The 117,500-nt window shown below is 45.3% G+C and overlaps 5 protein-coding genes across 14 annotated transcripts in view; 2 read left to right on the top strand and 3 right to left on the bottom strand.

The window, feature by feature from the left end:
* Positions 1-11,937: 11,937 nt before the first annotated feature.
* LOC110491273 (nucleolar and coiled-body phosphoprotein 1) lies at positions 11,938-33,906 on the bottom strand. 8 transcript variants are annotated; one of them, XM_036946033.1, is made up of 15 exons: positions 33,747-33,906; positions 33,116-33,174; positions 32,744-32,898; positions 30,640-30,725; positions 29,923-29,965; positions 29,371-29,534; positions 28,692-28,809; positions 28,440-28,529; positions 25,857-26,465; positions 20,700-21,269; positions 20,289-20,627; positions 19,737-20,138; positions 19,205-19,326; positions 14,982-15,062; positions 11,938-13,492 (listed from the first exon to the last, which is right to left on the bottom strand). In XM_036946033.1, exons 1-15 carry the CDS (start codon positions 33,855-33,857, stop codon positions 13,334-13,336), a joined length of 3,108 nt encoding a protein of 1,035 aa, XP_036801928.1. In that variant the 5' UTR covers positions 33,858-33,906; the 3' UTR covers positions 11,938-13,333. The 8 variants fall into 8 exon arrangements, with proteins under 8 accessions (XP_036801928.1, XP_036801929.1, XP_036801927.1 ...); XM_036946034.1 differs by having other exon boundaries at positions 20,289-20,649; positions 20,722-21,269; XM_036946032.1 differs by having other exon boundaries at positions 20,289-20,825; positions 20,859-21,269.
* Positions 33,907-34,147: 241 nt separating this feature from the next.
* mrps6 (mitochondrial ribosomal protein S6) lies at positions 34,148-35,045 on the top strand. The gene has a single exon (XM_021564627.2). The coding sequence runs from the start codon at positions 34,284-34,286 to the stop codon at positions 34,638-34,640; it is 357 nt and encodes a 118-aa protein (XP_021420302.1). The 5' UTR covers positions 34,148-34,283; the 3' UTR covers positions 34,641-35,045.
* Positions 35,046-36,644: 1,599 nt separating this feature from the next.
* Positions 36,645-61,154, bottom strand: LOC110491277 (equilibrative nucleoside transporter 1). The gene is made up of 13 exons (XM_036945865.1): positions 60,775-61,154; positions 52,573-52,655; positions 51,670-51,751; positions 48,906-49,060; positions 48,159-48,298; positions 46,734-46,868; positions 46,349-46,404; positions 44,521-44,590; positions 44,247-44,326; positions 41,248-41,356; positions 40,995-41,080; positions 37,934-38,133; positions 36,645-37,254 (listed from the first exon to the last, which is right to left on the bottom strand). Exons 2-13 carry the CDS (start codon positions 52,596-52,598, stop codon positions 37,143-37,145), a joined length of 1,251 nt encoding a protein of 416 aa, XP_036801760.1. The 5' UTR covers positions 52,599-52,655; positions 60,775-61,154; the 3' UTR covers positions 36,645-37,142.
* LOC110491274 (prosaposin) lies at positions 58,247-82,095 on the top strand. Of its 2 annotated transcripts, none has more exons than XM_036946038.1 (14): positions 58,247-58,393; positions 66,455-66,588; positions 66,746-66,820; positions 68,621-68,746; positions 71,000-71,224; positions 71,582-71,722; positions 74,067-74,123; positions 76,351-76,488; positions 76,720-76,812; positions 79,187-79,370; positions 79,642-79,805; positions 80,008-80,088; positions 80,260-80,367; positions 80,713-82,095. In XM_036946038.1, the coding sequence occupies exons 1-14, from the start codon at positions 58,360-58,362 to the stop codon at positions 80,743-80,745; spliced, it is 1,593 nt and encodes a 530-aa protein (XP_036801933.1). In that variant the 5' UTR covers positions 58,247-58,359; the 3' UTR covers positions 80,746-82,095. The 2 variants fall into 2 exon arrangements, with proteins under 2 accessions (XP_036801933.1, XP_036801932.1); XM_036946037.1 differs by having other exon boundaries at positions 71,579-71,722.
* A 23,254-nt stretch (positions 82,096-105,349) lies between these two features.
* The window catches only part of slc29a3 (solute carrier family 29 member 3), a 36,462-nt gene continuing 24,311 nt past the window's right edge, over positions 105,350-117,500 (bottom strand). For both annotated transcript variants that reach the window (XM_036946039.1, XM_036946041.1), the window contains exons 6-11: positions 116,993-117,140; positions 115,228-115,390; positions 112,225-112,444; positions 110,697-110,755; positions 107,707-107,851; positions 105,350-106,265 (exon numbers count right to left, since the gene is read on the bottom strand). In XM_036946039.1, the coding sequence (XP_036801934.1) occupies positions 106,035-106,265; positions 107,707-107,851; positions 110,697-110,755; positions 112,225-112,444; positions 115,228-115,390; positions 116,993-117,140 (966 nt within the window). In that variant the 3' untranslated portion in view covers positions 105,350-106,034. The remainder of the gene's footprint in view (positions 106,266-107,706; positions 107,852-110,696; positions 110,756-112,224; positions 112,445-115,227; positions 115,391-116,992; positions 117,141-117,500) is intronic.

The following is a 117,500-nucleotide window of genomic DNA, read 5'->3' as shown; positions in this document are numbered from 1 at the left end:
TCATCCTCTCTGTCCTTCTATCCCTCTATCTAATGTGTCTCTCTATGAGGCTGTTCCATCTCTCTCATCCTCTCTGTCCTTCTATCCCTCTATCTAATGTGTCTCTATGAGGCTGTTCCATCTCTCTCATCCTCTCAGTCCTTCTATCCCTCTATCTAATGTGTCTCTCTATGAGGCTGTTCCATCTCTCTCATCCTCTCTGTCCTTCTATCCCTCTATCTAATGTGTCTCTCTATGAGGCTGTTCCATCTCTCTCATCCTCTCTGTCCTTCTATCCCTCTATCTAATGTGTCTCTCTATGAGGCTGTTCCATCTCTCTCATCCTCTCAGTCCTTCTATCCCTCTATCTAATGTGTCTCTCTGAGGCTGTTCCATCTCTCTCATCCTCTCTGTCCTTCTATCCCTCTATCTAATGTGTCTCTCTATGAGGCTGTTCCATCTCTCTCATCCTCTCTGTCCTTCTATCCCTCTATCTAATGTGTCTCGAAGATATTCTACAACTGTACAGACAGTAGACGTTGGAGTATTCCCTGCTACCATCCCGGCCTGTTTTATTTCAGAGAGCGGGTTATTATTACTGAATGACTTTATAATTCTGATGTTCAACCAGAGTATTATTAAAGATGTTTGTTTTTCTGAATAGACTCGTTGTCCTCTTTGACCTTTGACCTGGCTAGACGCGTAGCTCCCTCCAGCAACCGTTCCTTGATTTTTACCTGGCGGCTTTATTCTGTAGATTTAGTCAGAATTATCACCTTCCGTGAGAACTATAAAGTAAATGAAAATACAGTTAAACACACTCTTACAACCTTCTTATCTTACGAGTGACTTATTAGCTTGGTATAACTCTGAAGTGCTGACATACATGAACAGTTTAGCCGGGCGTTATAACAGTATCAGATTAAACACACTCTTACAACCTTCTCATCTTACGAGTGACTTATTAGCTTGGTATAACTCTGAAGTGCTGACATACATGAACAGTTTAGCCGGGCGTTATAACAGTGCCCGATTAAACACATGAATAAAGGAAAAATACCTGATTGGCTGCTGATTACAGAAGGGAGGAAATCAAACTTCACACTTATTATTCCTGGCATGAATTCACGCTTCATCCTTAATTATTATAACGTTTACCATCCTAACATACACGCTTCAACTTTTACCAACTACACCCGATGACATGAAAACTTAGCTAACGCAGCGCGGGATCGCCTTCCCTCCAAATGTGTGTTGCTACGATAAGGATCCCCGTTACAACGGTTATTAGCCACGAGGTTCCGCTTGTCTTATCATTTCCTCCGCACAGCGAAACACGTAAACAATTCAAACGAAAGACAACGACAACCTGTAAGTCTTAACTGTCAGTTACAAGACGGACTCCCTGCTCTGGTCAAAACGATTCGCTATGCCCACGGATGTTGTTTGTTGTTGTTTTTTTCTCCGCACTCGGTACTTTTGGTGAGAGGTGATCCAATCGCTGATGACTTTGTTTTCACCCCAAATGACGGTGGATTCAGACTAAAGTAGCGAACAAGTCATTTATTTAAAAAAATATAGGAGTAAAAATGTCTCTATTCTCAGAGCCAATTTTCTAGAGATGCTTTGTGGATATGGGCCCTGACCCTAAAACCCACAATGTTGGTGCGTCATGTGACGACCCTGCCACCTTATTGGTGTGCTGATGATTCAGGCCATAACCTTTTAAGGTTTATGAATGCTTCTTACTTCAACAACACCATGGTCTTCTCAACCTTGTCATTCAGATTGTCTGTGATGTGTATCCCGTGGAACTTGAAGCTTTATACATTATTTTTTGTTTTGTTGACATTGAGGGAGCGGTTGTTTTTCTGGCACCACTCTGCCAGGGCCCTCACCTCCTCCCTGAAGGCCGTCTCGTCGTTGTTGGTAATCAGGCCTACCACTGTTGTGATTGAGTTGGAGGTGTGCGTGGCCACTCAGTCATGGGTGAATAGGGTGTACAGGAGGGGGCTGAGCACGCACCATTATGGGTTCCCAGTGTTGAGGATCAGCGTAGTGAGGGTGTTGTTTCCGACCTTAACCAACTGGGGGCGACCTGTCAGGAAGTCCAGGACCCAGTTGCACAGGACGGGGTTCAGACCCAGGGCCTCCAGCTTGATGATGAGCTTGGAGGGTACTATGGTGTTGAAGGCTGAGCTGTAGTCAATGAACAGCATTATTACATAGGTATTCCTCTTGTCCAGATGGGATAGGGCAGTGTGCAGTGCAAATCTGTGGATTTGTTGGGCTGGTATGCAAATTGCAGTAGGTCAAGTGTGTCGGGTAAGGTGGAGGTGATATGATCCTTAACTAACCTCTCAAAGCACTTCATGGAAATCCTACCTTTCAAGGGCCTGAATGGCTACACTAGTATACAAATTCTAAACACACACAATTGTTATTATATGTTGTCCTGTCTACCCGTCCTGTCTACCCGTAATTGTCTACCCGTCCTGTCTACCAGTAACTGTCTACCCGTCCTGTCTACCCGTGACAGTCTACCCGTCCTGTCTACCCGTGACTGTCTACCCGTCCTGTCTACCCGTAACTGTCTACCAGTAACTGTCTACCCGTCCTGTCTACCCGTCACTGTCTACCAGTAACTGTCTACCCGTCCTGTCTACCAGTAACTGTCTACCCGTCCTGTCTACCCTACCTGTCTACCAGTAACTGTCTACCCGTCCTGTCTACCAGTAACTGTCTACCCGTCACTGTCTACCCGTCACTGTCTACCAGTAACTGTCTACCCGCCCTGTCTACCAGTAACTGTCTACCCGTCCTGTCTACCAGTAACTGTCTACCAGTAACTGTCTACCAGTAACTGTCTACCAGTAACTGTCTACCAGTAACTGTCTACCCGTCCTGTCTACCAGTAACTGTCTACCCGTCCTGTCTACCAGTAACTGTCTACCCGTCCTGTCTACCAGTAACTGTCTACCCGTCCTGTCTACCCGTCACTGTCTACCAGTAACTGTCTACCCGTCCTGTCTACCAGTAACTGTCTACCCGTCCTGTCTACCAGTAACTGTCTACCCGTCCTGTCTACCAGTAACTGTCTACCAGTAGCTGTCTACCAGTAACTGTCTACCCGTCACTGTCTACCAGTAACTGTCTACCCGTCCTGTCTACCAGTAACTGTCTACCCGTCCTGTCTACCAGTAACTGTCTACCAGTAACTGTCTACCAGTAACTGTCTACCCGTCCTGTCTACCAGTAACTGTCTACCCGTCCTGTCTACCAGTAACTGTCTACCCGTCCTGTCTACCAGTAACTGTCTACCCGTCCTGTCTACCAGTAACTGTCTACCCGTCACTGTCTACCAGTAACTGTCTACCCGTCCTGTCTACCAGTAACTGTCTACCAGTAACTGTCTACCCGTCCTGTCTACCAGTAACTGTCTACCAGTAACTGTCTACCCGTCACTGTCTACCAGTAACTGTCTACCCGTCACTGTCTACCAGTAACTGTCTACCCGTTCTGTCTACCAGTAACTGTCTACCCGTCCTGTCTACCAGTAACTGTCTACCCGTCCTGTCTACCAGTAACTGTCTACCCGTCCTGTCTACCAGTAACTGTCTACCCGTCCTGTCTACCAGTAACTGTCTACCCGTCCTGTCTACCAGTAACTGTCTACCCGTCCTGTCTACCAGTAACTGTCTACCCGTCCTGTCTACCAGTAACTGTCTACCCGTCCTGTCTACCAGTAACTGTCTACCCGTCCTGTCTACCAGTAACTGTCTACCCGTCCTGTCTACCAGTAACTGTCTACCAGTAACTGTCTACCCGTCCTGTCTACCAGTAACTGTCTACCCGTCCTGTCTACCAGTAACTGTCTACCCGTCCTGTCTACCAGTGTAAATGTAGATACCATTAAAGAACTAAACAAATCAGGAAGGCTACCCCATGAATGAATGTGTGGACGCAAACAATAACAGAATGATTGTAAATTAACGAGTGCATAATGAACTGTTTAACACTGATGGCCACAAGATGGCGACGAAGGACTCCTGAGGGTTTTCAGGCACTTGACACATTGAAACAGTTGCTAACCTCTTCTCCTTGTTTAGGTTTTGCCGGATCATTTAATCTATCGGTTTGAAGAAGGAAAAAAAAACATGTTTTTATGTCATCTGTCCTTATACAGGATCACAGTGGGAAGCATCAGCCTGTTGCACACTAGTTCCTCATACTGTCCATGCTCTCATTTCACAGGCACGTACTGCTCACCTCACCCCCAGCAAGGCTGCTCCATGATACCACAATGTGCTGTTAACAATGTCTCGTGTCACACTTCAGCGCAGTACCATCCTTAACCCTGCCACTCTTTACCAACTGACGATGATGTCGAGCCCTATGATTGTTCTGTCTTTAGTTGACCAGGTCTGTAAAGCTACGCCCTGATTTATCTGACGTGCCTTTTAATGAATGCTGATTTGGAACTATTTATTGATGGTTCAGCTCCAAAATCTCCTCAAGACGAACCAATAGTGGCTTATGCAGTAAACTACGGCTGCCACTACCTCAGTGCTAAACTACCACCCCATCGGGCAGCTCAGGATCTCGAATTGCTAGTTAGTTAGTTAGTTCTTTTATAGAAAGCTTACAGTCCACTTAACGTTAGTTAGCTAACTAGCTGAGGTGAACTCTGATGGTGGGAGTTTCGATTTAACTGTCTAGTTAATAGCATTTGTATTAACGTCGTCAATCAGATGAATAGCTAGCAAATATATAGGTTATATAGACTTAAGTGTCACACGGAAAAGCAGGTGGGCTGGATATGCGTCGTTTTCCGCAGCGGCGGCGGCCAGCGCTGCCAGAGCCCATGTGAAGCTGGCCACAATAGTGGAATTTGCTGTTTGCTTAACAAAATAAAAGTCTCGCATTGAAACTGACGGCAAACTGATAAAAAAAATAGTGGAACCATGACATATTTTGACTAGATAATGCTTAACAAGTTTGGAATGTTATATAAATTCAACAAAAGACAATAATTAGTTAATTTGACAAAAAAAAGACAGATGAAATCGCACTGTGGACATATGAGACTTTCATCGACCTGGCCAAGGTTTTCGACTCTGTCAATCACCACATTCTTATTGGCAGACTCAACAGCCTTGGTTTCTCAAATGGTTGCCTCGCCTGGTTCACCAACTACTTCTCTGATAGAGCTCAGTGTGTCAAATCGGGGGGCCTGTTGTCCGGACTTCTGGCATTCTCTATGGGGGTGACACAGGGTTCAATTCTCGGGCCGACTCTCTTCTCTCTATACATCAATGATGTCACTCTTGCTGCTGTTGATTCTCTAATTCATCTCTACGCAGACGACACCATTCTGTATACCCCTGGCCCTTCTTTGGACACTGTTAACAACCCTCCAGGCAAGCTTCAATGCCATATAACTCTCCTTCCGTGGCCTCCAACTGCTCTTAAATACAAGTAAAACTAAATGCATGCTCTTCAACCGATCGCTACCTGCACCTACCTGCCTGTCCAACATCACTACTCTGGACGGCTCTGACTTAGAATACGTGAACAACTACAAATACCTAGGTGTCTGGTTAGACTGTAAACTTTCCTTACAGACACATTAAGCATCTCCAATCAAAAATTGAATCTAGAATCAGCTTCCTATTTCGCAACAAAGCATCCTTCACTCATGCTGTCAAACATACCCTTGTAAAACTGACCATCCTACCGATCCTCGACTTTGGCGATGTCATCTATAAAATAGCCTCCAACACTACTCAGCAAACTGGATGTAGTCTATCACAGTGCCATCCGTTTTGTCACCAAAGCCCCATATACTACCCACCACTACGACCTGTACGCTCTCGTTGGCTGGCCCTCGCTTCATACTCGTCGCCAAACCCACTGGCTACAGGTTATCTACAAGTCTCTGCTAGGTAAAGCCCCGCCCTATCTCAGCTCACTGGTCACCATAGCATCACCCACCTGTAGCACACGCTCCAGCAGGTATATCTCACTGGTCACCCCCAAAGCCAATTCCTCCTTTGGTCGCCTTTCCTTCCAGTTCTCTGCTGCCACTGACTGGAATGAACTGCAAAAATCACTGAAGCTGGAGATTCCCCATCTCCCTCACTAACTTTAAGCACCAGCTGTCAGGGCAGCTCACAGATCACTGCACCTGTTCATAGCCCATCTGTATACAGCCCATCTATCTACCTCATCCCCATACTGTATTTATTTATTTAGCTTGCTCCTTTGCACCCCAGTATCTCAACTTGCACATCTACCATTCCAGTGTTTAATTGCCATATTGTAATTACTTCGCCACCATGGCCTATTTATTGCCTTAACTCCCTTATCTTACCTCATTTGCACTCACTGTATATAGACTTTTTCTACTGTATTATTGACTGTATGTTTGTTTACTCCATGTGTAACTCTGTGTTGTTGTATGTGTCGAACTGCTTTGCTTTATCTTGGCCAGGTCGCAGTTGCAAACGAGAACTTGTTCTCAACTAGCCTACCTGGTTAAATAAAGGTTAAATTAAAAAATAAAAATGCAATGGGGGCATTGGGTATTCGCTGTACAGCCGCGCCTACGGATCTTGGGTATCAGCCAATTCAGTTACTCCCTTAGAACACAACAGTGAACACTTTACACACACACACATATTAGCGTCGTAGCTCTTACTGCTGCACTTCGACTGTGGAAAATCACCTCACTATTCGGCCTACTGTGCATATTGAACAGTCATATTGCAGTGTACAGACTTACCTTTTTGGATCTCTTGGCCTTGGTTTATTTATTATATGTATATAATTGTACCTTTTATTTAACTAAGCAAGTGAGTTAAAGAACAAATGATTATTTACAGTGACGGCCTTCAACGGACGACACTGGGCCAATTGTGCGCCGCCCTTTGGGACTCCCAATCGCGGCCGGTTGTGATGCCCCATTTCATTCCAGGCTGTGTCAGCCTACTCAGTGACACCCACAGAACACAAACTTTGTTTTTACATAAAATAATAGCGAAGTAGCTCTTTATTGCAGGACTTTTGACCCCCGAGATCCATAGGTAAGGCTGTCCACCCACAATATGAATATTCAATACGCACAATATGAATATTCAATACGCACAATATGAATATTCAATACGCACAATAGGCTGAATAGTGAGATGATTTCCCAGAGTTAAAGTCCTGCAATTAGAGCTACAAAGCTAATATTTATTTAAAACTCTACACAGTTGTCAACATTTAATGGACCCAAGACTGCATAGTGAATACAATGTAATTATGAAGTCTAATACATCCATAGTCCAATTTCAACATTTAATTTGTAAAAAAAAAAACTAAAATATTGTATTTTTGTTGAATTTATTTAACAACATTCAAATCTTGTTTAGCATTACCTAGTTTGCCGATGACACAACCGTGGTAGGCCTGATCACCAACAACGACGAGACAGCCTATAGGGAGGTGGTCAGAGACCTGACCGTGTGGTGCCAGAATAACAACCTCTCCCCTCTCTGACTAAGGAGATGATTGTGGACTACAGGAGAAGGAGGACTGCACACGCCCGTATTTTTCATAAAACTGCATTGATAGTTAAGGGCTTGCATTTCACTGTAAACGTCTACACCTGTTGTAGTCGGTGCATGTGACAAATAACATGTGATTTTAAATATGGTATGATTCTACTATTTAGATCTGTTTGCATCTGTTTCAATGCGGGACTTTTATTTTGAAGGTAATGCGCAAATTCCAATATTGTTGCTAATAGTTGTGGCTAGCTTCACACAGGTGATCCAAACGCAATCGAGCAACGCGCCATGACATTGATCAACTGATTGTGTATTAGATACCACAGATTGTTTGATTGACACTGCCTCATCATATTCGAGTAATACATTAAATATGTAAATCAATTGAAACTGTATTAATTAGAAAACACATACAGTACCAGTCAAAAGTTTGGACATACCTACTCATTCAAGGGTTTCTCTTTATTTGTACTATTTTCTACATTGTAGAATAGTGAAGACATTAAAACTATGAACACATATGGAATCATGCAGTAACCAATAAAGTGTTAAGTCTAAATGTATTTTAAACTTGAGATTCTTGAAAGTAGCCACCGTTTACCTTGATGGCAGCTTTACACACTCTTGGCATTCTCTCAACCAGCTTTATGAGGAATGCTTTTCCAACAGTCTTGAAAGAGTTCCCACATATGCTGAGCACTTGTTGGCTGCTTTTCCTTCACTCTGCGGTCCAACTCATTCCAAACCATCTCATTTGGGTTGAGGTCGCGTCATTGTTGAGGCCAGGTCATCTGATGCACTCGATCACTCTCCTTCTTGGTCAAATAGCTCTTACGCAGCCTGGAGGTGTGTTGGGTCATTGTCCTGTTGAAAAACAAATGATTGTCCCACTAAGCGCATTGTCCCACCTACTCTGTGTCTCACGAAGACATGATGGCTGGAACCAAAAATCTCAAATTTGGACTCATGAGACCAAAGGACATATTTCCACCAGTCTAATGGCTCATGTTTATTGGCCAAACAAGTCTTCTTATTGGTGTCCTTTGGTAGTGGTTTCTTTTCAGCAATTCGACCATGAAGGCCTGAATGACAGTCTCCTCTGAACAGTTGATGTTGAGATGTGTCTGTTACTTTAACTCTCTGAAGCATTTATTTGGGCTGCAATTTCTGAGGCTGGTAACTCTAATGAACTTATACTCCGCAGCAGAGGTAACTCTGGGTCTTCCTTTCCTGTGGCGGTCCTCATGAGAGCCAGTTTCATCATAGCCCTTGATGGTTTTTGCGACTGCACTTGAAACTTTCAAAGTTCTTGAAATGATGGACTGTCGTTTCTCTTTGCTTATTTGAGCTGTTTCTGCCACAATATGCACTTGGTCTTTTACCAAATAGGACTATCTTCTGTATACCCCCCTACCCTGTCACAACACAACTGATTGGCTCAAACGCATTAAGGAAGGAAAGAAATTCCACAAATAAGCTTTTTACGAGGCACATTGTTAATTGAAATGCATTCCAGGTGACTACCCCACGAAGCTGGTTGAGAGAATGCTAAGCCGTCATCAAGGCAAAGGGTGGCTACTATGAAGAATCTCATAACATGTATATGTTTAACACACGATTCCATGTGTTTAATTCATAGTTTGTCTTCACTATTATATACCCTTGGGGAAATCCCCTTATAACCTCTTGGGGATCATGATCCTGAGTTTCTGGAGTGCCCTGTAAGGGTGAAGGATATTGAGGTGGCAAAAGTTAGATGGGTCAATCGAATCTCCTTTGCAGAGACGATTAATATAAAAACAAGTGACGCTAGTGAAGAGAGTGTGGTGGATACACCCACAGCCTGTAGTAAATGTGTGTTTTGTGTTTAAAAAGGGTGGATTGTTGCGTTTCATTGCCAGTTATAAACTGAACACAAGTCTAAAGGAAGTGTAAGGAACTGGACATTAAATTGAAGCTGTGGTAGAAAAGTTTTTGGGACTCAAGGATTTGACATTTTTAGACTTGCAAGAGGTACTGGCGCCAAAGTCCCCCACCCTCCCAGGTTCCCATTGAGCCAGATCTGTTTTATTTTTAACATAAGTGCCTTGATTTACTATTTTTGGGGGGGAAATCCTGTTGTTTTGTAGTTGGTGGCGGGATGCACATTAAATTGAGTGATCGACAATATACCATAGAGGAAAAAAGTGCATGTCAGAGTACAAACCCAGCCATGAAGTCGAAGGAATTGTCCGTAGAGCTCCGAGACGGGATTGTGTCGAGGCACAGATCTGGGGAAGGGTACCCCCAAAAAAATTCTGCAGCATTGAAGGCCCCCAAGAACATACTGGCCTCCATCATTCTTAAAATGGGAAAGTTTGGAACCACCAAGACTCTTCCTAGAGCTGGTCGCCCAGCAAACTCAGCAATCGGGGGAGAAGTACCTTGGTCAGGGAGGTGACCAAGAACCCGATGGTCACTCCAACAGAGCTCCAGAGTTCCTTTCTGGGAGAAGCTTCCAAAAAGGACAACCATCTCTACAGCACACCACAAAATCAGACATTTATGGTAGTGGCCAGACCTCAGTAAAAGGCACGACAGCACGCTTGAAGTTTGCCAAAGGGCACCTAAAGGACTCTGACCATGAGAAACAAGATTCTTTGGTCTGATGAAAACCAAGATTGAACTCTTTGGCCTGAATGCCAAGCGTCACATCTGGAGTAAACCTGGTACCATCCCAACAGTGAAGCATGGTGGTGGCAGCATCATGCTGTGGGGATGTTTTTCAGGGACTGGGGGACTAGTCAGGATGGATGGAAAGATGAACGGAGAAAAGTACAGAGATCCATGGTGAAAACCTGCTCCAGAGCACTCAGGACATCAGACTAGGGGGAGGGTTCACCTTCCAACAGGACAACGACCCTAAGCACACAGCCAAGACAACGCAGGAGTTGCTTCAGGACAAGTCTCAATGTCCTTGAGTGGCCCAGCCAGAGCCCAGACTTGAACCCGAACATCTCAGGAGAGACCTGAAAACAGCTGTGCAGCGACACTCCCCATCCCCACTCCCCATGACAGAGGTTGAGAGGATCTGCAGAAAAGAATGGGAGAAACACCCCAGGTGTGCCAAGCTTGTAGTGTCATACCCAAAAAGATTCAAGGCTGTAATCACTGCCAAAAGTGCATCAACAAAGTACTGAGTAAATGATCTGAATACTCATGTAAATTCTATTTTGTTATTTTTTTAATACTTTTGCAAACATTTCTAAAAACCTGTTTTTGCTTTATGTGGTATTGTGTGTAGATTTAATCCATTTTAGGGCCTGAATATTAGTTTGAAAAAAAAATGTATTTATTTATTATAACGGTGTATCCAACCTATACACTTTAGGGATGGCAGGTAGACTAGTGGTTAGAGTGTAGGGACGGCAGGTAGCCTAGTGGTTAGAGTGTAGGGACTGCAGGTAGCCTAGTGGTTAGAGTGTAGGGACGGCAGGTAGCCTACTGGTTAGTGTAGGGACGGCAGGTAGCCTAGTGGTTAGAGTGTAGGGACGGCAGGTAGCCTAGTGGTTAGAGTGTAGGGACGGCAGGTAGCCTAGTGGTTAGAGTGTAGGGACGGCAGGTAGCCTAGTGGTTAGAGTGTAGGGACGGCAGGTAGACTAGTGGTTAGAGTGTAGGGACGGCAGGTAGACTAGTGGTTAGAGTGTAGGGGCGGCAGGTAGCCTAGTGGTTAGAGTGTAGGGACGGCAGGTAGCCTAGTGGTTAGAGTGTAGGGACGGCAGGTAGCCTAGTGGTTAGAGTGTAGGGACGGCAGGTAGACTAGTGGTTAGAGTGTAGGGACGGCAGGTAGCCTAGTGGTTAGAGTGTAGGGACGGCAGGTAGCCTAGTGGTTAGAGTGTAGGGACGGCAGGTAGCCTAGTGGGCAGAGTGTAGGGCCAAGGTTACTAGATTGAATCCCCGAGCTGACAAGGTACAAATCTGTCGTTCTGAACAAGGCAGTTAACCCACTGTTCCTAGACCAGTTAATCCACTGTTCCTAGACCGTCATTGTAAATAAACTGACTTGCGTAGCTAAATAAAAGGTATTTAATTTATTTTTTATTTTTAGGTATGCTAAAAAGGGAAGTAATGTTTGCTTCCTTGGGCCCTAGTTAAAAATATGCAAAGGGCTCTACCTCATTCCTCTTCAACCAAAGTGCATTAATTGAGTAGCAAACTGCAGTAGAAAAGAGATTCAGTAACCTAGAGGACAAGGTTAAGTAAAATAAAATGTTTTTAAAAAATGAAATTAAAATAAAAAAAATTGGCCTTCTGGGTTATTTACATGTTGGTTCTATTTAATGTATGTTTGAATTCATTTGTACTCTACGTTCCCAAGTGAAAGGAAAAAGACAGCTTCTAAATGTGGAGGGAGGAAGGACAGAGATTGGAACAACTAGGTATTTTATTCAAGTAGTAACAATACTCAATAAGAAAATAAGACTAGAAACAGGAAATTGAAAATTCACAAAATTAAAACAACTTGTGGTTGGTTGGCTGCTGAACCAATGAACCACCAAACCAATAGGCTGGCAGTTTTGACTTCAGCAGGAATCAACATCACATCTGAAATGGCAGTGTATTCCCTACAGTACACTACTTACTAGTGAACGGGGTACCATTTCAGATGCAACCAGATCCTGTTCAGTAAGCACAACAGAATTACTTTTTAAATGTATTTTTAGAAACGGAGTTTACCGTTTCAAAACGTTTTGTTTCAGTACATCCTACTGAACGCGACCCAGGAAGTTATTTTTAGACTGCAGCTTGTAATAACAGTTGGATGATCCCTGATACTCCCAGGCTAAAAAAAAAACGTAAATACTGATCTAAAACGGGTGCGTTCCAGGCTGACTACATTGCAGTGGTTGAATCCTTATCCAGGGGCGTGAGATCTGGTAGGCCACTGCAAATGTAGTCAGCCTGGAACGCACCCACTACGAAATATCCACACCATAATAAATCATACCAAAAGAGAAACTAAAAGATAATTTCATTCAACCCTCAAAAACAAAACCCACAGGTCTGCATGTTCCATACAAAAATCAAACGAATAACCCTTTTCCCCACAATGCAAACTGCAATAAACAAGAAACAGAATTTAAATTTACGACTGGGGGAGAAAAGAGAGAAAAAAATATCACTGGACAGAATGTGTGAGATCCAGGCTAACAATTTCACAACAAGCAACATATTAAGTGGCCGAGAGAGAAATGAAATCTGAAAACAGTTTGACTTGATATTTAACTGAATTGGTGGCTGACTACCGCCACCTGGTGGCTATATGATGTACATGAATCCTTCGTGATTCGTCCTGAAGGCACAAGGGGAGACAAGCCAAGACACCTCACCTGCAGCCTTTCTTCTGTCCTAAACGGCACCCTATTCCCTACGTAGTGCACTACTTTCGATCAGGTCAAAAGTAGTGCACTACTTAGGGAATAGGGTGCCGTTTAGGACATAAGAAAGGCTGCAGGGGAGGTGTCTTGACTGGGTGCCATTTCAAGGAAAGCTAGTCTCCACTTCTACAGCGTCATTCCGCCATTACAGAAATGTGCATTTTAAAAGGACTGGTTTAACACAGACGTACGAACTACAAATCACCCGCCACTTATGTGAGTGCAGCAGTCTCAGCTCTAGTTCAGTTCACGATCTTCAGCTCAGTCAGGTTTCTGCTGAGGGGGAAGTCGGGGGATGGGGAGGGGGGCAGACCGTCCTGGTCCTCAGATAGTCCTGGGTCGAGAGGGGAGGAAGAGGGGTAGTGACAAACGATGACTAGGTTCTCAGTCGCTGTCGAACTTGATGGAGTTGACGGACTGGGAGATGGCTCCTCCACAGTAGCTACCCCTCTTCTTCTTCGTCTTCTCGTGACGGAAGGACTTCCCTTTGGTGAAGCGGAGCACGTCATTGGCCCTCTGGCCCCAGTCTCCATCCGACCCGCGCTGAGGAGAACACAGAGACGGTCAGAACCCGTCTAGCCAATCACGACATGTTGACGACTGTCGATCCATAACTACTGTACAGCTTTTACTATGAGTTTTAGGAACAAGCACGGGAAATTAGTGCAAGCTAAGGTGTGAACGTGAACGTTGTGAATGATTTAAAACATTGTACATAAGGTTGGAATAATGCTGTGAAATGATAATGCCCTTTTAGTGTTATTTAAAAAGACGTCCTTAATTTCAGCCTGTTGTTTCCGGTAGGATGACGTTTGTCTGCCTAGTGACATCACAATGCGGTAAATTAGTTAATAGACCAATAAGAAAAGAGTTCCAAAGCTCTCGGCCAATAACTCGTTTTCAGTTTTCCCCTCACAGCTAAATTGGAAACTCGATCTTTGCCAAGAAGCTGTTCGTTTCTCTTTTTTGACCATTTAGAATTTTAACCAATCACAGTAAGGTATTTAAATCATTACCCAGAAATTACTTGTTAGATTTACAAATTAAATTAAATGTTTAAATGCCCTTCACTTGAGTGAATAAATATTACCAATAATGTTTCTACACAGAGAGCTGTAATGGTGTTTAAATGAAGGGCTTAGTACACAGAGCTGTAATGGTGTTTAAATGAAGGGCTTAGTACACAGAGAGCTGTAATGGTGTTTAAATGAAGGGCTTAGTACACAGAGCTGTAATGGTGTTTAAATGAAGGGCTTAGTACACAGAGCTGTAATGGTGTTTAAATGAAGGGCTTAGTACACAGAGCTGTAATGGTGTTTAAATGAAGGGCTTAGTACACAGAGCTGTAATGTGTGTTTAAATGAAGGGCTTAGTACACAGAGAGCTGTAATGGTGTTTAAATGAAGGGCTTAGTACACAGAGAGCTGTAATGTGTGTTTAAATGAAGGGCTTAGTACACAGAGAGCTGTAATGGGGTTTAAATGAAGGGCTTAGTACACAGAGAGCTGTAATGGGGTTTAAATGAAGGGCTTAGTACACAGAGAGCTGTAATGGGTGTTTAAATGAAGGGCTTAGTACACAGAGAGCTGTAATGGGGTTTAAATGAAGGGCTTAGTACACAGAGAGCTGTAATGGGTGTTTAAATGAAGGGCTTAGTACACAGAGAGCTGTAATGTGTGTTTAAATGAAGGGCTTAGTACACAGAGAGCTGTAATGGGGTTTAAATGAAGGGCTTAGTACACAGAGAGCTGTAATGGGTGTTTAAATGAAGGGCTTAGTACACAGAGAGCTGTAATGATGTTTAAATGAAGGGCTTAGTACACAGAGAGCTGTAATGGGGTTTAAATGAAGGGCTTAGTACACAGAGAGCCGTAATGGTGTTTAAATGAAGGGCTTAGTACACAGAGCCATAATGTGTGTTCTTGGTACATTGTGTTATAAAGGAAATAATTACACAAATTGCAACTGAATCAAGTTTGAGCCCCATTTGTAATTTCTATAGTAGACAGACAAAGGCGAGTGTAGTTCTCACCTTGGCGTCGAAGGAGTTGTCAGCCAGTCGGTTATCCACATCAATTTCCTCCTCTCTTATTCTACGGAAAGGTACATTGATCTTTAGGAGGGACAGACGGGTCAAACAGGGAATTTAGGAGTCAAGTTTAGTCCATATTTGACACTGACGCAGACCAGTTAGTTCCACAACGCACCTCGGTTCTGTATCGACCCATCAAACACCTGGCACGTATAGAGTTCCTTAGGGAAGTATTCAGAACCCTTGACTTTTTGTTACGTTACAGCCTTATTCTAAAATGGGTTAAAATGGGTACCGGTACAGAGTCAGTGTGGGTACCGGTACAGAGTCAGTGTGGGTACCGGTACAGAGTCAATGTGGAGGCTATATACAGGGGGTACCGGTACAGAGTCAATGTGGAGGCTATATACAGGGGGTTACGGTACAGAGTCAATGTGGAGGTTATATACAGGGTGTTACGGTACAGAGTCAATGTGGAGGCTATATACAGGGGGTACCAGTACAGAGTCAATGTGGAGGCTATATACAAGGGGGTACCGGTACAGAGTCAATGTGGAAGCTATATACAGGGTGTTACGGTACAGAGTCAATGTGGAGGCTATATACAGGGTGTTACGGTACAGAGTCAATGTGGAGGCTATATACAGGGTGTTACGGTACAGAGTTAATGTGGAGACTATATACAGGGGGTACTGGTACAGAGTCAATGTGGAGGCTATATACAGGGGGTACCGGTACAGAGTCAATGTGGAGGCTATATACACAGGGTGTTACGGTACAGAGTCAATGTGGAGGCTATATACAGGGGGTACCGGTACAGAGTCAATGTGGAGGCTATATACAGGGGGTACCGGTACAGAGTCAATGTGGAGGCTATATACAGGGTGTTACGGTACAGAGTCAATGTGGAGGCTATATACAGGGGGTACCAGTACAGAGTCAATGTGGAGGCTATATACAGGGGGTACCAGTACAGAGTCAATGTGGAGGCTATATACAGGGAGTACCGGTACAGAGTCAATGTGGGGGCTATATACAGGGTATTACGGTACAGAGTCAATGTGGAGGCTATATACAGGGGGTACCAGTACAGAGTCAATGTGGAGGCTATATACAGGGGGTACCAGTACAGAGTCAATGTGGAGGCTATATACAGGGAGTACCGGTACAGAGTCAATGTGGAGGCTATATACAGGGTATTACGGTACAGAGTCAATGTGAGGGCAATGGCTCGGTTGGTTGTTGTCTTTGATTATCTTTTTGTCCTTCCTGTGACGTCGGGTGCTGTAGGTGTCACGGAGGGCAGGTAGTTCGCAACCAGTGATGCGTTGGGCAGACCGCACCACCCTCTGGAGAGCCTTGCGGTTGTGGGGGGTGCAGTTACCGTACCAGGCAGTGATACAGCTTGACAGAATGCTCTCAATTGTGCATCTGTAAAAGTTGAGGGTTTTAGGTGACAAGCCAAATTCCTAAAGCCTTCTGAGGTTGAAGAGTCGCTATTGCGCCTTCTTCACCACTGTGTGCGTGGACCATTTCAGTTTGTTTGTGATGTTGAGGAACTTAAATCTTTCCACCTTCTCCACCACTGTCCCGTCGACGTGGATAAGGGGGTGCTCCCTCTGCTGTTTCCTGAAGTCCACGATCATCTCCATTGTTTTGTTGATGTTGAGCGATGTGCCCTCACCCTCCTCCCTCGTCGTTGTTGGTGATCAAGCCTACCACTGTTGTGTCGTCTGATGCTCTCATGCACGCATGCTTCACTGTTGCTTGACTCGAAGCGAGCATAGAAGTAATTTAGCTCGTCTGGTAGGCTCGTGTCACTGGTCAGCTCTCGGCTAGGTTTCCCTTTGTAGTCCGTAGTAGTTTGCAAGCCCTGCCACATCCGACGAGCGTCAGAGCCGGTGTAGTACGATCCAATCTTAGTCCTGTATTGACGCTTTGCCTATTTGATGGTTAGTCGCAGGGCATAGCGGGATTTCTTATAAGCTTCCGGGTTAGAGCCCCGTTCATTGAAGTGACAGCTCTAGCCTTTAGCTCAGTGCGGATGTTGCCTGTAATCCATGGCTTCTGGTTGGGGTACGTACGTACGGTCACTGTGGGGACGACATCGTTGATGCACTTATTAATGAAGCCGATGACTGATGTGGTGTATTCCTCAATGCACTTATTGATAAAGCCAGTGACTGATGTGGTGTATTCCTCAATGCACTTATTGATAAAGCCAGTTGCTGAGGTGGTGTACTCCTCAATGCCATCGGAAGAATCCCAGAACATATTCCAGTCTGTGCTGCAAAACAGTCCTGTAGTTTAGCATCTGCTTCATCTGACCACTTCCATATTGAGCGAGTCATTGGTACTTCCTGCTTTAAATTTCATTTGTAAGCAGGAATCAAGAGGGTAGAATTATGGTCAGATTTGCCAAATGGGGTGTGAGGGAGAGCTTTGTAAACAGCTCTGTGTGTTGAGGTAAAGTGGTCTCGATTTTTTCCCCTTCTGGTTGCACGTAACATGCTGGTAGAAATTAGGTAAAAAGGATGAGTTTCCCTGCATTAAAGTGCCCGGCCACTAGGAGCACCGCCTCTGGATGAGCATGTTCTTGCTTATGGCCTTATACAGCTCGTTGAATGCGGTCTTGGTGCCAGCATCGGGTTGGGGTGGTAAATAGACGGCTACGAAAAATATAGATTTAAAACTCTCTTGGTGAATAGTGTGGTCTACAGCTTATCATGAGACACTTTTCCTCAGGCGAGCAAAACCTCGAGACTTCCTTTAATATTAGATTTGGTGCACCAGCTCTTATTGACAAATAGAACAGAAAGACGAGGGCTGTCTATCCTATCTTGCTGATGCAGACGTAAACCCAGCCAGCTGTATGTTATCCATGTTGTCGTTCAGCCAAACATAAGATATTCGTTTTTAATGTCCCGTTGGTAGGATAGTGTAAGAATATTTTGAAGATAAATACACAACGCAGAGGACCTAAGGCCTAGATTTAATGATCAATGGAAATAGTGTTTTTTTCTGTAATAGGAAATTATTGATCACTGGGTCAGATACATGGCAGGAATTTGTCCAGGGATTGAGCCTGAAATAGGATACTGTTATTTGGCCATTGGCCCAGTTTTATTGCAAGTAAGTCTAATTGGTCAACCACAGGCTAGGGCTGGGTTATAAACTACATCCTGTTCCTTTGTTCTGTGGAGAGAATCACTGAGGACAGGGGAGAATGATCATCTACCATCTACCTCCCAGCATGATTTGTTCTCTTTGAATAAACCTATTTACCTCCCCCTGATTTTCCTTGGGGTCTGTGTTATTGAAGAACAACATCAACTGCTAACAATAGTCTTGAGCGGAGCTCATCCATTTTGTTATCCAATGATTGCACGTTAGCTAATAGGACTGATGGTAGAGGGGGATTACTCACTCGCCGTCGGATCCTTACAAGGCACCCCCGACCTACGTTCCCGATATCTCAGTCTCTTCTTCGGGAGAAGGACAGGGATTAGGCCCATGTCGGGTGTCTCGTCTGACTCATTCAAGAAAATAATCTTCGTCCAGTACGAGGTGAGTAAATCAATGTCCTGATATCTAGAAGCTTTTTTCCGTCATAAGAGACGGTGGCAGAAACATTACGTACAAAATAAGTTGCAAATAAGGCAAAAACACAATTGGTTAGGAGCCTGTAAAATGGCAGGCATCTCCTTCAGCGCCATCTGTCAGCACACAGCCAAGAAGACAAAGGCAGGAGTGGTCTTGAAATGTCCTTGAGTGGACAAGCGTATCTCTGAATAAACCTGGAAATAGCTGCGCAGCAACGCTCCCATCCAACCTGACAGAGCTTGATAGAATCTGCAGAGAGGAATACTTATGTAAAAGTTGTTTTTAATTTCTTTAGAAATTAGCAAATATGTCCAAACCTGTTTTTGCTTTATCGTTATGAGGTAGATTGACGAGGGGGAAAAAAACGATTTAAATACATTTTTAGAATAAGGCTGTAACGTAATAAAATGTGGAAAAAGTCAAGGGGTCTGAATACTTTCCCAAGGCACTGTACAGAAAAGTATCTCTGTGGTACAGAAATGCAACATCTATTTCTGTATACTAAGTCTGACACCATGTCAAAGTTTATTTACCATATACAATAAATACCAAACCAACAAATGATAAGTATTTTATAGTTAAACAAGCCAAGCGCTAGCCAGTCTCTGTTCTGTTCTCACCTTCTTAGAGACTTTAGGGAACGTCTGTGGTGTTGTTGTTGTTTTCTTATTTTTAGGTGTCGTTAATTCTTCCTCGTTCTCTGAGGCTTCTCCATCCTTTTTTCTCTTACCGTTTACAATGCCTGTGGAGGGAGAGAAGAGGGATAAATGAGGAAAAATATCCTTCTTGTCAATCTATCCAGTTACATAAAAAACAATCCTGGTTATAAGAAATTAAACTAACCCAATAATCCATTTTTAAAAAAGGGCAATACAACTATAAAACAATGGAAACAATTCAAGCAAGGATGACTTGAATTGTAGCGTGATAATTAGCCTTGCTGCAAAACATGGGCCATTTTTCCTTCTCTTGGTAAATGGCTCCAATGTGTAGGCCATTAAGATAGCACTCAACACAATACAGTTGTACTAAGGCTTATGAGGCATTTAAAAGCTATAATTGTCAAGAATCAAATTGGGTAAATATCATGAGCTTAAAATGACCACTGAACAGTTTCCAGACGTTACCTTTTTAGTGGCGTTCAAAACTCACCGTTAGCGATGGGAGTGGTGACTGCTGCCTCTTCTTCTTCAGACGAAGAAGAGTCGTCTGATGAGCTGCTGGCCTCCTTGGTTTTAGCTGCTGGGGTGGTCTTGGGGGTGGTCTTGGGGGTGGGTTTCACAGACTTTTTACTGGCCTCCTCTTCCTCAGAGCTACTCTCCTCGGAAGAGGAAGACTCGGCAGCCTTGGTCGGTTTCGTTGCCTTGACTGCAGAGGTGGTTGCTTTGGGTGTAGCTGGCTTTCCATTGGTCAGAGCAGGCTTAGCGGGCGTCGCCTTGGCGGCCTCGGTCTCCACCTCCGAGTCGGAACTGTCGGAAGAGTCGGAGCTGCTTTCGGCTGCCTTTTTAGCCGAGGCTGGTGTTGTAGCCTTCACTGCTGCTGGTTTGGGCGCTGCTGCAAGGTTCAAAGTTCAATTTAGTTGTCATATGTATAAAAATACAACGCTTAATGCTTATTCACAAGCGACCTCGAAATATGAAAGATACACAACAACAAAAATAAGCCTACACATAAGTATGAGAGATAATGTGTGAATCTTCTTACCCTCTTCATCACTGGAGTCATCTGAAGAGCTGCTGTCCTCCTTGGCTTTAGGTCTGGCTGCTGCGGTGGTCTTGGGGGTTGTCTTGGGGGTGGTCTTGGGGGCGGCAGCGGGTTTCACAGTCTTTTTACTGGCCTCCTCTTCCTCAGAGCTACTCTCCTCAGACGATGACGACTCTGCAGCTTTAGCCGGTGTCTTGACGGCAGGACTCTTGGCTGCAGGTTTGGGGGTGGTCTTCTTCGTAGCAGCAGCCTGGTCCTCCGAGTCCGAGCTGTCTGAATCGGAGCTGCTCTCGGCTGCTGCCTTGGCTGGGGCTGATTTAGTCACCACTGGGGTGGCTGTTTTAGAGGCTGATTTAGTCACCACTGGGGTGGCTGTTTTAGAGGCTGATTTAGTCACCACTGGGGTGACTGGTTTAGAGGCTGATTTAGTCACCACTGGTTTGGCTGGTTTAGAGGTAGCCTTCTTAGCTACGGCCTCATCCTCATCTGAGCTAGAGTCGGAGTCCGAGCTGCTCTCCGCTGCAGCTGGTTTAGTAACTGGGGTGGCTGGTTTGGAGGCTGATTTAGGAACCGGGGTGGCTGGTTTGGAGGCTGGTTTAGGAACCGGGGTGGCTGGTTTGGAGGCTGATTTAGGAACCGGGGTTGCTGGTTTGGAAGCTGATTTAGCAACAGAGGCTGGGGTAGCCTTCTTAGCTGGGGGTTCGTCATCTTCAGAAGAAGAGTCGGAGTCCGAGCTGTTTTCTGTAGCAGCTGGTTTAGTAACTGGGGTGGCTGGTTTGGAAGCTGATTTAGGAACCGGGGTTGCTGGTTTGGAAGCTGATTTAGCAACAGAGGCTGGGGTAGCCTTCTTAGCTGGGGGTTCGTCATCTTCAGAAGAAGAGTCGGAGTCTGAGCTGTTTTCTGTAGCAGCCTTGGCTGGGGCCTTGGGAGCAGCTGCAGCAGGTTTAGCTGGTGTCTCGTCCTCAGAACTGCTGTCAGAGTCTACAGGACAGACAGGTGCGAACATTACAGCATTTAAAAAATGATAGATTCAGTTAAATAAAATGTGAGTTTGTTTGACAGTCTAAGCCAAGACCTAAATTCTAATCCCCCCGAGTGCTATGTAACACTTAACTGTGATTTTCTGTGGATGTTACTCAGTGCCAAACAACGAGCAGAAAATATTTTCTTAACAGGTTAAGACGACCTTTTTCCGGTGTCAGACTGAAATGTATCCAACTGGTGCAGAGTGAGAACAGAAGCAAGGACTGAGGACAGGGGAGACTGAACATCTCCCTCCCAGCATAACATCTACGATTTGTCCTTTTCAAATAAATCTATTTTTTCTCCTCCTGATTTGCTTCGGCGTCTTCGTTTTTGAAGAACAACATCAACGGCTAACACCGGTTAGTCGAGGTAATATGTACATGTAGGTCAAGTTAAAGTGACTATGCATAGATCATAAACAGAGTAGCAGCAGTGTAAAAGAGGGGTCTGGGTAGCCCTTTGATTAGTTGGTCAGGAGTCTTACGGCCTTGGAGAAGAAGCTGTTTAGAAACCTTTTCGACCTTGACTTGGTGCTCCAGGTACCACTTGCAAAGCTGTAGCAAAGAGAACAGTCTATGACTAGGGTGACTGGAGCCTGAATTTTTAGGGCCTTCCTCTGACACCGCCTGGTATAGAGGTCCTGGATGGCAGGAAGCTTGGCCCAAGTGATGTACTGGGCTATACGCACTACCCGCTGTAGTGTCTTGCGGTCGGAGGCTGAGCAGTTGCCATATCGGGCAGTGACGCAACAAGTCAGGATGCTCTCGATGGTGCAATTGTAGAACCTTTTTGAGGATCTGAGGACCCATGCCAAATCTTTTCAGTTTCCTGAGGGGGAATAGGCTTTGTTGTGCCCTATTCACGACAGTCTTCGTGTAATGGACCATTTCAGTTTGTTGGTGATCTCAACCTGCTCCACTACAGCCCCGTCGATGAGAATGGGGGCATTCTCGGTCCTTTTCCTGTAGTCCACAATCTCCTTTGTCTTGATCACGTTGAGGATGTTGTTGTCCTGGCACCACACGACCAGGTCTCTGACCTCCCTATAGGCTGTCTCGTCGTTGTCGGTGATCAGGCCTAGCGGTGTTGTGGAGTCGTGCCTGGCCATGTAGTCTTGAATGAACAGGGGGTACAGGAGGGGACTAATCACGCACCCCTGAGGGGCCCCCATGTTGAGGATCAGCGTGGCGGATGTGTTGTTCCCTACCCTTAACACCAGCAGGGGGCGGCACGTCAGGAAGTCCAGGATCCAGTTGCAGAGGGAGGCGTTTTGTCCCAGGGTCCTTAGCTTAGTGAGGAGCTTTGAGGGTACTATGGTGTTGAACACTGAGCTGTAGTCAAAGAATAGCATTCTCACATAGGTGTTCCTTTTGTCCAGGTGAGAAAGGGCAGTGTGGAGTGCAATAGAGATGTAACCTGTGGATCTGTTGGGGCTGTTTGCAAATTGCCGTCGGTCTAGGTTTCTGGGATAATGGTGTTGATGTGAGCCATGACCAGCCTTTCAAAGCATTTCATTGCTACAGACGTGAGCGCTACGGGTCGGTAGTCATTTAGGCAGGTTACCTTCGTTAGTCAGGTTTAGTCAGGTTACCTTCGTGTTCTTGGGCACAGGGACTATGGTGGTCTGCATGAAACATGCTGGTATTACAGACTAGATGTCGACCGATTACGACTTTTCAACGCCGATACCGATTATTGGAGGACCCAAAAAAGCAGATACCGATTAAATCGACCGATTCTAATATGTATATTTGTAATAATGACAATTACGTCAATATTGAATGAACACTTATTTTAAACGTAATCTAATACATAATGAATAATGCAAAAACAAAGTGTTGGAGAAGAAAGTAAAAGTGCAATATGTGCCATGTAAAAAAAGCTAACGTTTAAGTTCCTTGCTCAGAACATGAGAACATATGAAAGCTGGTGGTTCCTTTTAACACGAGTCTTCAATATTCCCAGGTAAGAAGTTTTAGGTTGTAGTTATTATAGGACTATTTCTCTCTATACCATTTGTATTTCATACACCTGTGACTATTGGATGTTCTAATAGGTACTATAGTATTTCCAGTGTAACAGTATAGCTTCCGTCCCTCTCCTCGCCCTTACCTGGGCTCGAAACAGGAACACGTCGACAACAGCCACCCTCGAAGCATCGTTACCCATCGCTCCACAAAAGCCGCGGCCCATGCAGAGCAAGGGGAACAACTACTCCAAGTCTCAGAGCGAGTGACGTTTGAACCGCTATTAGTGCGCACCCATTTCACATCGGTTACAGCAGCCTAAACTCGGGAGTTGATAGGCTTGAAGTCATAAACAGCAGAGCTGCTGGCAAAATGCACGAAAGTGCTGTTTGAGCCTCCCGGGTGGCGCAGTGGTTAAAGGCGCTGTACTGCAGCGCCAGCTGTGCCATCAGAGTCCCTGGGTTCGCGCCCAGGCTCTGTCGCAACCGGCTGCGACCGGGAGGTCCGTGGGGCGACGCACAATTGGCCTATAGCGTCGTCCAGGTTAGGGAGGCCTTGGTCGGTAGGGATGTCCTTGTCTCATCGCGCACCAGCGAATCCTGTAACCAAGGTTGCCAGGTGCACAGTGTTTCCTCTGACACATTGGTGCGGCTGGCTTCCGGGTTGGATGCGGCTTGGTTGGGTTGTGTATCGGAGGACGCATGACCTTCAACCTTCGTCTCTCCCGAGCCCGTACGGGAGTTGTAGCGATGAGACAAGATAGTAGCTACTAAAAACATATACCACGAAATTGTTGAGAAAAAGGGGTAAAATTATTAATTTTTTTAAAAAGAAGAAAAAGAAAGTGCCTACCACCGCTCACCGTCCGACGCTCGACGTCCTCGATGCACTTACTGATAAGTAAGTATATACTGTACTCTATATCATCGACGGTATCCTTATGTAATACATGTATCACTAGCCACTTTATACTATACTATGCCACTTTGTTTACATACTCATCTCATTTGTACATACTGTACCCGATACCATCTACTGTATCTTGCCTATGCTGCTCTGTACCATCACTCATTCATATATCCTTATGTACATATTATTTTTCCCCTTACACTGTGTACAAGACAGTAGTTTTGGAATTGTTAGTTAGATTACTTGTTATTACTGCATTGTCGGAACTAGAAGCACAAGCATTTCGCTACACTCGCATTAACATCTGCTAACCATGTGTATGTGACAAATAAAATTTGATTTGATTTGATTTGATAAAGCCAATGACTGAGGCCATTGAAACCTTAATTTAACTAGGCAAGTCAGTTAGAAACAAATTCTTATTCTCAATGACGGCCTAGGAACCGTGGGTTAACTGCCTGTTCAGGGGCAGAACGACAGATCTTCGTCAACCTTGTCAGCTCGGGATTTGAACTTGCAACCTTCCGGTTACTAGTCCAACGCTCTAACCACTAGCCGCACCAATTGTTGCTTGTAAGCAGGAATCAGGAGGATAGAATTATGGTCAAATTTGCCACATGGAGGGAGAGCTTTGTACATGTCTCTGTAAAGGTGGTCTAGAGGTTTTTTCCCCCTCTGGTTGCACATATAACATGCTGGTAGAAATGAGGTAAAACAGATTTGAGTTTCCCTGCATTAACGTCCCCGGCCACTAGGGGCGCCACCTCTGTAAAGGTGTAAAGGTGGTCTAGAGGTTTTTCCCCCTCTGGTTGCACATTTAACATGCTGGTAGAAATGAGGTAAAACTGATTTGAGTTTCCCTGCATTAATGTCCACGGCCACTAGGGGCGCCACCTCTGTAAAGGTGTAAAGGTGGTCCAGAGTTTTTCCCCCTCTGGTTCCACATTTAACATGCTGGTAGAAATGAGGTAAAACTGATTTGAGTTTCCCTGCATTAACGTCCCCGGCCACTAGGGGCGCCACCTCTGTAAAGGTGTAAAGGTGGTCTAGAGGTTTTTCCCCCTCTGGTTGCACATTTAACATGCTGGTAGAAATTAGGTAAAACTGATTTGAGTTTCCCTGCATTAATGTCCACGGCCACTAAGGGCGCCACCTCTGTAAAGGTGTAAAGGTGTTCCAGAGTTTTTCCCCCTCTGGTTCCACATTTAACATGCTGGTAGAAATGAGGTAAAACTGATTTGCGTTTCCCTGCATTAATGTCCCCGGCCACTAGGGGCGCCACCTCTGTAAAGGTGTAAAGGTGATCTATAGTTTTCCCCCCTCTGGTTGCACATATAACATGCTGATAGAAATGAGGTAAAACTGATTTGAGTTTCCCTGCATTAATGTCCACGGCCACTAGGGGCGCCGCCTCGGGACGAGCGTTTTCCGGTTCGCTTATGGCCAGAGGGGCCCAACCGGCGGGAATGAGTCGCAATTTACTGGACGGCTTAACGTTTGTAACATAACCCGTGTATAATAGTAAAAAAAAGTTCATTTGTCTCTAACACCGAGTCACAGATCTGTTTGTGGCCTCTTGCCAACTTATTTCAGCACAAAGAGATCTGGGATGCATTCTAAAATGACTCCATCTTACAGCCTCGCCAACTTGTATTAAATGTCTTACCAGAGCTGGAAGAGTCTGATTTCTTAGCTGGGGCAGTCTTCGCTGGAGTCACCTTGGCTGCTGGTTTTTTAGCCTCTTCCTCATCTTCTGAGCTCGAGTCAGAGTCTGAGGAGGATTCAGCAGCCTTGCCTCGGGTCACGGTAGGAGTCGCCTTAGCTGGTGCTGCTTTCACCGTCCCCTCTTCGTCATCCTCTGAGCTCGAGGAAGAGGAGTCGCCGTCCACCACCTTCACAGTAGCCTTGGCCCCCGCTACAGTCACAGTCTTGGCCCCCCGCTCCTTCACCTCTGCCACCGTTACGGTTGCTGTAGCTGGCGCCACTTTCACCGTCTTCGAACCCTTCTCCTCCTCTTCCTCCTCCTCTGAGCTGGAGTCTGAGGAAGAGTCTTCCTTGGCAGGGGTAACCGTTACTTTGACAGCTGTGGACTTAACCCTTATTACTTCTGGCTTCTTAGCCTCTTCTTCATCCTCAGAGCTGGAGTCAGAGTCTTCTGCTGGCTTAGCCTTAGCTGGGGTAGCCTTAGCTGGGGTAGCCTTAGCTGGGGTAGCCTTAGCTGGGGTAGCCTTAGCTGCTGGCTTCTTTGCTGCTACTTCTTCTTCAGAGCTGGAGTCTAAGAGGAAAAAGAGAAGAATCAATGAAACTGTTCACTTTAAAATCAAAACACCTCAACTCAGGTAAAACAGATGTAGTAGTGGCTCGTCATTTAAAAAAAAATAATTTTAAGGACAGGTTGCACAACATATTTCCACAAATCTAACGTAGATTGACGATACTCCATCTAAACAGTCTTTATGCAAAAGTTAACAAAAACACTTCCTATTTTAGTTATTTGCATGACATTTATCAATAAATCAAAACGTACAAGACGCTGCGGCTTTGACGTCAAGGACTACCGGCCTGGAGCTGGCGGCAGTGTGCCGGCATGTTTGGTTGAAATGCAAGTAGACGGGAATAAAGTCTTATTGCGTCGGACAGACTAGTGAACCCCTGGCGCTTCAGTCATATACAGGCCTCACTTCGGTAAGTAGGTACTAAAGTGCCCATAAAACGTATCATGTTATGTTGCTAGTAGATAAACAAATATAGATTGTTGGCTAAGTGCACCAGATCATTCAAAACCAACTGTCCCCACACACACACACACACACGATTCAGCGTGATGTTTGGCGATGGAATAAGCTAGCAACAACTCCTCCAACAGAACACTGTTTTGCATATTTCAAGACGTGTCTTTATGATTTGCTCTACTTCCTGATCTTTATTGGCCGATGTAACGTGCAGGATATCGTGGTAGCCAACGGTTGTGTTCACCATCATCTGGGTTTACTGCTGCTAGTAGTATCACTCATGTTAGCACGTGGCTAGCTATAGCTATCGTCAGCCAACGACAGAGTTTTAACCAGTTTGGTTATAGACGTTCAATGTCTACTATGCTGGTAAAGGTAGACATTGTTTTTCACAGTAAAAGAAATGTGCTGAACTGCTAGTAACGTGATGTGTTTCACAGCCGCTAGTGGTTAGCTAGGTAACGTGATGTGTTTCACAGCCGCTAGTGGTTAGCTAGGTAACGTGATGTGTTTCACAGCCGCTAGTGGTTAGCTAGGTAACGTGATGTGTTTCACGGCTGCTAGTGGTTAAAAGAACAAGACTTTAGGATGATGTGTGTCTTCACCGTCTTGTGTGGACAGTGGCTTCCCTCCTGCTAGTGTAGTGGTCCTCTCTTTACACCACTTTTCCCCAACGTGACTTCGATCAAATTCATATAAAATATACAGTTCTACCGAAATACAAATGTATAGTGATCTATCATATTGGGACTTTTATTTTGAAGGATGTAAACAAATCAGAATGTCGAACAGCGCAACCTAATTCTTCAATCTTCCCTTTCGCCCGTCTGAAGATGTACAACGTGTCGTGTTTACAATTTCTCTAGTCTAGAACCTTTAGAACCAAGGTCTACAACAGATACAACCTATAGCCGTTAGAAAACTAGGTCTAGAACCTTTAGAACCAAGGTCTACAACAGATATAGCCTTTAGAAACTAGGTCTAGAACCTTTAGAACCAAGGTCTACAACAGATATAACCTATAGCCTTTAGAAACTAGGTCTAGAACCTTTACAACCAAGGTCTACAACAGATATAACCTATAGCCTTTAGAAACTAGGTCTAGAACCTTTAGAACCAAGGTCTACAACATATATAACCTATAGCCTTTAGAAACTAGGTCTAGAACCTTTAGAACCAAGGTCTACAACAGATATAACCTATAGCCTTTAGAAACTAGGTCTAGAACCTTCAGAACCAAGGTCTACAACAGATATAACCTATAGCCTTTAGAAACTAGGTCTAGAACCTTTAGAACCAAGGTCTACAACAGATATAACCTATAGCCTTTAGAAACTAGGTCTAGAACCTTCAGAACCAAGGTCTACAACAGATATAACCTATAGCCTTTAGAAACTAGGTCTAGAACCTTTAGAACCAAGGTCTACAACAGATACAACCTATAGCCGTTAGAAAACTAGGTCTAGAACCTTTAGAACCAAGGTCTACAACAGATAGAAACTAGGTCTAGAACCTACCTGTGCTCTCAGAGCTGGACTCTGCCTTCTTAGCAGCTGCAGCAGCTTTGGGGGTCACAGTCTTGGCTGGGGTGGTTTTGACTGTTTTAGCTGAGGAGAATAACGAGGTGTCAGATACCAGGACAGCACTCAGGGCCGGTTTCCCAGACAAATGTAGCTGGGTCTTGGACTACAAAACACTTCGCTTGAGTTTAGTCTTAAAATAATCTATGTCAGGGAATCCGTCCCTAAGTACAAACAGTAGTTCGTTACCTGACACTTTCTTCTTCTTCTCCTCCTCCTCATCATCACTGCTGTCATCGCTGCTGTCCGAGGAACTACTGTCCTTAGCTGGAGGGGTCTTGACGGGGCCAGGAGGTTTCACCGGGGTCTGTTGGGCGAGACAGTCAGTCTAGGAGGTCAAGGTATCACTAACTACATTGTGTAGACAGTCTGAAGACGTAGCTAATGTGTACATTGTAGATGTGTACATTGTGTACATTGTAGATTTTTCATGAAGATGTGTAATGACTTAGTTTTACGGTTGACAGTCTTCATTTCTCGTCTACCCCCCCTCCAAAAAACACACATTTACTCCACAATATATAGCTAATGTCCCTTCTTCCATCCCGGCATCGTATGACAGTGGCACACAAGACTTTTGTTAGATCAAGAAGATACTGTACCACGCCTAGGAAGGGAGACTGTCACTGACAACACAGCTCCCATGGTAACGTGGACGCCTGTCCTGTTTGTGAGTCCTGGGCACATATTTACAGATAGTCTCAGAATGGGACTGCTGATTCAGGATCAGGTCCCTTCTGTCAACCGACCTGTAGTCGTTATGACCCGAAAAGGGCAGAACAGATCCTAGATCAGCTCTCCTCCACGGAGAGGCTTTTTGAATAGACCCCTTGGTGAGAGGTTGTGTGTTGTGGATCAGTTTCAGTACCTTAGTGGGCGCCTCGTCTTCACTGGAGCTGTCTTCACTACTGCTGCTGCTCGCAGTCTTCTTCTGAGCTGCTGCCTTAGGGGTCGCGGCTACAGCCTTTCCTGCCTTAGGGGTCACGGCTGCAGCCTTTCCTGCCTTAGGGGTCGCGGCTGCAGCCTTTCGTTCTGCAGAGCAAAGAAGAACAATCAGCAAGACAACACCACAAAACAAGTAACATCCAAGAAGCAACCGCACAACGAGGGAAACAACGCTGATACAAATATGGGATCACGGTGGTCGTAAAGCGATTGTCTTGGTCGGGTGTCCGTCTAAAGAGATTCCATGTCTCAAGGGACTTCATGGTTGAACAAAGGTTAAAATGTAGAAAAGTTTGAGGTCATACGCACAATCTTAATAAAAAAAATAATGGGTGCTGGGCTAAAGACAGACACTAGAAAAGAATCCGATAAGAGATCCTTCTGGATCAAAACGTTGTCGGTAAAGGTGGCAATTGGGAACATGTTCAGTGCGCGGGACTTCCTGTTCATTCCAAAAGGTTGAAAATGTACTTACTAGCTGCAGGAGCTTTGGCCTCATCTTTGGCTGCTGCCGGTTTCTGTTAGCAGAGATGAGGAACGGATTAAAACATTTTTAAAAAATGCTGCAAGAAAAGACCTACCCCACACCACCTTTATAACATAACCAACGTCTCAACAGCAAGATGCCGTCATCAGGACACACATCATCTTCACTAAGCCCCCCCCCCATTGCTCTGTTATGGTCGGCCATTATAGCAAATCAACAACATTGATATTTTATTTTGATCCCCATTAGCCCGAAAAACAATGGCAACAGCTAATCTTACTGGGGTTCTACACATTACGAAAAAGACAAGACGTTTACAATTTGCCTACATTTAAAAACATTAGCATGTAGTTTGTGTGTGTGCGTGCATCTATCAGTTTCACATACATACAACCAATAGATCACATGGGGGGGGGGGGGGGGGGGGGGCGTTATGCCGTGATGTGATGCTTTATCGGTTTCAATAAACCAGGTTTGCTGTTCACTACATAAGATGGAAGGGAGGGCCATGCAACATGGCTCTGTTCTGGACCTGGAGACCGTGAAAAGAACCCTGGTGGCTCTGTTCTGGACCTGGAGACTGTGAAAAGACCCCTGGTGGCATGTCTGGTGGGGGAAGTGTGTGTGGACCTGACCATAGATCACACGGTTAGGGATTTTAACATAATAAACGAGATGATAAATTGTAAAACATAGCTCATGTACCTTCGCTACAGCCTCCTCCTCCTCCTCGTCACTGGAATCATCACTGCTGCTGGAATCTGATTTAGCAGGGCGTGGAGCCTTGGCCGCTAACGAAAACGCATCAAGAAACCGTTTAAAAAAGGTAGACACAGTAAAAATGACGTTGCCACGAGCAACACCGCAGATATTGAGATTAGCGAGATGCAAGACTTTTGCTCTAACAGCATCTGTGCATGCGCACGGGTTCACTTCACAACGTCGTAGCCAGGATACCAAAACAGCAGAGAAGTTGAGCCTCGCGCTTCGCTTCACCTCTTCGTGGATGTGAAAATCTACCCAATCTGCTGTTTCCATATCTCAGAGTCCACCTTTTTTTACCCCCGTTTTCGTGATGGTCAATTGGTAGTTACAGTCTGCAACTCCTGTGCGGACTCGGGAGAGTCGAAAGTCCTCCGAAACACAACCCAGCCAAGCCACACTGCTTCTTGACAACGCACGCTTAAACCGGAATCAAGCTGCACCAATGTGTCGCTAATGCACGATGGGACAAGAACATCCCTGCCCGCGAAACCCTCCCCAAACCTGGATGACGTTGGGCCTGGTATCGGGGGGCCTCGCGGTCGCAACACAGCCTGGTATCGAACCAGGATCAGGCAGTTACACAGCTAGCACTGCCTTAGACCACAGCACCACTGGGGAGGCCCCTCTGAGGCCTTTAACTGGATAAAAAGGTCACCTCTGTCCATCAACGCCATGGCAATGTAGGATATTGGTTTAGGGGCAGAGGTTCTCAAACTAGGGGTCGCGAACCCATGTGGGGTTGCCTGGTATGAAAGTTGGAGAATTTTAGAAATCCTTCAAACGCGCACACACACACACACACAGTACCAGTCAAAAGTTGACACACCTACTCATTCAAGGGTTATTTATGTTTACAATATTTTACATTGTAGAATAGTGAAGACATCAAAACTATGAAATAACACTTTTCGGTTACTACATGATTCCATATTTGTTAAACATATCAAAATATATGTTAGATTATTAAAAGTAGCCACCCTTTGCCTTGACAGCTTTTCACACTCTTGGCATTCTCTCAACCAGCTTCATGAGGTAGTCACCTGGAATACATTTGAATTAACAGGTGCACCTTGTTAAAAGTTAATTTGTGTAATTTTTCCTTCTTAATGCGTTTGAGCCAATCAGTTGTGTTGTGACATGGTAGGGTTGGTATACAGAAGATAGCCCTATTTGGTCAAAGACCAAGTCCATATTATGGCAAAAACAGCTCAAATAAGAAAAGAGAAACGACAGTCATTAATTTAAGAGATGAAGGTCAGTCAATCCGGAAAATGTCAAGAACTTTGAATGTTTTTTAAAGTGCCAGTCGCAAAAACCATCAAGCGCTACGATAAAACTGGCTCTCACGAGGACCACCACAGGAAAGGAAGACCCAGAGTTACCTCTGCGGCAGAGGATAAGTTAGAGTTACCAGCCTCAGAAATGGCAGCCCAAATAAATGCTTCACAGAGTTCAAGTAACAGACATCTCAATAGTCACTGTTCAGAGGAGATGCCGTGAATCAGGCCTTCACGGTCGAACTGCTGCAAAGACACCACACAGAAGAAGTGAAGGGGACACCTAGTCAGTTGTACAACTGAATGTACTCAACTGAAATGTGTTGGCTCGGGTATTACACTAGAGCCAACATGGACCATAATGTGTTGGCTCAGGTATTACACTATAGGGCCAACATGGACCATAATGTGTTGGCTCAGGTATTACACTATAGGGCCAACGTGGACCATAATGTGCTGGCCCAGGTATTACACTATAGGGCCAACGTGGACCATAATGTGCTGGCTCAGGTATTACACTATAGGGCCAACGTGGACCATAATGTGCTGGCTCAGGTATTCTCGCTTGCATTGTCCTTTCCAGCATTGTTCCAGGCCAGTATAACTCCATTCAGCAGTGTGGCTCAGTTGATAGAGCATGGTGCTTGCAAAGCCAAGGGTTCGATTACCGCCGGGGATACCCATACAAAAATATATGCACACACTACTGTCGCTTTTGATAAGACTCTGCTAAATGGCAAATATTAAAAGGACAGATGAGTGCGTACCTGTGGGTGTGGCCTTGGCAGGTGCTGCAGCTTCCTCCTCGTCGCTGCTCGACTCCTCACTGGAGCTCTCTGCAGTCTTTGCCTTCTTAGCAGACGGACTGTCACTGGCTGCCGGACCGATGGGCAGCGCCTTGCGTTTCTTAGCTTCGGGAGACCTGAGAAAAGGAATGGCGAACAGAGCAGTGAGAGGCATTCAAAAATAATTTAAACAAACTGTTACCTATTGGTATGTGCACTTAATGGTTTAGCCCCACAGTCATCGACAAAAAGGGCTCTGAGAAGATGAGGTTGGATAGAAAATATACACATGTCAAGTCATTCTCGCCAGCCACGTTGTTGGGTTGTAAAGTTACTGGACAAGAGTGTACTTACTTCACCCAGAAGTTGAAAATGTCAAGAAGACCAGCAGCTTCTTTTTCATCCTGGGGTGGCTGTTGCAAAGGAAGAATATTTCACATCAGTCATTTTATTCTCTTTGCAGGTTTATAGCCATCATGAGGCATTACATGTAACCAATTATTTCCGAACAATGTTTTACCTACAAACAAGTGCATGAAACACATAATGGGGAGTATTATTAGAACGAGTAAAGTTTTCGATGATGAATCAATGTTCGAACAGCAATAACCATTTCCCAATAAAAAATAAACGCCTGACATGTTAATATAGCTTGTTAGGTAGTTATAGCGTACGCACACGGTATTTCATAGCCTGCTGACTAGTCAGACAGACATTTTATTCAATCGTTCAACGTTAACTTGCTAAGCTATCTAGTTGAGTCCAGTTATTATGTGATGGCAGTTGAAGAAGCAATCATCGTAAAAGTTGAATATGTAATTTAACATAATCAATGGGTATTCTAATAAAAACGAATTATTAGTGGATTGGAGTCACACGTGTTCTCTCGGCACGGCGTGCACCTCCTGCGTAGCAGACTAGCTCACCGAGCGGTACACAACATTGTCAACAACTACTAAACGGGATACAGAATATTGTCACTTACCACTTTAGCTTGTTTGATGAAGTGTTGGGCAGCCTTGGTAAACTTGTTCTCCAGTAGAAATGAATAGACATGTTTGTAAAGATCACTCGGCACGGAACTTTGCTCCGCCATTTTCACCAGGCTCGTGTGGAAGAAAATCGCCGAAGACGCACATGCGCGTTGAAACGCCGTCGCGTAATAAACAACGTCACCAAAATAATAAAAACCACGGAAAGCACATCGGTAAAACAAAAAAATCTTTAGTTTGAGTCCGATAATAATTTATTACTCAAAACTAGTAATATTAATGGACATAGCTCTAAACATTGTCCTACTTGCGTTTATTATGTATTGTATGAAGATATTCTTATGTAAAACGTTTTAAGCGCCATACCTCCACCTTTGGTACAGTCTAGTGTATATATTTTACGTCATCTCTAATCGTCTCACGACATGGCACTTGACGTCCGGGGAATATTGTAAATGAAGGACATTTGTATGAGTCTGGACGTTTAAACTGTATTACTGTCTGTTCTTGTCTTTCACAATCTGTAAATCATGCCTCGATATGAACTTGCCCTCATTGTAAAGGCCATGCAGAGGCCGGAGACCGCGGCACTTTTGCGGCGCACAGTGGAAACCTTGATGGAGCGAGGCGCTGTGGTGAGAGGCTTGGAGAACCTCGGAGAGAAACTTCTACCGTACAAGATATCGAAACACAACGAGCGACACACGCGCGGTGGATACTTTCTGATTGACTTCCACGCTGCTCCCGGTATTGTCACGGGCTTGCTGGATCATCTGGAGAGGGACATTGACGTGGTGAGGCCTACGGTCTTGAAGAATGATCCGGAGCCTTCCAATGGACCCTGCTGCGGACACCCGGTGGCATCTAAACACCAGGACACAGTGTAGAAATTGAACGGTCATCATAGGAGTTATTTCTAGTTGCCCAGCTTCTGTGACACATTGAGAAGTGGATCGCATTTGATAGCCAGGCTTTAGCCTGGGTGCCGGTCTATTTCTGCTTCCTTGCCAACAATTTAGAAATAGAAGACAGGGTTTTTCACATCCTGAGGGAAGACTCGCATCATGTTCATTAGGCACCAAACGGAAGAAAATTGACACACGGAGGCACCGCCTGGACACAGAACCATCGTTAAATTACAATATATCATTGAGTACGTTTTTGGCATACAAAACATGTAAACACATTTTCCTTGGTCATTCATACCATCCAATATACTGTAATACTATTTCAGTGTTATCTGCTTTTAATGGTTGATTAAATGACTAAACAAATTCCAAACTTGTAAAAAATACATGGTTTCATTTGTATTCATAATTTGCACAGTCAAGTTTTGGTATGTGTTTAATTACATGACATTTTCACCTACTTTTAAATTTCATTCAGTGAGACGTTAAAGTAATGCTGCATTACCTTCCCTTTCAATCATTTAGCAGACAAGCATATCCAGAGTAATTTAGTGCATTCATCTTAACGTAGCAAGGTTAAGACAACCACATATTACAGTCATATAATTAAAGTACACATTTTCCTCAAGCAGCTGTCAGCAAAGTCAGTGTCAGTAAGAAAAGACTAGTGCAAGTATTTAAAGCCGATTTTACGTTGATCTGAAAATGTGGTCGGAGGCGTCATGGAGGGTGTGATGCAATTTCGGGCCTCCGGAGGCATAGAGACCAAATTGAGCTGTGTACCGCATCTCCGTTTGCCTCATTTTGTAACAATGCGGTGGGCTCCGTGTAGCTCCGCATTCACATGATTAGTTGGTGGGAGGTCCTGCATGAACACAAACTCACTCCATTGACAACTAATAATATTCTGCACTGGAGGGGGGGGGGGCATAGACAAACACACTATCCGGGAGACACTTCCACACTGTATAACCAGGTGGCGGTCTAGGTGCTGAGCTAAGCCTTGGTAATTACTCAGCTGTGTCCAATTAAGGAGATTGACAATCAGAGCGCAGCTTGGAGAGCCGACTGCTTTTTGTTTTGAGTTTGGAATCTTGAGTTTCGGCATGATTTTTGAAGTTTTATTTTTAGTGCTACTTATTGGTTTCGTAACAATACCACACTAGGTATAGCATTCTTTTCCTCTGTCGACTTCTACCTTAAAGTAGGCTTTTTTGAAGGCTGCTTAGTGTCTATTCCATCATACTTAAAATTGAAAGTACTGTATTTGGGACACTACATTGAGACCACATACCATTACACTACTGGAAGTAACATTTGTCATTTAGCAGATGCTCTTATTCAGAGCGACTTACACTTACCGTATGCTTCCCAGTCAAAACAGTTTGGGTATATATTATGAACATTTTGTTCGGTTTGGTCTTCCCTAACCCTAACCCTAACCCACCCGGTGATTGGTCAACAGTACTACACCTAGTAGGAATGGGAACATGAAGTCATTCAACGAGAGAGACAGTTTTCATGCACATTTTTTTCATTTTGAGAAATATTGCACCAAACATCATGGCTAGATGTCAAATTGCTGTGACTAAGACCAAAAACATCATAATTAATGACAGATTTCTTGATCTTAGATTAATTTGGACTATTTTGAGGAAGTGTTCCTGGCTATGTTGTTGCTACGGTGGCTCAAGAGGGACAAATGGTACAATTGCAGGGTTTTTTTTTCTTGTTTTTCAAGCGAAGGTCTTTAGGGAGTATGAGAGCACAGATGGTCGCCATGCCTACCCGAGTTCTGCGAGGTGTAAACCAAACCTATGTATGCGGATTCCTTTACATTTAGTGCATAGATAGGTTAGACAACCACATGTCACAGTTAGCGCATTCATCTTAAGATAGCTAGGTGAGACAACCACATAGCACAGTCAGTCAGTGCATTCATCTTAAGATAGCTAGGTGAGACAACCACATATCACAGTCAGTACATTCATCTTAAGATAGCTAGGTGAGACAACCACATATCACAGTCAGTGCATTCGTCTTAAGATAGTTAGGTGAGACAACCACATATCCCAGTCAGTTAGTAACATTCATGTTAAGGTAGTTAGGTGAGACAACCACATATTCCAGTCAGTTAGTACATTCATCTTAAGGTAGCTAGGTGAGACAACCACATATCAGTCAGTTAGTGCATTCATCTTCAGGTAGCTAGGTGAGAAAACCACATATCACAGTCAGTTAGTGCATTCATCTACAGGTAGCTAGGTGAGACAACCATACCACAGTCACAGCAGCTGTCAGCAAAGTCTGTGCTAGTAAGAAAAGACTAAGTGTCAGTGTAAGGAACGCGAGGGTGTGGCCTAACGTTTCAAAATGAACAGAGACGTGGCAGTTTGCAACAACAGTCATTGTAGCATTTAGAAAAACTGTTAGTTATGTTAGTTATGTTTGGGTTATGCATGCTCCCCACATCGGGCTATTTTAGACTATGGCTCTGAAGAGGAATGAGAAGGATGCTCCCAGAGCCAAACCCAGGGACAGGAAGAATGCCATGATGGCACCAGCAGTCTCTGCCTCATGAGGAGCAACTAATCTGGAGAGAGAGGAGGAAGAGATAGAGAGAGGAGGAAGAGAGAGAAAGAGAGAGGAGGAAGAGTGAGAGAGAGAAAGGAGAGAGAGAGGGTGAGGGGATCAGGTGTCTTGCCAACTCCTGGAAATGTCATGCAGAACATGGCTTGACAAGGCCAATGGAGCAGTAGCCAAAACCACAAACAGGTCTGGGACCAGGCTTCAAACAGGTCTGGGACCAGGCTACAAACAGGTCTGGGACCAGGCTACAAACAGGTCTGGGACCAGGCTTCAAACAGGTCTGGGACCAGGCTACAAACAGGTCTGGGACCAGGCTACAAACAGGTCTGGGACCAGGCTACAAACAGGTCTGGGACCAACCTACTGTGGTAACACTTTAGGTGCAGTCTGTCAAACTGGGAGACATTTTTCTCTTGCAATAAATGACACCTTACGCAAATGCTTTGCTTGTACCGTGTGTGTTGTGCCTACTAACGTTGTTAAAGAAAGGTTAGTGTAGGCCTAAATCACGCTGCATATTATCATTTTACTCATCCCATCTATGTCAAATGTTAGTTAGCATTGCAAACGGTTAGTTTGCAATGTGTGTCATTACGAGAGGAGAAGGTCGCCCTGTAGGCTACCTTGAAAGTTTTAAATCTATCTGGGTTTTCGCTCCAGGCGAAGGAGGCAAGCGGTCTTACTTGGGCCCGAAGCACATGCAGAGGCTGGCCAGGTATCCGCTGGAGAAGGCGAAGAGGATCATGAAGACGATGAACCAGGCGTCGTGTGGAAAGACGACAGGCAGGTTGTAGCGGGGCTGAACGTTGCACAGCATGAAGAGAGGCACAAAGATCACACGGGCTACCATAAAAATGGGCACCAGTTTGCTGTCCTTCCCAGGCTGAAGGTGGATGGCAGAGAAAGAGACATAGCACATTCAAATAAATGCCATAGTGCTAAGGCTAAGTCATAGTGCTAAGGCTAAGGGACAGTGCTAAGGCTAAGTCATAGTGCTAAGGCTAAGTCATAGTGCTAAGGCTAAGGGACAGTGCCAAGGCTAAGTCATAGTGCTATGGCTAAGTCATAGTGCTAAGGCTAAGTCGTAGTGCTAAGGCTAAGTCGTAGTGCTAAGGCTAAGTCGTAGTGCTAAGGCTAAGTCGTAGTGCTAAGGATTAGTCATAGTGCTAAGGCTAAGTTGTAGTGCTAAGTGATAGTGCCAAGGCTAAGTGATAAGTGCTTTATTCGATAGAAGATGATGACTTAAATTCACATTTGATAAAAACATTGTATGTTTAAAAAGCGTTCCTGCTGTGTTTGTCGTAATTAAGCCGGCTGTAAAATGCATAGAAACTGGATTGATATATTCATAACATTCACAACGTCACCACAAGATTAGTAGATAAGATGCAAAAGGTATTTATCTTAAATTCAGGGTAGTTTAAAGTTTACTTGTATTTTTTTGTCTCTTAAAAAACTACTGTAAATTTACCATGCCAGTAAAGGCCAATGGGTAACCTCTACTGTTCTGTTAGTGTCTACTGTTCTGTTAGTGTCTACTGTTCTGTTAGTGTTTACTGTTCTGTTAGTGTCTTCTGTTCTGTTAGCGTCTACTGTTCTGTTAGTGTCTACTGTTCTGTTAGTGTTTACTGTTCTGTTAGTTTTTACTGTTCTGTTAGCGTCTACTGTTCTGTTAGTGTCTACTGTTCTGTTAGCGTTTACTGTTCTGTTAGTGTCTACTGTTCTGTTAGTGTCTTCTGTTCTGTTAGTGTTTACTGTTCTGTTAGCGTCTACTGTTCTGTTAGTGTCTACTGTTCTGTTAGCGTTTACTGTTCTGTTAGCGTCTACTGTTCTGTTAGTGTCTACTGTTCTGTTAGCGCCTACTGTTCTGTTAGTGCCTACTGTTCTGTTAGCGTCTTCTGTTCTGTTAGTGTCTTCTGTTCTGTTAGTGTCTACTGTTCTGTTAGCGCCTACTGTTCTGTTAGTGTCTACTGTTCTGTTAGTGTCTTCTGTTCTGTTAGTGTTTACTGTTCTGTTAGTGTCTACTGTTCTGTTAGCGCCTACTGTTCTGTTAGCGCCTACTGTTCTGTTAGCGTCTACTGTTCTGTTAGCGTCTACTGTTCTGTTAGCGCCTACTGTTCTGTTAGCGCCTACTGTTCTGTTAGCGCCTACTGTTCTGTTAGCGCCTACTGTTCTGTTAGCGTCTACTGTTCTGTTAGTGTCTACTGTTCTGTTAGTGTCTTCTGTTCTGTTAGTGTTTACTGTTCTGTTAGCGTCTACTGTTCTGTTAGTGTCTACTGTTCTGTTAGCGCCTACTGTTCTGTTAGCGCCTACTGTTCTGTTAGCGCCTACTGTTCTGTTAGCGTTTACTGTTCTGTTAGCGTCTACTGTTCTGTTAGTGTCTACTGTTCTGTTAGCGCCTACTGTTCTGTTAGCGCCTACTGTTCTGTTAGCGTCTTCTGTTCTGTTAGTGTCTTCTGTTCTGTTAGTGTCTACTGTTCTGTTAGCGCCTACTGTTCTGTTAGTGTCTACTGTTCTGTTAGTGTCTTCTGTTCTGTTAGTGTCTTCTGTTCTGTTAGTGTCTACTGTTCTGTTAGCGCCTACTGTTCTGTTAGTGTCTACTGTTCTGTTAGTGTCTTCTGTTCTGTTAGTGTTTACTGTTCTGTTAGTGTCTACTGTTCTGTTAGTGTCTTCTGTTCTGTTAGTGTTTACTGTTCTGTTAGCGTCTACTGTTCTGTTAGTGTCTACTGTTCTGTTAGCGTTTACTGTTCTGTTAGCGTCTACTGTTCTGTTAGTGTCTACTGTTCTGTTAGCGCCTACTGTTCTGTTAGTGCCTACTGTTCTGTTAGCGTCTTCTGTTCTGTTAGTGTCTTCTGTTCTGTTAGTGTCTACTGTTCTGTTAGCGCCTACTGTTCTGTTAGTGTCTACTGTTCTGTTAGTGTCTTCTGTTCTGTTAGTGTTTACTGTTCTGTTAGTGTCTACTGTTCTGTTAGCGCCTACTGTTCTGTTAGCGCCTACTGTTCTGTTAGCGTCTACTGTTCTGTTAGCGTCTACTGTTCTGTTAGCGCCTACTGTTCTGTTAGCGCCTACTGTTCTGTTAGCGCCTACTGTTCTGTTAGCGCCTACTGTTCTGTTAGCGTCTACTGTTCTGTTAGTGTCTACTGTTCTGTTAGTGTCTTCTGTTCTGTTAGTGTTTACTGTTCTGTTAGCGTCTACTGTTCTGTTAGTGTCTACTGTTCTGTTAGCGCCTACTGTTCTGTTAGCGCCTACTGTTCTGTTAGCGCCTACTGTTCTGTTAGCGTTTACTGTTCTGTTAGCGTCTACTGTTCTGTTAGTGTCTACTGTTCTGTTAGCGCCTACTGTTCTGTTAGCGCCTACTGTTCTGTTAGCGTCTTCTGTTCTGTTAGTGTCTTCTGTTCTGTTAGTGTCTACTGTTCTGTTAGCGCCTACTGTTCTGTTAGTGTCTACTGTTCTGTTAGTGTCTTCTGTTCTGTTAGTGTCTTCTGTTCTGTTAGTGTCTACTGTTCTGTTAGCGCCTACTGTTCTGTTAGTGTCTACTGTTCTGTTAGTGTCTTCTGTTCTGTTAGTGTTTACTGTTCTGTTAGTGTCTACTGTTCTGTTAGCGTCTTCTGTTCTGTTAGTGTGATCTGGAATCCTTAGTTCACAATATCCACAATTCCAATAAGTATCAGTTAGTTTCAGGCATATTCATTCAAATGAGCCGATTTCTTCCATTCTGTATCGCGTGTTTTGTTGCCGACTTACCCACGTGCACACAGCAGTGAGGCTTCTCCCGGCCCAGTCGCTCAGGTTAAAGAGCAGGAAACAGCACACAGGGATGAAGTACATCTCTGAGAGGAGATGATAACGTACGATAACACACATTACCAGTGAATATTACCAAGTCAATTTTTGTTGTTGTTGTTGTAAAGGCTCGTAAAATCAAAAGTGTGTAAGTATACCGTAAAATGAATAAACATAAACCATGCTCTTGTCATAGATATTCATACACACAGACCCCAGGCGCCTCCATTAGCGACGGTAGACTTGACATCCACCGTGACGGCAGGGTAGACACCGATGGTGACGGTGAAGGCAAAGCACACAGAGAGAGCCGGGACCCAGATCTACAGTCAATGGGTCAACAAGAAAGTACTTTAGATCACCTTTTTTTTGGAGAGTTGGGACGATAGAAAATCGAATGGTTGGAAACATTGATGTTTCTGCCTTATGCCTCATTTGTGTATAACACTACAACATTCTATGGCAGCCGTGTTAGTGCCACATTCAAAATAAATGGTGAATATTTCAACAATGCTATGTAACTAAATGTTTTGAATAGGAACGATATTACCACATTCTAAATATACAGTTTGAAGTCGGAAGTTTACATACAGCCGAATACATTTAAACTCAGTTTTTCACAATTCCTGACATTTAATTCCAGTAAAAATTCCCTGTCGTAGGTCAGTTAGGATCACCACTTTATTTTAAGAATGTGAAATGTCAGAATAATAGTAGAGAGTGATTTATTTCAGCTTTTATTTCTTCCATCACATTCCCAGTGGGTCAGAAGTTTACTTACACTCAATTAGTATTTGGTAGCTTTGCCTTTAAAGTGTTTAACTTGGGTCAAACGTTTCGGGTAGCCTTCCACAAGCACCCCACAATAAGTTGGGGGAATTTTTGCCCGTTCCTCCTGACAGAGCTGGTGTAACTGAGTCAGGTTTGTCGGCCTCCTTGCTCGCATATGCTTTTTCAGCTCTGTTCACAGGTTTTCTATAGGCTTGAGGTCAGGGCTTTGACTTATTCATCCTTAAGCCATTTGCCACAACTTTCAAAGTATGCTTGGAGTCATTGTCCATTTGGAAGACCCATTTGCGACTAAGCTTCAACTTTCTAACTGATGTCTTGAGATGTTGCTTCAATATATCCACATAATTTTCCTTCCTCATGATGTTATCTATTTTGGCTAGTGCACCAGTCCCTCCTGCAGAAAAGCACCCCCACAACATGATGCTGCCACCCCCGTGCTTCACGGTTGGGATGGTGTTCTTCGGCTTGCAAGCCTCCCCCTTTTTCCTCCAAACATAACGATGGTCATTATGGCCAAACAGTTCTATTTTTGTTTCATCAGACCAGAGGACATTTCTCCAAAAAGTACGACCTTTGTCCCCATGTGCAGTTGCAAACCGAAGTCTGGCTTTTTTTATGGCAGTTTTGGAGAAGTGGCTTCTTCCTTGCTGAGTGGACTTTCAGGTTATGTCAATATAGGACTCGTTTTACTGTGGATATAGATACTTTTGTACCTGTTTCCTCCAGCATCTTCACAAGGTCCTTTGCTGTTGTTCTGGGATTGATTTGCTCTTTTCGCACCAAAGTATGTTCATCTCTAGGAGACAGAACGCATGTCCTACATGAGTGGTATGACGGCTGCGTGGTCCCATGGTGTTTATACTTGTGTACTATCGTTTGTACAGATAAATGTGATACCTTCAGGTGTTTGGAAATTGCTCCCAAGGATGAACCAGACTTGTGGAGGTCTATAATTTTTTTCTGAGGTTCTTGGCTGATTTCTATTGATTTTCCCATGATGTCAAGCAAGGAAGCACTGAGTTTGAAGGTAGGCCTTGAAATACATCCACAGGTACACCTCCAATTGACTCAAAATATGTCAATTAGCCTATCAGAAGCTTCTAAAGCTATGACATAATATTATGGAATTTTCCAAGCTGTTTAAAAAGCACAGTTAAATTAATGTATGTAAACTTCTGACCCACTGGAATTGTAATACAGTGAATTATAAGTGAAATAATCTGTCTGTAAACAATTGTTGGAAAAAAATGACTTGTGTCATGCACAAAGTAGATGTCCTAACCGACTTACCAAAACTATAGTTTGTTAACATGAAGTTTGTGGAGTTGTTGAAAAACGAGTTTTAATGACTCCAACCTAAGTGTGTGTAAACTTCTGACTTCAACTGTATGGCTCTACGTTATACTAACTGAGTCCACCACAGAGTGGGGGGGGGGGGACAGGCGAAGTCTCCATCCCCCTAAAAGGAAACTTAACCTGTTTCAGACTAGCAAAGTCTCCACCTCTCTAAACAGAAATTCTTAACCAATTTTTGAGCCAGATGTCCCCTCCACGTCCGAAATTATAAAGATGCGACCACCTGCGAAATCGTGATTTGTCCAAATATTCATCAATGAAAAATCCGTGCACCGGAACAAAGTTCCTTGAAAAAAATGTCTTCATAATATCTGCACGTACTCTTCCGAACTATTTCGCCTGGGAAGCATGCAGACGCTTTAAATTGTCGCTTCCCTAGTCTGTTGACAGACGCAACGATTTCATACAGTATGTTACGTCCGTTTGTCCACGAGAGATTCGTGCAACCCAGGAGAAAGATAAGGATAGAGAGCAGTATGCGGGTAGGTATAGTGAAGAATATCAAAAGTATTTTAAAAAGTATTTATTGTGATAGTGGGTTTATAATCCATTTTAAATACCTACAGTATATAAAAAGTGTATTGGGTTTTCATTGTTTTTCCAATTCAGAAAGTTAATTGAAATTATTTTTGTTTTTTGTTGAAATGCTCAAACTCACAATATGGTATGAAAGTGACTGGTTCATTCGACATGCTGGATACAGCTAAATTAACTTGTCATTTTTATCGATTAGCGATAAGTGTCTGCAAATGTGTCTCTTAAAATGATGTAATGTAGTGTTTTGTATTTGCTTTTAAAGCGCAGTAACGATTTTCAGTTCATCAATAGAATTGCAATTCATCTCCTGAATTGTTTTAGGTCGGGATTTAATCCGTGCTATAACCAACTTTTTAATTTACAGTTGAGCCAACATGTGCAGAGTTTACACCATGAATGCGATCTCCGTGAACATCTGAGAAAATGTCTTTAATTAAAAAGCCTCATTGTGTGGGCTGTCTGGTGTCCTACTCTAAAGCGAGCCATGGTTTGAATTCCGGCCTCAATCTAAAAATAATTATGCCATACCTTCTTGAAGATGGTCAACATGGACACGGTTTGTTGCTCTTCTCCTTGTTTGAGAACTGGTGTAGTCGCTGCAGCATTTTCTGGAGGGAGAAGGAACGAGGCTATCCAACACATTGCTTTCATGATCCTTAAAATTGGTAGCCTAATACAAATGTTTGAATAAAAATATATTCAATAAGTGTCCAAGTTTATGATTTACTTATCTATACATAACACGTGACAACTATCTTTCTCTTATTTCTACATATCTGACCAAACATAAATGTCATTTTACCGTCCAGCCTGTTCACCTCGTCACTAAGCCTGTTTCCACTTTGTCTCTTGTTGTAATATCGATAGAACTCCTAAAGTAAGGTTCAGAACAACACGAAATTACAATCAATTATCTCACTCTGGGATGTTAATTAACAAAACAGGAGAGATGAACTGGAATGGAAGTATTACATATATTTGACATTTACACACTGGTAAATTATTATGTGATGAATGAAAAGGGGAGGAAGTATTAGTTGTATTATGAAGTTTTAGTTGAATTAGTTGTATTATGAAGTATTGGTTGTATTAGTTGTATTAGTTGTATTATGAAGTATTAGTTGTATTATCAAGTATTAGTTGTATTATGAAGTATTGGTTGTATTAGTTGTATTGGTTGTATTATGAAGTATTAGTTGAATTAGTTGTATTATGAAGTATTGGTTGTATTAGTTGTATTAGGAAGTATTAGTTGTATTATGAAGTATTAGTTGTATTATGAAGTATTGGTTGTATTAGTTGTATTATGAAGTATTGGTTGTATTAGTTGTATTATAAAGTATTAGTTGTATTATGAAGTATTATGAAGTATTAGTTGTATTATGAAGTATTAGTTGTATTATGAAGTATTGGTTGTATTACTTGTATTGGTTGTATTAGTTGTATTATGAAGTATTAGTTGTATTATGAAGTATTGGTTGTATTAGTTGTATTATGAAGTATTGGTTGTATTAGTTGTATTATGAAGTATTGGTTGTATTAGTTGTATTATGAAGTATTAGTTGTATTATGAAGTATTAGTTGTATTAGTTGTATTATGAAGTATTAGTTGTATTATGAAGTATTAGTTGTATTATGAAGTATTGGTTGTATTATGAAGTATTAGTAGTATTAGTTGTATTATGAAGTATTGGTTGTATTAGTTGTATTGGTTGTATTAGTTGTATTATGAAGTATTAGTTGTATTATGAAGTATTAGTTGTATTATGAAGTATTAGTTGTATTGGTTGTATTAGTTGTATTATGAAGTATTAGTTGTATTATGAAGTATTAGTTGTATTATGAAGTATTAGTTGTATTAGTTGTATTATGAAGTATTAGTTGTATTAGTTGTATTATGAAGTATTAGTTGTATTATGAAGTACTAGTTGTATTAGTTGTGTTATGAAGTATTGATTGTATTAGTTGTATTAGTTGTATTATGAAGTATTAGTTGTATTATCATCGAGTAGCATCTCCTAACCCCATTTTTCAGTCAAATATATGCAATAATAACATTTAAAATCCAGAGTTTATTACCAGTTTAGGGAGGATCGCATAGGACATTATGGCCAATATGATCACAACACAGGCTGTGAGGAAGTATCCAAAAGCAACATCATTTAGTGCTGAGCCACCTGTGGTGTGTGTGAGAGAGAGAGAGAGAGGGCGGAACGGAGAGGGAGAGCGAGAGAGAGGGAGAGCGAGTGGGGGGAGAGGGAGATAGGGGGGGAGAGAGAGAGAGAGAGAGAGGGAGGGAGAGAGGGAGGGGGGAGAGAGAGAGTGGGAGGGAGAGAGAGAGGAGAGAGGGGGGGAGAGAGAGAGGGAGTGGGAGAGAGAGTGGGAGGGAGAGAGAGAGGAGAGAGGAGAGGGGGGAGAGAGAGAGAGGGAGTGGGAGGGAGAGAGATCACTTGTACAGCCATTTCAAAAGTCATAAAATCTTAATTCCCAGGCACACCATCACCATTTACACCATCACCATTCACACCATTACCATTTACACCATCACCATTTACACCATCACCATTCACACCATTACCATTTACACCATCACCATTTACACCATCACCATTCACACCATTACCATTTACACCATCACCATTCACACCATCACCATTCACACCATCACCATTCACACCATCACCATCTACACCATCACCATTCACACCATCACCATTCACACCATCACCATTCACACCATCACCATTCACACCATCACCATTTACAGAAGTATATGAATCATTTACAGACATGGTAACGTGTACATATCCCAAAGGAGTCTATGAATTCATTTCAATACTACTAATCTCTTGGCTCAACTGCCCTTTGTGGTGGTGGACTTAATTATTTTAATTTATTCTAAAGCATTAGTAGTAAAAAAAAATGTAAAAACAGGTCTTTTTTTATGATTACATATACTGTATCTGTAGATGTGTTAATCGTGAAATAAAAAGGTGTATCATGTCTCTGACGTACTTGCGATAGCACAGATCATGGAGAAGGCAGCGAACGTGCCCGCCAGGCCTTGCCCACTCATTATGGGTGTGGTGTATTTGGCGGGAAGAAGGCCTGCCATGCCAAACAGACTGCCCTGCAGGATAGCTCCAAAGGCTGAAGAAAGGTTTAAAAAAAAATAATACAAATAATAAACACAGTCAATAACACAGAGTCCAGTCATAGAAACATGACGCTAACATTTAATATGCTGTTTGAGTGTTCAATAATCTTACTTCTCCGTTTTAAAAATACATTTGGGTGACAGATAATTACTGTTTTTGTCTTCTTGGCAGGTGAATGAATAAGAGCTAAATCAGAGGTTCCCAAAGTTTTTCACGGGGCCCCCTCCTTTCCAGCATTGGGGAACATCCCGCGGGTTTTCATCAAGGATCTCGCTGTACTTTGCTCCGTTCATCTTTCCGTGGATCCTGACTAGTCTCCCAGTCCCTGCCGCTGAAAAACAATCCCACAGCAATGATGCTGCCACCACCATGCTTCACCGTAGGGATGCTGCCACCACCATGCTTCACCATAGGGATGGTGCTAAGTTTCCTCCAGGCCAAAGAGTTCAATCTTTGTTTCATCAGACCAGAGAATCTTGTTTCTCATGGTCTGAGAGTCTTTAGGTGCCTTTTGGCAAACTCCAACTGGGCTGTTATGTGCCTTTAACTGAGGAGTGGCTTCTGTCTGGCCACTCTACCATAACTGCCTGATTAGTGGAGTGTAGCAGAGATTGTTCTCCTTCTGGAAGGTTCTCCTATCTCCACAGAGGAACCTCCCTGACCAAGGCCCTTCTCCCCCATTTGCTCAGTTTGGGCGGGCGGCCAGCTCTAGGAAGATTCTTGGTGGTTCCAAACTTCTTCCATTTAAGAATGATGGAGGCCTATTGTGTTCTTAGGGATCTTACATTTTTGGTACCCTTCCCCAGATCTGTGCCTCAACACAATCCTGTCTCGGAGCTCTACGAACAATTCCTTCGACATCATGGCTTGGCTTTTGCTCTGACATGAACTGTCAACTGTGCGACCTTATATAGACAGGTGTGTGCCTTTCCAAATCATGTCCAATCAATTGAATTTACCACAGGTGGACTCCAATCAAGTTGTCGAAACATCAAGGATGATACATGGAAACAGGATGTATCTCTGAGCTCAATTTCGAGTCTCATAGCAAAGGGTCTGAATACTTCAGTAAATAAGATATTTACCCATGCCCTACCAGGGGGCGCGCCCCATAGTTTGGGAACCACTGTGCTAAATTAACAAAATGTAATGTAAAGACAGACCACATTGAAGGGTGGCTGAGGTCTAAGAGTGCATTCAGGACAACTCAAGGGGAAAGAATTGACTGGTTGAAAAGGAGGAAGGGGCCAAATAAGAGGCCATAGGCTCGAAAAAAACTCACAGTTTATGATAACAATCTTGATCATGGTTAATGTGAAGAAAGGGCCCGCGGCCATGTCTATTTTCACCGCGATGGCCGTGATAAGAAACAGCACCAAAATCACCGCCAGGCTGCCCATGATCCGGAACTTTTGAGGAATCCTGGAAGTTAGAGAGTCGGGGGTCAAATAATCAGAGGTCAATCTTATGTTGATCACACGTCGGTCCTCTGCCTGGTTAGTGCACTTTTAACATCACTGGGCCGAGCTGGGCCGAGCTATACAATTACTATGATATTAGCCCCCCCCAAAAAACATGAAGATTTATTATCATATTAGTCCCCCCCCCCCCCAAAAAAAACATGAAGATTTATTATCATATTAGTCCCCCCCAAAAAAAACATGAAGATTTATTATCATATTAGTCCCCCCCCCCCCAAAAAACATGAAGATTTATTATCATATTAGCTCGCCCCCCCCCCCCCCAAAAAAATATGAAGATTTATTATCATATTAGTCCCCCCCCAAAAAACATGAAGATTTATTATCATATTAGCCCCCCCAAAAAATATGAAGATTTATTATCATATTAGCTCGCCCCCCCAAAAAAAACATGAAGATTTATTATCATATTAGCTCGCCCCCCCCCCCCCCCCCCCCCCCCAAAAAAAAAATATGAAGATTTAACTTTTGGAGTAGTGCTTTATAACGCATTAGGAAAGTCAAGATAGTGTGGGGCGTGTGGGGGTGAAGTGGTGGGCTAAACTAACCTGTGATGCAGGACTGAGTTGAGACAGGTGAAGATCAGTAAAGGCACCATGGCACAAAGTGTCGATACGTTATTGTAACTGGCCTCCGTAGGACTACGGTCGTAGGGTTTGTCGGTTGATATTTGGGTGGGGTCTCTGAGACGGCTGGTAAAATACTGTAGAGAGACAAGAGGACAGAAGACTTTAGTTTTAGTTCATTGCTAATGTGTGGCGAACGTTCTACAGGAACATGGCTGTTCTACAGTAACATGGCTGTTCTACAGTAACATGGCTGTTCTACAGTAACATGGCTGTTCTACAGCAACATGGCTGTTCTACAGTAACATGGCTGTTCTACAGTAACATGGCCGTTCTACAGTAACATGGCTGTTCTACAGCAACATGGCTGTTCTACAGTAACATGGCCGTTCTACAGCAACATGGCTGTTCTACAGTAACATGGCTGTTCTACAGTAACATGGCTGTTCTACAGTAACATGGCCGTTCTACAGTAACATGGCTGTTCTACAGCAACATGGCTGTTCTACAGTAACATGGCTGTTCTACAGTAACATGGCTGTTCTACAGTAACATGGCTGTTCTACAGCAACATGGCTGTTCTACAGTAACATGGCTGTTCTACAGCAACATGGCCATTCTACAGTAACATGGCTGTTCTACAGTAACATGGCCGTTCTACAGTAACATGGCTGTTCTACAGCAACATGGCTGTTCTACAGCAGCATGGCCGTTCTACAGCAACATGGCTGTTCTACAGTAACATGGCCGTTCTACAGTAACATGGCTGTTCTACAGCAACATGGCCGTTCTACAGCAACATGGCTGTTCTACAGCAACATGGCCGTTCTACAGCAACATGGCCGTTCTACAGCAACATGGCTGTTCTACAGTAACATGGCTGTTCTACAGTAACATGGCTGTTCTACAGTAACATGGCTGTTCTACAGTAACATGGCCGTTCTACAGCAACATGGCCGTTCTACAGGAACATGGCTGTTCTACAGTAACATGGCTGTTCTACAGTAACATGGCTGTTCTACAGCAACATGGCTGTTCTACACCAACATGGCTGTTCTACAGTAACATGGCTGTTCTACAGTAACATGGCTGTTCTACAGCAACATGGCTGTTCTACAGTAACATGGCTGTTCTACAGCAACATGGCTGTTCTACACCAACATGGCTGTTCTACAGTAACATGGCTGTTCTACAGCAATATGGCTGTTCTACACCAACATGGCTGTTCTACAGTAACATGGCTGTTCTACAGTAACATGGCTGTTCTACAGCAACATGGCTGTTCTACACCAACATGGCTGTTCTACAGTAACATGGCTGTTCTACAGTAACATGGCTGTTCTACAGTAACATGGCTGTTCTACAGTAACATGGCCGTTCTACAGTAACATGGCTGTTATACAGTAACATGGCTGTTCTACAGTAACATGGCTGTTCTACAGCAATATGGCTGTTCTACAGTAACATGGCTGTTCTACACCAACATGGCTGTTCTACAGTAACATGGCTGTTCTACAGTAACATGGCTGTTCTACAGTAACATGGCTGTTCTACAGTAACATGGCCGTTCTACAGTAACATGGCTGTTATACAGTAACATGGCTGTTCTACAGTAACATGGCTGTTCTACAGCAACATGGCTGTTATACAGCAACATGGCTGTTCTACAGTAACATGGCTGTTCTACAGTAACATGGCTGTTCTACAGTAACATGGCCGTTCTACAGCAACATGGCCGTTCTACAGTAACATGGCTGTTCTACAGTAACATGGCTGTTCTACAGTAACATGGCTGTTCTACAGCAACATGGCTGTTCTACAGCAACATGGCCGTTCTACAGTAACATGGCTGTTCTACAGCAACATGGCCGTTCTACAGTAACATGGCTGTTCTACAGTAACATGGCTGTTCTACAGTAACATGGCTGTTCTACAGTAACATGGCTGTTCTACAGCAACATGGCTGTTCTACAGTAACATGGCTGTTCTACAGTAACATGGCTGTTCTACAGTAACATGGCCGTTCTACAGCAACATGGCTGTTCTACAGTAACATGGCCGTTCTACAGTAACATGGCTGTTCTACAGTAACATGGCTGTTCTACAGTAACATGGCTGTCATGCACCACCCAGGTAGATGATATCCATTGGAAGTGGATGCAATACAACAAATATTGCATAAAGCGATTTGAGTACTTGAAAAATGCTGTTAAAATTAATTATTCTAATGAATAGATAACTAGGCAAGTCAGTTAAGAAGAAATTATTATTTTCAATTACAGCCTAGGAACAGTGGGTTAACTGGTCTAGGAACAGTGGGTTAACTGGCCTAGGAACAGTGGGTTAACTGGTCTAGGAACAGTGGGTTAACTGGTCTAGGAACAGTGGGTTAACTGGTCTAGGAACAGTGGGTTAACTGGTCTAGGAACAGTGGGTTAACTGGTCTAGGAACAGTGGGTTTATTCAAGGGGCAGAACGACAGATTTGTACCTTGTCAGCTCAGGGATTTGAACTTGCAACCTTGCGGTTACTATTCCAACGCTCTAACCACTAGGCGCCTGTCGCCTGTGAGTTATCACAAGATAATATCCAGACAATCTAGAAAGTAACACTTGAAACATATTTGGAAATGAATACAGACTGAATACAGAGGTCTCACTAAAAGCTCCGGCATTGTATTTCTGGTATGTATTCATTCATTGTTCAGTCTGAAAGTAGAGGATGAGAACTAATGTTGTGGCTCTACCATGGTGGCTGTCATGAAGAAGCTCCATGGCAGGAGAGTTCCTAAACCCAGCATGAAAAAGATCAGCCACACGCCATTGTTTCTGTTGGACGACAAGAGGAGAGCAAGCAACTGTTACCCGGTTTATTTGTGTAGTTAATATGACAATTTATACCATATTAATTTACGTAGTATGTAGGCCCACAAAGAAATTACAAGGTGAAATGCTAATTACTTGACACATATGATACTAAATTTGGGATTAAATTAAGCAAATTCCAATACTTTGTTTTATTTGTTTAGTTAATTTGACAATAAATAACATATTTATTTACGTAGTATGTAGGCCCACAAAGAAATTACAAGGTGAAATGGTAATTACTTGACAGATATGATATTAAATTTGGGTTTAAAGTAGGCTCCCGTGTGGTGCAGCGGTCTAAGGCACTGTATCCAGGGACTGTAGTGGGAGTCCCATAGGGTGCTGCACAATTGGCCGGGGTAGGCAGTCATTGCAATTAAGAATTTGTTCTTCAACTGACTTGCCTAGTTAAATTAAACTTAGCAAATTTCAACATTATCTATAGGGCAATATGTGACCACTAGGGGGCGATCCCGGATGCCCGGCTGACCTCATGGTGAGCACTCTTACCACAGTCCCTAAAGAGGTATCTCCCTTGAAGGAGCTCGTGACACACTTCCAATCCAAAGGCTAACCTATCGGGTACATTACCATTTGGTTTGTGTTACAATATAATTTGCCAGTAACCATAAAAAGAGGGACTAGCCAGAGTTTCACAGAAACTAGATACTGTATCTAAAACAGTTAAAGATGTCACCATAAATAGAAGGACTAGATACTGTATCTAAAACATTTAAGATGTCACCATAAAAAGAGAACACATAACTAGGCTGCTAACTCACTTGTCTTTAGGCTTGTGGACATCCATAGTTTGTTTTCAGTGATGAATGTCTATCACCTTTTTTCCCACAGCTCTCCGGCAAACCTGAAAACAAATGGGATGGATTGACACACATCTCATGTATTTTGCCCTTCAGTCATGTCGAAGGAATTACAACAAAACGAACTGAAATTATTGCAGAATTCAACAACTTCAGAAAAAACAATGACCTAGACTCGAGGGATTTAGGGAATAACACTGGATAGAGGATTTACAATTCTACCATTACAATCTATCTGTAGGTGACTATTCATTCTGGTTATCTAATATTATTGCCCTCTTGTGGTCGTTATGGATACATTTCTAAGCATCCTTCACTATGGCTGAGTTTACACAGGCAACCCAATTCTGATCATTTTCCCTATTATCTGATTGGTAAACACTTTTAAAAATCAAAAGCATTTGGCAGGAATCTGTAGCCCACCTCTGTTTAAACATAGAAGCTGGTAGAAATTAAACTCACGGCCCATGATAAACGGGTAGCCTAAACTGTCTACAGTAACGCAGACAGTTTGACAAATTGGTGCGTTTTGACTAACTTTACTTTTTCCAGGGGACCTCTACGTAATATATATATATTTTAAAAAATGTATTTCACCTTTATTTTAACCAGGTAGGCTAGTTGAGAACACCTTTATTTAACCCAGGTAGGCTAGTTGAGAACACCTTTATTTAACCAGGCAGGCTAGTTGAGCACACCTTTATTTAACCAGGCAGGCTAGTTGAGAACACCTTTATTTAACCAGGGAGGCTAGTTGAGAACACCTTTATTTAACCAGGCAGGCTAGTTGAGAACACCTTTATTTAACCAGGTAGGCTAGTTGAGAACAAGTGCTAATTTACAACTGCGACCTGGCCAAGATAAAGCATAGCAGTGTGAACAGACAACAACACAGAGTTACACATGGAGTAAACAATAAACAAGTCAATAACACAGTAGAAAAAAAAGAGTCTATATACATTGTGTGCAAAAGGCATGAGGAGGTAGGCGAATAATTACAATTTAGCAGATTAACACTGGAGTGATAAATTATCAGATGTGCAGGTAGAGATACTGGTGTGCAAAAGAGCAGAAAAGTAAATAAATATAAACAGTATGGGGATGAGGTAGGTAAATTGGGTGGGCTATTTACCGATAGACTATGTACAGCTGCAGCGATCGGTTAGCTGCTCAGATAGCAGATGTTTAAAGTTGGTGAGGGAGATAAAAGTCTCCAACTTCAGCGATTTTTGCAATTCGTTCCAGTCACAGGCAGCAGAGAACTGGAAGGAAAGGCGACCAAATGAGGTGTTGGCTTTAGGGATCATCAGTGAGATACACCTGCTGGAGCGCGTGCTACGGGTGGGAGTTGCCATCGTGACCAGTGAACTGAGATAAGGCGGAGCTTTACCTTGCATGGACTTGTAGATGACCTGGAGCCAGTGGGTCTGGCGACGAATATGTAGCGAGGGCCAGCCGACTAGAGCATACAGGTCGCAGTGGTGGGTGGTAAAATGTGCTTTAGTAACAAAACGGATGGCACTGTGATAAACTGCATCCAGTTTGCTGAGTAGAGTATTGGGAGCTATTTTGTAGATGACATTGTCGAGGATCGGTAGGATGGTCAGTTTTACTAGGGTAAGTTTGGCGGCGTGAGTGAAGGAGGCTTTGTTGCGAAATAGAAAGCCGACTCTAGATTTGATTTTAGATTGGAGATGTTTGATATGAGTGTGGAAGGAGAGTTTACAGTCTAGCCAGACACCTAGGTACTTATAGATGTCCACATATTCTAGGTCGGAACCATCCAGGGTGGTGATGCTAGTCGGGCGTGCGGGTGCAGGCAGCGAACGGTTGAAAAGCATGCATTTGGTTTTACTAGCGTTTAAGAGCAGTTGGAGGCCACGAAAGGAGTGTTGTATGGCATTTAAGCTCGTTTGAAGGTTAGATAGCACAGTGTCCAAGGAAGGGCCAGAAGTATACAGAATGGTGTCGTCTGCGTAGAGGTGGATCAGGGAATCGCCCGCAGCAAGAGCAACATCATTGATATATACAGAGAAAAGAGTCGGCCCGAGAATTGAACCCTTTGGCACCCCCATGGAGACTGCCAGAGGACCGGACAACATGCCCTCCGATTTGACACACTGAACTCTGTCTGCAAAGTAGTTGGTGAACCAGGCAAGGCAGTCATTAGAAAAACCGAGGCTACTGAGTCTGCCGATAAGAATATGGTGATTGACAGAGTCGAAAGCCTTGGCCAGGTCGATGAAGACGGCTGCACAGTACTGTCTTTTATCGATGGAGGTTATGATATCGTTTAGTACCTTGAGCGTGGCTGAGGTGCACCCGTGACCGGCTCAGAAACCTGATTGCACAGCGGAAAAGGTACGGTGGGATTCGAGATGGTCAGTGACCTGTTTGTTGACTTGGCTTTCGAAGACCTTAGATAGGCAGGGTAGGATGGATATAGGTCTGTAACAGTTTGGGTCCAGGGTGTCTCCCCCTTTTGAAGAGGGGGATGACCGCGGCAGCTTACCAATCCTTGGGGATCTCAGACGATACGAAAGAGAGGTTGAACAGGCTGGTAATAGGGGTTAGGACAATGGCGGCGGATAGTTTCAGAAATAGAGGGTCCAGATTGTCAAGCCCAGCTGATTTGTATGGGTCTAGGTTTTGCAGCTCTTTCTATCCTTCCAGGATACCCGGGCCAGGGCGATTAGAAAGGCCTGCTCGCAGAAGTGTTTTAGGGAGCGTTTGACAGTGATGAGGGGTGGTCGTTTGACCGCGGACCCATAGCGGATACAGGCAATGAGGCAGTGATCGCTGAGATCCTGATTGAAGACAGCAGAGGTGTATTTGGAGGGCCAGTTGGTCAGGATGATGTCTATTAGGGTGCCCATGTTTACAGATTTAGGGTTGTACCTGGTTGGTTCCTTGATGATTTGTGTGAGATTGAGGGCATCTAGCTTAGATTGTAAGACTGCCGGGGTGTTAAGCATATCCCAGTTTAGGTCACCTAACAGAACAAACTCTGAAGCTAGATGGGGGGCGATCAATTCACAGATGGTGTCCAGGGCACAGCTGGGAGCTGAGGGGGGTCGGTAGCAGGCGCCAACAATGAGAGACTTATTTCTGGAGAGATTCATTTTTAAAATTAGAAGTTTGAACTGTTTGGGTATGGACCTGGAGAGTATGACATTACTTTGCAGGCTATCTCTGCAGTAGATTGCAACTCCTCCCCCTTTGGCAGTTCTATCTTGACGGAAAATGTTATAGTTGGGTATGGAAATCTCAGAATTGTTGGTGGCCTTCCTAAGCCAGGATTCAGACACGGCAAGGACATCAGGGTTGGCAGAGTGTGCTAAAGCAGTGAGTAAAACAAACTTAGGGAGGAGGCTTCTGATGTTGACATGCATGAAACCAAGGCTTTTTCGATCACAGAAGTCAACAAATGAGGGTGCCTGGGGACATGCAGGGCACCCTCATATATATATAGTAAACATGTACCATTCACATTTAAGTCCAATTGTAAGTAAAGGAAGATAGGCAATAGGGCATCATAATTTAATTCAATTTCCAATAAAAGCCATACTGATGACGTTAAGCAACCTCTGTACAAAATAACACCTTGAATCCCTGATTGAGTCACAACAGTAAAATACAGAAATGAAAAGTATCAGTTCCGTTGGAGTATCCATTAACTTGAGCTTTGTGCTGTTGCGCCATATCGATCCCAACGCAACATAACCTTTATTTTGAGGAAATATGGCTGTTCTCTGTCACAATCCCATCCTGTAGAAAATAAATCACATCAAATAAATGTGATCTGGAACAATACGTTACATTACAGTAGTACGTTTACATATTCCCCGAGGAGAGGGAAAGGGGTGATACCGAGTCAGTTATACAACTGAACGCATTCAACTGAAATGTGTCTTCCTCATTTAACCTAAACCCCTCTGAATCAGAGAGGTGCCGGAGGCTGCCATTATCGACATCCCCGTCTTCGGCGGCCGGGGAACAGTGGGTTAACTGCCTTGTTCAGGGGAACAGTGGGTTAGGGAACAGTGGGTTAACTGCCTTGTTCAGGGGAACAGTGGGTTAACTGCCTTGTTCAGGGGAACAGTGGGTTAACTGCCTTGTTCAGGGGAACAGTGGGTTAACTGCCTTGTTCAGGAGAACAGTGGGTTAACTGCCTTGTTCAGGAGAACAGTGGGTTAACTGCCTTGTTCAGGGGAACAGTGGGTTAACTGCCTTGTTCAGGGGAACAGTGGGTTAACTGCCTTGTTCAGGGGAACAGTGGGTTAACTGCCTTGTTAAGGGGAACAGTGGGTTAACTTCCTTGTTCAGGGGAACAGTGGGTTAACTGCCTTGTTCAGGGGAACAGTGGGTTAACTGCCTTGTTCAGGGGAACAGTGGGTTAACTGCCTTGTTCAGGGGAACAGTGGGTTAACTGCCTTGTTCAGGGGAACAGTGGGTTAACTGCCTTGTTCAGGGGAACAGTGGGTTAACTGCCTTGTTCAGGGGAACAGTGGGTTAACTGCCTTGTTCAGGGGAACAGTGGGTTAACTGCCTTGTTTAGGGGAACAGTGGGTTAACTGCCTTGTTTAGGGGAACAGTGGGTTAACTGCCTTGTTTAGGGGAACAGTGGGTTAACTGCCTTGTTCAGGGGAACAGTGGGTTAACTGCCTTGTTTAGGGGAACAGTGGGTTAACTGCCTTGTTTAGGGAAACAGTGGGTTAACTGCCTTGTTTAGGGGAACAGTGGGTTAACTGCCTTGTTCAGGGGAACAGTGGGTTAACTGCCTTGTTTAGGGGAACAGTGGGTTAACTGCCTTGTTTAGGGGAACAGTGGGTTAACTGCCTTGTTTAGGGGAACAGTGGGTTAACTGCCTTGTTCAGGGGAACAGTGGGTTAACTGCCTTGTTCAGGGGAACAGTGGGTTAACTGCCTTGTTCAGGAGAACAGTGGGTTAACTGCCGTGTTCAGGAGAACAGTGGGTTAACTGCCTTGTTCAGGGGAACAGTGGGTTAACTGCCTTGTTCAGGGGAACAGTGGGTTAACTGCCTTGTTTAGGGGCAGAACAGCACATTTTTACCTTGCCAGCTCTGGGATTCGATCAAACAACCTTTTAGTTACCAGCTCAATGTTCTAACCACTAGGCTATCTGCCGCACAGCGCCCCAAACTCCCCAGGATGTTCACATTTGAATATTTATTTGCATGTAAATGGGATAAATTGAGCACCAACCCTCAGTAGAAATCAAACCAAGTTGAATTAGATCAGTTGAATACAGTGATCGGTGATCTTATCATGTGCAAGCCGTCATTATAAATAAGAATTTGTTCTTAAACTGACTTGCCTAGTTAAATAAAGGTTCAATTTTTTTTTTTTTTTATGAAATGTGCTCATATTGTTCACCTCATAGGCTACTAGCTAAGGATCAATGTGATGAGAAATAAAGCGCCTATAGCCTTTTTAGTCAATGAGTAAGTTTGTTTACACATAATTGCAATTATGTTACTACATAATGATATACTATCTATGTTAAAAGCAACAACAACAAAAAAAGACAGTATATGGTTATTTGTGGAAACATCGATCAATCAAAGACGCCAGTGGTCAGCTGACGATGAGGCGTCCTATAAACAAAGACAGTAGACGCTGTGTGATATAAACCAAGAGCAAGCACCCGTCCTGCATAGCAGCGCTCAGAAATACACCCGACATTCACGTACACCACGGAACAAGACGGACTCCGGACCGCTCCACCATGCTGTGCCTTGCTCTGTTTTTCGTCTCCGCAGGTAATATGATACAATGTGGAACGTAATGATTAGTTACTCAATTGTCACTTTGTATCAAAGATGACTAGTTAAAGTTGTAGAGAGAAACAAAGTATCCAGGTTACTTTAGTTTCGTAAACAACACCGTAGACATGGCTAGCTTACCAAGTCATTTAGCTTTGTCACTGATACATTTTAAACCTGTTCCTTCACTTTATGCATCTTCAAGATGTGTAGTTAACTAGGTGATGGTGCGGCATTGACTTTGTAGTAGCTGGCTAACGTTGGCTAATCATTGTTGTGTTAAGACGCTTCCTAGGAGGCAGAAAATTAGCGCTAACGATGGCTAAATTTATTTATATCAATCAAAAGTTTTGACACCTACTCATTTAAGGATTTCTTTATTTTCTACATTGTAGAATTATAGCGAAGACGTCGACTATGAAATAACATGGAATAACACATGAAATCATGTAGTAACCCAAGTTTTTTTTTTTTTTTTTTTTTTTTTTTTTTTTTTGAAACAAAATATTTTATGGTTTCATTTATTCAAAGTAGCCACCCTTGGCCTTGACAGCTTGGCATTCTCTCAACCTGCTTCATGAGAAAGTAACCTGGAATGCATTTCAATTAACAGGTGTGCCTTGTTAATTTGTGGAATTTCTTTCCTTAATGCATTTGAGCCAATCAGTTGTGACAAGGTAGGGGTGGTATACTGAAGGTAGCCCTATTTGGTAGAAGACCAAGTCCATATTATGGCAAGAACAGCTCAAATAAGCAAAGAGAAACGACAGTCCATCATTGCTTTAAGACATGAAGGTCAATACAGAACATTTCAAGAACTCTGAAAGTTTCTTCAAGTGCAGTCGCAAAAACCATCAAGCGCTATGATGTAACTGACTCTCATGAGGACCGCCACAGGAAAGGAAGATGCAGAGTTACCTCTGCTGCAGAGGATAAGTTCATTAGAGTTATCAGCCTCAGATATCGGCAATTAACTTCACCTCGGATTGCAGCCCAAATAGAGTTCAAGTAACACACATCTCAACATCAACTGTTCAGAGGAGACTGTGTGAATCAGGCCTTCATGGTCAAATTGCTGCAAAGAAACCACTACTAAAGGACACCAATAAGAAGAGACTTGCTTGGGCCAAGAAACACAACCAATGGACATTAGACCAGTGGAAATCTGTCCTTTGGTCTGATGAGTCTGAATTCTTAGTTCCAACCGCCATGTCTTTTGTGTGATGCAGAGTTGGTGAACGGATGATCTCCGCATGTGTGGTTCCCACCGTGAAGCATGGAGGAGGAGGTGTTATGCTGTGGGGGGGTACTTTGTTAGTGACACTGTCATATATATATATATATATATATATATATATATATTTTTTTTTAAAGAATTCAAGGCACACTTAACCAGCATGGCTACCACAGCATTCTGCAGCGATACGCCATCCCATCTGTTTTGTGCTTAGTGGGACGATCATTTGTTTTTCGACAGGACAATGATCCAACACACCTCCGGGCTGTGGCAGTCCTCATGCTAGCTATTTTTTTTATATTTTTTTTTAGCTCAGCCATTGGTGTGATGCATTTAGTTAAACACAGTACCTAGTTAGGCCAATGTATTTCTTACACCTGTTTTTATAGTTTTTATTACAGCTGTGTTACATCGAGTCTGTAGCCTCTCTTTTACCAGGAGCATCATTTAGGAAAACAAAGTATGGTACGTACTGTTGTCCTCTCAAATCAATCTATCCCTAGTCTAACCTGTTTTCCTGTTCACTAAAACATTTTTTTTAATGTAATTTGAAAAACTGCATGATGTAATCCATCCAGGTGCATGATGAAGCCCATCCTATCTTTCTCATCGTAAACAAATGCCTTCGTATCCTCATGGTTCTTTCGCCCAACTACATTCCTAATGCAGCAGTTCTAACAAATTTATTGTTGAGTCAAAACGGGGACACAGTGTGTAGGACCAAGTACATCTTCGAGTGGGTAGGTAGGCCCCAGGGGAGTGTGGGTAATGGGTATTTTTATTAGGTAGACGTTTTCAATTTCCTCATTTTATGTTTCGTTAGGGTTTCGCTTCACTTTTTTGATCGAGTGGGTTTATTTCTGATTTTTAAGTCATAGACGTTAGTTTCAACATGTATTTTTCTGATTTTAGGTAATAGGATGTTAGTGTCGACATGTCTAATGTTGCCTTTCCATGATTCAGATCCAGAGTAAATTAGCTGCAAACTACCTCTAACACGTTCCCTAAATCAGTTATGCAGTCAGTCTGTCACGTTCCCCTATACATGCTGAATGCTTAGTCAAGCAAAGCGATCTTCCCTATAGGCCTAATTGGCTAATATCACTACAAAAAGCTTGGTGGTAATAAACATGCCTGTTACCTTTTTGCTTTAGTGTCCTAGTTTGTCCTAGTTTGGTCAGGATGTTGCGTGTGTCTTACTGCTGCTCTGAGAGAGACAATGACTAGGCCTATTTATAATGCCCCCCTTCCTTGTTGACTTCTTTTGGGACGCCCTGTGTGATGTGAAATTGTTTGATTACTCACGGTGAGTGTCAGTCATATGATTTCTCATATTTGCAAAACTACAGGCTAGGTATCGGTTCCTGCAATACGTTTGTTCTAGTTCCCCCTTTTAGTTTTTGGGGGTAATTTGTAGCGCACTTAGTTTGCAACGATGACAACACGATCAGTATGAGACTCGTTCTTTGACGTCTTCATTGGAATGCTTAAGCATTTGGCTGTGGCCCCTATAACATCTGCTAAACTGTGTACGCAACTAATTTTTGATTTGTTCCCTCGTCGTCATCTGCTATCAAATGGGAGGTAGCTGAAGGGGTAGTCGGGGGGGGGGGGGGGGGGGGGGGGTTAGTTTGTGCTGCCATGTGATGGTTGCTTCACTCCCGACTCACACAGCTGAGTGGCGTAGACTACAAGCAGCTCTGAGCTGTTCCATTATGCGTCATCATCAAACTCAAACATACGATTGATCACTCAACTGTGTTGAGTCGTGAATGGTCCTTAATTTAACTTTTTTTTTTAAAACAGCCGGCCAAGTTTACTGTAGAACTATAGGCTATCGTGGCAGCATAGACTAAAATGTAGCCTGTTTTTGTCCTGTTTATGTGATGTTTTCAAAGTAGGTGGTAAAAAAAATGTGAATAGCTGACTCACTGACAATGTAGCATAAAGGTTGAAAGCAAAAATATAAATTATTTAGATATTTACATCAAATAGTCAGACAAGTTGAAATGTCTTTGATAACGAGGCCCATCACCTCATAGAGCAACAACTTGTTGTTTTTGTCTGCCTAGGAGAACAGGAGGGGAGAACAGGAGGGGAGAACAGGAGGGGAGAACAGGAGGGGAGAACAGGAGGGGAGAACAGGAGGGGAGAACAGGAGGGGAGAACAGGAGGGGAGAACAGGAGGGGAGAGGTTCTATCTCTACTGTATCTTTCCCAGTACAAGGCAGCACGGGAGTGAATGATTGACTCACTGCAGTGTGACTGTATTATCAGCATATGAACACGAGTGATTTGTTTCACATTGGGTTGCCTACTATGACCTCCGATGCCTGGGGTGGGTCTTGGGACACACCGTACAAGGTTTTGCAACGGAACCAAAAGGAACTTTTCTAATTGGACAAGTGCAGACAGTACCGGAATGTTTCGTGCTGACAACACACAGGACCGTGCCGATCTGTTGTCGCTCTTCAGGCTGTTAGCTTGGCGTGGGTCTTTGTGATAACTAGGCAATGTCATGTTGGTTTTTTGCCTTTTATTTTGATTTTTGTCACATGAGTAGCTGTCTATCAGCTTGCTGGTTTATTTGGCAATGGCTGTGCATCATCAGCTTCTTTCCCTCAGTCAATGCAACATTTGTGCTTACGTCCTTGACTCTGAAGATTAGAATTTTTGCGTCTCTGCAAATTTGGCAACAATAAAAACCTCCATGGTAGCCTTTAAAATTTGGCAGTTAGTGATGGATAAGTATGCTTCAACAATAAACTCAAATTTCATGCACAAAAGGTAATAGTGCCTATTTTTTTTTAAATTCAAATTTAGTGATAACCAAGTGCGATCTTGTCGCTGCAACTCCCCAACAGGCTCGGGAGGCAAAGGTCAAGTCATGCATCCTCTGAAACAAGACGTACTAAATCACGCTCCTTAACAACTAACAAAAACCTCCTTTGCACCTGGTTAAATAAAACTGCTTTAGTGTTGTCCCTATAATATACACTCTTATCCAGAGACGTGCTTGCAGGTGGAACTAGGGTTAAGTGCCTTGCTGAAGGGCACACTGACGGATTTTTCACCTAGTCGGCTCACGTATTCGAACCAGTGACCTTTCGGTTATTGGCACAATGCTCATAATCACTAGGCTACCTGCCACCCATACCAAAACGATACTGTATTGACACAACAACAAACCAGGAAGCGTATTGGCTGAAGTCCGAGAATAACCACTGGGCTTAATGTTTTTATTTTTTTAAACATTGAACAATATGTTGATAACTGATAAAATAACACCTTCTGGGCTATTACATTTCTTTCAAAAATAAACGCAAATATTAAATAACGTAACATCAAATTTATCTTATGCAAAACCATGTCTGATTTATATATTTTTGTTGACAATTACAGAACTTTAAAAAAAATGTAATTTGATACATATCAGGGTTTTCTGATCTTTAACATTCATTATAACTCGTCATTTCTGTAATAAATGAAGAGTTTAAAGCAACAAACTCTTACGCTCGTTTCTGAAGCTTGCTGGTTTGAATCCCAGACTTGGCGACAAATCTGTCTGTGCCATTGAGCAAAGGCACTTAACCCTAGTTACTCCAGTAAGTTCTGGATAAGCCCGTCTGCTCAATGACTCAAATGTACACATTTATGCTATGATTCAGAGTGTATTTCAACTCCCAGGGTGCAATGCTCCACCCAGGGCTCATGGGGCCAGGGTTCTGGTCTAGAAGCATGGTTTTGACTGACCCCTATCGCTTTGCGTTGGTACTGCAGTTTAACTGACGCCCGGACCAGAAAGACCATTTCCATGATGTCTGGCTGGTGGGTCATGTCAAGATGTGGTACCCTTCCTGCAGGCTCATGAGGGAGGAGGATGTCTTCCCTGTAACGCACAGCGTTGAGATTGCCTGCAATGACAACAAGCTCAGTCCGATGATGCTGTGACACACCACCCCAGACCATGACGGACCCTCCACCTCCAAATCGATCCCGCTCCAGAGTACAGGCCTCGGTGTAACGCTCATTCCTTCGACGATAAACGCAAATCCGACCATCACCCCTGGTGAGACAAAACCGTGACTCGTCAGTGAAGAGCACTTTTTGTCAGTCCTGTCCGGTCCAGCGACGGTGGGTTTGTGCCCGTAGGTGACGTTGTTGCCGGTGATGTCTGGTGAGGACCTGCCTTACAACAGGCCTACAAGCCCTCAGTCCAGCCTCTCTCAGCCTATTGCGGAAAGTCTGAGCACTAGTAGGCGCTCCAGAATGAGTGTGTGAAGAACTGCAACGCTGCTGGGTTTTTCATACTCAATACTTTCCCGTGTGTATCTAGAATGATCCACCACCCAAAGGACATCCAGCCAATTTGAGACAACCTGTGGGAAGCATTGGTCTCAACATGGGCCAGCATCCCTGTGGAACGCTTTCAACATGCCCTAACGTAATGAGGGTAAAGTCGGAGGTGCAACTCAATACCAGGAAGGTGTTCTAACAGTTTTGTACACTGTGTGGATAGCTGTTGTGTTCATATTGAGGCAAACTACCTTTTATTTTCTCCAGCTGATGGAGGATTGGATGCTGACCTCGTTGACCTCACAATAACGTGTGTGTGTGTGTGTGTGTGTGTGTGTGTGTGTGTGTGTGTGTGTGTGTGTGTGTGTATGTATATCTCTCTCTCATACAGTCTAACAGATGGTTGGTGCTTTCCACTGTGGTTTCCTAGGGTTTCTTGCTAGGATCTGTTCCCATAAAACAGAGTTTACTATTTCAGAGTTTTCTCTGCCTCTCTCTAAGATCAGATGAGGAAGTAGGACTTGTTGGTCGTGGTATTCCCCTTTACGAGTCACATGATCCTTTCACTTCCTGTTCTAGGATTTATTTTAGAGAGTTGTAACACGCCTCTACTTTCGCCTGCTTAAAAAGGAACTGGACCTGGGTTACATGCATACATACATGCATGCATACATACATACATACATACATACATACATACATACATACATACTGTAGGGCTGGACCTGGGTTACATACATACTGTCACCACTCTGTTGGGTACTGAACAGTGTCTCCTAGCCGTCGCCACCCCTCTGTTGGGTACTGAACAGTGTCTCCTAGCCGTCACCACCACTCTGTTGGGTACTGAACAGTGTCTCCTAGTCGTCGCCACCCCTCTGTTGGGGACTGAACAGTGTCTCCTAGCCGTCACCACCCCTCTGTTGGGTACTGAACAGTGTCTCCTAGCCGTCACCACCACTCTGTTGGGGACTGAACAGTGTCTCCTAGCCATCACCACCACTCTGTTGGGGACTGAACAGTGTCTCCTAGCCATCACCACCACTCTGTTGGGTACTGAACAGTGTCTCCTAGCCATCACCACCACTCTGTTGGGTACTGAACAGTGTCTCCTAGTTGTCACCCCTCTGTTGGGTACTGAACAGTGTCTCCTAGCCGTCGCCACCTCTCTGTTGGGTGCTGAACAGTGTGGGTAACTAGTGTCTACTCTCTCCTAGCCATCACCACCCCTCTGTTGGGTACTGAACAGTGTCTCCTAGCCGTCACCACCCCTCTGTTGGGTACTGAACAGTGTCTCCTAGCCGTCACCACCCCTCTGTTGGGTACTGAACAGTGTCTCCTAGCCGTCACCACCCCTCTGTTGGGTACTGAACAGTGTCTCCTAGCCGTCACCACCCCTCTGTTGGGTACTGAACAGTGTCTCCTAGCCGTCACCACCCCTCTGTTGGGTACTGAACAGTGTCTCCTAGCCGTCACCACCCCTCTGTTGGGTACTGAACAGTGTCTCCTAGCCGTCACCACCCCTCTGTTGGGGACTGAACAGTGTCTCCTAGCCGTCACCACCCCTCTGTTGGGTACTGAACAGTGTCTCCTAGCCGTCACCACCCCTCTGTTGGGTACTGAACAGTGTATCCTAGCCGTCACCACCCCTCTGTTGGGTACTGAACAGTGTCTCCTAGCCGTCACCACCACTCTGTTGGGTACTGAACAGTATCTCCTAGCCGTCACCACCCCTCTGTTGGGTACTGAACAGTGTCTCCTAGCCGTCACCACCCCTCTGTTGGGTACTGAACAGTGTCTCCTAGCCGTCACCACCCCTCTGTTGGGTACTGAACAGTGTCTCCTAGCCGTCACCACCCCTCTGTTGGGTACTGAACAGTGTCTCCTAGCCGTCACCACCCCTCTGTTGGGTACTGAACAGTGTCTCCTAGCCGTCACCACCCCTCTGTTGGGGACTGAACAGTGTCTCCTAGCCGTCACCACCCCTCTGTTGGGTACTGAACAGTGTCTCCTAGCCGTCACCACCCCTCTGTTGGGTACTGAACAGTGTATCCTAGCCGTCACCACCCCTCTGTTGGGTACTGAACAGTGTCTCCTAGCCGTCACCACCCCTCTGGGTACTGAACAGTGTCTCCTAGCCGTCACCACCCCTCTGGGTACTGAACAGTGTCTCCTAGCCGTCACCACCCCTCTGTTGGGTACTGAACAGTGTCTCCTAGCCGTCACCACCCCTCTGTTGGGTACTGAACAGTGTCTCCTAGCCGTCACCACCCCTCTGGGTACTGAATAGTGTCTCCTAGCCATCACCACCACTCTGTTGGGTACTGAACAGTGTCTCCTAGCCGTCACCACCACTCTGTTGGGTACTGAACAGTGTCTCCTAGCCGTCACCACCCCTCTGTTGGGTACTGAACAGTGTCTCCTAGCCGTCACCACCACTCTGTTGGGTACTGAACAGTGTCTCCTAGCCGTCACCACTCTGTTGGGTACTGAACAGTGTGTAACTAGTGTCTACTCTCTCCTAGCCGTCGCCACCCCTCTGTTGGGTACTGAACAGTGTGCCCGTGGTCCTCCCTACTGGTGCCACAATGTGAAGACTGCCTCTATCTGTGGAGCCGTGGTCCACTGCCAACAGAACGTATGGAACCAACCCCAGATGGTGAGACTCGAGTCTATTTTATCTAGCATGTTATTCTCTTTTGGGGGGGGGGGGGGGGGGGGGGGGGGGGGGGGGTGTAAAATGGATGAACAGCGGGGCATTGTTTAACCTTGCCTTGGTTTAGCTACCCTAATCAACTTCCTCCTCCCTGTTTCAGAAATCTGTGCCATGTGACCTGTGTAAGGGGTTGCTGATAGCGGTGGACCAGCTGCTGAGCAACAATGCTACTCAGGTGAGTCATGGAGGATGAATGTGGGGAAAGTTCCCTGTTTTTTTGTTGTTGTTGTTGCTGGAAACAGTTTGGCAGAGCATGAATTTGTCTTCTATCCAGTGTACACCATAGTGGTACAGATGTGGCATAACTGTTTTCCGCTCCCAGATGAATGAGTGCCTAAGAGGGTGCATTATGGCTGAGTAGTGTTGTTATAGCTTCTCCTAGGGGATCCTCATTTAAAAAATGTTGTAGTCCTGAACTAGTTCACATGATTTACGTAGTGAAAGGCTTGATGATTAGTTGAATCGGGTGCTATATCTGGAATAGGGCTTAATACATGGAACTGCTGCGCTCCACATAGTGGGGGTCTGAGGCTAGGGGGGGGGGGGGGGGGGGGCGGCATCGCTCCACATAGTGGGGGTCTGAGGCTGGGGGGGGGGGGGGCATCGCTCCACATAGTGGGGGTCTGAGGCTAGGGGGGGGGGGGGGGGGGGTGGCATCGCTCCACATAGTGGGGGTCTGAGGCTGGGGGGGGGGGGGGGCATCGCTCCACATAGTGGGGGTCTGAGGCTGGGGGGGGGGGGGCATCGCTCCACATAGTGGGGGTCTGAGGCTGGGGGGGGGGGGGGGGGCATCGCTCCACATAGTGGGGGTCTGAGGCTGGGGGGGGGCATCGCTCCACATAGTGGGGGTCTGAGGCTGGGGGGGGGGGGGCATCGCTCCACATAGTGGGGGTCTGAGGCTGGGGGGGGGCATCGCTCCACATAGTGGGGGTCTGAGGCTGGGGGGGGGGGGGCATCGCTCCACATAGTGGGGGTCTGAGGCTGGGGGGGGGGGGGCATCGCTCCACATAGTGGGGGTCTGAGGCTGGGGGGGGGGGGGCATCGCTCCACATAGTGGGGGTCTGAGGCTGGGGGGGGCCATCGCTCCACATAGTGGGGGTCTGAGGCTGGGGGGGGGGGGGGCATCGCTCCACATAGTGGGGGTCTGAGGCTGGGGGGGGGGGCATCGCTCCACATAGTGGGGGTCTGAGGCTGGGGGGGGGGGGCATCGCTCCACATAGTGGGGGTCTGAGGCTGGGGGGGGGCCATCGCTCCACATAGTGGGGGTCTGAGGCTGGGGGGGGCCATCGCTCCACATAGTGGGGGTTTGAGGCTGGGGGGGGGGGCATCGCTCCACATAGTGGGGGTCTGAGGCTGGGGGGGGGGGGCATCGCTCCACATAGTGGGGGTCTGAGGCTGGGGGGGGGGCATCGCTCCACATAGTGGGGGTCTGAGGCTGGGGGGGGCCATCGCTCCACATAGTGGGGGTCTGAGGCTGGGGGGGGCCATCGCTCCACATAGTGGGGGTCTGAGGCTGGGGGGGGGGGGGGGCATCGCTCCACATAGTGGGGGTCTGAGGCTGGGGGGGGGGGGGGGGGGTGCATCGCTCCACATAGTGGGGGTCTGAGAATTGGGGGGGGGGGGCATCGCTCCACATAGTGGGGGTCTGAGGCTGGGGGGGGCCATCGCTCCACATAGTGGGGGTCTGAGGCTGGGGGGGGGTGCATCGCTCCACATAGTGGGGGTCTGAGGCTGGGGGGTCTGAGGCTGGTGGGGGGGGGGGGGCATCGCTCCACATAGTGGGGGTCTGAGGCTGGGGGGTCTGAGGCTGGGGGGGGGGGGGGGCATCGCTCCACATAGTGGGGGTCTGAGGCTGGGGGGGGGGGGGGGGGCATCGCTCCACATAGTGGGGGTCTGAGGCTGGGGGGGGGGGCATCGCTCCACATAGTGGGGGTCTGAGGCTGGGGGGCTCTAAGCTGATGTTCATGTCCTCTAGGGTGAGATCCTGGGCGTCCTGGAGAAGGCCTGTCACCTGATCCCTGACAAGACCCTGGCTGCACAGTGTAAAGAGATCGTGGACACCTACTACCCTATCCTCATTGGTATCATCGCTGGAGAGCTGGTACACACACACACACACACACACACACACACACACACACACACACGGGTTTATAGGAAAGTAAGCTAGCCTACACACACAAATCGAGAGAAACATTTGTTATTCAGAATCAATCCAACATCCTCATCCTGCTAAGCTAAATGGCATTGTTTCAAGGTCATTTCAAGGATAATTTAGCTATTTGAGTTTGATGATAACTGTTTATCCTTAATGCTATTAACCCATACACATGTATTGAATAACAGTTTCACTACATAGAGCCCCCCCCGAAAAAAAAATCTAAACTAAGTTTGTACTGTTCTATATCTTTGAGAGATAAGAAAATCGGGAATTATTATTTAAAGAAATTTACACATGCATTTAAACCCTTATTTTTGGCAGGTAACAGTCTCTGTAAATACAGTACCAGTCAAACATCTGGACACCTACTCATTCCAGTTCTTCATTAATTTTACTATTTTCTACTTTGTAGGGGGGGGGGACTAGGGAACACAGTAGCTGTTCTGTGTGGGGGGGGGGGACTAGGGAACACAGTAGCTGTTCTGTGTGGGGGGGACTAGGGAACACGGTAGCTGTTCTGTGGGGGGGGGACTAGGGAACACAGTAGCTGTTCTGTGGGGGGGGGGGGGACTAGGGAACACTGTAGCTGTTCTGTGTGGGGGGGGACTAGGGAACACGGTAGCTGTTCTGTGTGGGGGGGGACTAGGGAACACAGTAGCTGTTCTGTTGGGGGGGGGGGGCGACTGGGGAACACGGTAGCTGTTCTGTGGGGGGGGGGGGGGACTAGGGAACACAGTAGCTGTTCTGTGGGGGGGGGGACTAGGGAACACAGTAGCTGTTCTGTGGGGGGGGGGGGACTAGGGAACACTGTAGCTGTTCTGTGTGGGGGGGGACTAGGGAACACGGTAGCTGTTCTGTGTGGGGGGGACTAGGGAACACGGTAGCTGTTCTGTGTGGGGGGGACTAGGGAACACGGTAGCTGTTCTGTGGGGGGGGGACTAGGGAACACGGTAGCTGTTCTGTGGGGGGGGGACTAGGGAACACGGTAGCTGTTCTGTGGGGGGGGGACTAGGGAACCCGGTAGCTGTTCTGTGTGGGGGGGGGACTAGGGAACACGGTAGCTGTTCTGTGTGGGGGGGACTAGGGAACACGGTAGCTGTTCTGTGTGGGGGGGGGACTAGGGAACACGGTAGCTGTTCTGTGTGGGGGGGGGACTAGGGAACACAGTAGCTGTTCTGTGTGGGGGGGACTAGGGAACACGGTAGCTGTTCTGTGTGGGGGGGACTAGGGAACACAGTAGCTGTTCTGTGGGGGGGGGGGACTAGGGAACACAGTAGCTGTTCTGTGGGGGGGGGGGACTAGGGAACACTGTAGCTGTTCTGTGGGGGGGGGGGGACTAGGGAACACTGTAGCTGTTCTGTGGGGGGGGGGGGACTAGGGAACACAGTAGCTGTTCTGTGGGGGGGGGGGACTAGGGAACACTGTAGCTGTTCTGTGGGGGGGGGGGGGGACTAGGGAACACAGTAGCTGTTCTGTGGGGGGGGGGGACTAGGGAACACAGTAGCTGTTCTGTGGGGGGGGGGGGGGACTAGGGAACACAGTAGCTGTTCTGTGGGGGGGGGGGGGACTAGGGAACACAGTAGCTGTTCTGTGGGGGGGGGGACTAGGGAACACAGTAGCTGTTCTGTGGGGGGGGGGGGGGGGGGGGGGGACTAGGGAACACAGTAGCTGTTCTGTGTGGGGGACTAGGGAACACGGTAGCTGTTCTGTGTGGGGGACTAGGGAACACGGTAGCTGTTCTGTGTGGGGGACTAGGGAACACGGTAGCTGTTCTGTGTGGGGGACTAGGGAACACGGTAGCTGTTCTGTGTGGGGGACTAGGGAACACGGTAGCTGTTCTGTGTGGGGGACTAGGGAACACGGTAGCTGTTCTGTGGGGGGGGGACTAGGGAACACGGTAGCTGTTCTGTGGGGGGGGGGGGGGGGGACTAGGGAACACGGTAGCTGTTCTGTGGGGGAGACTAGGTAATGAATTGCATTTAGGATGCCAGCTGCATATAGATTAACCCTGTTCCTGGACTCAAACACTGTCACTGGAAATAGTTTTAGTCCAGGACTAGGCCTGATCTGGGTCTGTGAAGTGGGAAACCGACTGAGAGTTTATTATAGCGTGCGTTCCAGTAGTGACTTAATGGTCGCGTCTCTAGTGAGATCTACGGATTGTAGTGACCAGAGTCCGTTTCTGGATTCCAGGAGAACCCTCAGGTGGTGTGTGGCGCCATAGGCCTGTGTGACTCCCAGCAGGCAGCCCTGGCCAGACTCCAGTCTCAGATCCAGTCTAACCAGATCCCACCGCTCACGTCCAATGAGATTCCTCAGGAAGACCTGGCCCAGAGGGTCGCCCCCTTCCTCCTCAACGTCCCTGGGCTCCTCTACCCCCAGGCCCAGGAGAACACCAAGCAAGAGGTTCCTGAACAGGTACGCCAGTCGTCATAGAATTTTGGGGGTCGTAATTCTGGTCTTTGGTGTCTAGGAATTGGGTTTCGGTGTAATAATTGTTAGAGAACTTTACAAAATCGTTAGATTTAGAATTTACTATGGTGCCCAGCATAGCTGCACATAAGTTATGTTCAGTAAGGCACAAAGTACCAAATCTTTTCAACTGAAATCTGTCTTAATGATCAAATTCTGGCTGTACTTTCCCATTCCAAACTGTTATTTCACTACTGAACATGACCCCAGTACCAACTTTCAACTGTCACTGATTTCGTGTGTGTGTGTGTGTAACTGCTACTCCTTTAGTCACTAGTGAGTGTCTTCTGTCCCCTGTAGCAGACTGGAGACTTGTGTGAGGACTGTGTGAAGTTCATCACAGACTTCCAGGACGAGGCGAAGAGCAACACTACCTTCGTCAACTCTCTGATCGAACGGATCCAGAGGCAGTGTGACCTGCTGGGGCCTGGAATCTCTGACATGGTGAGAGGCCTTGTTATCTAGTTAGTTACAGATCCAGGACCTGCTGGGGTCTGGAATCTCTGACATGGTGAGAGGCCTTGTTATCTAGTTAGTTACAGATCCAGGACCAGTGTGACCTGCTGGGGCCTGGAATCTCTGACCTAGTGAGAGGCCTTGTTATCTAGTTAGTTACAGATCCAGGACCAGTGTGACCTGGTGAGAGGACTACGTAGTTATCTAGCTAGGCGTTAGTGAGAGGACTGGGTTTAAAAGGAGTTTGGTGGAGTGAATATTTTGAGTAATCCAGCAATGGAACTAGCCGTAATCTAATTTACACTTCATGCCCTAGTTGCCATCTGGTTTAATGCAATAGTTGGTTTATTGGACCCTGCTGGTTATCTATGAATGTTCGAACATGTTGAACAGTCGGGCCTTAATAATCTCCACCCAGCACAGCCAGAAGAGGACCGGTCACCCCTCAGAGCCTGGTTCCTCTTTAGGTTAATAATCTCCACCCAGCACAGCCAGAAGAGGACCGGCCACCCCTCAGAGCCTGGTTCCTCTCTACCCGGCACAGCCAGAAGAGGACCGGCCACCCCTCAGAGCCTGGTTCCTCTCTACCCGGCACAGCCAGAAGAGGACCGGCCACCCCTCAGAGCCTGGTTCCTCTCTAGGTTAATAATCTCCACCCAGCACAGCCAGAAGAGGACCGGCCACCCCTCAGAGCCTGGTTCCTCTCTACCCGGCACAGCCAGAAGAGGACCGGCCACCCCTCAGAGCCTGGTTCCTCTCTACCCGGCACAGCCAGAAGAGGACCGGCCACCCCTCAGAGCCTGGTTCCTCTCTAGGTTAATAATCTCCACCCAGCACAGCCAGAAGAGGACCGGCCACCCCTCAGAGCCTGGTTCCTCTCTACCCGGCACAGCCAGAAGAGGACCGGTCACCCCCCAGAGCCTGGTTCCTCTCTAGGTTAATCTCCACCCGGCACAGCTAGAAGAGGACCGGCCACCCCTCAGAGCCTGGTTCCTCTCTACCCGGCACAGCCAGAAGAGGACCGGTCACCCCCCAGAGCCTGGTTCCTCTCTAGGTTAATAATCTCCACCCAGCACAGCTAGAAGAGGACCGGTCACCCCTCAGAGCCTGGTTCCTCTCTAGGTTAATAATCTCCACCCAGCACAGCCAGAAGAGGACCGGTCACCCCTCAGAGCCTGGTTCCTCTCTAGGTTAATAATCTCCACCCGGCACAGCTAGAAGAGGACCGGTCACCCCTCAGAGCCTGGTTCCTCTCTAGGTTAATAATCTCCACCCGGCACAGCCAGAAGAGGACCGGTCACCCCTCAGAGCCTGGTTCCTCTCTAGGTTAATAATCTCCACCCGGCACAGCCAGAAGAGGACCGGTCACCCCTCAGAGCCTGGTTCCTCTCTAGGTTAATAATCTCCACCTGGCACAGCCAGAAGAAGACCGGCCACCCCTCAGAGCCTGGTTCCTCTTTAGGTTAATAATCTCCACCCAGCACAGCCAGAAGAGGACCGGCCACCCCTCAGAGCCTGGTTCCTCTCTACCCGGCACAGCCAGAAGAGGACCGGTCACCCCCCAGAGCCTGGTTCCTCTCTAGGTTAATAATCTCCACCCGGCACAGCTAGAAGAGGACCGGCCACCCCTCAGAGCCTGGTTCCTCTCTAGGTTAATCTCCACCCGGCACAGCTAGAAGAGGACCGGCCACCCCTCAGAGCCTGGTTCCTCTCTACCCGGCACAGCCAGAAGAGGACCGGTCACCCCCCAGAGCCTGGTTCCTCTCTAGGTTAATAATCTCCACCCGGCACAGCTAGAAGAGGACCGGTCACCCCCCAGAGCCTGGTTCCTCTCTACCCGGCACAGCCAGAAGAGGACCGGTCACCCCCCAGAGCCTGGTTCCTCTCTATGTTAATAATCTCCACCCGGCACAGCCAGAAGAGGACCGGTCACCCCCCCAGAGCCTGGTTCCTCTCTAGGTTAATAATCTCCACCCGGCACAGCTAGAAGAGGACCGGCCACCCCTCAGAGCCTGGTTCCTCTCTACCCGGCACAGCCAGAAGAGGACCGGTCACCCCCCAGAGCCTGGTTCCTCTTTAGGTTATTAATCTCCACCCGGCACAGCTAGAAGAGGACCGGCCACCCCTCAGAGCCTGGTTTCTGTCTAGGTTTCTTCCTAGGTTCCCACTTTTCTAGGGAGTTTAAAATGTATTTTAAAATGATTTTTTAATTTAAGGGCTTTATAAATACATTTGATTGGAAGTATTTCTTGGTCAATCTATTAAGCTGGAAGATCATTGGTTTCCACTGACTTTGTATCTGACTGTTTTGTCTTCTCCTCCTGTGTTTCAGTGCAAGCAGTATATCAGCCAGTACGCGCCTCTCATCGCCCTGCAGCTCATGTCCATGGTCAGTCACTAGGGCGTCTCCAAAATGACATCCTGTTTCATATATTTAGTGCACCACTTTTGGCTTTCAGCCCCGCCCCCCTCCCCCAAACTGGAGGGTTCTCTTCTGCTGATGTGTAATTGTAGCCAATGTCTCTGCACAGTGTTGCCTGACATATACTTAACAGGTTTATACATGGGTGAAATGAACCACTATGTTTGTCATAATACATCTAGTGTGTGTATCCAGACTCTGACTACAGCACCTCCTAGCCTGCTGATTTCATTCACATCTTTTAATGTTTTTATTTCCCCCTCTATTCATGCACCTCCTGCGCTCGCTCTCTCCTCCTCTTCCTGCTCTCTCCTCCTCTTCCTGCTCTCGCTCGCTCTATCCTCCTCCTCCTGCACTCCTCCTCCTGCTCTCGCTCACTCTCTCCTCCTCTTCCTGCTCTCTCCTCCTCTTCCTGCTCTCTCCTGAGGTGGGTCTGTAGGAACAGGTAGGTTTCCCTCTGTGTTCAGTCTCTCGTCTCACACCCTTTAGGCATTGGCCACACAGAGACTTGGATGAAATCCTATTATGCATTCAGCTTTGACGTCTGGAGCCTTTTAGACAGCCAATCATCTCCCGTTGTCCATCTGTCAATGGGTGACTACCGTTGTAAAAAGATCTGTCGTTCTGTCTGCCCATAGCCTCTGTTTCTATACGGTCTGTCCACTAATGCTACTGACTTCAAGTACTCACATTTCACTGTTCTAGAACTGCGTCACGATGTTTCTCTGTGCTGAATACCTTTGTCCTTGGAAAACCAAGCTTTTTTTTTTGGTGGGGGGGGAGACATATTTGATGGGCGTGTCGTGATACGAGATAGCAGACTGGTTTCCATTTAGTCCATTAGGTTTGGGAGGTGTAGCATGTATACCAGTGTTTTTGGAAATAGCCACGGGATGTTTTTTTCCACTTCCACCAATATCGTTGAAACAATTTTCTTTTGAATTTAAAAAATATTTGTATCATATTTTCAGTAAATACAGTCAACATGTTGTATAAAGCAGATTGTTAATTTCACCTGTTACATTACGAAGCTCACCGTAGTAGAACAGTTGAGCCAGCCGTGTTGGTAAACAGCACCACAAGGGAAAGCTGCAGCGGTTGAGTCCAGCTGTGTGTTGGCACGGGTCACATTTTTATATTGAAAGTCAAGTTATTTTTTTCGTTGTTGTTGCTTCAATAGCATGATCACGTCCAGCTATAGTTTTCCTTCAAGACATTATCGGACCACATTTGGTAGAAAACGTCTTCATATCATAGAAAGGATGCAGCCAGCTGCTTTTTATAATGTTTTGCTTACAGTTCATCTTGTATTTTAGCCGGGGGAGAAAGTAGGCTGGCTATACTGAGGGAAAGTAGCTCCACATCAGTCAGAGTGCTGTCTGCTGATAGAATGATGGAGAACAGTAGCTCCACATCAGAGTGCTGAACAGTGGACTGGTACAGGGTATAGCCTGGCTCTGAGACTATGGAACAGTGGACTGGTACAGGGTATAGCCTGGCTCTGAGACTATGGAACAGTAGACTGGTACAGGGTATAGCCTGGCTCTGAGACTATGGAACAGTGGACTGGTACAGGGTATAGCCTGGCTCTGAGACTATGGAACAGTGGACTGGTACAGGGTATAGCCTGGCTCTGAGACTAGAACAGTGGACTGGTACAGGGTATAGCCTGGCTCTGAGACTATAGAACAGTGGACTGGTACAGGGTATAGCCTGGCTCTGAGACTATGGACCAGTGGACTGGTACAGGGTATAGCCTGGCTCTGAGACTATGGAACAGTGGACTGGTACAGGGTATAGCCTGGCTTTGAGACTATGGAACAGTGGACTGGTACAGGGTATAGCCTGGCTTTGAGACTATGGAACAGGGGACTGGTACAGGGTATAGCCTGGCTCTGAGACTATAGAACAGTGGACTGGTACAGGGTATAGCCTGGCTCTGAGACTATGGAACATTGGACTGGTACAGGGTATAGCCTGGCTCTGAGACTATGGAACATTGGACTGGTACAGGGTATAGCCTGGCTCTGAGACTATAGAACAGTGGACTGGTACAGGGTATAGCCTGGCTCTGAGACTATGGAACATTGGACTGGTACACCATACATCATCTTAATGTCATGTGATGAAATGTATTTTCTGTAGAATGGTATGAATGTGTCTAACTGTCCATTCTGTCGTTCTCCCCACTCAGCAACCTAAAGATATCTGTTCCCGTGCTGACTTCTGCCCTGCAGAGGTGAAGAGCTCTGTCCCTATGATGAACCTGGTGGCTGCCAAGGCCATCCCTGCTGTCAAACTGGTCCCTGCCACTAAGCTGGACGCTGTCAAGGTAACCTACTGGTACCAGAGGTTCTGGCAAGTGTCCGTGTACAACTGTACCGTCACTTACATTCTTCCATAAACATAAAAAGTTGTATATAATCACTCTGACTACTTGTTTTGTAAAGTAGTTATGACGTTGGCATGGTTACTATTCTAGTTTATACCGATGCGTTTCGGGACCACGGCTTATTTTGTTCTAAGACTATTGTAGTTACGCCGACTCTTGTCTGTTCTCCAGAACATGGTGCGTGCCCGTGGTTCCCCTCAGTGTATCACGTGCAAGTTCATTATGAAGGAGGTGGAGAGCATGCTGGGGGATGAGAAGACTGAGGTAGGTCACCTGACGGGTTGCTCATGAGTCATGACTGAAACTTCACGCTGTTTGTAAGGGAGTTACAATAAATTATGTTTTTGTCATGTGGGGGGAAAGCACTAATAAATGAATGTGTATACATAGATAGATAAATGAATGTGTATAGATAGATAGATAGATGTATAAATTAATGTGATTGCTCTCCACCTCTGGCCAATGTTGGATGATCAACACAATTTCAGTTTGAATATTGCTGCTAAAAAGCCACAGTTAAAATAAGATATTTGCATTTTTATATACATTTTAAAATAGTTCAACTGAAATTGTTATTAATGTAACACGTAGGCTGTGTCTTCAGGGTTCTTAAACAAGGATTTTGTCTGCAATAGGCTAGAATGTATGAGTTATTCATTACAGAATCTCTTCATTTAAACAGAATCCCCCCCCGGAGGCCAAGTGGGCTCGTTTGTCCTGTGTGTCAAGGACCAACAAGAATTTAGTACAATGCGTCTCATCTCTGCGTCCTCAGGCCACCCATCACCCTTTGTGATGGTTATTACTGTGCAAGCAGCAGTGGATATTGTTTTACCCTAGTTCACTTTGTAGCGGTGGTGTCAGACGGGTGAAGATAAAGGTTTGGTTGGGGCACCAGGCAGGTATTAACCCTGCTGAAAAGGACAAGAGTAGGATTGAGTACCACTACCACTACCACACACACACACACACACACACACACCAGCAGAACAGACTGACTGAAGAGTAGCCTGATGGCCACTGGAAGAGTAGCCTGATGGCCACTGGAAGAGTAGCCTGATGGCCACTGGAAGAGTAGCTTCGCAAATGTCAATGACTGGAGCGGTCCCAAAATATACAGCCATGGTGCCATAGAGGTAACCCCGGCGATCAACTTAAAACACTTTACAAACTAAGCACGCTGAAAATAAACAAGACTTCTGCAGAGTTGGACACGCTGTCAAACTGCCGCGCCGACCGAGAAGCGCTTTCTTTATATCCTCACTGATGAAGGAGCTCTTAGCTAGCTACCTTTATATCCTCACTGATGAAGGAGCTCTTAGCTAGCTACCTTTATATCCTCACTGCTGAAGGCGCTCTTAGCTAGCTACCTTTATATCCTCACTGATGAAGGAGCTCTTAGCTAGCTACCTTTATATCCTCACTGCTGAAGGCGCTCTTAGCTAGCTACCTTTATATCCTCACTGATGAAGCAGCTCTTAGCTAGCTACCTTTATATCCTCACTGCCGAAGGCGCTCTTAGCTAGCTACCTTTATATCCTCACTGATGAAGGAGCTCTTAGCTAGCTACCTTTATATCCTCACTGATGAAGGAGCTCTTAGCTAGCTACCTTTTATATCCTCACTGCTGAAGGCGCTCTTAGCTAGCTACCTTTTATATCCTCACTGCTGAAGGCGCTCTTAGCTAGCTACCTTTATATCCTTACTGATGAAGGAGCTCTTAGCTAGCTACCTTTTATATCCTCACTGCTGAAGGCGCTCTTAGCTAGCTACCTTTATATCCTCACTGCTGAAGGCGCTCTTAGCTAGCTACCTTTTTATATCCTCACTGCTGAAGGCGCTCTTAGCTAGCTACCTTTATATCCTCACTGATGAAGGAGCTCTTAGCTAGCTACCTTTTATATCCTCACTGCTGAAGGCGCTCTTAGCTCGCTACCTTTTTTTTTAAGCCAAGATGTTGTCTTATGAGAATTTTCTCTCAAAAACCTAGGAAGATAAATGGTGTCTAGGCAATGACTAAACTTGGCGATAAAAGGAAGGTGAGATGAAATGGTGTTGGTCACACCTGGCCTCATCCCCAGGATTTTGTGCATATTTTTTATTTAACCAGGTAGGCCAGTTGAGAACACCTTTATTTAACCAGGTAGGCTAGTTGAGAACACCTTTATTTAACCAGGTAGGCTAGTTGAACACCTTTATTTAACCAGGTAGGCTAGTTGAGAACAAGTTCTCATTTACAACTGCGACCTGGCCAAGACAAAGTATAGCAGTGTGAACAGACAACAACACAGTTACACGTAGCATTTAACCCTGGGACATCAACCATTCAGAGGAGTTCTTCATTCTATGGGCGTGGTCTTATTAAGTAAAGTATAGGTGATAATTTTAATTTGAGCGAATCACATGACTGCGAGGCGGGGCTCCAAATAGAGGCGAGACCCCGTATGGAAGACGTGTACTAGCCGGGTTAGTGGGAAGGTGTTGTGGGAAGGTTATTGTTTGGTAGATTAAGCCAATGCCTATCCACCGGGAGATTATTTTGTTTGTTTGGCATTTGGGCAGACATGTCTGGGGAAGGAGATTTAAGTCATGCCTAACTGACCCCTGTGCTCTTCCGCTCCCTCCTCCCTCTTCTCAGCAAGATGTGGTGCGCGTGTTGGAGAAGGTGTGCTCAGTGCTGCCGCCCTCCCTGTCAGCCCAGTGTAAAGATCTGATCGAGTCCTACGGCCAGGCCATCATTAAGCTGCTGCTACAGGAGGCCGATCCCAAGACTATCTGCACCGTGCTGGGGCTCTGCAAGGACGCCAGCCGTGCCTTCACCCGTGAGTAGAGGGAGTGTGCTTGGGAAGTCTTGAGGTGTGTGTGATCTATCCTGTGTGTTTGAGACACGTGGAGCGGGCCCTGTCGGTTGGGCCCTGTCGGTTGGGCCCTGTCGGTTGGGCCCTGTCGGTTGGGCCCTGTCGGTTGTTTTAATAACAGATTATAGAACGACCGGGCCATTTTTATTCAAGATCATTCAACTAGGAAAGGCCAGTTTTATTGATGGTGCTCCAATCCAGATGAAGTGGTCTCCTTGTTTCTCCCGTCCCTCAGCGGTGTTGGACCAGTCCCAGGTCGAGGCGGGAGGCCTCTGTGACATCTGCAAGATGGCCGTGCGTTACATCGACGGGATCCTGGAACAGAACGCCACACAGGCTCAGATTGAAGACGCAGTCAGGAAAGTCTGCAGCTTTGTCCCGGAGACCGTCAGGGGCGAGGTGAGGATGGAGGACGTGTTGTTCCACGTGTTGTCATTAGTAGATTACACTGACCATGAAATGGGAAAACGGTGTTTCCTAAACTCTGTTACTGCAACAGAAGAATGAATATTGGCTAGTAACTGGTCGACTAGACGTTGTTGGTGTGACTGTTAATCTTTCTCTCTCTCACTTTCTTTCTTTCTCTCTCTTTCTCCTCCAGTGTGACCAGCTGATTGAGCAGTATGAGCCCATGCTGGTTCAGCTCCTGCTGCAGATGTTGGACCCTGACTTTGTCTGCATGGTGAGCACTGGAATACACTGCACTATAGAGAAAAAGTATGATGATGGACGAGGGGAAAAACCTCTAGATCGATAAAGACGATTTAACTTCACTGACTTCCCTGGTTGAAATGAATAAGTTATATGAATGCCAGTATCTGACAGTGGGTTCTGTGGTTGTCCTGGGTTACAGAAGGTGGGATTGTGTCCCGAGGCAGTGCAAAGTCTTCTGGGTATGGACCAGTGTAGCTGGGGACCTGCGTTCTGGTGCAAGAACATGGACTCTGCGAAACTCTGCAACGTGAGTACTCGACACGCAGGCACTGGGCTGCACTGCTTCTATCATAGTAGCGCAACCGCAGTGAGTGGCGTTTCATTCCAGGGTTGATAGATTGTCAATGTAGCTCCCCTGGTTTAAATAAATGAATGAATTCAATACAAATTCCTTTTAATTTTTATCCAACTGTTATTTCCGGTCATGCATTATGATTGGCCGAGAAGAACGGCTCATCCAGGTCTGTTCTTGAAATCCTGTGACTAAAGTACTCCTGAAATATCAGACCGGATATCTTATGTAAAGGACGAAGAAGCCCCTAGGAAGCCTATTGCTGTCTAACCTGTGGGTTGTTGTCTGTCTGTCTCCCAGGCGGTGGCACACTGCAGGCGTCACGTGTGGTGATGGGAGAACGGATCAAGACCGGCCGACACAATCTTTCAGGAGAAATACTGTTGCACTGCTTCTTTTTATTTTTTAAACTCAATAAATGTGTTCTGTTTTTCGTAAAACATGTGGGACAGGTTTTTGCAATTGTCAATATAAATTTCCCGGGCCGTTTGGAGAAGTGGGGAAGGAATGGAAACCATTTTGTCTGACAGAGGTTTGTTTCTTTATGGGGGGGAGAAGCAGGGTTGTCGAGTGGATCTATAGTTGTACTGATTTATTGAATGTACTATGGGTGTGGTTTGTGTACATCTCTCCTTTTTTTTTTTAGATAAATGATTTTACATGTCACACGCGGCCCCTTACTTGACACGCCTGGTTTCCCGGACGTAGTCCCGAACTAAAATATAATGCTTCTTAGTCCAAGACTAGGCTTAATCTCGGTCCATGAAAACTGTCCCATTTTAAGTATGTGATGCAGACAGCTGGGTAACTGGATACTACTGTCTGTGAAAGAACAGTGGTCTGAGACTTATTGAATCTCAGGGGGTCCTGTCAATGTGCTCCTTTGCAGTGACAGAACTTTCTTAGACAGTGTGTCTCTACCATACCTTCCTGGGATACTTTCTGTTTTAATTGAGTCTCTCCTAATGCAAGTTCATCTCTATTTTGTAGAAACAGTTGAATTGTATTATTTCGGTGTAATTTTTTTATATTAATGAGGACAGTAAAGATTGTGTGTCTGATATGCTACCCTACTTTTCAACAGGGGCCCATTGGGGGTAATGTAGTTTCCACTGTAGGACCAATAGAATGGTCTACTCTAAATGTTGAGCCACGCCCTATGTGTGCGAGAGAATGAATGCATCCTTTGACTGCGTCCCATATGGGACCACATTCCCTGCGTAGTGCACTACTTTTGACCTAGATACCCACGGGCCCTGGTTGAAAAGTAGTGCACTATATAGGGAACATGGTGCCATTTGGGACGAACATTTCTAATGGTATGTTTGTGCCCCTTTTTTTTTATAGCCTCTCTGCTTGCAGTTTCCTTCTCTGCTCTCTTCACGCTGTTTGTGTGAAGTAATGTGTTATGAAGGAAATGTAAACAAACAGGGTGTATAGCCTCAATGTGGTTAACTCAATTTTAATATCACGGATGGTCAAACCCAGCTTTTTACTGAAAGTGGTGGGGCAAGTTTTTTAAAGTTTTTAATTTTTATTTTAAACAATATTTCATTGTTTAATCGGCTGATTTGTTGCTTTTAAAGACGACGTGCTTTTTGTGATCAGACTACTGTCAGGCGATCGATTGGCTCGATCACATTTCTTTCTTTTACAGTTGAAATAAAAATGATCTCAAATCCACTTTGTTTTCTGATTGGTCAGAATGTTTATACTAGTAATTGACACACAAGAAGCAGCCTTTGAATACTGTTGCTTTTATAGAGGACAAATGGCACCCTCCATATTATAAACCCATGTAGGCTGGACATGCTTCCTGAAGAGGCCAGACACTGACAATGAATCAAATAAGTAGTATTTAGTATGCAATGTAATTAGAGCCACTAAAATGCAATGATGCAGTACTTCGGGTGTGAAGATCTGTTAATCACATGGCCTTCTGAAGCCCATAGTGTTGAGGGGATGAACGCCAGTAGATGGCGCCACTGAGGTATAAGAACTGGAGACTGCGTCCAAGCTGTCCGGACTTTTTTGTTTCCGAGGTCATCTACTCACGTTCGCCTACCCTACACCGATTCGGATTCATGGACCGGTGTTGAGGCCAGATCTGACTGCCCAGCGAATCTGGCTGACCATCGCGCCGACATGCGTCACAAATAAACGTTTTGTATGCTGATTTTTGCTGCTCCTCTCCCACATCACCGCCCCATTGTTTTACCGTTGCTACGATTTAAAGGTTTTGAATGGTCAATCTGATATCTGCGGTGGCCGTAAGGCGTTAATTGCGACGCGGCGCTACACGGAGCCCTCTACATTGTTAACACAATTTGAGAGGCACATGGCGATGCGTTAGCGCTTGATTTGGCCCATGGAGGCTCCGCGACGCTTGTTCTGAAAATGTGCTTGAATGATTCGTATGGAGGATACGAATCATTCAAGCACATTTTCAGAACAAGCGTCAATTGTCTTTAATAGGCATATGCATAGGGTGGAAGCTGTTTGGGTCTTTGCGTGTAAGAAAAAGAAAGATGTACGTCAAAGAACACTATTTGACACATCAAATAACACAATTATATGATAGAATGTTTTGTGTGCTGAATTTGCACTTGCAAGTTAAGTGCCACCCCACTACTATCAGTAGCACTGTCAAAGCTGTACATAAAAGTCTGCAAACAAGCACAAACTGGCCACGAACGATGTACAATAATCGCGTTGGTAATAAGGCATTATTTGTTGGACCGCTACTTCTGGGGTAGTTAGCTTTCGCTTGTTACCTAACTAGCAGCAATTACAACCAGCCTGAAAACAATGACCAGTAGAAACTGCAGTCATTTTCATTATTCTTAGCAATGATTTAGGAATCCATGTGAGTAAGTATTAGCTAGGTAGCCACTTGTTGTTCATTATTGAAATTGAACTTCAGTTCATGAAAATAAATAGCTAGCCAGCTACTTAACCCTGTTGCCCAAAGCTAATGTTATAAGCAGCCATCTAGATTCATCTGACTAGTGAGGCTCGACCAGACCGGTTATGTGTTGTGAAGCTAGCCACAATAAGGATCAGGCACAATAGTGGAATTTGTGTTTTGCCTTCAAAATAAAAGTACCTCTGATAGTGATGCAGAAGGTTACAATTGGTGGAAACATGCCATATTTAGACTAGATCATGTTAAACAAGGTTGGAATGTGAAGCAATGAAATGGGGGATCAGTCTAGTCGGTGACACCCACAGAACACAACTGTGAAGAGTTTACGCAAATATTAGCGTTTGCAGCTCTTATTGCGGGACTGTGACTGTGTGAATTCACCTCCCCAGTCAGCCTATTGTGTGTATTGACATTCATATTGCACTGTACAGGTTTACCTAAGGATTGGGGATCAATGAAATGGGGTATCAGTCTACTCAATACCATATTTTTTTCCCCAACACCCTCAGAGTTATCAGACTGCAAAACATCCACGCAGTATTGTTTTCCCTCTTGAATAGTGTTCAGTACACATGGGTTGACAATAATAAATGTGGCTCAATTCAGTTGTTTCAGAGTCCCGCAATAAGAGCTACGATGCTAATGTTCTCTGGGTGTCACTGAGTGGACTGATACCCAATGTCATTGATCCACAGTCCATGGGTAAGGCCGTACAGTGAAATAAGGATGCCCCACAATGCAATTCTAAAGTATAATACATCCAGTGTGATGTCAACAGATGTCAAATGAACAAATTAATTTATTATGTTGATTTTATATGACAATATCCCGACCTCGTTTATTATGAGCTATTCAATTATGGCATAATTCTACTATTTGTATTCATTTGCATCACTGTCATTTACATACTTTTATTTTGAAGGCTAACCGCAAAGTCCACATTGTGGCTAATCCTTATTGTGGCTAGCTTCACATAGATGGGTCTGACCATCATTAATCAAATAAGAACTGTTTTATAAATTCGGGCCATTTTAGATGATGACACCTAGCTATATAGTTAGCTAGCTAATGGGCTAGTAACCCACAGTGTGTTCTGCTAACGGGCTAGTAACCCACAGTGTGTTCTGCTAACGGGCTAGTAACCCACAGTGTGTTCTGCTAACAGGCTAGTATCCCACAGTGTGTTCTGCTAACGGGCTAGTAACCCACAGTGTATTCGTTCTGCTAACGGGCTAGTAACCCACAGTGTGTTCTGCTAACGGGCTAGTAACCCACAGTGTGTTCGTTCTGCTAACGGGCTAGTAACCCACAGGGCGTTCTGCTAACGGGCTAGTAACCCACAGTGTGTTCTGCTAACAGGCTAGTATCCCACAGTGTGTTCTGCTAACGGGCTAGTAACCCACAGTGTTTTCGTTCTGCTAACGGGCTAGTAACCCACAGTGTGTTCTGCTAACAGGCTAGTATCCCACAGTGTGTTCTGCTAACGGGCTAGTAACCCACAGTGTGTTCTGCTAACGGGCTAGTAACCCACAGTGCGTTCTGCTAACGGGCTAGTAACCCACAGTGCGTTCTGCTAACGGGCTAGTAACCCACAGTGCGTTCTGCTAACGGGCTAGTAACCCACAGTGTGTTCTGCTAACGGGTTAGTAACCCACAGTGCGTTCTGCTAACGGGCTAGTAACCCACAGTGCGTTCTGCTAACGGGCTAGTAACCCACAGTGTGTTCTGCTAACGGGCTAGTAACCCACAGTGTGTTCTGCTAACAGGCTAGTAACCCACAGTGTGTTCTGCTAACAGGCTAGTATCCCACAGTGTGTTCTGCTAACGGGCTAGTAACCCACAGTGTTTTCGTTCTGCTAACGGGCTAGTAACCCACAGTGTGTTCGTTCTGCTAACGGGCTAGTAACCCACAGTGTGTTCTGCTAACGGGCTAGTATCCCACAGTGTGTTCTGCTAACGGGCTAGTATCCCACAGTGTGTTCTGCTAACAGGCTAGTATCCCACAGTGTGTTCTGCTAACGGGCTAGTAACCCACAGTGTTTTCGTTCTGCTAACGGGCTAGTAACCCACAGTGTGTTCGTTCTGCTAACGGGCTAGTAACCCACAGTGTGTTCTGCTAACGGGCTAGTATCCCACAGTGTGTTCTGCTAACGGGCTAGTAATCCACAGTGTGTTCTGCTAACGGGCTAGTAACCCACAGTGTGTTCGTTCTGCTAACGGGCTAGTAACCCACAGTGTGTTCTGCTAACGGGTTAGTTACCCACAGTGTGTTCTGCTAACAGGCTAGTATCCCACAGTGTGTTCTGCTAACCGGCTAGTAACCCACAGTGTTTTCGTTCTGCTAACGGGCTAGTATCTCACAGTGTGTTCTGCTAACGGGCTAGTATCCCACAGTGTGTTCTGCTAACGGGCTAGTAACCCACAGTGTGTTCTGCTAACGGGCTAGTAACCCACAGTGTGTTCGTTCTGCTAACGGGCTAGTAACCCACAGTGTGTTCTGCTAACGGGTTAGTTACCCACAGTGTGTTCTGCTAACAGGCTAGTATCCCACAGTGTGTTCTGCTAACCGGCTAGTAACCCACAGTGTTTTCGTTCTGCTAACGGGCTAGTAACCCACAGTGTGTTCGTTCTGCTAACGGGCTAGTAACCCACAGTGTGTTCTGCTAACGGATTAGTTACCCACAGTGTGTTCTGCTAACAGGCTAGTATCCCACAGTGTGTTCTGCTAACGGGCTAGTAACCCACAGTGTTTTTGTTCTGCTAACGGGCTAGTAACCCACAGTGTGTTCGTTCTGCTAACGGGCTAGTAACCCACAGTGTGTTCTGCTAACGGGCTAGTATCCCACAGTGTGTTCTGCTAACGGGCTAGTATCCCACAGTGTGTTCTGCTAACGGGCTAGTAACCCACAGTGTGTTCTGCTAACGGGCTAGTAACCCACAGTGTGTTCGTTCTGCTAACGGGCTAGTAACCCACAGTGTGTTCTGCTAACGGGTTAGTTACCCACAGTGTGTTCTGCTAACAGGCTAGTATCCCACAGTGTGTTCTGCTAACCGGCTAGTAACCCACAGTGTTTTCGTTCTGCTAACGGGCTAGTAACCCACAGTGTGTTCGTTCTGCTAACGGGCTAGTAACCCACAGTGTGTTCTGCTAACGGGCTAGTAACCCACAGTGTGTTCTGCTAACGGGCTAGTATCCCACAGTGTGTTCTGCTAACGGGCTAGTAACCCACAGTGTGTTCTGCTAACGGGCTAGTAACCCACAGTGTGTTCTGCTAACGGGCTAGTAACCCACAGTGTGTTCTGCTAACAGGCTAGTAACCCACAGTGTGTTCTGCTAACGGGCTAGTAACCCACAGTGTGTTCTGCTAACGGGCTAGTAACCCACAGTGCGTTCTGCTAACGGGCTAGTAACCCACAGTGTGTTCTGCCAACGGGTTAGTAACCCACAGTGTGTTCTGCTAACAGGCTAGTATCCCACAGTGTGTTCTGCTAACGGGCTAGTAACCCACAGTGTTTTCGTTCTGCTAACGGGCTAGTAACCCACAGTGTGTTCGTTCTGCTAACGGGCTAGTAACCCACAGTGTGTTCTGCTAACGGGCTAGTATCCCACAGTGTGTTCTGCTAACGGGCTAGTATCCCACAGTGTGTTCTGCTAACGGGCTAGTAACCCACAGTGTGTTCGTTCTGCTAACGGGCTAGTAACCCACAGTGTGTTCTGCTAACGGGTTAGTTACCCACAGTGTGTTCTGCTAACAGGCTAGTATCCCACAGTGTGTTCTGCTAACCGGCTAGTAACCCACAGTGTTTTCGTTCTGCTAACGGGCTAGTAACCCACAGTGTTTTCGTTCTGCTAACGGGCTAGTAACCCACAGTGCGTTCTGCTAACGGGCTAGTAACCCACAGTGTGTTCTGCTAACGGGTTAGTAACCCACAGTGTGTTCTGCTAACAGGCTAGTATCCCACAGTGTGTTCTGCTAACGGGCTAGTAACCCACAGTGTGTTCTGCTAACGGGCTAGTAACCCACAGTGTGTTCTGCTAACGGGCTAGTAACCCACAGTGTGTTCTGCTAACGGGCTAGTAACCCACAGTGTGTTCTGCTAACAGGCTAGTAACCCACAGTGTGTTCTGCTAACAGGCTAGTAACCCACAGTGTGTTCTGCTAACGGGCTAGTAACCCACAGTGCGTTCTGCTAACGGGCTAGTAACCCACAGTGCGTTCTGCTAACGGGCTAGTAACCCACAGTGTGTTCTGCTAACGGGTTAGTAACCCACAGTGTGTTCTGCTAACAGGCTAGTATCCCACAGTGTGTTCTGCTAACGGGCTAGTAACCCACAGTGTGTTCTGCTAACGGGCTAGTAACCCACAGTGTGTTCTGCTAACGGGCTAGTAACCCACAGTGTGTTCTGCTAACGGGCTAGTAACCCACAGTGTGTTCTGCTAACGGGCTAGTAACCCACAGTGTGTTCTGCTAACGGGCTAGTAACCCACAGTGTGTTCTGCTAACGGGCTAGTAACCCACAGTGTGTACGTTCTGATAACGGGCTAGTAACTCTTTTTACTGTATACATTAGCTTGATTAGGTTCTGTTTATTTTACTTTAACATTTAGAATAAAGTCACCTCTGGCCTCTGTCTAGCAACTATCTGGAAAGTATGTCAAGGTAATTACACAATTAACTACAACATTTGCATTTTATTATTTTGCTCAGTCTGCCAGTACATCTTTCTGTCGGCCTGTCCACTTAGGATTTCCAGTACCAGTCTGGAGAGTGCTGGTGGCCACTGGAGGGCAAAGCAACTTCACTGGGCACATGTAGAAACTCACCATCATGAAGTTAATCTATATACCAACAGCTAACCCTAGTGTATGGCTAAATGGGGTGTGTGGAAATACAGCTAAGCAACTTCACTGGGCACATGTAGAAACGCATCATCATGAAGTTAATCTATACCAACTGATACAAGTAGCCTAGGTCCCAAGATAACAATTCACTTTGACCCAAGAGAACAATCCAGTCTAAGAATTTGCAAATGGTACGATCATAATGAACAGTATTATATGGATCAGCCTCTCGACTCTGATACTCTTTGGGCCCTGGTCACTAACTCCATTCACTTACCCTAATTCTGGAGAGCTACATTGGTATGTGTGCGTAGCTGGAAAGAGTTTGGGGTGTGGGGGGCTAACCCTAGGGTATGGCTAAATGGGGTGTGTGGAAATACAGTCAACCCTGGGGTATGGCTAAATGGGGTGTGTGGAAATACAGCCAACCCTAGTGTATGGCTAAATGGGGTGTGTGGAAATACAGCTAACCCTAGGGTATGGCTAAATGGGGTGTGCGGAAATACAGCTAACCCTAGAGAATGGCTAAATGGGGTGTGTGGAAATACAGCTAACCCTAGGGTATGGCTAAATGGGGTGTGTGGAAATACAGCTAACCCTAGTGTATGGCTAATTGGGGTGTGTGGAAATACAGCTAACCCTAGAGAATGGCTAAATGGGGTGTGTGGAAATACAGCTAACCCTAGGGAATGGCTAAATGGGGTGTGTGGAAATACAGCTAACCCTAGGGTATGGCTAAATGGGGTGTGCGGAAATACAGCTAACCCTAGGGAATGGCTAAATGGGGTGTGTGGAAATACAGCTAACCCTAGGGAATGGCTAAATGGGGTGTGTGGAAATACAGCTAACCCTAGGGAATGGCTAAATGGGGTGTGTAGAAATACAGCTAACCCTAGGGAATGGCTAAATGGGGTGTGTGGAAATACAGCTAACCCTAGGGAATGGCTAAATGGGGTGTGTGGAAATACAGCTAACCCTAGTGTACGGCTAAATGGGGTGTGTGGAAATACAGCTAACCCTAGGGAATGGCTAAATGGGGTGTGTGGAAATACAGCTAACCCTAGAGAATGGCTAAATGGGGTGTGTGGAAATACAGCTAACCCTAGGGAATGGCTAAATGGGGTGTGTGGAAATACAGCTAACCCTAGTGTACGGCTAAATGGGGTGTGTGGAAATACAGCTAACCCTAGGGAATGGCTAAATGGGGTGTGTGGAAATACAGCTAACCCTAGGGAATGGCTAAATGGGGTGTGTGGAAATACAGCTAACCCTAGGGTATGGCTAAATGGGGTGTGTGGAAATACAGCTAACCCTAGGGTATGGCTAAATGGGGTGTGTGGAAATACAGCTAACCCTAGTGTACGGCTAAATGGGGTGTGTGGAAATACAGCTAACCCTAGAGAATGGCTAAATGGGGTGTGTGGAAATACAGCTAACCCTAGTGTACGGCTAAATGGGGTGTGTGGAAATACAGCTAACCCTAGAGAATGGCTAAATGGGGTGTGTGGAAATACAGCTAACCCTAGGGAATGGCTAAATGGGGTGTGTGGAAATACAGCTAACCCTAGGGAATGGCTAAATGGGGTGTGTGGAAATACAGCTAACCCTAGGGAATGGCTAAATGGGGTGTGTGGAAATACAGCTAACCCTAGGGAATGGCTAAATGGGGTGTGTGGAAATACAGCTAACCCTAGGGTATGGCTAAATGGGGTGTGTGGAAATACAGCTAACCCTAGGGAATGGCTAAATGGGGTGTGTGGAAATACAGCTAACCCTAGTGTACGGCTAAATGGGGTGTGTGGAAATACAGCTAACCCTAGAGAATGGCTAAATGGGGTGTGTGGAAATACAGCTAACCCTAGGGAATGGCTAAATGGGGTGTGTAGAAATAAAGCTAACCCTAGGGAATGGCTAAATGGGGTGTGTAGAAATACAGCTAACCCTAGGGAATGGCTAAATGGGGTGTGTAGAAATACAGCTAACCCTAGGGAATGGCTAAATGGGGTGTGTGGAAATACAGCTAACCCTAGGGAATGGCTAAATGGGGTGTGTAGAAATACAGCTAACCCTAGAGAATGGCTAAATGGGTGTGTGGAAATACAGCTAACCCTAGGGAATGGCTAAATGGGGTGTGTGGAAATACAGCTAACCCTAGAGAATGGCTAAATGGGGTGTGTAGAAATACACCCCATTTTATTAGGATCCCCGTTAGTTGTTGCAGCAGATACTTTTCCTGTGGTTCAACATGAAACACAATACAGAACACCAGTAGACAAGAACAGCCCAAGGACAGAACTTCAATGATTTGAAAAGGACTCACGAAGCCTACATATCAATACTATCAACACACAAACTAGGTCAAATAGGGGAGAGGCGTTGTGCCGTAATGCGTTGCTTTTTCAGTTCTTTTAAAATTAGGTTTGCTGTTCATTTGAGCAATATGAGATTGACGGGAGTTCCATGCAATAATGGCTCTATATACGGTGCATTCGGAAAGTATTCAGACCCCTTGGCATTTTCCACATTTTGTTACGTTACAGCCTTATTCTAAAATGGATTATTATAGTCCCCCCCCCCCCTAATCAATCTACACACAATACCCTATAATGACATCCCAATACCCCATAATGACATCCCAATACCCCATAATGACATCACAATACCCCATAATGACATCACAATACCCCATAATGACATCCCAATACCCCATAATGACATCCCAATACCCCATAATGACATCACAATACCCCATAATGACATCCCAATACCCCATAATGACATCACAATACCCCATAATGACATCACAATACCCCATAATGACATCCCAATACCCCATAATGACATCACAATACCCCATAATGACATCCCAATACCCCATAATGACATCACAATACCCCATAATGACATCACAATACCCCATAATGACATCCCAATACCCCATAATGACATCACAATACCCCATAATGACATCCCAATACCCCATAATGACATCACAATACCCCATAATGACATCCCAATACCCCATAATGACATCACAATACCCCATAATGACATCCCAATACCCCATAATGACATCCCAATACCACATAATGACATCCCAATACCCCATAATGACATCCCAATACCACATAATGACATCCCAATACCCCATAATGACATCCCAATACCACATAATGACATCCCAATACCCCATAATGACATCCCAATACCCCATAATGACATCACAATACCCCATAATGACATCCCAATACCCCATAATGACATCCCAATACCCCATAATGACATCCCAATACCCCATAATGACAAAGCAAAAACAGTTTTTTTTTTGTTAATTTTTTTAATTGTATTTATTTTTAAGGGGGTGGATCAGCTTTAATATTGAATTTAATTGTCTGCATCATTTCCAATCCCCCATATATTTTTTGGTAAATATGTATATATATATATATAAACATACACACACATACCCATATACACACATATCTATCTATATATATATACACTAGAAGTCAGAAGTTTACATACACTTAGGTTGGAGTCATTAAAACTAATTTTTAAACCACTCCACAAATTTCTTGTTAACAAGCTATAGTTTTGGCAAGTCAGTTAGGACATCTACTTTGTGCATGACACAAGTAATTTTTCCAACAATTGTTTACAGACAGATTATTTCACAAAAAAATTCACTGTATTACAATTCCAGTGGGTCAGAAGTGTACATACACTAAGTTGGCTGTGCCATTAAACAGCTTGGAAAATTCCAGACAATTATGTCATGGCTTTAGAAGCTTCTGATAGGTTAATTGACATAATTTGAGTCAAATGGAGGTGTACCTGTGGATGTATTTCAAGGCCTACCTTCACACTCAGTGCCTCTTTGCTTGGCATCATGGGAAAATCAAAATAAATCAGCCAAGAAAAATTGTATAGCTCCACAAGTCTGGTTCATCCTTGGGAGCAATTTCCAAACGCCTGAAGGTACCATGTTCATCTGTACAAACAATAGTATGCAAGTATAAACACCATGGGACCACGCAGCCGTCGTACCGCTCAGCACAGGGATGGCAGCATCATGTGCGCCCAGGTTATTTATGTATTTGCCTGTCTGCATTATTCACCAGGGAAGGGAAACATTCTGCGAATACTGAAACATTGTATCAACGAACAGGCGGCTCTGAGAACATTGAAACAATGTGTCAATGAACAGACGACTGAGAACATTGAAACAATGTGTCAATGAACAGACGACTGAGAACATTGAAACATTGTATCAACGAACAGACGACTGAGAACATTGAAACATTGTATCAACGAACAGACGACTGAGAACATTGGAACATTGTATCAACGAACAGACGACTGAGAACATTGGAACATTGTATCAACGAACAGACGACTGAGAACATTGGAACATTGTATCAACGAATAGGCGGCTCAGAGAACATTGGAACATTGTATCAACGAACAGACGACTGAGAACATTGGAACATTGTATCAACGAACAGACGACTGAGAACATTGAAGCATTGTATCAACGAACAGACGACAGAGAACATTGGAACATTGTATCAACGAACAGACGACAGAGAACATTGGAACATTGTATCAACGAACAGACGACTGAGAACATTGAAACATTGTATCAACGAACAGACGACTGAGAACATTGGAACATTGTATCAACGAACAGACGACTGAGAACATTGAAGCATTGTATCAACGAACAGACGACAGAGAACATTGGAACATTGTATCAACGAACAGACGACAGAGAACATTGGAACATTCTATCAACGAACAGGCGGCTCAGAAAACATTGAAACATTGTATCAACGAACAGGCGGCTCAGAGAACATTATCGCAACATAGTGGCCAACGCGGAGGCACCCCTACTTCCCGCGGCTATGTTTGTGTGTCCTCTAGGAGAACCAGGTAGGGGTGTACCCACTGGAGGTCAACATCGATGAGCACATGTAGAAGACCCCCCCCCTCCCCTTGTGACCTCCATCTACACCAGAGAAGGAGTTCTCCTATATTACAAGGTACATTAGGGAACAACCACAGCCGTGGGAAGTAGAGTGGCTGTGGGGGTACTGACTTGACCTTTGACCTTATTTGACAGCCCTCTACTCACAGATATCCCCCCCCCCCTCTCCTTTTCCCTCCCATACATCTACCCTTGTCTCCACCCTATAATTCCACATATATCAAGAATAACAGTATCATCATCCGAGTATCTGATATTATGTCTCAGGGCAGCTGCTCCTACAGTCATCCATATACAGTGTGAATAGGACTGAGAACTGTGGTGGTCCAGTTCAGGTGTATTTCTTTGTGCTGCACTCACTCACTGCGGTCTCATTGAAAACAACAAAAAGATAATATCCACATAATAGGTTTTGGACTGGGCTCATAACTCTTAAAAAGCTGAGGGATAAAGATGGAGAAATGTAACCACGCTCAAATTCATAGACAGAGATATGGATGCAAGGACTTGACCATCAAAATTATTGTTTTAACAATGTTTTGTGGCTATATAGTTGTTGTTGTTTTTTAAACTTTTGTTTACAAACATTGCAGTAAAACAAGCTCATATGTTGGGTTCTAGTACGAGAGTTAAACTAAGCGCCGTAATATTCTCCAAGAATCAGTGGGTACATATCATTAGATGGCTCTCCAATCAAACGTGTTCCTACATATACAGTGGTCTCAAATTACTGGCTCCACTGACTGGCAATGCACAGACAATACATTCAACAATATAATTGTAGAGAGAAACTCAAAATACCAACATGTGAGAAATACTGTACTTTAATAATGTTCCAATGGAACCCACCAAAATCATACAATTATTTAATACAAAATACATTTCACTAAAATCAAGGTTTCATAATTATTGGCACTCCTCATTTAGTACTTAGTGCAACCACCTCTGGCAAGGATAACAGCATGGACTTTCCTGTAATGTTTGACAAGGTTAAGGAACACATTTGGAGGGATTTTGGGCCATTCCTCTATGCAGATCCTTTCAAGATCCTTCACATTCTTGGGTTTGTGCTTATCAACTGCCCTCTTCAACTCAGCCCACATGTTTTCCATTGGTTTGAGGTCCGGCCATGACAGAACATTGATTTTGTTGTCACATAACCATTTCTGTGTGGACCTTGAGGTATGTTTCGGGTCATTGTCTTGTTGGAGAGTCCACCTACGGCCAAGTCCCAGCCTTCCGGCAGAGGCAATCAGATTGTCAGCCAAAATTGCCTGATACTTGATGGAATTCATTATGCCATCAATCTTAACCAGTGCCCCTGGACCTCTGGAATTAAAACAGACCCAAAACATCACTGACCCCCCTCCATATTTCACCGTGAGTATGAGGTGCCCCTGGACCTCTGGAATTAAAACAGCCCCAAAACATCACTGACCCCCCTCCATATTTCACCGTGAGTATGAGGTGCCCCTGGACCTCTGGAATTAAAACAGCCCCAAAACATCACTGACACCCCTCCATATTACACCGTGGGTATGAGGTGCCCCTGGACCTCTGGAATTAAAACAGCCCCAAAACATCACTGACCCACACCATATTTCACCGTGGGTATGAGGTGCCCCTGGACCTCTGGAATTAAAACAGCCCCAAAACATCACTGACCCCCCTCCATATTTCACCGTGGGTATGAGGTGCCCCTGGACCTCTGGATTTAAAACAGCCCCAAAACATCACTGACCCCCCTCCATATTTCACCGTGGGTGTGAGGTTCCTCTCCTTGTATCTCTGTTTCACCGTGGGTATGAGGTTCCTCTCCTTGTATCTCTGTTTCACCGTGGGTATGAGGTTCCTCTCCTTGTATGCATCTCTGTTTCACCGTGGGTATGAGGTTCCTCTCCTTGTATCTCTGTTTCACCGTGGGTATGAGGTGCCTCTCCTTGCATCTCTGTTTCTACGCCAAACATGCCGATGCTGTATCTGACCAAAACGTTCCATTTTTGTCTCATCTGACCAGAGCACCTTCCTCCAGTCATCATTTAAATGACCTTTGGCAAAACTCCAAGCGCTTTGTGTTTGTGTCTTAGGGTCAGAAAGAGCTTTCTTCTGGCAACCCTTCCAAAGAGCCTGTGGTTGTGGAGGTGGAGTCTGATGGTGCTTTCTTCTGGCAACCCTTCCAAAGAGCCTGTGGAGGTGTAGTCTGAAGGTGCTTTCTTCTGACAACCCTTCCAAAGAGCCTGTGGTTGTGGAGGTGGAGTCTGATGGTGCTTTCTTCTGGCAACCCTTCCAAAGAGCCTGTGGTTGTGGAGGTGGAGTCTGATGGTGCTTTCTTCTGGCAACCCTTCCAAAGAGCCTGTGGTTGTGGAGGTGGAGTCTGATGGTGCTTTCTTCTGGCAACCCTTCCAAAGAGCCTGTGGTTGTGGAGGTGGAGTCTGATGGTGCTTTCTTCTGGCAACCCTTCCAAAGAGCCTGTGGTTGTGGAGGTGGAGTCTGATGGTGCTTTCTTCTGGCAACCCTTCCAAAGAGCCTGTGGAGGTGTAGTCTGAAGGTGCTTTCTTCTGACAACCCTTCCAAAGAGCCTGTGGTTGTGGAGGTGGAGTCTGATGGTGCTTTCTTCTGGCAACCCTTCCAAAGAGCCTGTGGCTGTGGAGGTGGAGTCTGATGGTGCTTTCTTCTGCCAACCCTTCCAAAGAGCCTGTGGTTGTGGAGGTGGAGTCTGATGGTGCTTTTTGAAACCTGGTGACCCCAAGACGCCACCAAGGCCTGCAACTCTTTCAGTGATTCTTGGGGATTTAGTTGCTTCTCTCACCATCCCCCTCCCTCTCCGGGGGAGCAAAATGCATTTGCGTCCTTTATCCGTGAAGTTTTCAACTGTTCCATATCTTTTGAATGTTTTAATAATTGTCCTGACAGGGCTCAGTGGTATATTCAATCATTTGTGGATCTTCTTGTAGCCATTTCCAGATTTATGAAGGTCTACGACCATCTGTCTCTTTTCAACTGTCAGTTATTTTGTTTTCTTCATCGTGTTGGATGACAAAGGGATATTGCATGTTTGTTACCTCATGTTTTATACCCTAGTGAAACAGGAAGTGATGTAATGGCTCAATATAGTTCCTTAACACTTAGATAAACTTAAAGAAGTGGAATTTAATTCCTGGTTGAATGTTGGTAGATGTTATTTACAATAATATTTAAGGGTGCCATTAATTGTTTAACCTCGATTTGGAGGACATTAATTTTTTAATTAAATCAATAAATTATTTTGGTGGGTTCCATTGAAACATTAATAAAGTACAGTATTTCTCTTATGTTGGTATTTTGAGTTTATCTCCATAATTTTATTGTTTATATTTGTTTAAGTGTTGTTTGTGCATTGCCAGTCATGGGTGCCAGTAATTTTGGAGCCCACTGTATATACTCAGGCATTTGGATCGATATGGATTTTATGTTTGTAAAACATAGATGATCTTGTGAAGAAGCTAAGATGTTAAAGTTGTTATTTTTCTACAGAAACAGACGGTGCCTTTTCTCTAAGCAGTAGGAAGCAGGTTATTCAGTCAAACTTTTTATCTGTTGTTGATTATGATATTACATTATTCATCAAAGTGAAGCTGGTACTACTCTTTAACTTGTGGATGCCATCTACCATCATGCACTTCGTTTTCTTACAGGTGACAGTTTTGATACTGTTGTGGAAAACTCGATCCAAAGATTTAAGACAGAGATTTAATTTAATTGTATGAATCGTAACATGTTTCATCAATCAGCTGCGAGGGAGATCTATCACAGGGAAGGAGATCCCAGAGTAAATGGCTACATGGCGATTAGGCCTGGCTGGTACTCTGCATTCCAATTCATCCCGAAGGTGTTCGATGGGGTTGAGGTCAGGGCTCTGGTGCAGGCCAGTCGTGTTCTTCCACACCGATCTCGACAAAGAATTTATGTTTGTGCGCAGGTTAATTGTCATGCTGAAACAGGGAAGGGCCTTCCCCAAACTGTTGCCACAAAGTTGAAAGCACAGAATCATCTAGAATGTAACTGTATACTGTAGCGTTATGATTTCCCTTCACTGAAACTAAGGGGCACAAACCATGAAAAACAGCCCCAGACCAATATTCCTTCTCCACCAAACTTTACAGTTGGGACTATGCACTATGCATTCATGCAGGTAGCGTTCGCCTGGCATCTGCCAAACCCAGATTGGTTCGTCGGATGAATACAATTACAAGGCCATACTTCATAAACTTCTGTCTTATCTAACTTTGCTGTTGAAGTAGAGACACCTGAGTTGCCCCCCCCAAAAAAAAACAGTTGACAGGATTGGTTAACTCTTGAGGTTCCTAAGGGTCTCCACCGAGCTACAGTAGGGCTACGGTTTAGTTTTAATGCACCGTTTTGCTGGAACAAAATTCCAAATACATTTAATCTTGATGTTCTGGTGCCGTTCAGTTTAAAGTATTGATTAGGGACTTATTGGTGTTCTGGTGCCGTTCAGTTTAAAGTATTGATTAGGGACTTATTGATGTTCTGGTGCCGTTCAGTTTAAAGTATTGATTAGGGACTTATTGATGTTCTGGTGCCGTTCAGTTTAAAGTATTGATTAGGGACTTATTGATGTTCTGGTGCCGTTCAGTTTAAAGTATTGATTAGGGACTTATTGATGTTCTGGTGCCGTTCAGTTTAAAGTATTGATTAGGGACTTATTGATGTCGAGAATATGTGGAAAGAACTGAAAACTGCTGTTCACAAATGCTCTCCATCCAACCTCACTGAGCTCGAGCTGTTTTGCAAGGAGGAATGGGAAAAAATTTCAGTCTCTCGATGTGCAAAACTGATAGAGACATACCTCAAGCGACTTACAGCTGTAATCGCAGCAAAAGGTGGCGCTACAAAGTATTAACTTAAGGGGGCTGAATATTTTGCACGCCCAATTTTTCAGTTTTTGATTTGTTAAAAAAGTTTGAAATATCCAATAAATGTCGTTCCACTTCATGATTGTGTCCCACTTGTTGTTGATTCTTCACAAAAAAATACAGTTTTATATCTGTATGTTTGAAGCCTGAAATGTGGCAAAGTTCAAGGGGGCCGAATACTTTTGCAAGGCACTGTATATTTCTATATATATATTGTGTGTATATACAAGGAACATTTGTAAAGGAGACCTAAGTCTCTGTTAAAATTTTGGTAAAATAAAAAGTACATAAACTAATGTATGCAACTGTTTATTGCAACAATTCTTCCTCTATTACCAAATCAATGTTCCTCTTGTGCTCTAATGATAAGAGTTTACACAGCAGCTCATCCTTCTCAGTACTAAAGTCCAGACTATTAAAGCTGGAAAATAAATAGTTCAGACTCTGCCAATACAAATGCAATGCTCGTCTCATTGCACATCGTTATGATAGTCCGGAGAGGGCTTTTCTTCCCTAGTTAGGATCCTCTTTGTTCCCACCCTTTCTTCTTCAGTTCTGACACTCTCCCTACATATTAAATCACTATATTTCCCACGACCTTTTCATTAGTTTGCTTTTTATATGATGTTTATCCTAATATGTGCTATTCATCTCCCTTCCAGGAACCACAAACCTTCCTACCGACCGCAACCATCCTACAGCGCTTGAAACTCCAACGACTTCGTCTCCATTCAACCCCCCCCTCGTGTGCCTCTGTGTTACTGTTTTGATCTGTGTAATAAATATCCAATAATGGAACTCTTTCCTTTTGACTCCACTGCTTTCTCACCGATGCGCCATGGTGGCAGCACTACCCTGAACCGATGAAACACAACCAACTATACAGAAGTTGGTGGTATACTGCTAAAACTGTTCAGTCATAATTACCAACGCTAATTTGTTTACAGCCAATACGTGGATAATATATTCTGTAAAAAAATAATTACAAACTTTCATTACGCACACCTGTCCACGGATTAGTACTTGTATAAATGTGCCCTTTGGTTTCCATTGGGCTGTCCGTTATTGTTACAATGTCCGTTGATGCGTGTGAGTACCTGTGCTGTGTGTTCTGGGCTTTCGTGCCCTTGTGGATTGCGCAGATGATTACGGGTCTCGTCCCGTGGTGTTAATCATTGTGCTCGTGTGTTATTTATTCGAGGTGCTCCTCTGCTCTTTTGTTTGGGTTTGAGTTTATTTTATTTTTACAGGGACAGTGCACATTAACCAACGTTTCAGTAAAAGTGCTGGTTTTAGCCAGCCGGCTAATTTTCAACCGCAGTCCCAGGACAGGATATTAAAAACAATTACTAATATAGACAATAGCAACATAGGACAAGCAAGACATAGCATACAGACAGAGCAACATAGGACAAGCAAGACGTAGCATACAGACAGAGCAACATAGAACAAGCAAGACGTAGTATACAGACAGAGCAACATAGGACAAGCAAGACGTAGCATACAGACAGAGCAACATAGGACAAGCAGGACGTAGCATACAGACAGAGCAACATAGGACAAGCAAGACATAGCATACAGACAGAGCAACATAGAACAAGCAAGACGTAGCATACAGACAGAGCAACATAGGACAAGCAAGACATAGCATACAGACAGAGTAACATAGAACAAGCAAGACGTAGCATACAGACAGGGCAACATAGGACAAGCAAGACGTAGCATACAGACAGAGCAACATAGAACAAGCAAGACGTAGCATACAGACATAGCAACATAGAACAAAAAGCAGCAAGACAAAATTCATAAAAGCAACAAAGTGTTTCCACACCTCACAAGCTACAGACAACAGACAACATGGAAAGCCGGCAACACACAGCTAGGGACCATGTTCACAAATCTGATTGACCTTTAGCCATGTCTTCAAGCATTTTGTGAAAGTGTGATATGTGGTGCAGTTATGTGTGTCTGATGGCAGTGTATTCCAGACATGGGACGATCTCACAGAGAAAACGGATTTACTAAAGGTGCTTTTCCTTAAGGGAAATATACAGTCACCTCTCATCGCAGACCTTGTGGATCTGCTGCCATATGTTTGGGTTTTCTGTTTAACAAAAACACTGAGTGGAGGGGGAGCCAGGTCATTTAGGATCTTGAATACAAGACATGCGTCGGTGTATTGCACAAGAATTTCCCAACTCAGGAGCTCATGCTTCCTGAGGATGTAACAGTGATGATGGCTATTGGGCTTCCTATCAAGCACTTTGAGAGCCTGTTTGTAGACAGACTGAATAGGTCTTAATGTTGTACAACAAGCTTGGGCCCAACTAGTCAAGCAGTAGGTTAAGTGGGGGAGTATCATAGATTTGAAGTACAGTTTTGCTACCTCTGTAGTCAAACAATTTCGTATAAATCGGAAATTAGCTAGGTTGAATTTGGTTATTTGAATGACCTTTTTCACATGCGTTTTAAAAGAGAGGTATGATTCCAAGGTACTTAAAATCAGATACCACCTGGAGCTTCTCCCCTGACACAGAGACATCTGGCTCAGTAGCATCAGTTGCCCTCTTTGTGAAGAACATGCAAACAGTTTTTTTCACATTGAGATGCAAACACGAGTCACTGAGCCACTTTGTAACCTGGACCATTACAGTAGTGAGTTCTTGTGCAGCTTGTTATTTGCTCTTTGCATGCACATATATCACTGTATCATCTGCATACATTTGAACTTCAGACCCAGTACAGAGAGAAGGCAGATCATTAATGTACAGGCTGAACAGGAGGGGCCCCAGTATTGACCCTTGGGGCACGGCCACATCATAGCTGAGAGTGGCCGACAGCTCATTGCTCACTCTGACACACTCTGTTGCTGTATTTTTTTGTGTTATCTATGATCGTTTTGTTTTGTCTTGTGTAGTTTCTTAATCATTGTACCTAAACTGTATGTGTAAACATGTATACGCAGGACCCAGCTGTTAAAGAGACCTCGGTCTCAGTCTGTGTTCCTTGTTGAAATAAAGGTGTAATAATGCATTTATAACTGTCACTGACTTTGGTTTTGGTATTTATGAGGATCCCCATTAGCCACTACTAAAGCAGCAGCAACTCCTCTTGGGGTCCACATGAAACATGACATGCAGTGTATTCGGAAAGTATTCCGAATGCCAGCAGCATACCATCCTGCATACCACCCTGCATACCATCCAGCATACCACCCAGCATACCACCCAGCATACCACCCTGCATACCATCATACATACCATCCTGCATACCACCCTACATACCATCCTGCATACCATCCTGCATACCACACTGCATACCACCCTGCATACCACCCTGCATACCATCCTGTATACCACCCAGCAGACCACCCTGCATACCATCCTACATACCATCCTGCATACCACCCTGCATACCATTCTGCATACCACTGCTGGCTTGTTTCTGAAGCTAAGCAGGGTTGGTCCTGGTCAGTTCCTGGATGGGAGACCAGATGCTGCTGGAAGTGGTGTTGGAGGGCCAGTAGGAGGCACTCTTTCCTCTGGTCTAAAAAATATCTCAATGCCCCAGGGCAGTGATTGGGGACACTGACCTGTGTAGGGTGCTGTCTTTCGGATGGGACGTTAAACGGGTGTCCTGACTCTCTGGGGTTATTAAAGATGTCATGGCACTTATCGTAGGGGTGTGAACCCCGGTGTCCTGGCTAAATTCCCAATCTGGCCCTCAAACCATCACGGTCACCTAATAATCCCCAGTTTACAATTGGCTCATTCATCCCCCTCCTCTCCCCTGTAACTATTCCCCAGGTCGTTGCTGCAAATGAGAACGTGTTCTCAGTCAACTTACCTGGTAAAATAACGGATAAATAAAAATTCAGACCCCTTTGACTACAACTTGAATTTACCAAATGGTAAATTCAATTGATTGGACATGATTTGGAAAGGCACACACCTGTCTATATAAGCTCCCACAGTTGACAGTGCATGTCAGAGCAAAAACCAAGTCATCAGGTCAAAGGAATTGTCTGTAGAATGCCGAGACAGGATTGTGTCGAGGTACAGGTCTGGGGAAGGGTACCAAAAACATTCTGCAGCATTAAAGGTCCTCAAGAACACAGTGGCCTCCATCATTCTTAAATGGAAGACGTTTGGAACCACCCAGACTCTTCCTAGAGCTGTCCGCCTGGACAAACTGACCAATCAGGGGAGAAGGGCATTGGTCAGTGAGGTGGCCAAGAACCCGATGGTCACTCTGACAGCTCTGACAGCTCCTCCTCTGTGGAGATGGGAGAATCTTCCAGAAGGACAACCATCTCTGCAGCACTCCACCAATCAGGCCATTATGGTAGAGTGGCCAGACCGAAGCCATTCCTCAGTAAAAGGCCCATAACAGCCCGCTTGGAGTTTGCCTAAAGGACTCTCAGACCATGAGAAACAAGATTCTCTGGTCTGATGAAACCCAGATTGAACTCTTTGGCCTGAACGCCAAGTGTCACGTCTGGAGGAAACCTGGCACCATCACTATGGTAAAGCATGGTGGTGGCAGCATCCTGTTGTGGGGATGTTTTTCAGCGGCAGGGACTGGCAGACTAGTCAGGATCGAGGGAAAGATGAATGGAGCAAAGTACAGAGAGATATTTGATGAAAACCTGATTCAAAGAGCTCAGGACCTCAGACTGGGGAGAAGCTTCACCTTTCAACAGAAGGTACAGTTATTCACGAGAACGTTCTGAAGTCCATAATACAAAGACATCCATTTTATAACTTGCTCCCCACTTACGCACATACCTCCACACAAACAGTAGATATCCTACGCACATACATACACACAAACAGTAGATATCCTACACACAAACAGTAGGTGAGTTTTATCCTTCTCCGTAGTTCTCACCACTGTGTATCACTGCCCAGTCGACAGGTCCATTCCTCGGAGATTAGGGAGACCTACGTTTCTCAAGTTCTAGCCAGGTCGGGTCAACGGTATTTTCACACACACACACACACACACACACACACACTCGCATGTCTCTACCGAACATTATTGGACTTATGTTTAGTACTTTAATCATTCATTATACATGCTACATAATCTAATTAGTTACGCTTCAGGGTGGAATACTTTAATCATTACCTTTATGCATATAATTCCCTTATCAGTCTGTCAAGAGAATTAGAATTAAAAGGTACACCAAAATGAAATATATGGCTTTAGATAAATGTATTTTAAACCCTATTGAAGTAGAACTCAGTGAGAAAATCTGCAGGCCAGCAAATGTAAGGGTTTTCAGTGCGCAAAGGAGCCAGACCTACAAAGACCGCTGCGCACCTGCATAAGGTAAGTGTGAATACCAACTACTGAGGAGTGTGTAAGAAAGGTGTATATTTCCCATGTCTGAATCAGGCTCTATGTGGGTTGAATGCTGTAACAACCCAGAATAAAACAAGTAATACAAGTCCCATGATGGTAGTGACTGTCCATTACTGCTGATCACTTATTAACCTTAATTAATCTACATTACTTTAATAAATTATTTCAGTTAAGTAATATTTCAGTTGTGTGTATATATATATATATGCATGTTTTATTTGATTACTTTATTCCATGTGGTTATGTCATCTCTGTAGTAGCAGCCAGCCAGCCTTCTAGCTGTTTTCATGCAGTAGCAGCCAGCCATCTAGCTGTTTTCATGCAGTAGCAGCCAGCCAGCCTTCTAGCTGTTTTCATGACGTAGCAGCCAGCCAGCCAGCCTTCTAGTTGTTTTCATGCAGTAGCAGCCAGCCAGCCTTCTAGCTGTTTTCATGCAGTAGCAGTCAGCCATCTAGCTGTTTTCATGCAGTAGCAGCCAGCCAGCCTTCTAGCTGTTTTCATGACGTAGCAGCCAGCCTTCGATCTCTGTTTTCATGCAGTAGCAACCAGCCAGCCTTCTATCTCTGTTTTCATGCAGTAGCAGCCAGCCATCTAGCTGTTTTCATGCAGTAGCAGCCAGTCATCTAGCTGTTTTCATGCAGTAGCAGCCAGCCAGCCTTCTAGCTGTTCTCATGCAGTAGCAGCCAGCCATCTAGCTGTTTTCATGCAGCAGCAGCCAGCCAGCCATCTAGCTGTTTTCATGCAGTAGCAGCCAGCCAGCCTTCTAGCTGTTCTCATGCAGTAGCAGCCAGCCAGTCATCTAGCTGTTTTCATGCAGTAGCAGCCAGCCATCTAGCTGTTTTCATGCAGCAGCAGCCAGCCAGCCATCTAGCTGTTTTCATGCAGTAGCAGCCAGCCATCTAGCTGTTTTCATGCAGTAGCAGCCAGCCATCTAGCTGTTTTCATGCAGTAGCAGCCAGCCATCTAGCTGTTTTCATGCAGCAGTAGCAGCCAGCCATCTATCTGTTTTCATGCAGCAGTAGCAGCCAGCCATCTATCTGTTTTCATGCAGCAGTAGCAGCCAGCCATCTAGCTGTTTTCATGCAGCAGTAGCAGCCAGCCATCTATCTGTTTTCATGCAGCAGTAGCAGCCAGCCATCTATCTGTTTTCATGCAGCAGTAGCAGCCAGCCATCTAGCTGTTTTCATGCAGCAGTAGCAGCCAGCCATCTAGCTGTTTTCATGCAGCAGTAGCAGCCAGCCATCTAGCTGTTTTCATGCAGCAGTAGCAGCCAGCCATCTAGCTGTTTTCATGCAGCAGTAGCAGCCAGCCATCTAGCTGTTTTCATGCAGCAGCAGCCAGCCATCTATCTGTTTTCATGCAGCAGCAGCAGCCAGCCATCTATCTGTTTTCATGCAGTAGCAGCCAGCCATCTATCTGTTTTCATGCAGCAGCAGCAGCCAGCCATCTATCTGTTTTCATGCAGTAGCAGCCAGCCATCTATCTGTTTTCATGCAGTAGCAGCCAGCCATCTATCTGTTTTCATGCAGCAGCAGCCAGCCATCTATCTGTTTTCATGCAGTAGCAGTCAGCCAGCCTTCTATTTCTGTTCTCTCTAATGAGTCATCCTATATATTAGCTGGCTTTAAAGGGTTTGGCAACATCACGAACATGATGCATGTACATAAACACTATGTGGTGTTATGCAGGGCCGGCTCCAGCCATAAGCTACGTAAGTGGTTGCTTAGGGCCCCAGGCCCTAGGCCCTAGACCTGGCAACCCTGGGCATATGCGAACGTGAGTAGATTACCTTGAAAACAACGGTCGGACATCTTGGACGCAGTCTCCACTTCTTATTAAACCTCTTGTGATGATAACCCATGTGATGGGTGGAAGAGAGAAGAACCGACAAAATGACTTACTACAACCATTTATTACGAAACTATCAAAACAGGAAATGTAGATGACTTGTTATAATACATGGAGAGAACTGAACCAACTGTGTAATGCCTTTAGTCAAATCATTAAACAAATCCATACATTTACGTGGGTGTCGGCTATCGCTTTATCTGATTGAATCTAGGCCTTACTCCTCCTCAGATACAGTGGACTATGAGGGCAGAGAAGTCCAGCCAGGTCGCCCAACATCCACTGTGAAATTCGACGTCCGTCCAAGGTAAGCAGGACGTCGGGAGATGACTTCAAAATAGGAACAGTAGGAACAACGGTGAGTGTAAGGCGTTGTGGAACAACCGTCAAGTAGGCCGTTGTGGACTGGGATGGCGGATGGGCGTATGCCGTGAGCTTCGGCACCGAGGGTCATGAGTTCAATCCCAAACTTTAACCATTCAGAGTAAATGCCTAAACTTAACCTTGGCAATTTGACGTTTGTGGACAAATGTTGGATTCTGCATTGAGACCAAGTACGTTGGAGAAGTCAGTCTGGATTTGCCATCTTTTTCCTCCTGTCTCCTCCTCCTCCCGTCTCCTCCTCCTCCCGTCTCCTCCTCCTCCCATCTCCTCCTGTCTCCTCCTCCTGTCTCCTCCTCCCCCCGTCTCCTCCTCCTCCCCCGTCTCTTCCTCCTCCCGTCTCCTCCTCCTCTTCAGATGAAGTGTACTATCAACACAGAGAAGGCCGATCCCACAGCCAGTCCCAACGTCAGGAAGAAGCTCATGACCACGCCTGCGGGCTCTGCCAGGTCCCGTGGCACCACCTTGGGTCCGTAGATCATGGGCAAGGTGCCCAGGTACCCGTTGGTGATGCCCAGGAGACAGATGAAGAAGACAGGGAAGAGGTCGTGGCTGAAGAGGACTGTGTGAAGGTGGTCTCTGGGCTAGAGGTTACACAAAGACATTGAAAAAAAATTAAAGACAAGTTTCTATAAGACAAACTAAATGAAAGCAAAGGTAGCGTCCCTATGGGTCCTGGTCAACAGTAGTGCACTAGTGCCCTATAGGCCCTGGTCAACAGTAGTGCACTAGTGCCCTATAGGCCCTGGTCAACAGTAGTGCACTAGTGCCCTATAAGCCCTGGTCAACAGTAGTGCACTATAGGCCCTGGTCAAAAGTAGTGCACTAGTGCCCTATAAGCCCTGGTCAACAGTAGTGCACTATAGGCCTTGGTCAAAAGTAGTGCACTAGTGCCCTATAAGCCCTGGTCAACAGTAGTGCACTAGTGCCCTATAGGCCCTGGTCAAAAGTAGTGCACTAGTGCCCTATAGGCCCTGGTCAAAAGTAGTGCACTAGTGCCCTATAGGCCCTGGTCAAAAGTAGTGCACTAGTGCCCTATAAGCCCTGGTCAACAGTAGTGCACTAGTGTCCTATAAGCCCTGGTCAAAAGTAGTGCACTAGTGCCCTATAAGCCCTGGTCAACAGTAGTGCACTAGTGTCCTATAGACCCTGGTCAAAAGTAGTGCCCTATAGGCCCTGGTCAAAAGTAGTGCACTATATATAGGGAATAGGGTGCCATTTGGGACGCACCCAAAGCGCTAGCCCTCTTGGGTAGTTACAGGGGGAAAACAATAAGGTAATAGTCAATGTCATAACAGCTAAAGAAACATAAAGGTTTCTGTACCAAATATTAAGTTCTGCTTTTCTGATGTATCAAATACTTATGTCATGCAATAAAATGCAAATTAATTACTTAAAAATCATACAATGTGATTTTCTGGTCTCTCACAGTTGAAGTGTACCTATGACAAAAATTACAGACCTCTACATGCTTTGTAGGTAGGAAAACCTGCAAAATCGGCAGTGTATCAAATACTTGTTCTCCCCACTGTAAGTGTATTATGAGGCATTATAAAGGACGTTATAACGCATTATACACATGTACTACATAGAAGGTGTTACTAAAAAGACTACTAAGACGTGTTGCAATAAGAATAAAAAATGTTTTTTTATTTTAAACAAATGTTTTATTGGTTTTTTTAACAAAGATTATATTCAACTGAGTGCTGGTCTTTTAATTAAAAAATATAGATATATTTGATGTGATCGACTGCCTGGTCATGTGTCTAGCCAATGAGTGACAAGGAGTTGGCATGGTAACACAGACAGACTGGCACCCTTTACCTTATTTCCACTAGAGGATAAGAGTTCAAATCAAATCAAATCAAATGTATTTATATAGCCCTTCGTACATCAGCTGATATCTCTAAGTGCTGTACAGAAACCCAGGCCTAAAACCCCAAACAGCAAGCAATGCAGGTGTAGAAGCACGTTGGCTAGGAAAAACTCCATAGAAAGTTGTGGACGTTCTCTCCTTTTCTTTACCTGGTAGTTGCAGAACATGAGGAGAGGCACCAGGACTGTCCGGGAGAGGACCAGGGCGGGGAGGACTCTACTGGTGGGGCCTGGGACCTGCAGCCAGGCCGTGGCCTGGCGACCACAGAAGTCAGCCACGTTGTAGAGGAAGAAGCTGGAGAGAAGATAATGACTACATTATTCCCCCATGGTCCATATTCATAAAGAGTCTCAGTGGTGGTGATCTAGGATCAGGTCATAATGAGTCTCAGAGTAGCTGATCTAGGATCAGGTCATAATGAGTCTCAGAGTAGGTGATCTAGGATCAGGTCATAGTCTCAGTGGTGGTAATCTAGGATCAGGTCATAATGAGTCTCAGAGTAGCTGATCTAGGATCAGGTCATAATGAGTCTCAGTGGTGGTGATCTAGGATCAGGTCATAATGAGTCTCAGTGGTGGTGATCTAGGATCAGGTCATAATGAGTCTCAGTGGTGGTGATCTAGGATCAGGTCATAAAGAGTCTCAGTGGTGGTGATCTAGGATCAGGTCATAATGAGTCTCAGTGGTGGTGATCTAGGATCAGGTCATAATGAGTCTCGGAGTAGGTGATCTAGTATCAGGTCATAATGAGTCTCGGAGTAGGTGATCTAGGATCAGGTCATAATGAGTCTCAGAGTAGGTGATCTAGGATCAGGTCATAATGAGTCTCAGTGGTGGTGATCTAGGATCAGGTCATAATGAGTCTCAGTGGTGGTGATCTAGGATCAGGTCATAATGAGTCTCAGTGGTGGTGATCTAGGATCAGGTCATAATGAGTCTCAGTGGTGGTGATCTAGGATCAGGTCATAATGAGTCTCAGTAGGAGTGGTGATCTAGGATCAGGTCATAATGAGTCTCGGTGGTGGTAATCTAGGATCAGGTCATAATGAGTCTCAGTGGTGGTGATCTAGGATCAGGTCATAATTAGTCTCAGAGTAGGTGATCTAGGATCAGGTCATAAAGAGTCTCAGTGGTGGTGATCTAGGATCAGGTCATAAAGAGTCTCAGTGGTGGTGATCTAGGATCAGGTCATAATGAGTCTCAGAGTAGGTGATCTAGGATCAGGTCATAATGAGTCTCGGAGTAGGTGATCTAGTATCAGGTCATAATGAGTCTCGGAGTAGGTGATCTAGGATCAGGTCATAATGAGTCTCAGAGTAGGTGATCTAGGATCAGGTCATAATGAGTCTCAGTGGTGGTAATCTAGGATCAGGTCATAATGAGTCTCAGAGTAGGTGATCTAGTATCAGGTCATAATGAGTCTCAGAGTAGGTGATCTAGGATCAGGTCATAATGAGTCTCAGAGTAGGTGATCTAGGATCAGGTCATAATGAGTCTCGGTGGTGGTAATCTAGGATCAGGTCATAAAGACTCTCAGTAGGAGTGGTGATCTAGGATCAGGTCATAATGAGTCTCAGGAGTGGTGATCTAGGATCAGGTCATAATGAGTCTCAGTGGTGGTGATCTAGGATCAGGTCATACAGAGTCGCATAGTAGCTGATCTAGGATCAGGTCATGAAGAGTCTCAGAAAGAGTGGTGATCTAGGATCAGGTTCTCCCTGTCCATGTAATCAATTTCATTATGATCTAAAAAGCCCAAACTGATCCTAGATCAGCCCTCCTCTGTAACGCTTTCATGGCATATCAAGCATACATATAGGAAGCATAGATACACTAAGACCGCATTCAACCAGCTGTAGAAAGGCCATAAGCAAACAAGAAAATGGTCACCCAGCTCTTAGTGACAGGGGACTTTAATGCTGGAAAACTTAAATCTGTTTTTCCTCATTTCTATCAGCATGTCACATGTGGAACAAAACTCTAGACCACCTTTACTCCACACACAGAGACGCATACAAAACTCTCTCTCGCCCTCCATTTGGCAAATCTGTCCATAATTATATCCTCCTGATTCCTGCTTACAAGCAAAAACTAAAGCAGGAAGTACCAGTGACTCGCTCGATATAGAAGTGGTCAGATGAAGCAGATGCTAAACTACAGGACTGTTTTGCTAGCACAGACTGGAATATGTTCCGGGATTCATCCAATGGCATTGAGGAGTACACCACATCAGTCACCGGGCTTTATCAATAAGTGCATCGATGACGTCGTCTTCACAGTGACCGTACGTACATACCCCAACCAAAAGCCATGGATTATAGGCAACAGTCGCACTGAGATAAAGGGTAGAGCTGCCACTTCAAGGAACGGGACACTAACCTGGATGCTTATGAGAAATCCCACAATGCCCTCCGGCGAACCATCAAACAGGCAAAGCGTCAATACAGGGCTAAGATTGAATCGTACTACACCGTCTCTGATGCTCGTCAGATGTGGCAAGGCTTGCAAACTATTACAGACTACAAAGGGAAGTCCAGTCACGAGCTTCCCAGTGATACGAGCCTACGAGACGAGCTAAATTACTTCTATGTGCGCTTCAAGGCAAGCAACACTGAGTGATCACACTCTCCATATGCGCGTATGGAGAGTGGAGCACCAAGTCTAGGTCCAAAAGGCTTCTAAACAGCTGACTACCACCAAGCCCATAAGACTGCTGAACAGATAATAATGGCCACCTGGACTATTCACATTGACTCCCTCCTTTTTTTAATGCGGCTGCTATTCATTGTTTATTATCTATGCAGTCACTTCACTCCTACCTACATGTACAAATTACCTCAATTACTTTGACTAACAGGTGCCCCCCGCACATTGACTCAGTACCAGTACACCCTGTATATAGACTCGTTATTGTGATATTTTTAAAAAAGTATACAAATAAAAAAAACTTTAGTTTATTTTGTAAATATTTTCTTAACCTCTTATTTTGCTTAAAACTGCATAGTTGGTTAAGGGCTTGTAAGTAAGCATTTTACAGTAAGGTCTACACTTGTTGTATTCAGCGCATGTGACAAATACAATTTGATTTGATATAGACACCTAATGACAAAATAAAGAGCCGAATCAGTCTGATTCTCACCTGGTGATGGGGGTGAAGTATGTTGTTGTCCAGGGGCTGCCACTCTTCTGGTTAACAGACTGAGAAGAGAAGACAACATGCTGTCCTGGTTAACAGACTGAGAAGACAACATGCTGTCCTGGTTAACAGACTGAGAAGACAACATGCTGTCCTGGTTAACAGACTGAGAAGAGAAGACAACATGCTGTCCTGGTTAACAGACTGAGAAGAGAAGACAACATGCTGTCCTTGTTAACAGACTGAAGAGAAGACAACATGCTGTCCTGGTTAACAGACTGAAGAGAAGACAACATGCTGTCCTGGTTAACAGACTGAAGAGAAGACAACATGCTGTCCTGGTTAACAGACTGAAGAGAAGACAACATGCTGTCCTGGTTAACAGACTGAGAAGACAACATGCTGTCCTGGTTAACAGACTGAGAAGACAACATGCTGTCCTGGTTAACAGACTGAGAAGAGAAGACAACATGCTGTCCTTGTTAACAGACTGAGAAGAGAAGACAACATGCTGTCCTGGTTAACAGACTGAAGAGAAGACAACATGCTGTCCTGGTTAACAGACTGAAGAGAAGACAACATGCTGTCCTGGTTAACAGACTGAAGAGAAGACAACATGCTGTCCTGGTTAACAGACTGATAAGAGAAGACAACATGCTGTCCTGGTTAACAGACTGAAGAGATGACAACATGCTGTCCTGGTTAACAGACTGAAGAGATGACAACATGCTGTCCTGGTTAACAGACTGATAAGAGAAGACAACATGCTGTCCTGGTTAACAGACTGAGAAGACAACATGCTGTCCTGGTTAACAGACTGAAGAGATGACAACATGCTGTCCTGGTTAACAGACTGATAAGAGAAGACAACATGCTGTCCTGGTTAACAGACTGAAGAGAAGACAACATGCTGTCCTGGTTAACAGACTGATAAGAGAAGACAACATGTTGTCCTGGTTAACAGACTGATAAGAGAAGACAACATGTTGTCCTGGTTAACAGACTGATAAGAGAAGACAACATGCTGTCCTGGTTAACAGACTGATAAGAGAAGACAACATGCTGTCCTGGTTAACAGACTGAGAAGACAACATGCTGTCCTGGTTAACAGACTGAGAAGACAACATGCTGTCCTGGTTAACAGACTGAGAAGACAACATGCTGTCCTGGTTAACAGACTGAGAAGACAACATGCTGTCCTGGTTAACAGACTGATAAGAGAAGACAACATGCTGTCCTGGTTAACAGACTGATAAGAGAAGACAACATGCTGTCCTGGTTAACAGACTGAAGAGAAGACAACATGCTGTCCTGGTTAACAGACTGAGAAGAGAAGACAACATGCTGTCCTGGTTAACAGACTGATAAGAGAAGACAACATAAGATAATATAACATAAAATACAATAAAATAACTTAATTGTCCCCAAGTTGACTATTGTCTTAGAATTCAGTTTGCGTTGTAGACTAGCAGCCCTGTTCACCCCCCTCAGAACTGTCATTGTTAATAAGGAGACATCTTTGTCCTTCTACCTGGATGCCAGAGGAGACGGCAGGGAACACCATTATAGAGATGAAGAAGACGTAGAAGACACAGAGACCCAGGAGCCATGTCTTCTGAAGGATGGGTTTTAGAGGAGGGACGGACACGGAGGAGACCGTGCTCGCTGGTGTCCCCTCCGGGCCGTCCGCCTCACCGCGGGGCTCTGGTATAGACCCTGACTTGTTGTACTCTGCTGCCAGCATGTAGTGCCTGAGGAAGGGAAACGGTTTCAGTAGGGAAAGGGAAAAGAGAAAAGGGGGAGGGGGATACCTAGTCAGTTGTACAACTGAAATGTGTCTTCCCCATTTAACCCAAACCCCTCTGAATCAGAGAGGTGCAGGGGGGGGCTGCCTTAAATCGACATCCACGGGGTACACAACATTTAAATCATGTATCATCTATGCAATAACGTCGGTAACACCTGTAGGTTATATGTTTTTTTACACTTGTCAGAACTGATTCCAGATCAGTTTCATGATTGCGGATGCTCAAATGGTTCATGATAGAATTTCAGCAAGGTGAGCTGATCTTAGATCTGTGCCTAAAGGGAAACTGACTTCCAGAGTGATATGAGAGGTAACTCCAAAATAAAATGAGGGAAACATCTTTAACTGAATATTTTAACTGAGGCTATGTATAAAAGGTCTATAAACATTGTTGTCTCTCTATGTTATTAAGTCATTTAGTAAGAAGTCACTGACCTTTGACCCTTGTAATGTATTAGAACAAAACAGAAGTTAATGCCCGAATAGTAAACTATGTCCAACAAGCTTTTGTTCAAAACACTTCCTGGTTTACTTCTGGAATTGTTTTTCTCCCAGGAAACATTGTTTACTGTTCAGCATCAACAGCTGTTTGTTCTCTGTAATATTGAACCTCATGATCTAAGAGATCCGGCAGGTTTATCACACCGATGTCCTGAGAACACACTGATGGCCTGACAACACACCGATGGCCTGACAACACACCGACAACACACCAATGACCTGACAACACACCGATGGCCTGACAACACACCGATGACCTGACAACACACCGATGGCCTGACAACACACCGATGGCCTGACAACACACCGATGACCTGACAACACACCGATGGCCTGACAACACACCGATGACCTGACAACACACCGATGGCCTGACAACACACCGATGGCCTGACAACACACCGACAACACACCAATGACCTGACAACACACCGATGGCCTGACAACACACCGATGACCTGACAACACACCGATGACCTGACAACACACCGATGACCTGACAACACACCGATGACCTGACAACACACCAATGACCTGACAACACACCAATGACCTGACAACACACCAATGACCTGACAACACACCAATGACCTGACAACACACCGATGACCTGACAACACACCGATGACCTGACAACACACCAATGACCTGACAACACACCAATGACCTGACAACACACCGATGACCTGACAACACACCAATGACCTGACAACACACCGATGACCTGACAACACACCGATGACCTGACAACACACCGATGACCTGACAACACACCAATGACCTGACAACACACCAATGACCTGACAACACACCGATGGCCTGACAACACACCGATGACCTGACAACACACCGATGACCTGACAACATACCGATGACCTGACAACACACCGATGACCTGACAACACACCGATGACCTGACAACACACCGATGACCTGAGAACACACCGATGACCTGAGAACACACCGATGACCTGAGAACACACCGATGACCTGAGAACACACCGATGACCTGAGAACACACCGATGACCTGAGAACATACCGATGACCTGAGAACACACCGATGACCTGAGAACACACCGATGACCTGACAACACACCGATGACCAGACAACACACCGATGACCTGACAACACACCGATGACCTGACAACACACCGATGGCCTGACAACACACCAATGACCTGACAACACACCGATGACCTGACAACACACCGATGGCCTGACAACACACCGATGACCTGACAACATACCGATGACCTGACAACATACCGATGACCTGAGAACACACCGATGACCTGACAACACACCAAAGGTCAAAGGAGCCACCTGTGAGAAGTTTTTTTTTGACAAAGACTCATATCAAAAGGTTAACAAACAGAAACTGGGAAGCGTTTATTTTATTCTCAGTATCAATAAAGCTCGTTTCCTTGGTTTCGGGAGAGGAGACTAGTTTCAGTTAACTGTGGCTTGCCTGACCACAACAGAAAAAAACTCAGAGGCACTACAGTTCCTCATCATCTCTCCCCACATCTCCCTCAGACACTTTGACACATGTGCATGCACATTGTTGTAAAGTCTATATTAGTCCTCCTGCTGTCCCCAGTCCTCCTGCTGTCCCCAGTCCACCCGCTGTCCCCAGTCCACCCGCTGTCCCCAGTTCACCCGCTGTCCCCAGTCCACCCGCTGTCCCCAGTTCACCCGCTGTCCCCAGTCCACCCGCTGTCCCCAGTCCACGCGCTGTCCCCAGTCCTCCCGCTGTCCCCAGTTCACCCGCTGTCCCCAGTTCACCCGCTGTCCCCAGTTCACCCGCTGTCCCCAGTCCTCCCGCTGTCCCCAGTCCACCTGCTGTCCCCAGTCCACCTGCTGTCTCGACCTCTGAATGCTCGGCTATGAAAAGTCAACTGACATTTACTCCTGAGGTGCTGACTTGCTGCACCCTCTACAACTGTGATTATTATTATTCGACCATGCTGGTCATCTATGAACATTTGAACATCTTGGCCATGTTCTGTTATAATCTCCACCCGGCACAGCCAGAAGAGGACTGGCCACCCCTTAGAGGTGAGGGGTTTCTGTACAGCACTTTGCTGATATCAGCTGATGTAAGAAGGGCTTTATAAATACATTTGATCGATATGGTGAGAGTGAGAGTGTTATTGCTGTGTGTGTGTGTGTGTGTGTGTGTGTCTGTGTGTGTCTGTGTCTGTGTGTGTGTGTGTGTGTCTACCGTGAGTAATCCAGCTTAGGCAGCAGCAGGTACATGAGGATACAGAAAAGGATGAAGACATCAGCCGTCAGGAAGTAAGCTAGAGCGCTGTCAGTCACATCTTTAGCTGCTGCCAAGTCCACTATGGAGGCTACTGCACTGATAGTACCACCCATAGCCTGGCCTGGGAGAGAGGGATGGGGGAGAGAGGGGTGGGGAGAGAGGGAGGGGGAGAGAGGGGTGGGGGAGAGAGGGGTGGGGGAGAGAGGGGTGGGGAGAGAGGGGTGGGGAGAGAGGGATGGGGACGGGGAGAGAGGGGTGGGGAGAGAGGGATGGGGAGAGAGGGGTGGGGAGAGAGGGATGGGGGAGAGAGGGGTGGGGAGAGAGGGATGGGGGAGAGAGGGATGGGGAGAGAGGGATGGGGAGGGGGAGAGAGGGGTGGGGAGAGAGGGATGGGGGAGAGAGGGATGGGGGAGAGAAGGATGGGGGAGAGGGATGGGAGGGATGGGGAGAGGAATGGGGGAGAGAGGGATGGGGAGAGAGGGATGGGGAGGGGGAGAGAGGGGTGGGGAGAGAGGGATGGGGGAGAGAGGGATGGGGGAGAGAAGGATGGGGGAGAGAGGGATGGGGGAGAGGGATGGGAGGGATGGGGAGAGGAATGGGGGAGAGGGAGAGAGGGATGGGGGAGAGGGATGGGGGAGAGGCATGGGGAGAGGGAGAGAGGGATGGGGAGATGGAGAGAGGGATGGGGAGAGGGAGAGAGGGATGGGGAGAGGGAGAGAGGGATGGGGAGAGGGAGAGAGGAATGGGGAGAGGGAGAGGGAGAGAGTGATGGGGAGAGGGAGAGGGAGAGAGGGATGGGGAGAGGGAGAGAGGAATGGGGAGAGGGAGAGGGAGAGAGGGATGGGGAGAGGGAGAGAGGAATGGGGAGAGGGAGAGGGAGAGAGGAATGGGGAGAGGGAGAGGGAGAGAGGGATGGAGAGAGGGAGAGAGGAATGAGGAGAGGGAGAGAGGGATGGGGAGAGGGAGAGAGGAATGGGGAGAGAGGGATGGGGAGAGGGAGAGAGGAATGAGGAGAGGGAGAGAGGGATGGGGAGAGGGAGAGAGGAATGGGGAGAGGGAGAGGGAGAGAGTGATGGGGAGAGGGAGAGAGGGATGGGGAGAGTGAGAGGGAGAGAGGGATGGGGAGAGGGAGAGGGAGAGAGTGATGGGGAGAGGGAGAGGGAGAGAGGGATGGGGAGAGGGAGAGGGAGAGAGTGATGGGGAGAGGGAGAGGGAGAGAGGGATGGGGAGAGTGAGAGGGAGAGAGGGATGGGGAGAGGGAGAGGGAGAGAGTGATGGGGAGAGGGAGAGAGGGATGGGGAGAGTGAGAGGGAGAGAGGAATGAGGAGAGGGAGAGAGGGATGGGGAGAGGGAGAGAGGAATGGGGAGAGAGGGATGGGGAGAGGGAGAGGAATGAGGAGAGGGAGAGAGGGATGGGGAGAAGGCAAAATGACTGACTGTGTTATGCTGTTATAAAATGATGTCTGGGTTAAGCAGGAGAAGGAAGTCAAATCAGCTGATGAGTGTTTCAGTTGTTGGTATGAAACTAAGATGATGTCAGCAGTGATGGGACAGATACAGAGACTCTCCAAGGGAACAGTTTGGGTGGTTTGTTATCATGTAGACTAGACTGTTGGGTATATGATATTGGCTAAGTATGGTATGTAGACAGATTCATCTTCCCAATATGAGAGACTTAGTGTGTGTGCGTGTGTGTGTGTGTGTGTGTGTGTGTGTGTAATACCTGATATGAGTGCCTGTGATATCCTCATGGGAAAATGCCCACTGATCCCGAACACAGAGCCAGAGAAGAGGTTGGACGCCCCACTGACCATAGCAACACTGGCTAAAGTCCCAAAGAAGAACTGCTCTCTACAACCAGAGGAATCCACCTGTACAGTAGCATCAGCTTTAATGTCCTGAGGTGAAAACTGTCTTAGATAACGCATACAGTACCAGTCAAAAGTTTGGACACGCCTACTCATTCCAGGGTTCTTTACTTTGACTGTTTTCTACATTGTAGAAGGAAACAAATTAACTTTTAACAAGGCACACCTGTTAATTGAAATGCATTCCAGGTGACTACCTCATGAAGCTGGTTGAGAGAATGCCAATGCAAAGGGCGACTGCTCAAATATAAAATATATTTTTTGGGGGTGGTTACTACATGATTCCCTTGTGTGTTATTACATAGTTTTGATGTCTTCAGTATTAGTCTACAAATGTAGAAAATAGTAAAAATAAAGAAAAAC

This window comes from Oncorhynchus mykiss, chromosome 16 (genome assembly GCF_013265735.2).
Source record: "Oncorhynchus mykiss isolate Arlee chromosome 16, USDA_OmykA_1.1, whole genome shotgun sequence".
Classification (NCBI taxonomy): domain Eukaryota; kingdom Metazoa; phylum Chordata; class Actinopteri; order Salmoniformes; family Salmonidae; genus Oncorhynchus; species Oncorhynchus mykiss.
This window is presented reverse-complemented; position numbering and strand designations above follow the sequence as displayed.

Bases quoted from the DNA above. Each gene is read 5' to 3' on its own strand.
- LOC110491277 (XM_036945865.1), bottom strand. From the start codon at position 52,598: ATGGATGTCCACAAGCCTAAAGACAA. The intron at 51,752-52,572 runs GTGAGTTAGCAG...GTCGTCCAACAG, and splicing joins GTCCACAAGCCTAAAGACAA to AAACAATGGCGTGTGGCTGA. The intron at 44,591-46,348 runs GTAAATGGTAAT...ACCTTACTTTAG, and splicing joins ATGGTGTGAATGGTGATGGT to GAGTTCTATCGATATTACAA.
- mrps6 (XM_021564627.2), top strand. From the start codon at position 34,284: ATGCCTCGATATGAACTTGCCCTCATTGTAAAGGCCATGCAGAGGCCG.
- LOC110491273 (XM_021564617.2), bottom strand. From the start codon at position 33,857: ATGGCGGAGCAAAGTTCCGTGCCGAGTGATCTTTACAAACATGTCTAT. The intron at 32,899-33,115 runs GTAAGTACACTC...TCCTTTTCTCAG, and splicing joins ATTTTCAACTTCTGGGTGAA to GTCTCCCGAAGCTAAGAAAC. The intron at 29,966-30,639 runs GTACATGAGCTA...CTCTGCTAACAG, and splicing joins AGGAGGAGGCTGTAGCGAAG to AAACCGGCAGCAGCCAAAGA.
- LOC110491274 (XM_036946037.1), top strand. From the start codon at position 58,360: ATGCTGTGCCTTGCTCTGTTTTTCGTCTCCGCAG. The intron at 71,225-71,578 runs GTACGCCAGTCG...TGTCCCCTGTAG, and splicing joins AGCAAGAGGTTCCTGAACAG to CAGACTGGAGACTTGTGTGA. The intron at 79,806-80,007 runs GTGAGGATGGAG...TTTCTCCTCCAG, and splicing joins CGGAGACCGTCAGGGGCGAG to TGTGACCAGCTGATTGAGCA.